Source organism: Helicoverpa zea, chromosome 7 (assembly GCF_022581195.2).
Source record: "Helicoverpa zea isolate HzStark_Cry1AcR chromosome 7, ilHelZeax1.1, whole genome shotgun sequence".
NCBI classification, from domain to species: Eukaryota; Metazoa; Arthropoda; class Insecta; order Lepidoptera; family Noctuidae; genus Helicoverpa; species Helicoverpa zea.
In genome coordinates, this window is record NC_061458.1 from 11422434 (window position 1) to 11566612 (window position 144179).

Genomic DNA, 144179 nt, shown 5'->3' on the forward strand with positions numbered 1-144179 from the left:
TTCAGCTTAGCGATACGAGTGGCATGCAGTATATCGACATCCTTCAGTTCGTATCCGACTGCAGAGCCGAGTTGTTTAACAACGGTGTACAAGTTCTCTTTTGTACTTTCAGTCAAGCACTGTATCTCTAAGTTGTTTGACCGTGCATGTTGCTCTAGATAATTTAATCTGTAATTTAATTCTGCTACAGTATTTTTTAACTGACGATTCTCGTCCTCCAGACCGGTAATGCAGCTCATAGCCTTAACATGATCAGACTGAAACTCGTCAAATTCTTTCGTGTGAAATGTAAGCGACGTTTTCAGTTCATCTACATCTTTGTTTATTGGTTCCAGCTCCCTGTTAATCGTCGAAACTATTGTGTTATTTATTTGTTGAAGTAACGTAGCGAACTCAGTCTTAATGACTTCCTGAACGATGGAACGGACGTCATCAGCGGTCAGAGCAGTCGATGCAGGTGGCGAGTTTAACGCCTGTCTCTTATTGCCCCGCGTAGTGGAAATATTACGCATAGGAGTACTATCTTTCGTAACCGTTTTTGAAATTAATATCATACAACCCGGGCACTTCCACTGACGATAAATATCCGAGTCATTGGGAATTTCCGGTATTGACAAGCAATGGAAATGATACGATTTATTGCATCGAATGCAGTTGATAAACTGCTCATAATTCTCCGTGTCTTCATTAGTACAATATGCCCACGACGGTGTAGTCGTCATTTCAATATGCTGTAGATTAGACCGTTGAACAAATTATGCGTAAAATTATAATAACAGACAGCCAAAGACCACCAAAAACTTCGGTACAGTTACAATAACTTAATTATTGCAAGTTAAAAACATTCACAAGTTCACAAGTCCACTCCGTCCGTTATCAGTGAATGCTGGAGTTCGCGTCCAAAACGTCGTAACAGCCGTGCAAATCGTGTCGCTTACGCGTATTTGCGAGTCGCGCAGGATAATCACTTAATGACGGTGTTTGTGTTTTATTTGTAAGTTGATTTTATGGATTTTTTATTGATTTACACTTTATAATGGCTCACCCACTGTCCAATTCGATGGCAAGCACTTATTAGAGTAAATTGTTGCACAAATCCACCACAAACATTAACTTTAGACACAATTAATGAAATAAACTTTGATGAGCAAAATAGTACGTGACTTTAACTGACGGCGCGTCGCAATCTTATGATTATTAATAAGTAAGGGCCAAAGACAACAGCGTTAATTAAAATAACAAGTCCCAAACTAAACATTCATTAAGTTACGTCACAACTAATATCAGAAAACAAAAAAATGGGCGACAGGGGAAATTCGCCAATTCAGTTGTAAGTTATCTCAATATCCAAGTTATTATTACAATACGAATTCCCGGGTGAAGTCGGGTGACATGGGTAGTGAAGGCTGGTATCGGCCGCTATGGGAATACTTTAGTGCCACAATCCATGGTTTATATAATATTAAGGGAAACTGACGTAACTGAGGACGGATCGTTTTACTTTACCGAATGTAATTTGAATATTTTGAAAGTTTGTTTTTATTGCTTTTGGCAGGTTAGGCAGTTAGATTATTTACAGGTAAAATGTCGTCGGCTTTTTGTCAAGTAATTCCTGCTTCTTGGATTTCAAGTATTTGGTCCTGATAAAGTCTTCCTTATATACTTTATTGAGGGCTTAGACTGTTCCTTAATCTGCAAGACCAACACACCCTGATAAAAAAACTAGTTTCTGCCTTAAGCTTTGGGTCCAGATACTGAGCTGAAATGTATCCTATCCAAGCAAAAGCAGCACACGCTTTCTTCATTTGTTTAAAATGTTTATAAAAATACTAATTGTCTCAAATCTCATTTATGATAGACGTTATCCGGTTATAGTTGTCTATGTGCACAAAACAACCTCTGGTTATAAAAGAAAAAAAACCTAAACCATTTACTTTCTTTTGCCTTGTTAATTGACAAAATAAATCGTTTTGCATAAATTTTAACAACTAGGTAGTCACTAGCCACATGGTACAATTCACAACTTAGTTTTCTTGCCAACATTTTCCTGCATAACGTAGCCAATAACAAATGTTGTGCAAAACAAGGTAAAGCAATAAATACCTATAGTGTTACCCGTATAGTTTTCACAAAAAACTCCTCATTCCAGCGAATAAAATGTTTGTTACAAAAAAGGTAAAATACCGCAGCCAGGAAATGCGAGCGTGACCGGTACACCACCCGATATTTTTTCTATATACTCGTATATTTTTTGTAAATTTTTACTTCCCTTTTGACTACAGTTTGTGTAAAATACGCGGTATCCGTATTTGCATATTACATTTTGCGATAATCAAGTAAATCATTCGATTTCGATGAAAGTTTTACGGTGAGATACGATGTTTTATTTTATGCAGTTTTTTTTTTTCAATATAATATTCATTCATATAAATATTTTGTTTATTTTAAGACTACTTTGACATACGGTTTATTGCATTTTTTTAGTAAGGTTTAAAAATGGCATGTAGGTATTAACTTTGTGGGAAGAAGAGATAACAGATGCCCATTGTTAGACATAACCAGGGTACTATGTTAGATATTGTCAGTCTATTGCCACTACTCTTCATTCTTTGAGCTATATGTCGAGCACACTAGTTTCATGGCAAACGAAGCATTTAATTACAAATCCTTTTGGTTAACCTTTGTCAGATTACTATCTCACCCACTAGAATTTTTCAAAGCGAGACAATACAGCACTCCCCATCTCTCCCCGCTGACCCGCAGCGCTTCAGCAAAACCGTAGCCTACCGTATCCATTGCCAAAAAATATATGCGCCCAAAAAGAAGACACACCTCTTCGCATCTCGCACGACACAGCAAAACTTACAAAACTGCCATCTAAATGTAAAAAATACCGGCACGTGTTCAGTTATCCATTCTACTGCGCTAAAAAAGTTAGTGCGAGCGTGCACCACAATTCGGCCATGTTAAATTGGCTGGTAAAAGCGGATTGCTTTTGGTTTATTAGTGGGCTAATTTGATTTTATGTCCGACCACTGCGGTCTTGCCCCGTGACTGGAAAAGTAAACAAATGAAGCACGCTTTTGGGCCTGCCAAGGTAATTTCGACTTTAAGCTGAAGCCTCGAACACTTCGGGTGAGAAGGATTTCTGTGTTGCCTGAATTTTTTAACTTCGATCGGCGTGCATGTATTGTTTTTTTTAAAGATGCTAATGTGGGACTTTGAAAGGCATGCATACATAGTTGGCGTCGCACGTATTGAAGATTTAGCATTTATGTATATTTTGGTTTCGTAAGAAATCACATGTGACCTATGAATTGGTTTAATGTGTTTTAGAACTAGGCTAATTGTTACTTTTAAACTCTCTACAAAAATCCAAGCTCATTTTGTTTAACGTACATTACATAATTGAAGGCAACATGCAACAACGTCTTGAAACTGACACAACCAAGACGTTTCAACCTAAAAATTCAAGACACATTCTAGGTCGAACTTAACGACTAAAATAAAACATAAAAAGATAGCTCAAATAGCTTCGCTGATAGCTCCGATGAAAATGCCTCGGAACATGAAATATCGTCAAAGACCTTTAGAGGTCATTGCTACACAATGGAAGATCTAGCGGGAGCTGCATTCTACTGCAAGTTATTTTAGACATCCTCAAAGTTATGATAGTGTAAATCTGAGCTTTATTTCAACAGTCTTCGAAAAGAATTTTGAGCAGCATGAATGCCGTGTGGATGTTTTAGACTCAATTTTATGGTTGAAGAATGTGGAGTGTTCAGTTTGCTGTGGATTAAAATATGAGCGTTAATATCGCAACATTATCCTCTTACTTTGTCCTTAGTGGCATCTCTTTTGTAATACTGTGTTAACATTAATAAGTTGTGATATGCTTTATTGTTTTGTCTGTATACGGTTTAGGTTTTTCGAAATGTAGAATATGGTACATACTGATACATATATCTATCATAACATTATGCGAGTTAGACATTTTCAAACATGCAAATCAACATCAATTTTGAAAAACGATGTTGGACTTTCATTAATAAACCGAATACAATATTCTGTGTACACAGTACAGTAGACAATATGTTTAGCCTTGATGCCGCAAAAAAATCTGCCAAATAGGAAACTGAAAAAAAGACAATAAGGAAATAAACTTGACAGCCGTTCTTAATCAGCAATCTTACTATTACCATCTGGATCTGGAACAGAGAATTTAACGAACGCTTAATCCCCACATCTTTAGCGTTTTTTATCTTTTCCTTTTCCCGCCTACCGTTTACATCTGTACGACAATAATGTAAAAAAAAATAATTCCCAAGTGGAATTCTTAAGGGGACGTTTTAAGGAGAAAGCTTCGGAAAATATCGTTGGAAAATTTCTGAATTACATTTTGTATACTTTTAAGTTGGTTGCTTTTGTTAAGTTTGGGCAAGATTTGGTTAAAAATACTGGATCGGAAAATGTCGTTTTGTTAGGTTTCATGAGCTGTTTTTAGGGTTCCGTACCTCGAAAGGAAAAAACGGAACCCTTATAGGATCACTTTGTTGTCCGTCTGTCTGTCTGTCTGTCTGTCTGTCTGTCTGTCTGTCTGTCTGTCTGTCTGTCTGTCTGTCAAGACCCTTTATCTTAAGAACGCGTGGACGTATCAAGCTGAAATTCACATGAAATACTCGGGTCTATTGTCCCTTTAGGCTGTGAAAATATCAAGCTTCTAAGCCAAGCCAATCAAAAGATACAACCGATTATGTCGATATTTTCAACAAATTCTCGACACTCGCAAAGGAATCAAAACCTACAGGGTACTTCCCGTAAACTCAGAATCTTGAAATTTGGCATGAAGCATTGTTATATAATGCAAATATAGGAAAAATTGCGAAAATCTCATTTTTTTTGTTATATAATATAATAAAAATATGTTAATAAAATGAAACTTACTACCTTATTTCTCACGAACGAATAAAGGTACCAAATTGAAATTTATACCAAATACCTAGGTCTATTGTCCCTTTAAGCAATGAAAAAATCAAACTTCTAAGTTAACGCGATCAAAAGATACAGCAGTTTTACCGACACCTTAGACGAATTTCCGTCACACGCTAGGGAATCAAAACCTACAAGGTACTTCTCGTGAACTCAGAATCTCAAAATTCGGCACGAAGCAACGTTATATAGTACAGATAAAGGAAAAATTGCGAAAATGATAAATTTGAAGTTACATAATATATTAAAATATTATTTTTGCTTACATGACATAAAATATTTTTTTAATAATTATAAACTTACTACCTACCCTTTTTCACATGAACGCGTAGAGATATTAAAGTTTTGAATAAAAAGTGAAATTCATATCAAACACTTCTTAAATATAATGGCCTCTAAACTGTGAAAAATTTTAAATCATTCAAAGGTCATTGGGCACCTTAGTATGAAAACCATACCCACGGCGGATACGAACGAAATATAGCACAGTATAATGATAAAGGCTCTGATTTACTATGGCATTAGTCGCATCAATGTGAACCATGGGAATCTAGAGAAAATCAGGTGTAAACATCAAATATTTTCCTCATTTCAATGGGGAATTTAAACGACCAAGTTTGACGGATTTGAGAAATCATTTCTTTGTAGTGAAAGAGTATACTCGCCGTTTATTTCCATTGTCATCAGGTCAGGATCTGATGATGGAAATCCTGAGAAATTGTAGGCATGCATAGGATTAAAACTTGATTCTCAGATGTATGTCTGGTGATACTATCAAACAGTGAAGGTTTAGAGCTTATCTGATGATGGAGACGTGAGAAAGTCGAGAGAACTCGGTATGTTTTAGTTACGTCGTGTTTGGGCTTATATTATTCGTATTGACGAGAACTTTTCACAAAAGTTAAAAATAAAAACTTTTTACAAAAAAAAAAACAACTTCTAAAACAACAAGAAAACTGTTTATATGCATCGGTCTAGATCTCGGTGGTTAAATAAATATAGATGCATCCTCTAGACACCGACTTCTAAACCGATGCACCTAACATCTTTTTAATTTCTTTCTTGCTTTTGTTTTCTTGTTGCTTTTTTATATGTTTGAAGTTGGATTTGTTTGTAAAATGCTACAAAATAAAATAATGCCGACTTTATAAAACAAAGAAAGGGACAGAATTACACTTTTGTCAAGGCTCTAGAAACGTAAAGCCAGCAGCCCCGAATCCTACTCTCTAGAAGTCGTTGTTACGATTCGACAGCTACAAGTCGTCAGGCGGTTTCGAAAAAAACCTGAAACAGGGGCTCTTTAGGTGATTAATCCCTCAAAAATAAAAGATCCCATTCCTGCAATGGCTGCCTTAACCCTAGTTAGTAGTGAATTCTCATCACCTAAAATAAAATATGCTCCAACACAAGGTTACGTTATAAATTGTAAAGGAGTTCCCATAACTATATCTGATCTTAGCTGTCGATCCCACAATGGCAGTCAAACCTATCTTTGTGGAAAGTCTTCGCCAATACGAATAACATAAGCCCAAACAAGTGGTAGTTGCAACATACCGTTCGGGAGTTCCCTTGACTCTCTGTAGTCTCCATAATCAAATCAGCTCCAAACCTTCACTGTTTACCAGTACCCTCAAAAATACACTCACATGTCTGGTTATGACTCGATGCGTGCCTACAATATTCAAGAGTTGCCCTCGATTTCTCAGGGTTTCCAGATCCTCATCAGATCCTGGTCATCCGGATTGGCACCTTCCTTCTTTATGAAATGTCTTTAACAATAAAAACTAGCATTGCAACCTGTACAATCCTCTGAAACTGCTTGTCTTTTATATTTTTCAAACGATCCTGGACATTCGTCTCCATGGAATTTTAATAAAATATTTATATTCAAAGAAACGTCATACCATTCTCCACGATTTAAAACTACTTTGATTCATGTCCGCCACTTTTTACAAAGCGGGTCAGATATGCCCCACCTTTAAGACATAATTAGTTATTTTCAATCAGATTTCTGAATGATGACTATAAAATGTTGTATATAAATAACTTCAATAAAATAACTTTTACAAGGTACTGGCCTACTATTTTAGTTATATTATAAAATAAAAAATATTTACTATTTTGACTCTCACGAAATTACCATAACTATGATTGTTCTAAACTGAACGGTTGGCGCGAAACTCACTTTTTATCTATACAGCATTTGTACGGAACCCTCGGTGCGCGAGTCCGACTCGCACTTGGCCGGTTTATTTATTAATAGAATTTGTTTTAAAAGGTGAGCCGAGGTCTTTAGCCGTGTAGCGACGGCTTAAGAATACGTATGTCGCTACCCCTTCTTCCAGTGGGTGTCGTAGAAGTCGACTAATGGAGTAAAGAATGCACCGAACACCAGTGTGAGAGAAGGAAAACTCGGAAAAAAACCCTCTATCAACCCGTCTGGCCAGCGTGATAGCAGTAGGCTAAATACCTTCATGAGCAGCACAAAAAAGCCACGGCCCCTAGTTCCCGGCAGTCCCGCTATTCCCGGTCACGGTGGCGACCGTGGTTACGGTGGGACAGGGGGTGCGAAGAATCTCCGGGTTACGGGAGGCCACCAAACTAAACTGACTCTTGCGACGTACAACGGCCGCACGCTACGGCTTGACTCGCATCTGGCGCAACTCGAAGTGGAACTTGGGAAGATTAGGTGGCACATATTAGGGTTATGTGAAGTTCGAAGAGAGGGGGAGGACACCATAACCCTCGAATCAGGTCACCTAATGTACTTCCGAGAGGGAGACCAACAATCCCAAGGTGGCGTTGGGTTTCTGGTTAATAAGTCCCTAGCTGATAACGTTGTGGAGGTGTCTAGTGTGTCGAACAGGGTAGCGTACCTTATCATAAAGCTCACCGATAGGTATAGCCTCAAGGTAGTGCAAGTGTACGCACCGACCTCGACACATTCAGACGATGAAGTGGAGGATATGTTTGATGATATATCAAGGGCCCTCCACTTCACTACAAAGACCCATTACACCGTTGTCATGGGGGACTTTAACGCTAAAGTGGGAGTACAGATTTGCGGCGAATCGGCAGTAGGATCCCATGGATTTGGAAGCAGGAATCATAGGGGGCAAATGCTCGTCAACTTCCTCGAACGCGAGGGGCTCTTTTTGATGAACTCCTTTTTCAAAAAGCGGCCCCAAAGGAAGTGGACGTGGCAAAGCCCCGACACTATGACTAAAAATGAGATTGACTTCATCATGACGAACAAGAAGCACATATTCAGAGACGTCTCCGTGATCAATAGGTTTAATACCGGGAGCGATCACCGACTTGTCCGAGGCTCTCTGAATATCAACTTCAAGGCCGAACGTTTCCGTCTGATGAAGGCCAGGCTCCGACCAACACTGCTCCAAACCATGACAGGATCTGAAACGTTCCAGTCACATTTGGAGAACCGATTTGCCGCCGTGGAAACCACAACAGACGTTAACCAGAACCACGAATATGTGGTTCGGATCCTCAGGGAGGAAGGTTCGAGATTCTGTAACATGCAGCGTAAGGGCAGGAAATCAAAGCTTTCGGAAGAGACATTAGGACTTATGAAGAAACGACGTGAAAACCCGCCTGTCACTTCGTCAGCTAAGCGAGCTCTAAACCAAGAGATCAACAAGCACGTACGACGCGACCTCCGGTGCTCCAATACTCTTGCCATTGAAAGAGCAATTGAGCTGAATCGGGGGTCAAAGGTGTTCGTACAATCTCTTGGAAGAAGCCACTTGACGAAGCTGACCACAGCAAGCGGAGAAGTCGTTTCTTCGGTGCCGGCAGTCCTTTCGGAAGTGGAAAATTTCTATGGCCGGTTATACGCATCGCATGCATCCCGACCTGATCCCGGAAATGAGGATTCTAGAGCCACATTAACACGCCATTTCACCGAAGACCTGCCAGAAGTCAGCAGTGGCGAAATCGAGATCGCTCTGAGACAGCTCAAAAATGGAAAAGCCCCTGGCGAGGATGGCATTACAACAGAGCTACTAAAAGCAGGAGGAAAGCCCGTACTGGGGGAGCTCCAGAAGCTTTTTAATGCCGTCCTGTTTGAAGGGAGAACTCCAGAGGCGTGGAGTAGGAGTGTTGTCGTCCTGTTCTTCAAAAAGGGAGACAAAACCCAGTTGAAGAACTATCGACCCATTTCCCTCCTAAGCCACGTCTATAAGCTGTTCTCAAGAGTGATCACGAACCGACTTGCGCGAAGACTCGACGAATTCCAACCACCGGAGCAGGCTGGGTTTCGGAGCGGATACGGCACCATAGACCACATCCACACAGTGCGGCAGATTATACAGAAGACCGAAGAGTATAATCAGCCCCTGTGTCTAGCATTTGTGGACTATGAGAAGGCCTTTGACTCGGTTGAAATCTGGTCTGTTCTGGAGTCCCTGCAGCGTTGTCAAGTAGATTGGCGATACATCCAAGTGATGAGATGTCTCTACGAAGCCGCTACAATGTCCGTCCAAGTACAGAATCAGCAAACAAGGCCCATACCGTTGCATCGAGGAGTGAGACAAGGGGATGTTATTTCCCCGAAATTGTTCACTAATGCAATGGAGGATATGTTCAAGACGCTGAACTGGAAAGGACGCGGCATCAACATCAATGGCGAACACATCTCTCACTTGCGATTTGCCGACGATATCGTCATCATGGCGGAAACGCTGCAGGACCTACAACAGATGCTGAACGACCTGGCTGAATCTTCTCTACGCATCGGCCTACGGATGAACTTGGACAAAACCAAGGTCATGTTCAATGAACATGTTCTACCGGAACCGATAGCGATACACGGCGCCGTTCTCGAAGTTGTTCGGAAATATGTTTACCTCGGGCAGACATTGCAGTTAGGTAGAAACAACTTTGAGGACGAGGTGAATAGGAGAATTCAGTTGGGTTGGGCTGCATTTGGGAAGCTACGTCGAGTCCTAACATCGTCGATCCCACAGTGCCTAAAGACAAAAGTCTTCAATCAGTGCGTCCTACCTGTCATGACTTACGGAGCCGAAACGTGGACACTGTCGGTGCGGCTGGTTCACAAGTTTAAAGTCGCTCAGCGGGCTATGGAAAGGGCTATGCTCGGCATTTCTCTGAGGGATCGCATCAGAAATGAGGTAATCCGTCAGAGAACCAAGGTCATCGACATAGCCCACCGAATCAGCAAGCTGAAGTGGCAGTGGGCTGGCCATATTAGCCGAAGAACCGATAACCGTTGGGGTAAACGAGTTCTGGAGTGGAGACCACGCCTCGGCAAACGTAGTGTAGGACGTCCTCAGGCACGGTGGAGTGATGACTTGCGCAAGGCGGCTGGCAGGAGCTGGATGCGAGAAGCCGAAAATCGATCTCAGTGGCGTGCACTTGGAGAGGCCTATGTCCAGCAGTGGACTGCGATAGGCTGATGATGAATTGCGGGTTGAGTGGTATAAGTTAGCCGTAGGTTAATCTAGATCAAAATACCTGTTATTTTTAGCCAAATGGTAAAAGATATCTACTTGAAGTAAAAGCACACTAGTACTTACTAGATTATATAATACCACCTACGAAATTGATGTCCACAAATCGCCACGCAAGTGCTCGGATACCATTTCATTGAGTGAAAATTAATGTGATAACTACCTAAGGTTATATTTTTAATAAAGTATATGATTATATGTATAAGAAACATAAAATAATATGATTTCAATGCTAGGTGATTAATATCTCCCTATCTAGTGAAGATAGGAGGAAGTTTTTGGCAAAGTCAAACCATTTGTTTTAATCATTTTTTTTCTAATATGTGGATTTTTCCTATCGCTCTTTGTGTGAACCATTATATATATATAAACAGCCTTATTCTCATTGTGATAAATACATTGCTTTACGACCTTTTCCTTAACAAGGTCAGAAAATCGCTAGACCCTAACAAAGGCCCCTTTTCTTAGATCATTAGGCACCTAATTTAATTGCACGTACAATTCAAGGTCTAACCGCGTCTTGGGGCCTGGATCTCATTAATTTGGTAAGGAATTGAATTATCAAAGCTAAGGACACTTTTTTGGGTCATTCAGAATAAAAGCAAAAGTTTGGGTATATTTTATATGTATGTTTGTTATTTCATTACGCGCAAACGACAGAACGGATTAAGATGAATCTTGGCAGTAATAGGTATAGCTAAACGCTACAATTACATAGAATTTAACCAACTGCGGGATGTAAGTTTCTCAGCAACCGGTTGAAACCACTGGCAAAAGGTCACGAGCACAACCACCCGCTTCATATTTTGTGTGTCGTGTGTGTATCTACAACAGCAATCAATTGATAACTGTCAATAAAAAAAAAATTTTGCCCCTTCAAAAAATCGCAGACGTGGAAAAATCCAGCGGAAAATGTGCCAGTGTGAAAGCTCTGTTCGACGCAAGGTGAATCAGATAATTTGAAAACAGAGCTAGGTATAACTACGGCGTATAATTTTAATCAATGGTTATTAATATCTCATTAAACCACGTATTTGTTTTCATTATTCGCTTAATAAAGCTACTTTTCTAAGACATAAAGAACAGTAATAAAATTCTTAATGAATTCCTGAACTTATTTATGTGCCTTAATTAAACTGAGAACAAGCTGAAGCGGTATCATATAATTATAGAAAATTATTGTGAAGCTATTGTGTTTTATCTTTATCTTTGAACAATAATGTTTAATAAAGCAAGTAAATAAATGTTATTAAATTCTGCTTTGTAATCCTCTGTAGATGTAAAAGTTAATACCGTCTGTATTTTTTTTAACGGACGCAGAATGTTTATGAATGCAAACATTTAAAAAAACTAAATTAATTTTTAAAATGGCATCACGCTTAATTTTTTATTTAGAAAATTAGTGCCCTTCTGGAGCGCAATAACTATCAACACAAGAATTAAGTTTTGATGCAATATATTACATAAGAAACACATCCTGTTTTGAAAAGAGTGTCAATGGAGTTTCTTGCCGGTTCTTCTAAATGAGAAAAACTTGGAACTTAGAACCGTGCAACTAGCTTGATGTTTCGAAAGAGTTTTAAGTCCTATTGAAAATGAAAATAAATGAGTTTGAGTTTGAAAGGTTTTATATACATACATACATTAGTTCATATTTTAAGAAAGCATTGACTACCTACATCAGCAAGTTCATTAAAATAACTTAGGATCTTCATATTACCTTCACATTCCCATAGTTATACCATACACGTCAAATGTCAGTCACCACGACAATAGAGCTACGTACTAACGCCTCCCTTTCATACGCTTCACACATAACCGCTTACTACCATTTTACCATTTTTTTCTACCGAACTTCACCCTTTTGTACAACGGGACGTATTCATACGGCATAAACTACGTATTTTCGACCAGAATATGCTGAGCTCTATTACAGTAGAATGTTCATCAAATGAGGGGTCAGGTAATACTGGATGTTAATGCTTTCAAGGAAAGGTAGAGATGACCCATTTTTCTGGGTCTTTTTAAGGCCACCCCTAAAGATTAGTAATACTAGGACGGCCTTTATATATTCATGATACTACATGTGAATGTTAAGATCGGTTATTGGTGGGATATTTGGCTCAATAATGTAGATATTTATAGGATTGCGAATAATTTTGAAGGCTCGTTTATAACAATGGGTTCGCTTGTTTTACTTTCATTTCTAGTTATTGGATGACTTTTCGGTTTTATTCTTTTGCTGTAACATAATGCTGGGTTTTATTTTTTCTGAAAGATTAGGCAAAGTTTTGCTAGTATTTGTGACTAGGTCAGTTTAGTCTAAATGTTATAGACATAGGCTACTCACACTTAAACATATTAATTGTTACAGGTAGCCAGAATAAAGTCTAGCCATTTTGATTAGGTAAGTGAGATTGTGTATGTATAAATATTTCTGTGACTCCTTCAAGCCTAAACAGCTGAAAGGATTGCTTTTACCTCAATATCATATAAGCTAAGTTTTAAACGGGTAGTTCTAAAACCACTTCTCACAATTTCCCTAAAACATAACCTAGCCTGATATTACTGGATTTCAAGTGAAATGAAATAGCTAATGATGCTGAGATTCTCAGTAACTGGTATTTAATCGTTTCTAAGTGCAGTTTGAGAGAAAATCGCGGGAACTTATGTTAAGAGCCCTTTGAGAGTCTTGTTAAGAAATTGAAAGAGTGAGTTCGCGAAATGCTTTATAGAAAACGTGCTTACGTTATTTTTTGTTTTAGGAAGAACTGTAGCGTGTTTAATTATTTATTAAGTGTGCCTCTTTTGTTTGGTTATTTTAAGAAATAAATGTTTTACTCGCACTTATGAAATTTCGTGTACCTAGGTATTTAAAAGTATCTGATGGATATTATGCCTATTGATACTATTTTTCCTGAGCCCAAAAAAATTCAAGAACTATTGGAAGAACATGGAAAGCAAACCATTGATAGTGGTTACTGGTAACAGAGATTAATTCCATTTAAATTGTTCAGTAGTTTTTGGTGAAAGAAGGTGCAACAGACAGAAAATCCTAGTTACTTTTACACTTATAGCTAATATTTTTTTGCAAGAGCAAGGTGATAAATAAAATCCAAAGATTTCTTCAAATGTTTTAATTTCATTTACTTACACTGATTCAGTTCACTTATCATTATATACAAAAATGTTAATTATCACAATCAAATTAGCGACGAAGATCACAATAAACAATTTCTAATTACACTCAATAATTATGATTTATAATCCATTTTACTTTAAAATTAAAGCGTTCATTAATGTATTTTACAATGATCAGAAAACAATGATTTCAGGTGAAACAAATAATGATAACCTCCACCTAAGTTTTCCAATTAATCTTGTCACTTTCAAAGTAAAATGATTAAGGAAAATGACTGTTATGATTAATGAGAAGTTTGTCATAAATATTTTTACTCGAACTAATGTTTGTGAGATAAATTAATAAGAGACAATGATTAAACATTATTTACAATTTATATCTGTTACTGTAGGTTTAAGGAATTTAAAATTAAACATTGACACTACTGCAGACAAAAGGCCATTTGGGAAACACAGAAGCTTGTACGCGTCACAATATTACGACTTTAGTAAAATCAAGATGGCGTATAGTAAGATGGCGGCGGAGTTGTGCGCGGCGCGCGACGCTAGCGCCGACGCCGGGTTGCGGACGCAGGCGCGAAACTCGTGGTAGTCGGCGCGGGTTATCGCACAGAAGTGGACGTGTACGCACGCTGAGTCGCACTCTGCTACGTCTGCTGCATGACGGACGCGGAGTGCTGTTAAGTACCTGGATAATAGAGTATAAGATTTGAGTAGGCTTTTCTTTTTTTGGAATTGAAATTAGTTTAATTAGTGGCGTAAACTTCTTTGCCCGTTTTCTGTATTACTATCCTCTGCACCCAGAGGTACACATAGTAAGTCGTATGTAGTGTGCCAGAGGTTGGGTAGGAATGTATCATTAACGATGTAGTAGGTTTATTTACACTTCCCCTTATAATAAACAAATTAGAAAATAACTCTAAGATAAATAAGATGTTACTTACTTAGCAAACACACTCCTGTCATGATGATTGCGTATCCTCTCCGCCAAAGCGTCGAGTGAAGCCGGGCTCACTTCTCTCAGTCCATAGTATTGAGTTAGGTTGTACTCTATCGCCCAGTGGGCCTCCCCTCTAATGTTATTTACATCTAAGTAATACTGTGTGTAATCCAAAACCTAAAATAAAATTAATCAAGTCAATTGTATGTGTCTTTATATGTATTTTTAAAAGAATTTTATGTAGTAAAAAATATTATATAGATAATATTGAACCTTACCTTTCCGGTATTAGAGTCGAATTTATAAAGTCTTAGTCCCGGATTTGAAGTGCTGCCAGCGCCTCTGGGAGTGACTGATGGAGCCAACAACGCCCAAGACACTGGTCGCCCTGAGGACAATAATTTCCTTCATCAGATTTTAATTAATTATCAAAGTCAGGGTTAGATTTTAGCTATAATATAGTGTAGGATCACACCAATGAGCTAAATAATCAATATGAAGGTATTGCAAATTACATAAAATATGGTTCTTTTCAGTTTAATAACAGTCAACTTATGCACGTGTACTCTTTACAATGTTCATGAGACGTAACTAATCTTACAATGTACAGTTCACTTAACAACAAAGAACCTTCAAAAATGGAGTCGATGCCCTAAATTCTTCAACCAGCAAGAAAAGGTTATGAAACGCTTCTAGCAGATACGAAACAGATAAATAACATCATAATATTTTTTACGACACAAAGGAATGCCCAGATTTTATTATTCACATCTATTGTAATACAAACCGTCGGACTGGTTACTCAAGGAAATGATATTTTACCTACTTTTTATTTGTCAAAGGGTTATTGTATAAGAGCATCATTACTTCATGAAAGCTATAAATAAATAATTGACACTTTTGTTTCAAATTGCAAGAAAGACGTCCAATTTATTGTTTGTTTTTCATGTAAAATAATATATTATATTTAGCACAATGGAAAAAGGCAAAAATAACCCTGATTCCGTCGCCAGTGACCGAGAAGAGATCATTTGTCACGGTTTGTGCATGTGGTGTGTAGGAGTGAAGGAAATGCTACGAAAAAGGTCAAAAGGAAATACAAAATAAAGCCGAGAAAAGTACGCAACAATACTGGGATAGAAGGCTGAGATAGGGGTGAATATTACAATGACAAAAGACTTCTGCTAAATGTTTTGAGGATTAGTAACATGGAAACTGCCGCCAGTGGTTTTGCTCGCGCCCGTGGGAGCTACTCCCCACAAACGTATAAAAAGATTAGCCTATTTATAGATTTTCAAATCTGGGTAGTGATACCTATGAAGGGACAAACTCATCACTTTTATAACATAAGTATAGATTTCATCGGGTAAAATTAAAACAAACTTACAAGATACTAAAAATAACGATGACCACGGACAACAATAATATCCTCATACACAAAACCGACTAAAGAAGACGACCCTCTAGAGGACAATACGCGCCACAAATATCACACTAAGCTAACGAACTTGTAATAATAGTTTGTTTTTATTAACACACGGGGTAAATACTGCTATCAATCCTCATACACCCTTAGTAGCGTTTTACGATACTTAAGGGAAGCGAGGGCAGCCATTTCTGTACCGTTAACCACATCACGTACCTTATGCCAGGAAGATGGGCCGCGGTCTTAAAATAATAAATAATACTTGGGTTATAGTCCCATTGCTGGGTGAGGCTCTAGTTGGATTGTGAGGTGGCAGTTTCAACGTTAGAATTCTAATGGAAAGGTAAGGTGTTCTATGTATTTGAGATCAATTTGTGAACTTTGCAAAAGAAGAATTTTTTGCAATAACCCAATTTTGAAGAAACATAGAAGAGAGACAATACCTAATTCATCCTCCGAGCCTTTCTCCCAACTATGTTGGGGTCGGCTTCCAGTCTAACCGGATTCAGCTGAGTGCCAGTGTTTTACAAGAAGCAACTGCCTATCTGACCTCCTCAAACCAGTTACCCGGGCAACCCGATACCCCTTGGTTAGACTGGTGTCAGACTTACTGGCTTCTGACTACCCGTAACGACTGCCAAGGATGTTCACTGACAGCCGGGACCTACAGTTTAACGTGCCATCCGAAACACAGTCATTGCTGTCTAAGATATACTTAGAAAGTACATACAAACTTAGAAAAGTTGCATTGGTACTTGCCTGACCTGGAATCGAACCCGCGCCCTCATACTCGAGAGGTTGGTTCTTTGCCCACTAGGCCACCACCAAAGACAATACCTAATTACTTTTTATAATTTTAATTACACTCCAGTGATTAAGTACAGCAGTTCTGATCGTGATCTTGACCTTATAAATAATTATATTAAAAAAAAACTCACCTTCACTATAAATAAGTCTGAAAGTATCAGCGTGTCGGTGACCATAGAACTGCCCAGCGATCACATCGCTGAACGCTCTGATGACATGCACCAGCCTCGCGTTGGCAGTAGGAGTCAGTTCCCCACCACCAGCTGCCGAAGAACTGCCGGCATTATGCCGTTCTTCCACTCCTGGTCCAGCATGAGCTACTAGGTAGACCTTGACAACAAATTTTGAGTCTTATTGCGTGCGTGCTACGGTCTATGTTTAAGGGATCATGATCTGACTTTGAAGATCATAAGTCAATTATTAAAAATGTTTTACTACATCAAAAGGCTTCGTTTTCTTTATAATTAGACGGTTAGACGTTATACTGGATACTTAATTAAAAGTCAACATGAAATCAAATACAGTGATCCGACATTTTACAAAAATATAATTACGGTCTTTGGATTACATAGAAATATTTTTAGAATTAGCTTATATAGGTTTCATAAGTCTCAAATAGCAATATCTCGCAGATATTATAAACAGCTATTATCTGGCAGATAGCATTAACTATGAGATTACTAACTGACACTATATCGGTGACCAGTAAAACGGGGCCAAATATACTTAGTTTTATACATAGCCTTACCATTTCATTTCTTCTCCTAGCTTTACTGAGGACCTGTTCCAACCACTCCCATTGCTGTCTGCTCCTGTGGGGACCGTCAGTCCTGGCGGCTCCACCAGACCATAACACGCTGTTCAGTACCACGATCCTCAACCTACTGTGGGACTGCTCTATTGTGTAATATCCACCTGGAAGCAGGCTTCTGATTAGCATCTGATTTAGAAAAAAAAAACACGGATTAAGGAAGGATCAGTGGAGACGCCATAATGCAGATAGGTCAGGCGCTTTTTTCAAAAAGGTACGACCTAAATGATCAGTTACAAATGAAATAACGAGGGGTTTGGGTTCTTTGGGTTATCTGTCAACAAGTTTTGGTATTACGAAAAAATAAGAATATAATGAATAGTCGGGTCCAAAGAAGGCGTATAAGGGCGCAGACAGTACCTAACGTTCCTACCTCTAGTTTTTCGCACACCCGTATTGAATCGCGTTCGTTTCTTATTGCATTATGGCACCTCCGCAATTTTGTTTACCATGGTTTTATTTCATTCCAACTTACTAGTTTCAAAAGTCTGTAGTGCCTCCGTGGGCAACCACTGCATCCACATGTCGACCAGTCTCTTAGAAGGTACAGGATCGTTGTGTCCCAGTGCTGGGAATACAAACTGACTGCTGAATGTCCTGCTCAGAATGTCTGTGACGTTCCTCACGGCTTCCAGCTTTATATCCTCGCTGAGGTGCTCCATTGAAGACGAGAGGATGTCCCTGGTGACAAAATAGACTATGTAGCTCTGTTGAGTTCTTAACATTTCACTCGCTGGCTCTTTACTATCTCATAATTGACTAAGGTATTCTTTGAAGAATAGTTTTCAAGATACTGTTGGAACTGAAACACTGTTACATTTGTTTTCCAAACACGGTCCACATAATGTTTATTTATTGCGAAAATATAAAGTCGACCAACATAAACATGAAAATTCAGGTAATGGTCTCTAGCACTTGCTGGAATAGGGTATTATATTCTTGCGGATTCTTTCCAAGAGATTCACCTGGGAAAGGTAAACTAGTGTCTAACTCTTCATAAATCTGTAAACTTCTCTCTGAAACAAAAACTTCTGACTTTATAGTTGGGCTTCGTTCCGAGTTTTTATTGAAAAAAACGATTGGTGGTAAAATAGTATAATCCGTACACAAAAACACAATACAATATATATTAGGGAGCTTAAGCACCGGCACGCGAGCGACGCGGGCGTCCGTCAACAACCGGAGCGCATGCGTCGTGCTTCGCGGTTGCTCGTGCACTATCGGTGCTCCGCGCGCGCCGCAAAAGCTGCGCGGCTGTTCCACTTTTAATTATTTCGGTAGCGAGCCGGCGCGCGTCTTAATCTAGAGGGGCGCGGAGGGGCAATAGACAAGGTCCGCGCTACATTCTCCCCCTCCAAGTCAGCGGAAACTTGTGGAGCTGGCTTGGGAACCGACTTTTTTGGTCTACCCCTACTCCTAACTTGAGCCAGATCAGATTCACCTATGTAAGGTGACAGGAGGCTGGCATGGCACTTGCCGCGAGGTTTATTATTCTTGTCCACGATTTCGTACGTGGTTGGAGATACTATTTTCACTATACGAAACGGGCCTTCGCGACGCGGTGCGAACTTACTAGTACAGCCTTTTTCGGCCTGACTAAGGCGATGGCTATCCACGAGGACGAGGTCACCCTCACGATAATCGGGTCCGGGTCTACGGCTTTTATCCGCAGCTTCCTTACGGATGTCCTGCTGTCGCTCGATTCGCCACTTCACTTCTTGCAAGCGACTTGCAAATTCTTTGAGATACGGCGTAATTTGAGGCACATAATTCTCTTGGTCTATGACCGTCCTTAAGTCGTGGGCTACGTCCACCGGGGACCTAAACTGGCGTGCGAATGTTAGAAAGGCAGCTGTATGACCAGTACCCTGATTAGGTGCTGTATTCAACGCGAATCGAACAGCTGGCAATGCCTCAGGCCAACGTCGATGTTCTGGGTCTATTAAGATAGCCAGCATCTCTTTCATTTCCCGATTTTTCCTCTCTGCGGGATTGGCCTGGGGATGGTAAATTGGCGTCAGATTCTGATTCACTCCGAGAACGTACATAGCCTTCTGCATTACGGCCGAGACAAATTGGGTACCATTGTCGGAGATCACCCGACGGGGAAAACCATATCTTAGGAAAACTTCTTCAATTAATATTTTAGCGCAACTTTCTGCGTTGGCTACGGCTAACGGGAACAACTCCACCCATCTGCTCGCAGTATCCTCGATCAGAAAGATCCATTTCTCGCCCTTACTACCCTCAGGAAGAGGTCCAAACAGATCCATAGCGAGAACTTCAAATCGCTGTTGCGGGACAGGCGTTTGCAGTAGGCCGGCCGGTTTAAAATTGGTTGCCTTAAATTTCTGGCATAGATCACAAGCCTTAAGATACCTTGCTACGTATTGACGCATATTAGGGAAGTAAAACCGTTCCTTAATCTTCTTAAGGGTGCGTTCCAAGCCCAAATGTCCAGCTGTGGGAGCGTCATGGAGTTCTTTCATGATCTCCTCGCGCATCGACTCGGGCACCACCAGCTGGGGCTCTTCGGATTCACCATCCGGATCGAAGCGGAACAAAACACCTTGTGAAAGATAGTACCCACGATCCGTCCATCTGTTGTATGCATCGTTCTCTTCGAAATCCGTGAGTATTTTCTTGATTCCAGGATCTTCGAGCTGAGCTACTCGCAACTCTTCGGAGCTTTTGTGAGGTAAGTCTACTGAGATGGGACACAGATCACAGGTATTGACATCGACCTCTGATGCCTGGCATACCGGACGGCTAAGAGTGTCAGCGACTACGTTGACCTTACCTGGAGTATATTCTATGTCCAGGTTATAAGATTGAATTTTCAGGGCCCATCGAGCTAAGCGGCCACTTGGTGTCTTCAGTGACAGCAACCACTTCAGTGGCTGATGATCGGTGGCGACGCGAACTTCGGCGCCTTCCAGGTAACCCCGAAACTTTTCTAGAGCCCATACCACAGCTAAAGCTTCCCGCTCCGTTGTGGAGTAATTTTGCTCTGCTGACGTTAACAGTCTACTGGCATACTCAATAGGCTTCTCAGACTTTGGATCCGGACCCTGCATTAACACTGCACCTAGTGCATAAGCACTGGCATCTGTGCGTAGAATAAATGGCTGGTCAAAGTCTGGCTGTCGCAGGATGGGACTAGTGGTAAGTCTTCGCTTGAGCTCGTTGTAGGCATAGTCTTCCTCTTCAGTCCATTTCCAAGGTTTATTCTTCTTGGTGAGGTCGGTCAAGGGTTGCGCAATTTCAGAGAACTGACTAATAAATTTGCGAAACCATGAACAAGTTTGTAAAAACGTTTTAAGTTGTTTCAAATTAGTCGGTGGGGCCATATCCACCACGGCTTGTACCTTCTTTGGATCGGGTTCGATTCCTTTAGCGGTAATGACGTGTCCAAGGTAGGCTACTCTCTCTCGAGCAAATACGCATTTTTATCTATTTGCCTGGAGATTAAATTGACGTAGACGATCAAATACCTGGTGTAAATCTTGCAGATGCGCATCCAGGTCTGCTGAGATAACCAGAATATCGTCTAAATAAGCCACGACAGTCACATCCTTCAATCCAGTACGAAAACGATCCATCAATCGCTGAAATGTTGAAGGTGCATTCTTTAATCCGAACGGCATGCGTTTAAATTGAAACGTTCCGAAAGGGGAAACGAACGCCGTCTTATGTCTGTCTTCCGGGGCCACTTCAACCTGCCAGTAGCCTGATTTTAAATCTATGGTGGACATCACACAATTACTCTTTGTGGAAAACAGAATGTCATCGATCAGGGGCAGCGGGTATTTATCTGTACGTGTCACCGCATTTAACTTCCTGTAATCAACGCAAAATCTTATTTCACCATTCTTCTTAGGAACCAGGACAATCGGGGAAGTCCATTCTGACTCGGCTTCCTCAATGACTTCGAGTTCCAACATCTTATCAATTTCGGCCTTAATAATTTCCTTCTTTGCCGGATTCATACGATAAGGCGGCGTAGAAATAGGCGCGGCGTTACCTGTATCGATCCTGTGTAGGGCAAAGGGCGTCGGCCCTCCCCCTGCACTGAAGACATCGCTGTTCTTTTCTAGCAGTGCAGCCAATTTCGACCTATCCGCTGATGACAGAAGAACGCCCTCGGACTCGCGGAGACCCATCGCAGAACTAGTTACCACACGATCCTCGCATTCACATTGTAAATCGCATGAGCCTACATCGCGTAAAGTGAACCGATTCTTAGCAAAATCGAGTACCATGCCAGCGTCCTGTATAAAATTCATTCCTAACAATGACTCAGTTGCGCCAGGCAGGACCATGAAGAGTGTGTCAATTGCCACTCCCCGCACCTTTACAATGGTTGAGGCTACTTCTACGATTTGAACGCGCAGCGTTCCATCCGCGAATTTAAGTTCCGTTTCTACACTTTGAAACAATTGGCCATTGGCCCGCATATGTTTAGCTAAACTTTCACTGGCAACGGATTGTTTCGCACCAGTGTCTAATAAAGCGGTACCGTTAGCACCAAACACTTCTATATTTAATAGGGGACGCACACGCGGTTTAAATACAGTATTACACGCCGACAACGACTGAAATGTAGATGTCGACGGCGCAGAACGTCTTTCCTTGCACACGCTGCAGTTTGACCTCGTAACACCGGGCGCACCGCATCCGAAACATGTTAGGGAAGGGCGCAGCTCCGGTTGTGCAACTGCAGCTGGTTCGTTCTTAACTGGCTCCTGCGCGGGATTACTTTTATTTAATAATTTACGGCACTCTTCCTTTAGGTGGCCGAACATTTTACAAAATGAGCACCTCGGTCTGACCCTGACTTGAGGGGCTTGGTCCACAGTTCTGGTCGCAGGAGTATATGAAGACGTCGACGGGTGGACGAGTGGAGGCATCGGGGCGGCTGTCGCAGGTTGTGCCCTTCTCGCAGGTGCAGGAGCGCGCACTTCCTCGAGCACATCCTCCACTGACCGGGCGTGCTGTAGTAGCTCGGAAAACGTGGAGAAAGAGTTTCTCGCTACTCGCTCGCGTATTCTTCTATTAAGGAGCCCGTACACCATATCCAGTTGTACTGGGTTTTCAGGTAGGGTGCGCGGCGGTAATTGAGCAATAAGTGCTCTTACTCTGCACACGAAAACGTCCGTGCGCTCCTCAGCTTGCTCTCGACTAAAGATCTCTCTGTAGACTCTGTGAGGCGGAAGTCGTGGACCAAAAGTCTGCTGAAGTAACAGAATGGCTTCCTGCCAAGTCGCGACTGAGTGACGAACTCCTTGCCACCAGGTAGCTGCAAAATCAGTCAGCAGCATTGGCAGGCCTCTTAGTGCAATCTCGTCACTAACACCAACACAGTCCTTGTAAATCTGCACGGCGTCGGTAAAGGCACGTACATCACCGGACCCATTGTATCTCGCCGAGCAATTTGACAAGTTTGCACTTACAGATGGGAGCGGCGCGCCTTGTGCAGGCTGCGACCGTAACGCTTGTAGCAAGGATAGCAATTGGTGGTCCGTCATGACCACGGGTGTTGGCATAGGTTGTTGCGGTGAGGCGACGGGCGGAGCATGCCCGTGCTGTAGCATAGCGCAGTAGCCATGCAGCTCACGCCCGTACAGCGGCGGTGGTGAAGAGGCCGGGGCGCCGGCGGACGCAGGGCGTCCTGCCAGCGGTGGCGTTGCCGATCTCACGTCGACGAAAAACGCACCTCCCTCCGTATTAGACGGCGTCGCACCGTCCAGCTGCCCAGTAGGCGCGGGGTACGGTTCTGCTGGCTGCTGTGTTAAGCGCGAAGCACTATTCGTACGTGAACGCGTAAGCACCATGGTATTTTGTAACAAATTTCCAATAAAAAATCCAGAACTCGTTCGAACGTCACTGTCACTGATTTTGTTTTTTTTCCAGTGAAGTTTGTACTCGAAAACGGCCCCACGTTGGGCGCCACGTATAGTTGGGCTTCGTTCCGAGTTTTTATTGAAAAAAACGATTGGTGGTAAAATAGTATAATCCGTACACAAAAACACAATACAATATATATTAGGGAGCTTAAGCACCGGCACGCGAGCGACGCGGGCGTCCGTCAACAACCGGAGCGCATGCGTCGTGCTTCGCGGTTGCTCGTGCACTATCGGTGCTCCGCGCGCGCCGCAAAAGCTGCGCGGCTGTTCCACTTTTAATTATTTCGGTAGCGAGCCGGCGCGCGTCTTAATCTAGAGGGGCGCGGAGGGGCAATAGACAAGGTCCGCGCTACAACTTTGACTTTATAATTTAAAAAACATTCTTCTCTTATTAATACATACCCAGTCCAAAGCACGAACTCCAAGGTATCAGGGTGCCTCTCCGCCATGAGGGCGGCGGCACTCTGTATCAGAGGCCACGAGCTATCGCACGTGTGGTCTCGATGTCTGCCGTTGCGGTGACTGTGCTCGCTGTTCCCTCTGTTGTGTCGACAGCCTGGTGGAGAAAATTGGGTGAAAAAGATGATAGGCAAGTGGAACTTAAGAGCAGCTTTAAGGAAGTTACAATTATGTTATTGATTTTAAGGAAGAGAATATATAATAGGAAAGCTTTTAAGAAGTTACGATTACCAAGAATGTTTGTCTTATTTCTGTCTGGTTAAAAATAAGGGAGAGTTTAAGGTGACTCCTTTTTTGATTAGTGACTATGATCCTGTTGTAACCGATATTGGAGATCCCCTGCTATGCGTCTTTTCTGGCAGTTGTGATTCGCTAGTATTAATATGGATTTTCAATACTTTTGTTCTGCTCCAGATAATTAAACGAGCAATGCTTTGTTCTTTGATGTTAATTAGCAGAATTACTGAAAATCGATTTAAAGCCTTTCATGTAACTTATACAAAATTTTACATCAATAATAAATTGATGTTTTCGCATTTGACATCGTCAGAGCTTATTTCGCAATACGGTGACGAATAAAATAATATTCACGTCATTCACATTCATGATAAATTAATTATTCTTCCTGATTAATCTCATTCATCAAATATGACACCAATAAATATTTCAGAAAAATTACATTCGAAAATAATGCTCACTACAGTGACATTCATCAACCAGACACGTAATAATTTTGTGTTATTTGTTCTTTTTTTTTTGTGTAATTTTGTACATTATAGTTACTGTGTATAATACACATGTACAATATTTTGTATGTATTTATGGCATCTAGACCAATTGTCGACCATGGAGGCTGTGCTTCTACATTAAATAAGCTACGCATACAGAGGTGCAATGAGACGTCAATCCGAAACGACTAGAAAGAGATCAGACGCAGGACGACATTTATATGCCCTCCGATAATATAATAGAACTATCAATCACCAACTTCCAGACTATGGGCTGCTTTGTGAAAGTATCCTTATAGTTCGGCCATTCAGAGAATGCGTTCCTGACACGTCGCGATTGAACTGACGACGTAACTACATTCATTGATTATTGATATAATAATGTTGTTTTAATGCTCCTCAATTGTTAAAACGGTAAACAACCAGCAAAAATATTTTTATCGTAACTGCAACGCAAGTAAATCGCTGTTAGTATCGTTCAATCGCGACGTGTCAGGAACGCATTCTCTGAATGGCCGAACTATAGTACTAGGCTTACTTTGTTCGTATATTGTGATAGTAATCACATTTCATGAATATTTACTTCCTTACATCAGCAAACTAAACAAAAATGATAAAGTCATCAACATAAAACATAGCGATGTTTCATAAAGTACCTCTATGGAGCTCCGGGGAGTTGTGAAACGGGTCATAATGAAGATCTGTGATGTGCCAGAAATATCCTGCAACAAAATTATACGGGTTAGTTTTTCTAGGAACACCTAGCAACAAAACTTCTTGCTTACGTTATAAAAGTTGGAGAGTCGTTTTGAGTGTAAGTTATATACTTTTTTGTTTTTTACCAAATTATGTCTTTACATACATATATAGAAAAGAAAGACTTGCTTGTAACTCAAGAATGGCTGAACCGTTTAAGCTGAAAATTTGAGAGGAGGTAGCTGAGACCCGGAATAAGGACCTAGAAGTTTTTGTCACCATCCGGCTACGAGAAGCACTTGACTCGGAAGCTTGTATACATATACACATATTTCTTTTTTCTTTATCTCATTTTATGAATTAGTCTGTCACCTTATACATATAACACATTTTCCGTGAAAGATAGAGGTAAGGAGCGATTATTTATTTCAGAAAACGGTTCATACAAATCACATAAACGGTAAGTCTAAATGGCCAATCAATCAAAACAGTACGGGAAATGTCAAAACAAAAGATAAGTTATACACACATACACATAGACAAGATTTTTTGGACGAAAAGTTTATTCCAAATATATCTCTTGGCAAGACAGAATAGAAAATTGACAAGACAAGCAGATTGGATGGAGACAAATGATTGATTGATTGATATAAGAGGCAGTTACGATATGACAAAATTATATTAAATCTGAAAGCTGAAACTATCGGAAAGGTTTATGGATTGAGTGGCCTGAAAATGTTATTACCGGAACCAGGATAGCCTTTGTAAAGATAATTGAATTATTGTTAGTATAATAAATCTGTTTCTATTTCGCCGAGTAGGCCTTCTCGCGTTTTTCTTTATTTTTATCATCAGTATAAGAGCATGACTTATCTATTGTATCAAATACATACAATACACGGTCTATGCCTGCCGGTAAATATAATGTTCCAAGGGTTCATAATTATTTTGGTGATAGAACTTTAAAGAAGCGTGTACCATATGTGCTCAACAGTTTACCGGCAGACATCAGACAAGAAAATAATAGAAAACTCTTTAAAGTTAAGTTAAAAAAGTATTTTCATAAAATAATTGAGTAGCGTAATACCATTATAATATATATTGTAGTATTTAAAAAAATATATAAATGTATATTTATATAAGTTTATGTAAGACAATGCGGCTCAACACCCACAGTCAAACCGATAAACCGGTTTTGTGGGGAAATGTTTATTTTAAAACTGTACATTTTTGAAATAATAAATAAATAAAAAAAAAAAAAAAATAAGGTTTTTGATTGAAAACTCAAATAAATTAATAATTCTAAAGATGAACATGTACTTTTAAAATTAAGAATGTAGAAAGAATATAGATTTAAAATGTGTAGTTTAAAACTAAAGTTTTTTTATCAATATTAAATCAATCTCACTTTCTCCACATTTAACCTCAAACAATTCGACCGCCAAATAAAGGCAAAGTCATCGAACTTAACAACACTAAATTAATATTAATTAACCATATTCGTTAAAATCTTTATGAATTCTAAATTGCTTGAGAAAAGGTATCAATTACATTCAATAAGATAAAAATAACGAAGTAGATTAATTTCAATTAATATTACTGAATGAAGTTAATTGAAGTAGACGAGAGAGGTCATGACCCCTTCACTTCAAAATGATCCGAATAAACTCGGCTTTGATAGAAATTCAGCCTTAATAAATCCCTTCTTTTGCTAAAAAAGGATTGGAAGGACTTGAATTTATATCTATTTGAATGTAATGTAATTATTTCTGTGTGTCGACAGTTTTGCTCTTTGTGATAGGATAAGTTAGGAAATATTGATAAGTCCTTTGTAATTACAGTGTGTATTTACGTTTGATTAATTACAAAAGTATTATCCATGCTAATATTATAATGAAGAGGAAATATTTTTTTGTATGTTAGCTAAAAAGGCACCGAAACTACAGATCCGTTTTGAAATATTCTTCCACTGTTGAGAAGCTACATTATCCCCAAGATAAACAGGCTATATGGCCTCCCAACAGCGAAAGAATATTAGAAAGAAATACAGTCCAGTAGTTTCGGAGGCTTCAGGGTACAAACAAACAAACAAATTTTCCTCTTTGTTATATCAGCATAGATTAAAAAATTACTGTTGCCAGTTTTTAAATCCGTTCTGTAAGGAAATATGTTTTTCAAGACACCCCTTTCAACATTTTCTTATTTAATATTTTGCAAACAAGCTTATCCCAAACGATTTTGATTCGTAGCGAGAGTTGCTACGGCGTAGTTCACGTAGCGATGACGTCAGCTACGCCGTAGCTTCTCGTCAGGTAATCGACGCAGCTACAAAGTTCGTAACACGTATTTGCTTAAGGTTGTATGTTTAAAGTTGGAGGTACGTCAGCATGTTCTTATTTAGGATTTGGTACAGGCTAGTGATTTAATTTCAAAATCATTTAGTCAATCTAGGCTGGCAATATTTTTGAATGTCAGAATTAAATACAAAGACAGACCCAAAAACGCCCACTCTTCGCCATTTCCTACATTTTCTTGCTGTGAAGAAGAAGTGGCGTAACAAACTCTCCAGCAACACATTTAACAATAGGTCAACACACTTTTTAAATAGCCCTTTGTAACAATAAAACATACTATATTTTATTTCATAATTTCTCGTTTAGATATAAAGCTTTGAGCGCACTTAAACGAATTCTTGGAAATAATAGCTACGCATTAATCACAAGCTCATAGGAAGCGTGACAGATGAATTTACTTAGACATAAAAATAATTTTAATTGATTAGTACAAAAAGCTTACCAATCTTAGCATCAGTGAGGTTCAGCCACAGCAGGCTAGTGATGTACACGACGAAGTTACTTAGATTCATATTACAGAGTTACATGACGCCGCCCGCCTGCGCTATGTGTGTTCCCAGCTTTATCTCGGCCATTACATTGCCTGTGGAAGAAAAACAATGGTTAGAATTACTTTTCAAAGAATCAAATTGCAGAAATATATAGAGACAATATGAATGTAAGTTTCTTAATATTGTTTTTATAGTAAAGTAACTAAATATAATGTTTTTAATGAAGTTCGATAGCGACATAACTTGACCCATACTCAATACTCAATTCTTTATACGGTAGCTTAATGTTAAGGACGGTTTTATACTGTGACGTCTTAAATCAAATATTAGTTTTAAAACTTTTATAGCATGGAATAATATCACAACAAGTTATTTCAGACAAAGTAAATTAAGTACACATAATAATCAAACTGCCCTTGGTCGGCGCCTTTCATTGTCTTTCATACAATCCATCGAATCTTTGCTCTACTCTCCCCTCTAATTCAATTAATATTCACGAACACATTGATATTAGTTACGTTTTAGGATATCTTTTTACATCATTTTTTTACATATTATCGTTGTCCCCAGTATAGATTTCAGTAATGGAAATATTTCACTGACCTACTACGGATTAGATAGTATTTATCAGCTCTATTATCAAGGGATCATAATATTGTAATCATAGTTGTTGTCTGAAAGGTTTTCCATGTTTTTCAGTACCTACCACAAGATAATGTGTACTTCTGTAAGGACAAGGATGATATAGGGGCTAGGATTGGACATTGAATCTACTGAACCAATTTATAAAATACTTATACCAGTAGAAAGTCCATGTTATTTGTAAGTGTCATAAAGGCTATATATTATTCTAACTGCCTCGTTGGTCTAGCTGTCGCAAGTGCGGCTGCTAAGCACGAGGTCTCGGGTTCGATTCCCGAGTCGGGCCGAAATCGCCTTGTGGGTTTTAGAAGACTTTCACAAAGCAGCCCGGAGCCTGGAAGCTGGTGATTGATACACCCGTGCATCGGAGAGCACGTAAATGTCGGTCCTGCGCCTGATCTCTTTCCGGTCGTGTCGGATTGCCGTCCCATCGGGCTATGAGAGTTAAGGAATAGTGAGTGCACCTGTGTCTGCGCAAATGCTCGTGCACTATAATATGTCCTGCGTAGTTGGCTAATCTCCTTACATGAGAACAGCCGCCGTAGCCGATAATCGGCTAGGAGGACATCATATTATTCTAGTAGTACGGCAAGTAGTTCCCTCGAGATATGGTTGACACCGGAGGAAAGTGTCGTTTCAAGTCCTCGTAGAAAATCTCATGAATCAAAGCTACTATAAAAATAACCTTTGACTACGTAAAATTCAACTTTCCTTTGTAACAGAATAAACAAACATTATTATCTTTGTACCACAAAGTAACTACCTAATCGTTTGAAAAAAAACTTTATTCAAAGTAAATAATAAACTGAATACCTAACTCTAAGAAAATATAATTCTTCGGGTTATTTTTTTACCTTTTTATGTTCAGTAGAAACCGAACTACGTATTTACTGACTTTACCCGGTTAAAGTCAACATTGACCGGTCGAGGTTCCTTTTGTTTGAACATCTGGGCAATGCTGGTGGAACCAAGGTTTTTAGTTGTGATTTATTCTTGACCAGGTTTTTTTGAGAAAATTACAGAGGTCTATGTGTACACAGACCTTTTTTCGCCTCGGTATTTTCTTAACTTGAATAGATTTATGTTCTTATTTTTTAAGAAGCCAGAATTATTTTCTGCTGTCGCGCCAATTATCTTTGCATTTATGAATTCAGTTATTTTACACCTCTCAAAATAGCAGTATGTAAGCAGTGATAATATTTGACTATTGTGAAGTCAATAGCAACTACCTTCGGACATGAAAAACAAGCTTAACAAGACCTATAGGAAAAACTAAAAAAAATACAAATAGGTTATTTAGCAGAAACACAAAATTAACTGGCACAAACTGTACATAAAACTTTACAAAGAAACTTCTCAAACAAAGCGCTTTCAACCTTCTTTACATTTACCTACATGAACACTTTTAATTAATTTGTGTAGGTGCATTAATTTTGCAAGAGAGCGTGTGACTTGTCCCTCGTGACCTAGTCTGGACATCTGCTTACACCCCAGAGAGTGAAGTAGGGAAATGATGATGAAGGTAGAAATGCAACTTTCACCATTAGTGGCTTGAGATGTTCTTGTCTTTGTTTTAGTTTTCCTTCCTGATAATGTGACTTGGTAAATTAAGTAGATGAGAGGATAACCTGTCTTCAGATGTTCATTTATTGTTTAACAAATGCCGTCTCAGTTGATTCAATCGTGTGATCATGAAAGCATAGGAAACAAATTAACATTTGCAGTTATAATTAGCTACAGAAATACACTGCAAATAGTTTACAGTCGACCAAAAAAGGTTTTCAATGACCATTCGCTTTGAACAGAAAATATTTTTAACCTGAATTTATTAATTCGTTTATATTCTACGGAGTCCAAAAAGAGTTTTATATCAGAAAATATTTTTGTCAGTCGAAAGCTTTTAAGCTCTATAATAAAATACATGCAAAAATTACACAATATTTTAAACAGCAGCTACTTAACATACCAATTAGATATTACCTCATTTACAAAGGCTCATAATTATTCAAACAGACTGACACATTGCATTTTAATTTCATTCAAACCATAATCAAATAACAGCGAAACGAAACGAGATATTTTCATTAACAAAACACCTGAAACGTCTCCCGAAAATGTCTTCATTATTCCACTGAAATTGACGTCTCTCCAACGTACAATTTAACTGGGAATTCATTAAAATAAAACTAATTATTTTAGGTCAGTATCAAGTACGGTTAACGGGTAACAGTAGCAATAATGGGTGGGTAGAAATTTTACGCGGGGTTAGAGTGGGGTAACAAAACAAATGTACGGGACAACACTCTATAGGCTCTCGAAACGGTCAGTGACGGACAAATGGGCACTCGAAGCGAGTTACTCGACCCACTACAATGAGGTTCAGCTTCAAGGTGTAAGAGTAAAGCGGGTTATTAGTTATATATTAGTATAAACATGTGCTATGTATTGTTACAATATCACTCTGTAAACGATTAGACTGTGATATTTATGCATAAAAACTTAACATCTTATTTTGAAGCAAATTCGTGATAATTTTATTTTTCACATAGAGTGTCATAAACACACTGATAAAGTTTGTTTAATTTCCACACATTTTCTTAATGAATGTGACAAAATCCAAGTAAATATAAGACCCCATTATACATTCGTATAATATAGGATTTAAACAATCGCAGACATATGTAGGCATATTATTTTGCAAAAATAAATCAAAATCGCTACCGCTCATGCTTCACGCCTCACTAAACATACCGATCGTTGTTCTGAGAGATTGACGCGACGACGTACAGTTGTAGTGTGTTTGAGTGCAAATGAGTTTTTTTGTTAACTGTACCTAGTGGCACGCAAATGTAGGTCGATTCACACGTTCGCACTTCTCAGCGATTTGCATGTTTTTATTTGTAAAGGTGATCCGTTTGTGAAATGTCTCTCTTTTTCTTGTTTACGTCTATTTTTGCTTTGACTTTGACGCTTTTCGTTTAGAGCCAGGGATATTTTTTTTCGTTTTATATTTTTTCGTGTTATATGTATGTTTAGGTTAATATTATTTGAGATTGTGTGTGTATTTTAATGCCATTATTACCATTACGTATTTTAAATGTCTAATTTTAAACAAATACTTATAAAAAAAAAAATGATTCATAGTATTATTTTATCGAATTATTTATAATATCGAGGAAATGTCCCTTCCTCATTCTTACAACACTTAAAATAAATTCAGCAGCAAACAAACACCCGAACTCAGCAGAATCAATATACAACACGACTTGGCAGCTTCAAGAATAAAAATAAAACAAAAGAAAACACATCCTAGGGTACGAAACAACAACTATTGCCAAGGGACTGAGCCGTAAACATCCCGGAACTCATAAAACAAATGTTCAGAGAAACTCAAAACCAGGACCATAAAAAAATAATCGTATATTCTTGGAATACCCACACACTGCAAACTTTTAGTCGGCCGACAGTTTGTAGCTCATAGGTCAGTATGAAGATGAATGATAGTACGCACATTACAAATATCAGGTATTTACCTGTCCGGGGCTGCGGGATTGTTCAAAAGAGTTACCGCGGCCCTGGTACATAAAGGGCTTAAGAAGGAACATGATGGGTTTTAGTCAGTAAGAGTCTGACACTCCCTCATGCTGCACCGGGTCATTTTATGATTTCCCGTCAAAAAAAAGGTACTTAGCTATATCAGGCTGATTGAAAATTGAGATTGGAATCAAATTGCCAATCATTGCGACCAACTGTTTAGTCTGCACTCTGCGGATACTCTTAGAATAGTCGCAAAAAATCTGCCAATAGTAGTGAAACTTTTAATTGAATTGACAAAGAAAATTATTCCCTTTCAGCAGAATTGAATTAGAAAGTTCTTTATGTAAAAATAGTGGGCCTTATTAGACGGAAGCCTATAATACTAGTACCATAGATTATAGTAATATCAGTGAGTTTTGATTGGAGCTTTCTCGATTCTAGTTTGAGTGACTTGAAGTTTTATGCTTATTTTTGAAATGGTATAATAATGATCTTTTATCCCGTTAGATATCCAATTACTAGCTTCATTCAGCTGCATCTTTTAATGGGCCATCTAACACTGAAATAATTTATCAAATTGCTTCAGTAATTCCCGAGAATTTGCAAATAAACAATGTCTGCAGCTATATATTAGTAAACATTTTAGGGCCAATTATTTTCACATTTCTTTAATTTTAAATTATGTGTACCTATGTGTTGAGTTACCCTTCCAATTACATCAAAAACTGCTAGTCATGTCGAACTTTGAACTGGTGGAAATACAACGTCATTCTGTGATTGGTAATTATAGTATTTAAATACTGAGGCAGGTCACAAGGCCACAACACCCGAACTTCATTTCCTGTAATTGTTGGAGAATATATTATTTTTAATCTGTTTAATATTTTTCTAACCTCCACAAATCAGTAATTTGCTCTGATTGATATCCATTGATAAGATTAGTTGACACATTTACTGGCTTCTATCTATCCGTAACAGCTGCCGAAGATGTTCTTATGACTGCCGGATTCCACCGTTTTCACGAGGCTTCTGACACAAGGAGGAACTCGTCATGACAAGATGGTCACATAACCAAGGACCGAAGTAGCCAAGCATTATTTAATCTTATGATCCGTCATCATTGTATGTATCATTATTTTATAACAGCATTAAACACCTCCCGATGATGTACAATTTTACCCTTATTCGCGAAGTTGGTAGACATAGCATGTCCCATCGTATTGTATAATGTGAGATATTAATCAAACTTGAAACTTGTAACGTGTAGTAAGCAATAAACATATTTTTGAAGCTTTAGCAGGTTCGCGTGTAAGTTTGTCAACCATGTTGATGTTAGACAATTTGTTTTGAAAAAGTTTTTCTGGTAGGTAACTGTTGCTTGTACAAAATTCAATAAAAATGTATTATGGAATTTCTTCTAAGAACCTTTTTTTTTAAAGTACCAGTCGATATTAAATGTCGCAGTTTTAAAGTGATCTTTAAAAAGGACTAAATAACACATAATATAATTCTATGTAATACCCACATTAATACGTACACAATCTATTTCTATCTAACACCTACGATAAGTACCTATAATTATATGTTCAAATTTCTTTTTAAAGCACACATCGTTAACTACAAGTCAACGTAGGTGTACGAGCACAAAACAGTAATTTAAAAGATCTATTAGGCTATTCTAATACCAATCACGCTTCAACCTTTAGTAAGTGGGTACCCGATACCGCATTGATTTCGTCCAAATGAGGGTAGTCCCACATTTGTTGTCGACCTATCACGCGAGGCGTCGGCGGCGTGTTTCGTCAGTCGTGCATTAGCTGTCTGATTAATAACACGCTAGTTTGCTTGATTGGCACTGATGGTGTTATTATTTTAATGCAATGAATGATGTAATGATTATTTAGGAGCTCGTAGTTAATTAACAACCTTTTTTTGGTGGGAAATTATCAAATAACCATTTCTGTGGGGGCAGCGGGAGGGACTCTTACTGACAAAAAAAAACACACTATCTTCCTTCTGAAGCCCATAGTGAACAATTTTCGAACAATCCCGTAGGCGTAGGTAGGCTTTGGCGGAGTAGTCGATCGATGACATCGTTAATCAACGCTTGATGCAGTCGTTCCGATGGATGACCAATTTGACATGACGAGTTACTCCGTGTTCCAAAGACACATTAAACTATGTAAAGCACACTACTTTTCTCATTAAAAGTGAGTTCCAGTGCCAAAAAGGAATGTTGCTATTCGCTCTACATACTATCTCATTAAGATGGAATAAAAAGTCACAAGTACTTTTTAATTGCTTCATTATTTATTCTCATTTAACTTGTTTAAATAAACCAAGTTCGTATTTAAACAGACCGCTAGTCTTACTAGTGTGTGCAGTTCAGTTTTTTACGATTCTAGAATAATTTGGACGACGTCAGCGGTGCTATGGTCACCATGCCGGACTGCCGAACCTGAGGCCCCGGATTCGATTCCCGGTTCGGTCGATATTTGTGTGATGGCATACTTGTTGGCGGTGGTCTGGCTGTTATAATGTGTATTTATAAATATGTGTAGTACATCAGTTGTGTTAGCACCCATAACACAAGTTAAACTTACCATGGGGCTAACCGACTGTGAGTGAAAAGGCGTTCCTATTATTTATTTGCTTATTTATTCCAACATGAACAAAACTGGTCATAAAATATAGAAACGGTCATTTCAATTTGTTAGTCCATTGTGTATAAAATTTTGTAACCGCAAAAAAACTGAATACAACAATAGTTTGTTAGTGTTTTGTGTTTCGATGCTTTTAGTATTTTTTCATCATATTTTTGGTGAATTTATCACTGAATGACTAAATTGATTTCTTTATGTGTATGTACTTTAAATATTGAAATATTCAACTATACAATGAACAAAATAAAACTTGTAAATTATTTATCGAAGATGCAACAATGAAAAACAATATCTATTGCAAAATTACTAGAAGCTGACCGCCGATAATAACGGCATTCTAATTAAAGCTAATTGGAATAATTGAAATCAACAATATCACTATTATTATGTACAAGTATCTTTGGTATGCGTTAGATGAAACCATCCTGTCTCATTGTTCCACTACCTCGATTAAATAAATGAACTGTAATTAGAAATATATAACTATTATAAGCCATATTAAATACTAACCAATCACAGTTCAAGGGGCATTTGTGTCTGCCGAGGCTGCGGGATTGTTCGAAAGAGTTACTGCAGCCCTGGTATATAAAAGGCCTAGGACGGAACACGGCGATTTTTAGTCAGTAAGAGTCTGACACTCCCTCACCGCTGCTAACCCACAGCGGGAGAGGTCATTTGATGATTTTTAACGTCGTTAAAAAAAAAGGGGGCATTTGTGTGGTAGTTATGTAAATAGATGTCCACACAATAACTTAACTTCTTTCTGCTTGAGCAAATGACACTTTCACTTCTACATGTTCAAAGAAAACCACACTTAACACCTAGTATAAAATGTAAACAATACAACTATCAAAAAACTTTCTACAATAAACAGAAAACAATAGAAAACTTCACAAGTATAAAACATTTATTTCTTTGAAGCTCGGAAGCAATCCGCAGCAAAGTAATCTTGACCACTAATCCTTGGGGACTTAATGTCTTCACAAAAATAAACATGGACGGCTACTCAGAAGGTACAAACTGCCAGGTGTTTGTTTACTTGTAAAATATGCAATTTTAGAGAGCTCTGTACAAAGCACAAACAATTTTATAACTGTAAATATGTGTTTTTTTATATCCGTTTTCTACTTAAGTTAAAATTATTAAATCGTTATTTTTTATACTTAGATATGTAGTATTCCGTGTGTGATTTGGCTTTCAAATATACTCTAATGAAGTATATGGCCTGTATTTTTTGAATCTTCTTTAATTACTAAGTTGGTAGGATAACACTCTATATCAGTTGGAAAATTAGTTTATAAGATTAAGCAAAGCTTCACTAGGTACTGACATTTTTAAAATGTTTCTAGATAAAAAAAAAAAAACTTTAGCATCTTAGACACAGGTGCCTCACTAGCGCAGGCTAGAAAAAACGTGACCTAAATGTGTGACGCATTTTTTCCGCGATCTTTTAGAACACTCATCTTAATATTCACACAGAACACTCTACTTTAACCTTCTTCTAAAAACAATCAACAGCGAACTAATCCACGGTAATCCACAGACGCTTAACGTCTTCGTAAAAATAAACATGGCCACCACTCCAGTAGTCTCGTCCCAGGTGCGTTCGTGTCCGCCTCATTTATAATTTAAGCTCGGTTGCCAGTCCGGGATAGGAGCCAGCGGACAGCTTGATACGATAAGTTTCTAGACGTTTCAGGCGTTTGAAACCTAGGAACGTTTGGGTTGCTATTTTTAGAAAATGTGGGAGTCCTTTGGAAAAGCGAATTGTATCTAAGTATAAAGCAATGAAAACAAATTACTAATTCGAATTGAACTTGGATTCGGTTTATTTTGTGATAAATCGAGGTACAAAAATCTTTTATAATTTCTCAACCTAAAAGTCTTAAAACACAATCTTGGAGGCTTTCTTTTTTAGAACACAGCCTCCTCTTTAAAGACTCAGCCTTTTACCACATTACACTTTTAAACATTACACACTCACGCACGTTTTTACACATTACACACTCACGCACACAATAATAAAAGTCCATAAACAAACTGACGCAAGCAAATGCACCGTCACACTCCAACGCCCACATCTTAAAACTTTAACCAAACGCAAAAGGCTCTCCCCGGGGCACTTTCAAAATAATCGTAAAAACGTGAAGTCCCAAGAAGGGCAGCTACCTAATAGATAAAAGTGTTACATTCACTTTGGCGTTGTTTACATAATTTTCTAGATGTTTTCACAAAGAAATACAAAATCCTTTCGAGATAGAATCAAGTCTTTTTAAAGTTTCCCGATGTAAAGTTGCGGGGTTTTTGATCAAAAGATTTGAAAGTGATTTTGAAGTTGTGTTTTCTTGGGAGCGAAGCTTGGGGCGAACTTGCTGTGTGAAGCAACAATCTCTGTATACAAAGGTGAATGAGACTAGGAAACCTGGCTCTGTCATAATAGTATAAATAGCTCGTTAAAGGAACTTTGGAGTGCAGTGTAGCTTATTTTAAAGTAACGTTGAAGAGCTGTAGTCTATCTAATATATTTACGAGTAAGATCATTAATTTATAGTCTAACGATACGGATATTCCAGGATAAAAGTAATACTTTCAGAAAAGACAATAATAACCTCAAATTGAAGAACCTTAGTACTTAAATTCGACCTCGATGGCGCAATGGTCACCATGCCGGACTGCCAAACCTGAGGTCCTGGGTTCGATTCTCGGTTCGGTCGACATTTGTGTGATGAGCATGCTTGTTGGCCGTGGTCTGGGTGTTACAATATGTATTTATAAATATGTATATATGTAGTTATATGTAGTTTATCAGTTGTGTTAGCACCCATAACACAAGTTAATTAATAACTTACCGTGGGGCTAACCGACCGTGTGTGAAAAATGTCCCGGCATTATTTATTATTTATTTATTATTATTTATAAATTCGCACAGAGCATTATATCTATCCTCACACAAGTTTATTCCAACCCTACTTTACCTTGTTCTAGAAGTCGGTTAAAAAAACAGGCTAAGCAGAAAGGGCTTTAAGTCTAAGAATATGAAAGCATTTGTAACACTAGACTTTCTGAATAGAGTCATGAATGTTGGGGAATGCAAAAAGAGGTGACGTAAGGACTGTTCACACTGCACTTTTGGTTGCACTCGGCTTTTTGGCGGTGTGAATTTAGGACTTTTGACGCTTTTGACTTAAGGGGTTTTCTTTAGGATTATGATTTTGAATCTTAGGGTGTTCAAATGTCGGAGTTTCATGGTTCGGGAAAAATATTTTATTTATGTAATCAATGATATTTTCATCAATAGCATTATTTTTCCGTAATCAGACAAGTTTATTTGCATCCACCCTATTGAAACTATTCCAAATAAACTTAAATGATAGCATGGCAAAAATAAACTAAAATCAATATCTATTTTGATACCACAAAACCGTGTTCAGAATAAAAATATCAAGTATAGAGTTGCATTCAAAGCGATATAAAATTCCATTCTTATTAAAGTCAGAACTAAACCACCGTGAAGGAATTCATATGGCCGTACAAACTCTGTATGCAAATGTAGTTTCCACAATTTAAATTTTGACTTAAGCCGACGATCGAGTGCGAAACGCGACCCTAATGCTTGCCATGAAGTCACTAAGCCTTAACATTAAGAATAAAACCGAGATGATCGATTCTCAACCTTATTAGCATAAGCATTAGGCCTCTAATGGTATGTCGCACGAGTGCTGCATTGATGACGCTTTTAAGGCGACTACGGGTTAAATCTTTTACGATCAACATAAAAATGTCGTTATTTTTTCCGCGCCAGTGGAATGTGAAACTTTTTTGGGCGCAAAAAAGTATCTTTATTGCTTCCTAAAGCATTGAAATGTATAATAGTTTATACGTCGAAAACTGTCACTACATACAATATCGATAAAGGATTAAAATGTATGTATTGCATAGCCGAATTGGTGTCATAGATATCGATTTTCGCCCGGATACCGATTAAACAAATGTAACCGCTATTGACTTTGTGCCCTCGCTCAAAGCTTTAGTGTAAAGGAAATAAAAATATTCATACTAGTTGACAGCGGGCAAATAATATTAAACAAGTACCAGCTACATCCTTTGGTTCCACTCGTCCCGAAGGAACCCACCACCATATAAAAAGTAACTTCTAAAATATATTTTCTCAGCCTTTAAAAATTAAATATCTTCGTATTAAAATGGGTCAGTACTTTTGGCGTGAAAAACAGACAAACAAACTGACAGGCAGAGCTACTTTCGCACTCATAATATTAGTACCTCAGTATAAAAATACAAACACGGAAACACAGAAAGACTTTCCTAAACAAACAAAAAAACTTGGACAATGAAAATGCAACCGGCATTTTGCCGAAAAAATCCGGATAAGAATTTTAAACGAAACATTAGACAGGATGAAATCTTAGGCGTACCGGCACACTGCAAACTTTTAGTTGGCCAATATTTTTATTTCGACTCATTAATAAGTATGAAGATGATGAGTCGTGGTGGCCTAGTGGGCAAAGAACCAACCTCTCGAGTATGTGGGCGCGGGTTCGATTCCAGGTCAGGCAAGTACCATTGCAACTTTTCTAAGTTTGTATGTACTTTCTAAGTATATCTTAGACACCAATGACTGTGTTTCGGATGGCACGTTAAACTGTAGGTCCTGGCTGTCATTGAACATCCTTGGCAGTCGTTACGGGTAGTCAGAAGCCAGTAAGTCTGACACCAGTCTAACCAAGGGGTAATATCGGGTTGCCCGGGTAACTGGGTTGAGGAGGTCAGATAGGCAGTCGCTTCTTGTAAAGCACTGGTACTCAGCTGAATCCGGTTAGACTGGAAGCCGACCCCAACATAGTTTGGGAAAAAGGCTCGGAGGATGAATAAGTATGAAGATGACATACGAACAACAGGTACTTAGCCAGTATCAGACCGAGTGAAAATTTTGATTGGAAAAAAAATCTTTAAAAAAAATTGACAATCATCGTGGCATCGGTCAACTGTTGGCCGACTGTTTAGTCTTCAGTATGCGGGTACTCTTAAAAAGACAATGTGTCTTTAAGGGTGTTCAACAAACATTATGTAAAGGATGTACATAAGCTAAAAGTATTTACGTAACGACAACATAATGGGTTCAAGCTGTTAAAACTGCTGTGGCAGGCACTATGATGTTTTAGATAAACATACGGGCGGGCTTATAGAGTCGGCCCGCATTTTTAGGAGAAAAAATATCGGTAAAAGAACGTTCAAACACCTTAGCTCTTTAAAGTAATCAAGAGTAGGAATGAATAAATTTTAAAACCCTTTTATTTTGAGATTTTTTATTGGATTGTTATTTAATTTATATTTGGATTTTCACTAATTATGTTAATAACTTGAAAAACAATAACAAGACAACGTAACATGACAACGAACCAAGAAAATATAAACTAGGTTACAGTAAACAAAACATAAAACCTGAGCAACGCTCACGCCCGAAACACAAAACCTTATGTTTACAAAGACGCGACGCGCAGAGAAATACTATTACATCTTTTGTAAGAACATGAAAACTGACAAAAACAGAATGAATTCTCATTGGTACAATGCGTATTAAAACGGCTAGTCGCAAGGGCAGAACAAGGAAACTATTTAATTTAATCTCGGCCCGGAACGTTGAATTAATTCCGTTATTTGGTCATTTTTCAGTTTCCCCTCCTGAAAAATGGCTGAACAAAAATATAAAGCTACAATTTTTCAGCGTCAAATTTTGCCTTTGGAAAGTTAAATTATAAAAATTATGATTTTTTTTGAACGACGACGACGCCGATGTGAATATTTTATATCTGATGTTTTACGTTTTTTGAATCGCTAATCTATTGGTTTCGGGAATTGAATCGCAAGATTGGTTATTGGTTTTAAGAATTCCGGAAAGTTTATGAATTATTTTATTAAGAGGTTCTCTGGGTACCTACTGAGTAGCTGTTTTGAATGGATAGTACTTAACTTATAGTAGTCGTATGTTTGAAGGAGTTTTAAGGTGACTGATAAAATTATTGATTACTCATTACCAGTCGATTTTAAGGTAATTACCTACATAGGAACATGTAGTATTTCAAAGGTCAGGGTCTATTATTCAAACCTTGAGGCAGGCCACCTATATACATTTTTTCCATCTATACTAGCCCCTTATAGAAACACAGAAAAAAGATAAATAAAAAAGTACGATTCCAGCAAAGCCACTGAATTTATACCTAGTAACTTTCTTTTGACCCCAGTCATATTTACTTTCTTGCTTGCTTAATCCGGAAAACCTCAGACTCAAAAATCGCTTGCTCAAAATTAGACTCAATAAAGTACAAAGTGCTTTATCATGTTACCAGATATTACGATATCACCCCTAAACGTGCACGCTCCCCCTTTCCTGGCGTTAAATGATATTTTCACCGCAGTTAACCTAACGCTCAGACGAGTAAAAAATGTCCAACCGATTAGATCAGGTTAACGTTGCTGATATCAGTCGGTTTTATTATCAAAGTTCATGGAAATAGTTGTTGGTATAACAGTGCTTTCACACTGTAATATCAACAACACTTTAATAGTACTGTAGCTAACTATGTTTCCTAGGGCACGATAAACTGTAGGTCCCGACTGTCATTTGAACATACCAGTTTGTCTGACAAACCGTTTTACTTAGGGGTATTGAGTAACTGGGTTGTGGAGGTCAGATAAGCAGTCGCTAATTGCAAAACTCTGGTACTCTCTTGCATTCAGTTAGAATGGAAGCCAACCGCACTAATATGGTTGGGAAAAGGCTAGGCATATAATAACAGTGCATTCAAACAACCAGATCTATTTCGCGCTATACATTTAGGGCTGATTTTTCAATCATCAGTTAACTTCTATCTGAGGAATAAAAATGGCGGTTTGACATATTTTCCATACAAAAGGCGTCAAAACGTTAAAAATATTCCTCAGATAGAAGATATCTGGCGATTGAAAAATCAGCCCTTAGAGTGACAAAAAACTAGCCAGTGCCATTTCATGTGTCAACGTTTGAACCGGTAGTTGTCAATTGTTTGCTGTCGCGTGATACTGGCCTATTTCACACTAGCCTAACAATCCCTCATGCTGTACCCATAGCGGGAAGGCTCATTTGATGTTTTCCCATCAAAAAGAAAAAGGTAAAATTATAATTCTATGAAAAAACGTGGGATCGAAATTAATGGACACTCTTTTCAAGATATCTAATGTTGTTCCCAAAGCTTTTATAAAGACAATAAGTATAGAACATAAAACTTAACATAATACTAGAGATTTAACCTCATTCCAAACTCAGGTATTTTTGAAATCTCAGTAAATACCATACCAATATTTCGGTCCACGTTACCTTATCAGTCGGAATTGAAGGAACAAGTTAGAGGCTCACTCAATTACCGCATCCATTGGATGCAAGCGCGCCACGATGACTGGTCTGCTGGTAAAATTGTAGGAAACTATGCGAAGTATTCCGTTACTAACGGTGCAGTTGAAAATTGAATGAGGCGAGATGACGGATGCTGTGTATTGTAGCTTTCGTGTTTTGATGAAATTGCGATTTGTTTTTGCATTTTAAGATTATTGTGTCTTGTGTTTAGTATATAATTTAATAGAAGTAACTCGCGAATTTGTACGCGGATAAATAATTATAAAAAAACTTGATAAATTATACACTAAATTCTTTCTCCAAAATTACGCTGTTGAGTGATGAAAACCGCTTGAAAATAGGTGCGGTGGTGAATATAAAGATGAGGGACTTTGTTTTATGATATTTTAAGATAATTGTCTTTTGCGTTGAGTTTCTAAGACGTGGTAGTTAAGTGGTTAAAGCACTAGCTTCTCAAGTGTGCGTGAGCAAGTTTGATTTCAGGCAAGTAACATAGCTCGAGTATCAATAAAAACTTAAACTGAATAAAAAATGTAGGCTTCAATTACGTCCAATGTTTGCCAGTTTCACCAAAAGGGTCTTCCAGCTAAACCTCTACCAAGCCCTTTAAACAAGTATGATGTTACATTACCTCTTCAAACATTAACTTGACAAGCACAGAACCTCTGAGGCTTACGTCACGATGTAGCTAAACCATGTTAAAATTATAAGTGTATACAAACATAAGCGTAAACAAACAAAATGTACAATATTTCCAAGCTCTGCTCCTACACAAACTTGGAGCACTCCATCTATCTCAGTCCATCATACTACATTTTCACCACCATATTTCAGTCTCTTGTTTCTTAATTAAAACTTAAAATATTGTTACTTAGAAAGTACTTGTACTTACTCCTTAACCTAACAATAGGGGTCACCTCTAATAATAATTAACCTAATTTCCTTGTCGTTCTAATTTCAACTATTTGCCGTTGTGTTAAGTTTTATAGTTGCATTAAAGTGGTTGAAGTAATGACAGAGCGTTGAGTAGAAGCCAAATTACAGGCGAATGTGTTGTACGCGTGTATAGTGTTTCCTACTTAATTAGCGTTTTAAAAATAAATTGTTAGGCACATGCGGCTGTTTCTTTTGTCCTGATTTTTATTAGGTTTGTTAGCGTTTAATTAGTACTGCATTTTTTTAGTTGGTGTGCGGGGCTTTTGATTCTGTATTTTTTTTATTAGATAATGAGTGTAATGTGTTTGCTTGGATTTAATTTGCACATATTTTACTACTGGTCATAAAAAGCTTGTTTATCAAAAGGAGCTATTGTGATATAAAATGCATACTTAAGCTCCATCGTAAATTAAGAATTTTGCGAAGATCGTTTGAACGAAACCTTCGTTTTGTTATTTCTATATACAGTATTTACCTACGTTTTCGGTTTTCGTTCCAATTTTTGGTTTGATTGGTTAGCTTAGCTATTATTGGGGTCGAACCTTGGCCTACTTGGTAGAAACGTGTTCCTTTACCTTATACCGTGACCTCTATCGATACAATACTTCGTTAGACTTTATTAAGAGATTGTATTCGCAAGTCGAATGGAATAATGAAGTTATAGAAATTGTTCGGAGCGTTTTTGATTTTGTTGGAGAGATTTATACGTATTAGTATTATATTTTACTTCTATCTTATGTGTTTTATTTTTGGAACATGCTGAATTTGTTTCCTTGACAAGCTCCTTGTTTTATGATACACAGCCATTGTTCAATTACTGTCTGTATCATGGCCAGTAAAAGAAAAAAAAACATGGCTAATAAAACACCATCATCATCCTCCGAGCTTTTTTCCCAACTACATATGTTGAGGTCAGCTTCCGGATGTAGCTGAGTACCAGTACTTTACAAGGAGTGACTGCCCTAACTGACCCCCTCAACCCAGTTACCCATCTATACTAATATTATAAAGAGGAAAACTTTGTTTGCTTGTTTGTTTGTTTTTTTGGTTGTAATGGATAAACTCAAAAACTACTGGACCGATTTTAAATATTCTTTCACCTTTAGAAAGCTATATTATCTGCGAGTAACAAAGGCTATATTTTATCCCGGTGCAGGCAGTAGCTCCCACGGGACGCGGGTGAAACCGCGAGAAAACGGCTAGTAGCTAATAAAGCGTACAGTCGAATTAAGATCCTTTTTTGGAAGTCGGTAATATAATGAGAATAAGATAATAAATACAATTTCTTCATTTACCTCAAGTTTGTGTCATCACCATAATGCTAGAATTAATCTCATTCCCCACACATAGGAAATCAAATAACAATTAATCATAAAGGTGGTTGCATAGCGTTGCCAGTTGGCATTATTCCAAGCGTTGCCATTGCAATTGCTGATACTAGATTAATAAAGAAAAAAAAAACGGACAAATGCACGCAGAGTTCCGTACAGTATTTATAAAAACAGCAAAAGAATACAAGTATTGAAGCCCCTAAAATATTTTATACATTTTTATGTTAATCATGCAAAACATTTGTAATTTTCAACTGTTAAATCATCACGGTTCATTACATACAGCCTGGTGACAGATGGACAGAAGAACAATGAACTTTTAGTTATAGAGTCCCATTTTACCCTCTAGGTAAGGAACCCTAAAAAAATGTCAAGTATCATACCCAACCTTGGAAACTTTGCAGTTAAAAGATTTCAATCTGGTTTAAATTTTAATACGTAAATCCAATTTGAAAGTTTTTAACGTATTTAATGAATGAAAATTGTACTTTATTCTTGTTCTGAATAATTTATTGTTTAAATTATTATTAGCTTGATTTGTAAGTTAGGGGTAGTAGTGGTTAGACTTCTAAATTAATGGGTTTGTTTTATGAAAAGTGAATTATAAAGTTTCTTTTCATGCATTATTTAGATATGTTTTAGTGATCTGCTAGGTAATTATGATAGTCTCTTTTTTTCAATACCGATGATGAGAGCTTTTTTTATTAGCCAGTTAGTTAGATAAATCGTTTTTCTGATAAGAACATAAATTAGTACACATAAAGTAACATTAATTCTCACATATATCTATTCGTATTAACTCAAAATCTACTGAACAGATTGTTGAAGTAAAATAAAATGTGTGAACTTTCTACAAATACCAACAAAATACATGGAAACAAAAAGAGTTCATTGCTCTAGAAAATCCACAAAATTCCACCCGTGGAACAAGGTGGGTGTACCGTAGGTGTAACTATACACAGAACTTTAAGAGTAGCCGCACACTGCAAACTAAACAGTCGGCTGACATTTGACATGATGAATGGCAATTCTATTTTTTTTTAATCTTGATTCCCATCAAAGTTTTCAGTCCATCTGTTACCGCCTAAATACCTACTTCCTCCTGCCCTGTTTCCAATTTTATTTGAGTCGGCGCAATATGTCATCCTCTTCCATTTTCCCCTGTCACTCGTCATACTGACACTCACTCCCTATTCACGTCATCTTTCAAATGCAATCCATTCATCTTTTCTTAAGTCTTCCTCTTCCTCTCCATCCATCTACATTCATACCTAGCACACACTTCGATGCATGCGTATCATCCCTCCTCATTACATACCCATACCATGACAATCTTCTTCTTCTCATCTATTTCGTAACTGGCGTAAACGGCTAAATACCTGATCTTTGTAATATGCAAGCGTTTGTAATATGTTGTTGTATGCATAATCATACCGATTTATCGGCCAAACAAACTATCGGCCGACTATAAAATTTCAGTGTGCAGGTACTGTAAAACGTGTATTAATAATATACCTCAAAATTGTTAACCCGAAACGTACATTCAGAATTAACACTATAAACTAAATTATTGTTTAGCGCGTTCATTGTGAAACTTGTCTGGGAAAGTGTGGAAATATTGAAAGTGCTTATAAAACGTGCTGATAACAATTATTATGAAATTTTATTGAGATTGAAATTGTTTGGTAGCGATGAGGACTAAATTTTTTGATGCTTTTCATTAGTTTAAGTATGTTTTAAGTCAAGTTTGTTTATAAGTAAAAATGTGTCAATAAATGTATCTTTATGTCAAGAAGTAATATGGCATTTGTTGTTCTTAAATCGTATGTACGGAAACTTCTTTTTTCAAATCTTCTTCTATTACTTTTTTCACCATGACACTTTCGAAGTATTTTATAATAATATTTCTCTTCACTCATTATAAAACCCATTCCAAAAAAAAAACATTAACAAAACGGTGCGAAAAAAATCACCTACAATTTTAACAAACCTCTAAGGTATTTTTCTTCCAAAAAATACTTCTAAGACTCTAATTAAGTATGCAAAAATAATGACAATCACCGCTGGGGGTCCCAAAACGACTGCCAAAGCGTTTAACGTAATCTTCCGAAGTGTAGTCCAAACGAGGACAATATAATATAATGGATCCCAACTTGTTTGGGCTGAAATATCTCAATAAAATGACCTTGACCTTGGGTTTAGTAGACTGTTATTAAAAGACCTTTGGGACCTATTGTTAGGATATAATGGATTTGTGCTGTGTTTAATTGGATGAGGTTAGGTTTTAATAATGTGCCTGGATATTTATATTATTTTTTCTGCTTATGGTACCTTTTATTGACCTTGAAGCTTCAACGCTTGACCGTATGAGAAAAGTATCGTAGAAAGATACGATACAAAATCGTCTTCATCTTTTGTAGTACTAATAATTCAACTTAGATATAAAACGAAATAACTTGAGTAATAAATGGTGCCGTGGCAAAGAATTTCTTAAGAAAATATTTTTTATTAAAATTACAAGTACAAATACAACTTAAGATCTAATGGCTAGCAATCACACTTTGCGTAATAATAATATCAATTTAGTTTTATTAAGCACAATGATGGTGGAAACAGCAAAATTAAATTGAAAATATACTAGGGCGTTTTAATGCCCGGACGTTAAACTCGAGTTTTAATCCAACTAAGTTTCGTTTTTAATCCAAAACAAGATACCCTATTTAATAAATAACAAACATTTTATTTAACAAGAACACAAACTTAATTAGTTTTTAAAACTTTAAAATTAAAACAGAAAACGGTCGGCTACGTATTAGTCGTAGAGTGCTACGCTGCTACAGTGCTACGGCGTAGCAATGCTACGAAGTGTACTTAGTAACTTTGTAATGCGCTTACCACCGGAACTCAAATAGCTTGTAACCGGTTCGAATGAAAAACCGCTGGTAAACTATAAATTAAATTGTAGATTGTTTGTTATTTTTTTTTTCTTTGAGAGTACTGTAAACAGTATTATTGCTCGTAAAGGAGTTTACTGGGAAAGGAGTCCGCAGTGCCGTTTTACTAGTTCACCTATTTGTGAAACAACTCGTTCGGGGATGTATTTCTACTAAATTTATTTGTGCGGTAAACAGTGTCAAAGCATTAAAGGTAAAAACTTTATATGCGTTGGTTTGAAAATGAAAATATTTCAACATTTTTATGGTGTTCGTTTTATATATACGTAATTTAAAAAAGTACGTATAATAAAATATGTTATATTTTTGTACAAGTTTTATTACAAATATACAGGTTACATAAAAAAAAATATTTGCAAATAAAAATATCGCAGTAAAAAATCCTAAATGAATTAAATATAAAATCCTGTACACACACTATTATTTTCAGCACGTCATATGAACACAAAAAAATATTCCTAATTTACATAAACGCATACATATTTCTCTTTTACATTTTTTTACAACTTTGGCAGTCGTTACCGGTAGTCAGAAGCCATTAGATCTGACAACCAGTCTTACCTAGTTGTAATGGGTTGCCCGGTTAACTGGGTTGAGGAGGTCAGATAGGCAGTAGCTCCTTGTAAAGCACAGGTTCTCAGATGCATCTGGTTAGATTGGATGCTGATCCAAAATAGTTGAAAAAAAGGCTAGGCAGATGATTTCTCTTACACATGTTTTTCATACAATATTTACTAAAAGGCGGTAAACATATAAAAGAGAAATATAAAGACAAATATTATGGGTTCTGTTCCGGACCCTCTCAAAAGGGTTGTTGTCATAAAATATGTATTTTTAACGTCAAATACCGAGGGTACACAAAGTGTCAAAAACGACGCTGAAAGAATTTCAGAATTCAAACACTCTATTATGTAAATGGGACCAAGTAAATTGTTTTCTGCTGATTTTGTGAGTACAAAAGTAAATGTTTATAATTTTAATTTTGCTTTTGAAGATAAAAAACGCAAATTAACGTATTTTTGCTTTGCAAACATGTAATAATAAGCAAAGGTAAACACTTCTCATGGAATTTAAAACATGACTTTTTAACAATTTTTGCTACGGAAGCTGTTTTACTTCACGATTTACGCATGTTAAAAAAATGTTTAAAGCATTCAAATTTTTATTTTGACTTCATCTATTTTCTTCGAAAAATCTACGGACTATAGCTAGTATATTACACATAAATAACATTATAATATCATCTTACCTTCATCAATATCATTCCATTCTTGTTACATAACCTTTCTTTTCTCGAAATCAAACAAAAAAGAAAAATCGGAGGATCCCTTATTAATCCCTTAATCGAGTTCTTTATCCCATCTTATACATGCCATAAAGGTTGGTACACAATGGACACACTGTGTTTCTTTTAAATATCTAGATAAAATCACAAAAGGAATATCATTACTTGATTATTATTACTAAAAGGTGCGATGACAATAACAAAATTATGATAGCTATAGGAAATTCTTTTTAGTTTTTAATACTATAATAGTATTTTCCATTTTCCTGTGTTGCCTGATGTTAAGGAATATATTAACTGAATAACAAACTAAATTGTGATATAGTTTATAAACTACTGATATGTTCAACTCGCCAACACTTTGTCTGTTAAAACTCAGTAGGTAAAAATAAAACTGCTAGAATTTATTAAATACACTTTTGCATTTTACACTCTTAGTTTACCAAGATGTTATCCAATGATATTACAATAAACTACATCCAAATATTGTCATTCAACATACACCTTTATATCTTTTCAGAACGTCTGAGTGATGCGAGTCGCAAGGCGCACAAAGGTATTTCCTATTGCTCTGTAGAGGATTTTTTTCATATAAAAAGAGGTAATAAAGTAATATTACAGAGGTAATATATAGTAGGGCGATATAACTATAGCAATAGGTAAAAAGGTTCTATTGAAATACCAGTTACGTGCGCTTTGTTATTGAAACTAGAATTGTCGGATCAAATTCGGGATACAATAAGTTTTTTCCTCTTTTATAAGTAATAGAAATTCCAGTTACCCATCGTTTTCATAACTCAGGTACATAAACTATGGTCATCGTCATCTGCCTAGCCTTTTCTGAACCATGTTGTGGTCGGCTTCCAGTCTAACCGGCTGCAGCTGAGTACCAGTGTTTTACAAGAAGCGACTGCCTATCTGACCTCCTCAATCCAGTTACCCAGGCAATACCTCTAAGCAAGATTGGTTGTCAGACTAACTAGCTTTTGGCTACCAGAAAAGACTGATAAAAATGTTCAAATGACAGTCGGGACTTACAGTTTATCCAGCCCCGCAAAACACGGGCTCCATACACTTAACACAAAAGGTCCATCACAGGTAATTTAACGGCCATTTTGTTCCACCATTACAATCGAAAAGCCATAGCTTTTGTCATTTGATTTTTAGCGAACAACCCAGCATAAGCAAGACATACGCTATATTTGTGAATACCGTTTACACCGTTCACGTACCACATAATAGTACATAATGACATGCAAAGTTGCTTCTAAACAGTTCGAATACACCCCGTATATGTAATACTTAGGTTACCCGCATACGACAGACTAAACAGTCGGCCGACAGTTGGCTCCATGCAGAATTGTATATTCTTTTTAAGTAAATCGTGACTTCAATCAAAGTTTTTAGTCTGATACCGGCTAAATAACGGATCTTTGTTATGTGCGGACTAAAATTCATTTCCGTACTGATTCAGGAGAGGTTTATATCTAAGGACAAACAGACAAATATGCGATAAAACATTCAATCTTTCGCACCTAACCGATAATGCGTTAGTGCGTTGATCATACGTTTACGATACGATATCAACCTTCCTTTATGAGTCCGAAAAAACTGTCGAACGACTAAAAGTTTTCAGTGTGAGTAGAGTTTTACCTCGTTGGAGAGAAAGAATAAAAGTAATACATATAGAACGTAGGGGAACACGCCACAATTTCACAGCCAATTTGCAATAAAGGATCTTTGCAGTACGCCCTCTCCTTTCAGATATATTTACGCAAATTGAGGAGAATGGTGAAATATTTGCGAGATTTGCCTACCTCATTAGATAGTCGGATTGGAGGCAGGATATTTTTTGTGTGTTTTGAAGGAAGTAGTGAATTTAATGGTGGCAAAATTTCGCTTTTAAGAAAGAAATGAGATTTTTTCGGCTATGTAGAAATACATATTTAGTTAGCGTAAAGTATGAGAATTAAATACTTAGAGTAAAGTGATAAAGGAAATGGAAAAAATTTTTTAGCGTGTATAGTATTTTTTGAACATTTTTGGTAGTCTGTATAGGTTGTCAGATGCTGCAAAATCTTAAACAAAAGAAGCTACAAACTCAGTCTAACCAAAGAATACTGTAAAACTAGTGTACGATGAACAGACTAATATTATCATGATATTGCCTTAGAACAAGAAATTATTTCAAACTAAAAACGAAACCTACGAATCTAAAATCTGCCGATGTGTTGTTTTCTTGTTAGGAAACAAGTTTGCGAAATCCGTGGTTCTATTTGTCTTGCTTTAAAATTCAGTGTGGGTACAAAGAAAACTGGCTTCCTCTGACTGTCCCGGATTTATTGCTCCGAGCTAATGTGTGGTCACCCTTGTGGTCTTGCTCGAATTTAGAGTTTGTAAGTTAATTTGAAGTAGGAGTCGTTGTTTTATTTTTGTGTGATAAATCTTTTGATGATAAATAGCGTATTTATCTAGGGAGGGTAGTTTTTGTCCAGGTGAACGGAGTAGTTATCACGGGATGTGGTTGAAATCATGGGTCGAGGCCAGTTTGGGATGATAATATATAATCAATTACATAACTATTTACTAATTTTGCGAGCCTCTTAGTTTGTGTACATTTTTTGTTAATGAATAACAATGCAAGTGCAAAATACTGAACGTTTTTGAAACTTGGCAGTAATTATGTAGCTTATGAATTAGAATAACATATAGGCTAATTTTATCCAAGTGCGCGAAAAGGGTCCCACGGGACATAATTTCAATCGTTGGCAGTAACTAGTAATGCAATAAATGTTTCATTAAATAATGGCATTATTTCTCCGTATAGGTACACAATATTGTATATGATGAATTTCTGCCGTATATCGTTCTATTAATATTCCATCCATGTTTCAGAGGAATATAGGAAAGTATTGCTTTCAATTACATAAATCTGAAATTGTGATACATTTATGAGCCAGATTAAATGTATACGTTTCTATTGAATTGATTATGATTTATTGCATAATGTAAAAACTAATAGTGATTGAAAATCTTTCTTTGTATAGTACTAGTTCTGGTGAAACTGAAGTTTCACCTGCGTTACGTTCACCAGAATAAAAATTATATACAACCATTTCTAGAAACAGTTTTATGATTACAAATTTCATTTTAATCTGTTAAGTAATTTTACTGCAAAAGCAAACAAAGAAAATAATTTCTTCCGAATCACATTGTTATCATTGTACTACATACATTACATACACAAAAAAGAAAAGGTATGACCAAAGGCGGTACCCAGAGCTCGATTCTCTTACCCATCAACCGAATAGAAATTAAGATAAATCCAGGATATAACTTGCATTGAAATATCAACATCATCACTCAACAAATTACAGCACACACACACACACACACAAACACACATACACACACACACAACTCATCAACACATCCGCACATTGATATCGTTCGCGTAACCACAATGTTCGCGGCAAATGTATAGCACGGTTTACAAATTAATTTATCATCATAGAGTTTACGTGTGAATACATTAATCAACGTAGAATAACATATAAGTTTTGTTTTGTTAGGGTTACGTTCGTTCGTTATTGTGTTAGTTTAAAACTTTTGGCATATACGTCTAGATGTTAGTTAGACTTGAAGTTCGATAAGTTTTTGTAGCAGTTGTTTGCAATTTATCTTGGGGGATTTATTTCTTGTGTTATATTTTTAAGTGCATGTTTATGTGTGTGTGACTATCGGCGTGATATCAGTGCTTATTCCATCTATGTATTTGTGTAACATCTGTATAAAGTCATTCATATTTACCGTGAAATAATAAAATTCATGATAATAGAGTGTCATAAAAAGTTTCGTTGATTCAATTATTATTTTTTAGAAAACAAAAAAACAATAATGATTAAGTACGCACGTGTTTCAAGACACCCTTATAGACTTTCAATGGTTTTCAATGTCTTATTTTCTTTACTATTCAATAAGATTGCTTTCCCTTGCATATTTTTACCCAAAACATCAACAAAATAAAATTTTATTCACACGAACCATCCACAACGATATTAAACAAACTCACGTTTATATTCATTAACGATAGCACACGTATGCAAGATCTCTGGCTTAAACCTTCACACATATATACATCTATATATACACCAAAATATATGTGTATGTTTGTCTGTACAAACCACCTCAAAGATCTTTATTACGACAGCGAACTCAGGAAACGGCACGGCAGCTGCAGCTTGCTCAGCTTATGAGAATTTTATATTATTTCAGCTAATATTTTCTGTGAAAGTTAGCTTTTATTTTTATAGTAGTCTTGTGAAAATAAGTGAGATTATTATTGATGAGAAATATAATATGATATGGGATGTCTTTTGTCTTTAAGAGTTGATAGTATTGGCATATTTTATGCAGTCTTTTGAATAATTATCACGTAAGCTAATATTATTATAGTAAGATTTCTAAGGCTATTAATAAATTCAAGAATTTGAGAGCATGCAGATAGTTTTAGAAATACTTCAGTTACCTACGTTTTAGCCAGAAGCTATTGTTGAAAATGTCGAATTTCATTATAATTTTTTTCAGAATTCAATTAAGTACCTACTTAATTCATCTCTCACTTGAAAATTTCTAGAAATTTCGAGATACACTTTCAGTGGGTATATAAGTCAGGCTACATTTAGAAGTCTAGAAAATAATTACAAAAATAAACGAGTAATCTATCACACTGAACTTTCTAGTTTTTATACAAGAAATCCATTAATTAATTCGAAACTGTCGAAGTTTAAAAATTATTTTAGATTTATTTTTTCTGTAACAAAGATTGATGTGTTCAAAAAATAATTAAAAATAGTATCTGTCTACTTTTTATTTTTATATTTTGCCAATTTACCATGATACCGATGAAACCGCAATTTTAATTAATATTTTATCGAAACTAAAGCTTGACGGCTCTATAATGTAAATTGTGCACAAATTGAGGCACCACTCACGGATTACGTCGCTTCCATAAAATTTTAATTTCACGATGTGTCGTGCTCGACTATACTGTAATACCCAATCTACAGGTATTTAGTATTAATATTTCTTTATATTACACCCCAATCAGCCAATTGACAACCACAAAAATGATACTTTGCTTTGTGTTTTTGTTTATAATTTCCAGGGTTGTTTATTATCTTGTACAATAAAGAATAATCTAACTATCTCATCATTAGCAACTCCATAAATGGACGAAGATGATCCACTTAATTGATCCCGAGGATGGAATGTGATCTAAAGACATTTAAGGATCGCGCTGGCGAGAAGTCCTGGACACTTTCCTCGCCGATCGACCACAGCACTCATAATTAGAGAAGGATGAAAGCATATAGAGGAACCCTTGGTCAGTAGTGGGACAGCATAGGCTTATAAAAACAACCAACAGCATTGTTTATGTCCCACTACAGAACACAGGACTCTTCTCATAAAAAAGGAATGAAAAATAATCACCACACTAGCTCAAAGATTGGCAGTTTTATTTAGACTTAAGTTCAAGTTCTTCTTCACTTTCATATTTTTATATTGTGTTTATTAAGTATTATCAATTTAAATGGTTCTTTGAAGAATTTCAATTTAAATACTCTTAGATAAAGCAAATATACCAGTACTATTTCTCAAGTTCATTAGAAGCAAGAACAATCAAGTGCAAATAAATAAGTAATCAACTATTTTAAAATAATTTAAAATAGACTTTCAAATAAATGAGATAAATTTCAAAGAATTTACGTAAAACATTTGTCATAGTGCTAAGTAACTGCTTTAATATTTAACAAAAGCTTAATAAAACGCCTAGTTTCTGAGACTACATCATTTGTTCAAGTCAGGCTCAAATGGATCTTATCACGTGCAAGACTGACAAGATAATAACTCACTTTCGCAATTATTTATACTTAAAAAGTAAAATAGCATTTTAATCTTAGCGATTCTTTGTTGAATTTCAGTTAGAATTGTGCAACTTATAGAGTGCGAGTGGTTCGACCTTTCATTATTATTTATTACTAGCCTATGATGTCCCACTGCTGGGCAAAGGTCTCCCCATCTCGCTTCCTCACCTCCCGATCCCTCGACCGAGTCCACTAGTCTCGGCGGTAGGCGTCTAGTTCGTCACGCCATCTCTTCCGGGGCCTTTCATAAAGTAGACAATTTGTTAAGAGCCTATCCACTCAAGCGTCCAAGCCGCGCGGTGATTCTCGGCCCACCTGTCCGCGCATGAAATGTCAATTTCTTTTTTACGACCAAGCGAGACTCTTTCAACAAAAACGATTACTACTGAAAAACTACAATAGCTAGATTCGAATAAAAAATACTCACGGAAAGCTAAAAGAACGTAAAATTTTATTTGATTAAAAGTAAATTACTTTAATTAATATTATAGGATGATAATAAAGTATAAAGTTGAGGATATCGAAAAAAATATCGTATATTTTTTTTATTCAGAGTTTTATAAGAAAAATATAGTGGTTACTGGTAACAATGTTTTTTTATTATATTAGTACAGGATATACTCTTTTAAATGATACCAATATCTTAACATAAATATTTAGTTTTCTGTCATGAAAAAATAAACAAAGTTAAGTGTTTCTCAAGCGGTCACTGGGCCTCGGGCGACGTAAAAATGTGCCAAGATGGCCGCCCGGCTAATAGCGAGTTCACACGACGAGGTTGTTTTAATGAATTTTTTTATTATTTTTTTTTTAATTAAACGTTTACTTTTATTTAATTTTATTACATATCCTTTTTTATTATACAAATTATGTTAAATAGAAAAAAAGAAAGCGGTTATTGGTATTACAGTAAAAAAACGACACTGTAAAACTGAAAAAAAAAAAAACAGTAAACAAACATTATAATGCGCAAGGGCCTAAGCTCAGTAAAGCCCCATTTTTTACAAACCACAAAACATTCCCAAATTGATCATAAAACGCTCCGTGTGAACAAACCATTATTAACGTTGTAAGTAGATCAGTCCAAGGGGAGTCGGCTCACCAACACTAAAATCATGAATAACGTCTTAACATTTTAATCATTATAGACCCCATCTCAATGTATTTCGTTTGTAAATGGCCATTAACGTGCTAATAGTGAACGATTCTCGTATATTTTGCATTTATTTAACAAAAATAACCAATTAGAATACACTGTAAACAATAGAAAAGTATCAAACGATGATCGTGTAGTGATCGTATAACTTTTCCAACTAAATTATACTATGTAAACGTTTTGAAATTGTCGTAATAATACATATTTCGTAAAGGAAATTTCTTCACGTTTATTTTGATATAAAATAACAATCTAAATAAGTTATAAAACAAGAAACTTACCACATTTTTGTCAAGAGCTCCACACACAAAAAAGTCACTTGTCAAAAACGACGAACTGTCACTTCAATATATTTTTTTATAAATTTAATGTTGCCATTGCACAGAAAAAATCACAACTCACGGATGACAAATTTCATAACGCGCCATCTAGTATCAATCAACTATATTAATACCACCTGGCTATAGCGCTGTACACGTTTAAACTGAACGATGTCGTTCGGATACTGTAGTCACCATGAACGCTTAACGCAAGATTTTTTTGGTGACTGTTGTCACCTCGGACGCTTGAGTGGCTATACATGTATTATTTAGTGTAAAATTGCCATTTAATCAAGAGGCTAGGTTTTTGACTGAACAAAACGATTTAATCGCGCGTTTATACGTCGTTTACCATACTTGTTGCATCAAATGTTCAAAACTTATCAGATGACGCTTAGCAGGCATTCACATATTTAAACATCAGAATCATATTTAGAGGCTTATTAGAAGCTAAGTTAGGCAAAAGCCTTTTCTCTAAAGAAAAGGAATTTTAATAAAACCTAATAAACGTTTTAAAACACTGACATTACAAGAAAACAACACGTTTATACCCTCATTTCGAAATACAGAAGCCATTTTCAATTACATTGCCCTAGTTTGGCAAAATCAACGATTTCACAAAACATCCCTGGATTAGGAGGAAATTATTTCTTGTACCCTCGTAATTAGTTTTCTATTACAAATAGGATCGAAAATTAAATTGTTTTATGTAAGGAACCCAATGGTTTCTTAAGCTGAATGAAATAAGACATTTCTATTGATATGATGATTGAAAATGTCAAATGAATTACGTCTATTTAAAGTCTACAATATTTGCTTATACCTAATTTAGTTTGAAACATATTTTGGGAATTATGAATTAGTTTATAAAAATAGACATAGTTTATAGTTCAAGAAACCCGGAGTCTGGGTCTAGCAAAACTAGTGAGCTGATTTTTTGGAACACAGATAATTCATTAACTACTCTAGATACGGTTACTTTCCAAAGACATTTTTATATACCCAATAATATCTATACTAATGTAAATAGTTTTTTTTTTACTTTTTTGTTTGTATCTTGAAGGATGCAAAACTGCTGGACTGATTTCTAAATACCTGTGTTACAATATAGCGAAAAAGTCGCCTTCCATTAAAAAAATACTAGTTCACTATAAGAAACACAATAAATTCAACTAATTTTTTTAATACTATTTTTAACACAATTCAATAAGTCTAAGATGAAATTATGAACACCTACACAACATACTCATTATCTAACTCGTGTTCTCATACACACAAGAGTGTAAGTTTGCAAGTACCGTCTAACATAGATTCTTACTGCCACACAACCTACTTCAGAATAATTACCTAACGTAAATATAATTACGTTCTTGCAAACTCGTTGTGTACCTTCGAACTGAAGTTTGGTTATTTTGTGTTCGGATGTTTAATTGAAAAGCAATTGCTTTACTGTGTGCTAGTGAAAATGGTTAGGTGTCATTTTTTCTTGGGTATTTGAAACAACTTTTTTAAATGTATAAAATAAAGTGACTAAGATATTCTGTCAGTGTTGTCATTTGAAATATTATCATAACTTTGTGCGCTTTATATACGTAATATATTTGGTACTGAAATAATTATTCATCGTTCGATAACTAAAACAAAAACCGAACTTAACGTATTGATTTTCCGAACTCCTATATTAATATCAGAACACAAACAATTTACAACATATTTATACTGGCAAAACTTTAATACACGAACGAGGAACGCCTAGCGAACTTTATGTACGATCATAACACACCATTACCAACACAACAAAGTAAACAACGAAAATGATTGTACCAACATAAGAAAACGTAGCTGGAACAAGCTTCAACAGAAATTCAATATTGGAGTTGGTACAGAAATCAAATTATACTAAGAATAATGTCGAACTTTGACTGGGAACTCGCAAAACTTTTTGTTTTACTGACACGCGTGAATATTTGATATAAATCTAAATTTATTTACTCCTGTTTATGTTGGAATAAATATGAATTTTCATGTACAATTGACAGTTTTATTGAAATTCATGTATGCGTCAATTCATAATCAGATTATAGGTAGCTGAACGGATCATTTCAAAAATATCCGGATAATAATTTTATAGTATGTTGAAATACAGATTTGTAACCTAAATAAATAATAATATGGTGGAAATAAATATCTATTATATAAAAGCCAATTAGGTACTATTTGTGATTTATTATCTAACTATGATCATCACCGGTGTTTTCAATATTTCGGTGGTTATTTTTTTGTGTATATTTTTTGCTGACTACTCGTTATATCTGAAAGCTTCCCTAATACTCTGTACTTACACTAATATAATAAAACTGAAGAGTTTATTTTACCCTTCCTTAACTGGGCTATATATTGACTAATATTTCAAGAATACATTTTATGGTATCTATAATTATAGTACCACGAGATGCTGATGAAAATATAGGTGGAAGCTAAAAACTGTCTCTCAATAAAACTAATCTTTCTGATCTTTCATAGAGTTCAGAATACTGCCACATTGGTTTCATCACCAATTCTGTATAATTTGCCCAGCCTCTTCTAATTACATAATTATGTTGAGATCTGCTGCTAGTCTAACCGGATGCAGCCGAGTGCCAGTGTTTTACAAGGAGCGACTGCCCTATCAGACCTTCTCAGCTGAGTTACCCTTATAGTTGGTAAGACTCCAATCCTTCAATCCCATACAAATTAGTTAAATTGTATTACTTTGAAAACGTAATAAAATAGAGACTACAAATGTACTCAGATGACTGTCATATTCATAACGGTTCTATCGCATGTTTTACTGTTCAAAAGTGAGTCAATATTATTATATGATAGCTAAAATATATAAGCTCACTATAACAAACTCAAGGACAAATACTCCACAATAACCAACAGGCGTCGAGTAGAGATCTTCACTTGACTTCACAAGAAAAAATAACCTTTTATTATATTCCTCTCTTCACATAACAACCCGAGAAATATCTCTCTCGTATACCATGTCATACAGATAAAATAACAAAGAGTTATCGATTTGTATGTACTAACTGTTACCCGCAGTTTCATCTACGTCCGGGGAGGATTATTTTCCGCAAGCGTGTAGAAAGTAACTTTTCCCGTCTGTCTGTCGTGCTTTCACGCCAAAACTACTGGACTGGTTCAAATAAAATTTGGTGCACAGATATTCTATCGTTTGTGAAAGGATATAGGCTAATTTTTATTCTAATTCGGGAAATGGTTGTTAGGGATGCTGGGGGAAACGTGTGGATCGGCTAGTGAGTTATACATATGCTAATTAAAAGCGATATGATGTGAGACATTGTCAAAGGTGTTAAACAAAGACGATATAAGATCATCAATTCTACTAATATGTTTTGTTATATAATAATTCACATACAACACTTTTGAAGTAGATAGTTTACTATAGTATATTTTCTCCAGATACTAATTCACGTCACCCTTTTCTATAAAGACATTTGACAATCACAACTTTACAGAAGATACACACATACTGACACTTGCTTATAAAATGTGCCATCAATTGTATTCAATACATAAGCATAATAACATTGACTATCATTGTTGGTATTCCTGGTTCGGATACAACTCAAAGGTAATAACGATTAAATCTGTTTGTATACACATCTGTATGGCTACAAATACACTGGTTCAATAAATAAAATAAATTATACCACTTATACGTCAGTAATCGTACAGGCAGCAAAGCAATTTTAGCCAAAGCAACCTTAATCTAATTTTAATGGGAAAATTCTCCAGATAGTCCAAGAAACCTCAAAAGGGGCAAAAACACGGCGTAATCATTTTTTCATTGTACGGAACCCTAATCAACCTGGGATATTTAATTACTTGGAAGCAAAAAACTCAAGCACATACCATTTAAATGCCTAACCCGCTTAAATGCCCTAAAAATGTCGGAGATAATTACACAATTCATCATTGTCATTTGGTTGAATGTATATCCGGATAAATATAATTATATCCGTGCGAATATACGTTATATCCGGATTTTGTATTCTCTTGTTTCTCTTCATATTTTTTATGGTGATTAAGAGAGGTTATTTGATTTCATTGTTTACATATAAATAAGTCGAATTTTCATTCATATGGTCATTAATTGATTTTTATCAGAATAGAAAGTGTCATCCAATATAGATGCTTTTTAATATTGCATTGCTAATTCATATCACGTTGACGTTATACGTTGAATATGGAAAGCCGTTCGTTGGAAATAGAATACGGAAATTAAACTGAAATTTCAGGTGGGGTGACGCAAACCTGGAATTCTAGGAACAGGGATGACGTCCACACGCAATTTCTTTTTTCTTTTTTTAAGTCACAGCAATCTGATAGTTTGGTAGCAGAATTTAGAATGAAATATGAAGCTTTTATCATTAATTCCTAATGTTTAAGTACTACTAATATTCGAAGTATAGAAGGTTAAAATAAGGCTGCTTTACTGCAATAGAGAGATCATAGAGTATTCTAATTTTGGCCTTCGTAGCTGCTACGGCGTAGGCCACTAGGAAAGCTACGTGTGGTGATTATAGGAATCAAAATTTTTTATCGTACGTGCGTGGAAATATTATTATCGGAATTCAAAGGTGCGCTGAAAACAAGATTATAACGTTTTTTACAAGTTCATATGTAGATTTAAATATATAAATGTTGACTTAATTTTAATGAAAGTATAATTACGGATTCAATTCAGTATTCTTGTTTCTACGTGAAGACTGAATCAAAGCTGACGACACAAAAATCGGGTCATCAAAAAACTATTTCGACGCTAAAGAAAAACTCACGCTAACAATTCTCATCGGCTGTGAACTGCAGTGCAAAATTCCTGGGCACCAAAAAAGAGTCACAAATCACGAAATTGGAACGTAAACACCGTTCGAGATTCACTCGCGACGTTCGGGGATGATCGGGTATATTCGGGGGTGGGACGTCCTTTCGGCGCGGCGGTCGGACGACGAATGCCTAGTATGCAGGTGCGAGGAGCGACCGAGAGATAGGACTGTCGTTTCAAGATAAATTCGGATATAGAAGCCTGTAAGTGTGCTTTTTCATGACATATGTGCGGTTAAGTGTTTAGGTATATTTGGGTGTAAGAATGTTGAGTTAGTTAAAAAATTTAGCTTTGCTGTAAGTATTCTGAAATATGTAGATGCAGCTTTTCAGATTTTTTAATGCCTGGACCGTGTTTAAAGGTTTGTTAAAGATAATATGTATATGAATGGTAAAGCTAAAGAGTTTGTTTGCTTTCTTGAAAGCGACAATACTAGGAACCACTGATACGCTTTGCAAAAATATCTCAACGTTTGATAGCGTATTTATCGAGTAGCACAATAGGCCACTTTTTATTCCGGTGCAGTTTTAAGCGTCCTCCGACACTATAGCTGTGTAGTTATACATAAGTGCTTATAATTGCTCGTGCAAAACAAATTTTCCAATTCCGTTCTTAAACCCGTGAATCCTTAAATAAACCTGATTTCGTAGACATTAATATTTTTTTCTTACCGTCTGAGATAAACTCAAACACATTTTTTGTGATTCAAGAGAAGTCTAGCTTTTGTGTAATATTAGAATAACGTGAATCTATTTGGCGTGCTCCTATTTTATTTGTACAATACAAACACGGAGGGTACGTTAACAATTTAATCTGATTTGCTTATGCGTGGGCGCGAGTGGCCTTATATTTTTTTTTTGCTATGTAATCCGAAAAAAATATATGCCGTTTTGTTACGTATTTATTTATGACGAATGATTGTGCATATTACAAATCATACAGTAATTACATAAATTAATAAGTCATCTGTACTAATGTAATCAAAAGGTTTTTTTGTTTGTTGTACTTTACAACAACGTTACTTTACGTCTCTGAAACTACTGAATCGATAAAAAAATATATTTTACAGTTTTAGAGCTGCACTCTTCCTAAAGGGCTATATTTTATCCCGGTGGGGCCAGGAAATTTCACAGGACGCGAGTGAAACCGCGGGAAAACAGCTTGTTGCTTTATAAATTGGCAATGCAAATTAGTATGGGGAATTCCTAATCATGTAAAAGAATACTATAATATTATGGTAGTAATAACATTACATTATTGTTCGCTTCAAAGGAAATTCTAGACATCGTTCTACATTATTAGTTGTTATTCTATCTATCTATTCCACCTACGACTTTGGAATATGTTTTTTGTAATTTTATGTTTCTTTCTTTTTCTTCTTTCTTTCTTGACCTTTAAAGGAAAGTGTGATTAAATAATTATCTTTATTGATTTCAATTATTTCAAATTTGTCGTTTTCCTGCGGTTTCACTCGCATCCCCCGCACCGTATCCTCGCACCGTATTGTCGGGCGACTACTCCCGTACCAGGATATAATATACCCCATGATACTCAGAAGAGTGTAGTTTTTCAACAATGGAAGAATGTTTCAAATAGTTCAGTAGTTTTGGAGGTTTTACGTTACAATAAAAAAAATGTTTCCTCATTAAATTAGTATGAATTACTTTGTTTTGCGTATTTTTTAATCATGAAGATGAATTATTCTTGTTTATCCTATAAACCCCTTTATTTCCCCTTTTAAACCTTCTAAAATAAATCTTAAAGGCATGTTTAATACTAACAAACTCCATATTTAATATTTTGGGTGTAAAGTGACAATGAGTTTGAAAATTTTATGGACTTTCCAGATACGTAATATGACAAGTAAATGTTTTAACTTTTCAGTAGTAATTTACACAAACATGTTTTTATGGCAAGTTTAAATGTGAAATTCGAAACGAAAAATTCAAATTTAAAGTTATGATGCACATTCAGTAGGAAAGTTTAATAGGCAAGCTAAATACGTGCGCATTATAGTTGTTTTCAAAAGAGTAATGTTATATAGTTTAATTATTTTTTATTGGCACATGACATTGAATTCTCAAATATAATAAGTTAATCTATTAAGAAATAAAAAATAATAATTTATTTACTAAAACAGATAAATGATATTTATCATTTATCACCATCTTATTCTTTTGTAATCAGAGGACTACAACTTAAAGAGAATGTTCTGCTTGTAACGAACCACTTTTTGCCGAACTGATTGTCACCCTACTCTAGGGTTAATTAATATTTTCAATGAACTAGGTTAATTTGAAATCTTGAGTATATTTATTGGGTTTCTCGATCATTCAAACTATTATAATAGAAAACAGTTTTTTTTTCTGCCCATTTATTCAAATTAAGTTTTAATTAATGCGTTTAAGCAAATTTAGGATTTCAGAAAATTCTGTCACGTTTTGTTTGTGAAATATTTAATTTTTATTTAAGTACGTCATGATGTTAATTTTTATGTTGAATCCATGTTTTTACCGAACAACATATTGTTATTACAATGATGTAAACTAGTGCTGGCGTACCTTTTTTCAACTTTTAAGTATCAATAAATTGTAAACATAAAACTTATCCATAAATGTACTGTACAGCATTCAGCAATACTTTTATGTGTAGAAAAAAAAAACTACTCAACTTAACCTTTTATATCTTCCCCTAACACAAAACCACAAAAACAACGCAGCTTATAGTACCTACACACTGATATCTCTTTCATTTCAATCCAAACAGCCTAGCTGTATTACATATTCCGATTCTCTATCTCAATCAATCTCCCAATCGCAGCTAAGTCAGTACCGAACATTTGGAATTTACGCAGCAATTAATCACAGAATTAACAGTAGATCGGTATCTAGATAGATTGTTGATCACCCACAATGCCTGTTAGACTCGGTTTTAAACATAAAACTCGGTTTATGGAGTACTAAACTACGCTTTGTTATAAATCCATAGATTTTGATGTTAATCTGTGAAGGTTTAAGGCTTTTCAATCCATTCTTAGCGCTTAATATTGGGTGTTTAAACCATTTTGTACTCGTTATCCTTAGGGTGCGTCCACATCTGGCGAATGTGCCGCGAATGTGCAGCTCGCGAGCCGTTTGCGACCTGCCCGCGAGCTGCGCGCGTGCATTTTTGTTCGTGCGCCGCTTCTGCGCCGCCCGCGCGCAGTTCGCGCGCGACCTAAGCACCGTACGCGATCAGGGCGCAGGCGGCGCGCGACGTCTGACATCTTCGATAGTACTGAGCCAGTATACGGAACTGTAAGGGCGAGAACTGAGTGCGCGCAGATCGCGCGCCGCTCGCGCGCTCTATACGAGCCTTGCATGAGTTGCGCTAAAGAGGCACACCAAACTATCGCAGTGACTGCACGCGCGCAGCTCGCAGACAGCTCGCAATCGGCTCGCGTGCTGCGCATTCGCGGCACATTCGCCAGATGTGGACGCACCCTTAGAGTACCAACACACTGTAAACTTTTAGTCGGCCGATAGTTTGTTTGGGCTCATAAATCAGTATGAAGATGAATGGTAGGGCGCACATTACAAAGATCAGGTAGTTAGCTGGTATCAGAACAACTGAAAATAAATAAATAAAGTGAATGTCAATCTATTCATTTGTTAGGCTTTTGCGACTGAATCACTTGAAATTAAAAGTGGTACTCTTAAAACGGCTATAGGTTTTTTTACTAAGTTTGAAAAGTATGTAGTTGTTGAACTGCGGAAAACGGGTTAACAAGTTGATATTCGAAACAGGAATTACAGGAGTCACTTCAACAAGGAAATCAAAGCGGGTTATAAAAGTACCCTTACTGATGTTGACTACTAAGTTCTAGAATAAAGAACAGTATCACAATCAATTTAATTTTTTATATATAACAGTACGTCTGATAAGGGTCCTCAATTAAACTCAACTTCGTTACATACACAAATAAACTCACGACTACACGCGAAGTGCTAAGGAATCTTTTATCTTTTGTCAACGTCATGAAACCGTGACACTTATTACTTCGAGACAGAAGTCAACGTGTGGGAGAAACCTTCAGAGGATACATGTCACACTAACAATCTGCCAGAGATAAATGTCTTTGCCTAAAGTTTTTTTTTTTCGGTTTCCACCGCGGCGTTGTGTCATCGCTTTACATAATATTCGTGTTACCGTCAAAGGGTGAGAATTATGTATTTTTATTACTGTTTTTTGTAGTTAGGAAAGTCATTGGAAATGATTTAACTGCATTGAAAGCACTAAACCAGAATATACGTCTAATAATAAATAGACAATTAAAAATTATGCATAACACGCCAAATTTTTTACGAGATGTTAATATAGTTAATATAGTTCGGTGTAACTACATCAGGACCAGATATCTTAAACTTGGTGCTTGACCAAAAATAAATAACATTTCATTTTTATTTATGTAGCAGGGTCTAATATGCCTTGTGACGTCACACAATGATAGTTTTATAACTAGTGTACAATGCCTGATATCGCAGTAAAAAATAATAGATAATTACTGCTCAAGGAAACGTGTAAAGACTTCATGTTCAACAGTAGCATCTTCTAAGCCTTGTTGGCTTACTTCCTTACTAATTAAAAGAAGCAAAATATTACATAATTAAAACTCAACTAAGGAATATTAAAATAGGTTATTTAACCGTTCCTTCGCAGAGTGAAGCCGACGCACAAAGGAATAGTTTGCCATAGTCCCGCGGTTCGCAACTCTATAACATTGTTTTATAATATTTTTTGTTCATATTTTCTCCACCCCTAAAGTTTCTCACCGAGATGAAAAAGTATGATTAGGTGGAAAGTTTGCTTGGCTACCTTTTTTATTATTAATGTCGACCGGACGAGTTCCGAAATCTTACGTTTTGAATAGTTCCCGACATGGTTTTCCTTTTTTATTTTTGTGGTTTTTTTAGGGGAAAATTTGCGGTCACTTTTCTGAGTTTTCGCGTGGAATATTAAGCAGCTACGGTGTATAGTATGGTAGTAACCTGAACGGTGTATTTATATGGTATTTATTTATATGGTAGTATTTCAATGAGTTTATACACGATTAGGTTGGCGTTTAATTTAAAAACGTACTGTAATAATTTAAGTAAGAAAATATAATCAAAAATATTTTTCCTAGGGTAAAATCACCATAAACATTATTTCATCTTCAGAATACCGCACCATTCAATCATAATTGTAAATACCTATCGAATCACGATCTGAATGTTACCCATTTAACATACAGACAGAAGTCACGTTCACAAACGACCCAATTCTGAATAAAAAAATAAACAACAAACAAGCAAAAACAAGGGTGCTCGATACTGGAAAAAAATTAAAAAGTTGTGTAAAAGTAAAAAGTAGGCAAAGCCATGGAGAACAAAATGACTAGCGGAGACGTCATAACGCAAAACCTTCTGAGAAAGCAGCGCACCAAAATTCGGGTGCTCGGGGGACGATGAAAATTACTAGCTCTTCCCTTACGATCACGCCAAAACGCTTTTTTAGTTCTAGTAACTGATCACGCCTACCGTATGTTACTTGACCAACAAGAAGGCGCCTGACCTACCTTCCTTATGTCATCTCCGCTATGTTTCCTTCCTCCGTGGGCAAACCCGTGTTATAGTGTGATAATCAATTTGGTCACGCGATGGCTTATAAACTCGATATGTGACCTAGTATAATCTGTAACTAGTCAAACTGTAACTTGACATGGAAATAATATACTTTATATTTAGCAGTTTTTGTGTTTCAGATATTTATGATTGAGTAGAAAATTGTGGCACGAAATGCCTTATCGGAGTTTGTAATCGCTTATATTTCTCTTTTGATTAAAATTAAGTAAAAAGTTTTACATTTGAAAAGAGAAGCTAAATGCATGTTATATCAATACGGAAGGAGAATTGAATATATACAATCGCATAGACTTCAGAGAGATACAAATGAGTTATGCTACATTCCATTTACTAATTTATTTATACGTTGCTCTGTTCAAAAGTGAAACTCAAAAAAACATTCAGCAGCAAAAATCTGTGATTGTAAAATAATAATTGGTGTCACACAAAAGTGTGCAAGGACACGGAGAAAATTGAAAACGTGACATTTGGCCTCGAGGAAATTATACAATAGTGTTTATATTGAAATATGGCCGCAAATTCCTTTTACATTTCACTGGCTATGCCAAATTGGAAGATTTTCACTTTTTATTTCGTCCTACTTACTAATATTACAAACGTGATATTTTGTATGGATGTTTGTTCATCTTTTACGCCAAAACTACTCGATGGATTTTGATGAAACTTATCCATAGTGTAGCTTATATAGCAGAAGAATACATAGGCCACTTTATATCCATGTACAGAAAGTAGTTCCCTCTATACGCGGGTGAAACCATGGGTGAAAGTTAGTTTAAAATAAAGCAGAAATGATTTCGAATCTGGTTTTTGGATAGCGTTGGAATAATTTTGTGGTAACTGTCCTATTTAATGTGGTCACCCGACAGTTTTGAAACAAGCAAATCATTTGTGGTTTGCGAATATCTATTTCGTACTATATTGCAGTAGGCAGTAGCAAGTGTAGCCAAAATAGAATTGATATTTGGGGATTTTGAGCTACTGATGATGTTAAAGACTGAATCTTCGCCTTCAAATAATATGAAGTTCTAGTTAGTTCTTGACATTTAAAAAATAATACTAGCACGGCGGACAGTTTTGAAAACCAGACCCTAATATAGTTGAAAAAAGGCTATACAGATGATGGTGAATATTTCTTAGAGTACGATGGGGTTGATATATCTATGTTGACAAAAACCCTACATTAAAAAAAAGGTTTCTCAATTAATGCCACCTGATAAAAAATGCAATTTAAATCTCTGGGTTCTAAGGTATTCACATTTTCTGAGGTAATGTTCAAATTGCTTTTCAACGGAGATTCCACTACAGAATAGATACCTACTAAAAAATTCCGCAATGTATCCCCACATACATTGACCGATAAAACGGTTATCAAACTCTTGACCTCTTCCACCGTCGTGTTTACGACCAATATAGGTATTCCAATGTACCTGCTAATATAATATAACTGTGTAACGAAATAAAATAATTAAATCTACAAGCACACTTAGATTTCTGACCTCGGGCCTGGCTGTGACCATGGATGCAGTAAAGGATCCGAAACGTCGGGTTTAAATAATAATAATATAATCGCGATAAAATCCGTAAAAGTAGTTTTATTTAAAAGTCTACAAGCACATTTTTTTAATGGGGTTCAGTTTTTGAAAAATAATATCATGTCACTATAAAAGTAACTTCATTTACAAGACAGACTATTCGATAAAAATTTAAATATCGTTCAAAATATTTTTTTTTTTTTTGTAAAAGAAAACAAAACCGTACCTAAAATCTACATGTCACTCAAAAAACAACGTTAGTAAAACAACCACAAAAAGTCCAACCAATAGGTTTTCAGGATCGCAAAAGCGATGCACATTACATGCAAATTCTTTCTAACACTCTAGCCATAAATAATTCTGCAACCCAGTTTATTCAGGCAACATAAACGGTACGTTACGCGAACGATCTTGCACGAAACTGTTTAATGTGATTTATTTTAAACGTTTTTCAGTCTGAAATGCAGCTGTTTCAACCTTTTTTTTAGGCGGACTTTTTACTTGATTTTTCTCTTGTTCGTTTGTGGTTATACGAGTCATTTTTCAAGACGACTCTTGTGGTGAACGTTATGCATTTGCAGGTTGGTTTGACATCTCTGTGACAGAAAACAAATGAGTATCGATGTTTTATGGACTACTTTCTGGTTAAATTGTGATAGTTCTGACGTTTTGAGTCTGCTGGTAGATATTTGCCAAGAAATAAGCTTTTTTATTAGGGTACAGTTCTAAATGCTTTTCACGTAAAATTAATAATGGAGCACTTTTTTATAAAAACTCAAAAATTTTTGTTCATCTCTGCAAGAGAATCTCTGAACATAAATACCTATATGTAACTATTTCTCTTTGAATATAAGCTGTATATTATTTTGTTAGTATATCAGTTTTATATGTATAAAGCTAAGGTCGTAATTCATTGTCACGATCGCCTCTCTCGTCAATCTGACACCTAAGCCATTGGGAGCCGTTTTTGAAGTTGATCTATTATCCACACGTTTTGGCCACAAATATGGAGGATAGATGTTAGGAGAACATCCGTGTGTAGTAGATATATGACCTATTGAAATATCTAAAAGATCCACTATTTAATCGCGCTAGTGTAGCAAGACAAGGAATTATTCTGATATTCATTATCTCCGTTATAAAAGCCCATTAACGTCCACTGTTAAATGAAGGACTTCTCCAATAACCGCCAAGTATCCCGGTTTTAGTCAGCTGCATCTATCCACTATCCGACATCTGATTGTGATATTGTTAATGTATAAATAATAAATACATAAATAAATCTTTATTATTTCCAAAAAGAACCCAAATTTAATATTATTAGGATCATGGCAGTGTGGGCCAGAACATAAGGACCCTGACTTCTACCTAGGAACTACTAGGATATTACTTCTAACGAGGAACGAAGTCGTGATGGCCTAGTGGATAAAGGACCAACCTCTCAAGTATGAGGGCGCGGGTTCGATCCCAGGTCAGGCAAGTACCAATGCAACTTTTCTAAGTTTGTATGTACTTTCTAAGTATATCTTAGACACCATTGACTGTGTTTCGGATGGCACGTTAAACTGTAGGTCCCGGCTGTCATTGAACATTCTTGGCAGTCGTTACGGGTAGTCAGAAGCCAGTAAGTCTGACACCAGTCTACCCAAGGGGTATCGGGTTGCCCAGGTAACTGGAATGAGGGCGTCAGATAGGGCAGTCGCTCCTTGTAAAGCACTGGTAGGTACTCAGCTACATTCGGTTAGACTGGAAGCCGACCCCAACATAGTTGGGAAAAGGCTCGGAGGATGAGGAAAAATCCTGTATCTCAGAAGGCAGTGCACCTTCGAAATTGTATGTAATTATGAAATATAATGTAAATGAATTGTATATGATAATTTAATTATGATACTGCCATATTTATGTACTTTGGAGGCATTAAAACCAATATAAATTGCAAAATGTTTACCTTCTGCACTCTTCTTTGGTACATAGGTATTTCCCCTTACCTCTACCCTCCATAGTAACAAGTTAAACAGAACCAAGTTGTATCGACCGCAGCACATGCAATCGTAATGTGATTGATTTAAATCCTTTGCATAAATGTTGGAAATGCATACCTTTACCTACTCTAGAAGATTGGCCTCGGTAAATATTCACATCTTTTTTCAATTACTTATTGAATGGAAAGTAGATTGGTTTCTTATTCGTATATGCATAGCTGTTAAAAATGTATGTAATAAAAAGTAGCCTGTGGTTCTGAACTGATGTTAACTGCAAATTGTCTATAATTTCCTTACTCTCGCAAAATATAATTAATACCTGCTCATTGTCTTGTATTTAAAACACCGCATCGGTTTACTAACTAAAATTTACCGAAATTCAAGGACTATTCTTAGTCTTGTAATTTACATATAGACGTAGGATTACTGACAGAATTGTATACTTTTTTTCGATTTAAATATTGTACATGCGTAATCGAAAAGACACAATGTTCTCTCACTTTAAATATAGTTGTACAACACTATTAAATATGATATAAGTAAAGCAGAAAGTAGAAAACTATACAATTCTCAGGTAGTAATAGATCATTCAGTACTCCAAAACGTCCCATTAATAATTAAGCTATCATTTCCAGTTATCACAACCAATGTCCGACCCGTTCATGGGAGGAGAAACCTAACATAAATTAACGTTCTAAATTATGAATTTCATAAACGTTTTCCACAAGTTTTGATTTCTATTCTCGACTTTAATGACTCTGGCCTAGTTTTCGTAATAGAATTATTATTCCTCGCACCAGTCTTTGATTAAAACTGGGGTTCTAGATAATAAAGTTGGTCTGTATCTTTGGTTTTCGTTAATTAATAAAATCATCTGTCTAGATTTTCCAACTATGTTGTGGTAGGTCCTAACTGGTTGTAGCTGAGTGTCAGTGTTTGGCATGGAGCGACTGCCTATCTGACTCCGTCAACCCAGTCTCCCAGGCAACCTGATACTTTTAAGTAAGGCTGGTTTATAGACTTTCTGGATTCCGGCTATCCATAACGACTTCTAAAGATGTTCTAATGACAGCTGACATCCACAGCTTTTAACATGCCTTCCGGGACACTTCAAAGTCAAAATCATTTTATTTAGGCGCTTATGAATGACAAAAAAACTGAACAAATGAACTCCTGACACCCAACGTTATGATCGAAATAACCTTCTGTAACTTACCCACGCTTACAAGTTCTCATTGATTAATTTCCCTACATAAATATCTGTGTCCGAATATAGAGTATTGCCATTGGGAGATACAATGAGCTTTCCCATGAGAATATTGGTGTAATGAAGCTTGGTCCAAATGTATTATTAGATTACGTTCATATTGTTAGTAGGCAAGGAATTGTTATGTAATTTGCAACTATGATATATGATACAAATACTTATATATCGGACCGTGTATTTCAGTAGTATTTATATTTTTTGTGTATATGTAATGTATATCTTGCCTTAAAATATAGCTATCGTAATCGAATTATTGATTGAAGGAAAGTTTTGAAAATAACAGCCATATAAGTTTTGACTGTTGTTAAGTCAAGACAAATAGGTACTATAGTAGACACAGACAGACATACCTAAATGCATAAAACCTTCAAAATCAGTAACTGAATGTTATCGTACATAACACAAACTTTTATAGAAACAAACAAATAAACTCCAACAAAAAAAATACTAACAATCTTGAAAGTCAATCTACCTATATGTCAAGTTTTCCTCAGAATTCGAAGTCTATTTTGTTCCATTATTTAGCGACCACACGCTAAATAAAACTACAATAAAGAAGCACGTACTAAAAAGGTCAGGACACATATGACGTCACTTTCAAGCGAGGCCTCTATTCTGTAATCCTGGGGGGTCTACTTTAACTCAACTATAACTACCACTAAGATTCTGTGTAGGTAGATGTTTCATCTGGCGAAAGCTGGTAAGACATATTTCTGTGTGCCAATGCACCAATGCAGCGTGGGCTGGTTCCCAATACTTGGACGGACGGTCAGGCCAAGGACGCCAGGATGCATTGATGCGGGTTGCTAAAGATCGAGCAAAGTGGCGAACCTTGGGGGAGGCCTTTGTCCAGCAGTCTTTCGGCTGACACGACGAATGTATATTTTCTATGTAAGATTTAGCAACTCGGCTACTGTTGAGCGTTCCTGAGCTTAGGAATAAATGGCAATGTTCCTGTACTACAACGCCTACAAGTAAGACTCGCCTTCTTTTGTGGGGTATAGAAGTTTTAACGGTCAGCCTCATATGTCGATGTACACATCTTTTCCAAAACTACTGAAAATTTTCTAATTAATAAGTATATATAACTAAAATAATAACAATAGCCGCTGAGCTTCTTAGGCGAGATTCCGAGATTACTTAAGTTAAGAAGAGAACAGACTATCGAAATTCGATTTTCGTTTTTGATAACTTCACTAGTAGGCCCCCCAGTACTGAATGGAAGTAGTGTTGGCATAATGCGCTCAAGCGAGTGTGTATACTCGACTAACCAATTGAGTTTGTACGACGATTTACATATATTATGGGAACGAAATAAGCGTTGCGTGTCGGGTATATCATGTGAAGTTAAAGTAATGATATGATTGTGTTTGAATAAAGTCATGAAAAGTCATGAAATGGTCTTCTTTTATCGATACGCTTTTAGCATTTTCAATAAGTTTTCGAATTCAGTAATAGGTATCAATTTTCAGAAACGAGAGACAGTAGGTAAGATAATTTCCCGAAAATAACTGTCATCTTCAAAGATAAAATTAAAGGAATATGAAAATAAACCCGTAAATATCGCATTTATACTCTCGTACCCAAGTGTTTGAAAATGCCGTTTAATCAAACAGCTAGCCCTTTGAATGAACAAAGCCATCCAATCATACGTTGCTTACAATATGCCACGGATAGTCAAAAAGCAAAAATTTTGCGTTTTCAAGAAAACAAATTTTCAGAAGTACCGTTGAACGCCGATTTTTGAATCGCCAGTCAACTTTTATCCGAAGAACACGTTTGACGTTTTGACATCTTTTGTAATAAGAATTTATCAAACCGTTGTATTTAATGCTCAGATAGAATCTAACAGATGTTTAAAATACAACCATCAGAATTGAGAACCTTCTCCTTTTTTGGAAATCCTAAAAAAATCGGTCTTAAATAATATAAAAAGACTCACGTCACTAATCCAGCTGAAGGAAACGGGCGCCGCCCCTACTAACAACGCGGCGTACATTCAGCACTTCCTACCGCCTACATCCGATTACTTGCTCAGGTATGTGCTCTAATTGCTCAACATTTTACCTTTTTTAGCTCCAATTTTATTAGAATGAGTTTAGTATGGTTACCTAATATTAGAAAGCTGATGAGTTTACTTAAACAGCTAATCTGTCATCGAATTACAAAAAAAACATTGTGAGGTAGCCTATCTATCAAGGGAGTCTTTAGGCTATTTGTTATCCAGGTGCGGGAAGAAGCTCGCATGGGACATAGGTGAAACCGTTCGTGGAAGATAGTATTTTTTTGTGGGAACTAAAGTAAAGGTATTGTTGTTAAATATAAATAAATAAATGGTCATAACTCAGTTGGACAACTCCGCTCCTATCCGGAAAAAAAATCGTTTTCGAACACGGGACTGTTAGTTCCAAGAAGTCACGGCATACAACTTATACTCATCTAAAGGTAAGTATAACACGCGACAGTAAATCCTTCCTTTCTTCACAAATGAAACTTCCAACAAATACTATAATAATTGCCTGTTAAAGTTCTCGGAGTTCACCGGTCTGTTTCTTAGAAGACATGTAAGCAGTCGCATCTTAGGGTAGTATTACACTTATCTTGGTCGAACATACATACATAGATTTGATCACTTTATAACTTCGTCAAATAAAGGACATTTAAATCAAAATGTGTGCAATCAATAATGTAACGGCTAATTTCAATGATTAAATTATAAATAAATGTTTATGAAAATATTTTTTTTTTTAACTTGAAGCAAGTTGTTAATTTTGATAAGTGTAATACCATCCTTATTTGCACAGTGCAAACTTACATGATAGTTGTTTAAAGTGCCTTTCTTCTGTGACGTGTATTTTATTAGGTGGACTGTAACTAGTTGCCGAGATTAAATGAGTGTTAATAAGGGGGTGTGATAAATTGTTTTTATTTTTGTATACCGCGAAACATTATTCATTCATATTTTCTTATTCTTAGTAAAATGGTCATACACAGCTAGAATTTCACCACTAACTACATTTTTATTCAGGTCCTAACAAGACATTATTTCTTCACCTATGCAAAACATTCACTCACACAATCTATTTTCCAAAATGATATCGTTTAAAATGAAAATTCTAAACAAACACAAATAAACCCCAATTTGTTGGCAAAACATAAAAAGGGGGATGCTATGTTAACCCCATTAAACCATTTAAAAGCCCAATGAAACACCATGTACATTTTAAGTTGGACAATAGAATGTAATTCTGTGGTATATTGGGCTCAATGATTTAGCATAAAGTCTAAGGTAGGGACTTTAGTGGATACGAACAGCGGAATTTTGTAAATACAACGAAATCGTATTTAGGAATCGTTTCGTTTCGGCTAAATAAAATGTGTCTTTAAAACCTTTATTAGTATTTTTTTCCTTAAATCTCAAAGTTTTTGAAATATATGTCTTTGTTAATATTTTCGTAAAAAAATCAAAATAATATCCATGCAAAAAAAACATGACAATATATTTTTTCTTTTATTACACTTTAGTATATGGACCTCGATTTTTCTTGAAAGAAACTATGATACAAAAGAATAATAATAAAAAATCTGACTTTTATGAAATGGTAGAAATAAGTGAGAGTAGAAGTGGTATTAAACGCTTCAATTTTATTCTTGAAAGAAACTATGATACAAAAGAATAATAATAAAAAATCTGACTTTTATGAAATTGTAGAAATAAGTGAGAGTAGAAGTGGTATTAAACGCTTCAATTTTATTTTATTTCAGCTAGTTCGTCTTACTTGAAAATTGTCTGAGCCTTTTCACGCCGATATAAAGCCTTCTACTATAATCGTTTCAGTTTTAAGTAAAATTATATTTTTTGTCTCTTCTTTGTTAAAAAAAAGTCCTGGTGTGGTATTTATTTTCAAAACTTGAGATTTTTAAAATTTTTGAACAACACAATTGAAAAAAAAAAATCTTTTATTTTTATGTAACCCCAAAATCTCTTCCCGCTAATCTCATCACCCTATCGTCACCTTATCCAAGGTAGACAGGCAAAAACCGCTAGGGCGACCATAAACTTTGATTAGATTTTGTAACACGCGGCTCCGCCGTACATTAGAATGCGTGAATTGGCGCCGAGTAATTGGATTTTTCGCGTCATCGCGCCTGATCTCCTGTATCTTGGTTACCCTAAACTTGAGGAGTAAAGCTACAGTCATATAGATGTCTAGACAAATGAATGTGAAAATGTTCAGACACGTCTATTTCTTACCACGTCTCCTCAGCTAATTCGAAAGGAAATTCATTTTTATTCGCTTTTTGGAGGAAAAAAAATTATGCCTTTTTACAGATCCTTTTGACACCATATCATCTCCCTATCTTTTTCTCAATTGTGCTCCAGTCTCTCTTTGACACCATTTCATTTTAAATAAACTCTTTTGCAAAACAGTGTATATCTTAATCCCTATAGCATTCATTTTAGTGTTTGTGCAACGTATCATGTCATCGTGACTTCATTGACATAATATTCTGACCATGTGACAAGTCGTTAATATTTTGTCATCCGGTGTGAACTATGCCTTATAACGTGGGTTTCAAAGTCACGACTTTTTTTTGCATTTCGTACTTAGGTATCATTTAGAAGGATTTTTTTTTTCGAAGGGATTATGTACGAGAGGTGGAGATTTTTATTTAAATTTAGACGCTTTCTGTACCTACCTATTGCAAGAAAAGAAGATTTTTTTGTCAAAGATTATCTCGGAGCAAATCTAAGTTCTTTTAAAGTTTTTTGCATAATACCTTGGAATTGAATAGTTAAGATTTTAGATTAGTTTCAATTATAGGATAAAATCTCAGACACCTGTGTTTTTTTAACGGATTATAACTGTGTATAAAATTACAAAGAAGCATCATATGATTCCTATGTAACAGTACCTTGAGTCTCAAAACAAAAGAAACTTATATAATTTCGTGAAAAAAACAATTAAATGTGTTTTTTTTTTTTGAGAATTGCCTGTAAGTCATTCACCGCATAAAAGTATAGTCAGCGAGAAAATTGCTTAAATATCCACTAGAAAAAAATCGTAAAGAAAATCATTTAAATGATACCGAAATATTGACACCTACCAAACCCAACAATCACCCCAAACACATAGAAAAAGACATTCTCCCGAAGACAGCTCATGATTAACCTTCCCATACCTTCTATAGGAACCTTCATAAATACCCCGAAAAACATATATTCCCCCATAAATCTGAACGAGGCATTCTCACGATTTTCTTGCATTCCTTCGAATCATACATCAAAATTACAGGTGAAACAAATTGTTGGTCACTGGCGTTGAGAACAAAATGACTAGTGGAGGTGCCATAACGGAAAATCTCCTAAATGCGAGTGTTCATGGGAAGAGCAACGTTACTGTCTTCGCCCATATACGCCTTCTTTGGACCCGATGATTTTTTGTAATACAAAAAATTGTTGACAGATGGCTCAAAGAACTTAAACGCCTCGCTAGTTCACTCGTAACTTATCACGTTGGTCATGCCCACTGTCCGTATTTGACCTACAAGAAGGCGAGTGACCTACCAGCATTATGGCATCTCCGCTCTTATTTCCATACTCCGTGGCCAGTGGTGTGGGTACGACGTATATTTATTTATAAAGGCTTCTGCGCGTGACACGAATCTTTAGTTTAGGCCTGAATATTTCTTTATTGTATTTATATGGGACGTTTTATTGATTTAGTGGGTAGGTTTGTTGTTTTGAGATTTTTCTGAGAGTAGTAGGTATGGGCGCGTATTGAGAAAGAAAAGTAGGTGTGAATTTTTTTAAGTGCGACATGATATTAAAAGTCCATTACTAAAACAATACTTCCTGGTTTTCTATTCTATTTAACTATAATGATAACCAAACCATAACTAGCCGTTAACTTGCCACCCGTTGGCCAAATCGGCGATCTGACAACTGAAAATGGTTTCCGATATTGTTATAGTTAAATGGTGCAACGTCAGCTCCAGACCACAGTAATAAGTTTCTTCTTACTTTCTTTCCGACAATTTCAAAAATTACTATAAATATTAGCATAAATTACAGTCTAATTATACCTATTTAATATGGTATCTCCGTCCAATAATCTGAACAAAGCATATTGAACAAGTGAACAAAATGACGTAACTACGCACCCATTACGGTGTATTTGTGCTGAAGTAAATGTAACCCGGTTCACTGGTTTCTTGGAAATCATTTACAAAGCCCATTAGCAGGTTTTGCTTTCAATTATTAATAGCTACTAATACTGTAGGTTGTGAAAATGTTAGTACTGTTTTGAATGTTTTTGTTTTGGGAAATGGCATGTATAAATTATTTTTTGAAAATACATGCCTTTGTAGATTATCAGAAATGTTGGCCAGAATTACAAAAAGCCTATTAAAGTGTTCATTTAACAATAAAGTGCTGTTATAAAGATTAGAGTAGAAAAAAAGTGAGTGTAATAAGATGAAACTGAAAGATATTAAAATTCCGAGAAAAATGTATTTCATACAATGTTTCAGGAATTTAATTTGCATCGCGCCATGTCACTTTTTAATAACTCCGAAGAATTCATAGAAAGCTAAGAAACTGTGAATCATGCGTGTGTCAAGATACTTTATCAAAACGTTTTTATTAAGAGCTTTTCAAAATTGTAATCTGAAACGCAAAAAAAGTTTTTGTATTTTTTTAATTAACATTTTTTTCTAAAAGAGGTTTTAAAACCAGTTACCTAATAGCAATTCCTATCACCCGTCTTCAAAATACGATACACAAACTACACCATCGTAAATTTTTACAACCACCTCGCAAGATTTGAATTCCTCTCAAACTCCAGTAAATTTTAACTAACTATAACAAAGTTTGGAGAATCTAGTGCTTACAAGCAATGTTCTACCGGACACTAAGTCCATTGTTACAGGTGCAATTCAACTTGTATAAGTCCACTTAGAACTCAGAACTTTCAAGGAATTAAACATGAACAAAGTATGTAAATAAGGCAATGCGTGAACCAAATTTAATTAGTCGCCGAAGTTGGCGTCTTTGGAAAATTCATGGAGAATTAAATGACAAGTGGAGATGTTATAACGCAAAATCTCCTATGAAAGTAGCGTACCAAAATGCGGGTGTGCGATCGGGGAACGTTACTCCGCCCTTACATGCCTTCCTTAGAACCCGTCCATTATGTTCAAAATAAAATCACCAATCGTTACCAATATTTGACAGATTTTAAGTCCAGTATTTGAAGTTTCTAGAAACTGATCATGCCCACCGTACATTGCATGACCTACAAGAAGGCGCCTGACCTACCTTCATTGTAGCATCTCCGCTATCTTTCCTTCCTCAGTGGGAAAATCAAATTCAAGTTTTGCATCGTTCTACAGTATAATCTAACTATAATTATGTTAATTTTGCAATTCTATTTTGAAGGGAAACTTGTTAGCGGGTATTGTGAAGACAAGAACATTTTTGACACTAGAACTGCTTGGAAGGTATTCTGCCTTTATTTGACAAAAGAAATTAGACAAGAAAGCTTATAAGAAATATTAAGAGAGTTACTTAATTCTTCATGGTAGTGTTTTTTTCAAATAGTAAAGAGTAATATGGTTGAAATTACATTAGGTATCTCCTTCACATTGGCTGTTATAGCTTCAAAATTATAAGGATAGTATATTTTCGATACTCATTTATTTAACATGCGTTTACATTTTAAAATATTAACAGTAAAGGAATCAGTGTAGTATACATTGTTAGAAACCCTTATTTCCGTATAATCAAAATAATTAACAGGGTGACAAAATCCTGTGATAGAGTTGAGGTTTATTCTACCAGAAGGGATTAAAGTTTTATTATAATCCAGATGATCATTGGAACGGAAAGTGTTGAAATTTCACGTAAACTAATAAAATATAGCAATTCGCTGACGTCACGTTTCGGTGGGCACAAATTTGATAATGACGGGTCCGAGGTCCGGATTTTGTGAGGTCCGATAATTCGGAATGCGTGCGTAAGAGTCGGTGACCTTGCCGAGTTGGATTATGATTTTGATTAAGGTTTAATTTTGTAAGTAGAAATAATAGTGAGTCTTGTAATTTGGTTGTAAATATGGAAGAATTTTGTCTTGATTTAAGAAAAATGGAGGCATATATATTGCGTATATACTTCTAATATCCATTTAATCCATATTGCCATATAATATTTCCATGAATAACTTTACGTTAAGACCAAGTCCCTATTTTACAGAAAATCCTAGCTTCTATAAAAATAAAGTTCATTAAAATGCACTAAAAAAACCAAAGACATTTTTAGTATCTGCACCGAACATGTAAAATAGCTTGTAGATAAATATTGCAATATAAAAAGCACTTCGGGATTCAGGTCAGAGCAAAATGTAATTGAGCTGGAGAGCTGCACCTAAATAAAACTATGCGCTATTTTCAACAAGTTTATTACCAAAAAGGCACTACAAAGTTACTGGTTAACGATTTAAGAGTAAACTGCTTAATAAGTAGTGTAAAAATCTCAAAAAGTACCCGAAACTGTTATCCGATGCAATATTTTCTGGAAATTTTGTTTAGTCAAAGTACTCTTTCATTTTGAGAAGTGCCTACTGAAGGGTCACTTAGCGTTGACTTGTTTTGTAAAAAATCTAGGAAACTAATTTACTTTACACTGGTCCACAAGTTTAAAGTCGCTCAGCGGGCTATGGAAAGAGCTATGCTCGGCATTTCTCTGAGGGATCGCATCAGAAATGAGGTAATCCGTCAGAGAACCAAGGTCATCGACATAGCCCACCAAATCAGCAAGCTGAAGTGGCAGTGGGCTGGCCATATTAGCCGAAGAACCGATAACCGTTGGGGTAAACGAGTCCTAGAGTGGAGACCACGCCTGGGCAAACGTAGTGTAGGACGTCCTCAGGCACGGTGGAGTGATGACTTGCGCAAGACGGCTGGCAGGAGCTGGAGGCGAGAAACCGAAAATCGATCTCAGTGGCGTGCACTTGGAGAGGCCCATGTCCAGCAGTGGACTGCGATAGGTTGATGATGATTAGTTTTGCTCAGCAAATTGACTTATATATAACACAATGTAGAGAATAAGACATTGCATACATTATATAGACATGCATTATAAAATGTCAAATTTATGTGTAAAGTGCAATAAAAAATTTGATATATGCACAAAATACGTACGATCAAGATACTATTTATTTGTTCTTACAACATGATCCTCATCCTTTCGCATCACATGACCCATACCATAAAAGCCAGTTTCGAGACAATATAGTTTTCAGGATATTCAGATATGTTTAAGGACACATCTACAAAAAACTAACAGGAATAGTTACTTTTTTGGGCTTCGTTGTTTTTTCAGCACATTTCCTACACTGCCGATTCGTATGAAATGCAAATGAGACGGTCGTTGTGTATTTGTCATTTTGTTTATACAAAAAATACTAGGATACGAGTAGCTACGACTGTGGGATGAACATTCGTTTTTTGTTTATGTGTACTTAAGTAAGAATGTTGTGTTGTATTTTAATTCTATGGTTTTGTGGGAAGGTGTGCGGTACGGTGTACTGTCTTAAAAGTATTTAGGAGTATTTATATCTGGTTCCCACCCCCAATATCAGCTGGATCTGAGGGAACTATTTCAAACCTATGACAGTTCTAACTAATGTTTCTTGCTATTGGTAGAAGAATCTTCAAAATAACTCAATAAGACCAAAAATTACACCGTACAAAATTACAGAAACAGAAACTTTTCCTCTTTATAACATTAGTATAGAAGTGTGGATAAAAAGAAAGCTTACCTGTTGATAAGCAGTCATGCTACTGTTAAAAAATCATTTTAAGTTCTCAAGAAGAAATCTACAATCACAACAAAGAAAATTACAATTTCTATAACTAAATAAACCATCCGTAACTACAACAGTTAAAGTAGTATATCAAACTACCCGCTTGACTGAACACCAGGTTACGTCCAAAGGCTGAGGCACCACAGATCGATGCTTAGACCTTTGATGTCTATTTTCAGTTCTGCCAGTCAAGTGAACTGGGAAACTTTGAGATGGTAGTATTTTATCTAAGTACCTATAGATGTTTTAGCGAGTGAGCATTGGTTGTGTGTATAAATATACTTGTACATTGTCTTTTTTATTTCAAATAGGACTATAAAAGCTTTTTTGAATCGTCAAAATGGTTGCACGGTTCCAAAGAGTTGGTCTCATGGAGAAGAACCGGTTAGACAATGGACACTCTTTTAAAAAAATATTATTTACAACAGATTTCTACCTATTCATTAGAACGTTATATGCTGTAAATTAAGCTAATAATTATGTATTAAATACAAAAAAAAAAATAAGTGACAAAGACAATGTGTATGTACAGATGAGAGCACATCAACCTACCTCAAACTGTCAAACTTCAAACTTTCTACAATACATTTTTAACCTTATCTATCACAATAGTGGAAGGTTAATGTTCGATTAGTAAGATTTGAGAGATTCGGGTAGGTAGGCCTGCACTGGCGTCCTTAAATTTACAGAAACGAATATGGCTGACTGCTTTATTAAGTGTATGTTTCTTGTTAAATAAAATAGAATTACTTTGTGGTCCATTGTTTTACTTTATCCTCTACATCACGAGCTTAATAAAAAGCTACTAAAATTAAAATCTTGTCGGCAAAAAACTTCATAAGGAACTGCACTTCTTATGAAAGAAATCTCCTAACTCCTTAAGTTATAATCTAAGAACTTATGTTTAAGTTTTAACTCCTTCCTTAATCCTCGTTCAGTCTTGTTGTTCATTGAGCTTTCTTACACTGAAGTGCAAAAAAATGAGGAAATAAAGTAATTTCTCATGATAACGAACTTGTCATACTTGAATGTAGAGATTTTCAAGATCATGTAGGTACAAAACTTCTTTTAACACACGTATTTTTGACAGAAATTAACACAAAAGAACAGACCCATTGCAATCAAGTGTAAAACTATTTTAATGAAAAGCTTTACTACTTTATTATCCTTATCCTAGAGATTGAAAAAAAAACAAGCTACTTTTTACCCCGTTACGAGGTCACGGAACACGGAAGAACTTAACAAGATGCGGGTTGTTCAAAAGAGATACCGCGGCCCTGGTACATAAAAGGCCTATGACGGAACACGACGGTTTTTAGTCAGTAAGAGTCTGACACTCCCTCACCGCTGCTAACCCACAGCGGGAGGGGTCATTTGATGATTTTTAACACCGGAAAAAAAAAAAAAAAAAAAAAAAGATGGTCACCCATCCACAGACTGGCCGCGCCAAGCGTTACTTAACAACTTATTCATACTTAATCATAAATATGTATAACTAAATAGTTTTATTATACAAGTCTGTCGGCGAATAACTTACAAGGTGGTTGTTCTATAGTAAGCCGCAAAGCTAACAAGGTTTCTTCAATTAAATTTTATAATTCATAGTTTTAGGTCCATTGAACTAAAATGCTAATGAGCAAGAGAATTATAGGGGTTGGTCAAGAAACACCTATTTAAGTAGGGTAATAAATAATACTAAAATTTACTTGGATTAGTTTTAGTATTGGATAAGCAATAACCACGAAAATTATTAAACCTAAATTATTACTTTTTGCCAAAACTAGCCTAATATTAATATATATTTTCTATGAAAGTTGTAACTTTATCTGTTTGTTTGTAGTTGCTGTAGACTATACAATAACGCTATTGACTTTTGACGTGTCATCGACCTGAAAGTCTGGTACTTTACTATATAGCTGTTTTCCCGCGGTTTCACCCGACGACCGTGGGAATTACTTACCGTATCCAGATAAAAAATAGCCTATGTTACTCGGAAACAGAGTAGCTTTCCAACAGTGAATTTATCAAATCGATTCAGAAGTATCAGGTTCAGGAGTGTTTTGAGGAACAAACAAACAAAAAAGTTTCCACTTTATTATATAAAAATAATACAAGGTAAAATTATATTCTGCTCGTCGCAACTATAATGCTATAGAATTAAGTGACTGTAAGTAGATAGAAGCTCCTTTGAGAGAGACTGTACCGTCCAAAGGGAGGAAGTCTATGATTCTGTTACTTGCATGTGTGTGTGTAAAGTGCAGGTAAAACCAAATTCTGCACGTGATCACATACGGGGTTCTTTATGTGAGAACATGCAACTTTTAATAAAAAAAAACAGTAGGTATTAAAAACGATAAAACTACTCTCAGTCTTTCAGTATTGATTACACCGAAATGACTTTCAATCTACGAAATAGCTTACACCGAAGCAGATGCCTACACGAAACCGTTGATTAACCCCCTCTAAGACACCTTGACATCAGAACTTTCAAGGTCTCACCCGAGGTGCCAAAAGGTCAAACTTGATCCGTAAATACTAAACTTTGATTAGATTTGTTGTACACTTTCAGCCGTCCATTAGAATGCAAGCCAGGGACAGTTGTGTAATTGTATTTTTCCTAGTCATTGAGCATGAATATTTCTCGTTTTTTGTACATTTCGTACCACCTCTTTTATAGTTCGCGTCTGTGATGCGTGGAATATAAAAATCGAAATGATTTATTTTTTATGAATGTTTCACGTTCTCAATTTATGGAGTTCATATTTAATGCACGCCCTGAGTGGTCTGGTAACACCTTGCTCGATTGGGATGTTTACCTTTTCACGAATCGTGGGTTTGGTCAATGTTGCTCGTATAAATTTTATTGGGGCATGATAGGAAATGTTCGCCTAGTACCTAATGATTTATTATTTACTGAGAGCATTACAGTGTGTATGAGTTGACATCTCAAGACATAATAATTATAATGATGAAAAAAACATCGTTTGTGTTATTCTGATAAACTTTCATCAAATCTGTCCCATAGCTTTTGGGTGATAAAAGTAAGAACTATCATCGAATTTTAACACATAATATCGTTTTAATCCAACCCTCTCGTCGACAAAAGACAGAAAATATGCAGTCATCAAAAAAACCATTAAATCCGTGATATACCTAACTAAATCGCGTAGCTATTAAACCTAAATTGAACAGGAACGGATTTGCAGTTAAAACTAGCACGTTACACTGTACGTACACTATTTTAATTGCCATCATAAAAAAGTACGCAGTTTGTTCTCCAATTTTGTTTTGACACGACTCTCAAATAAAATTGCTATCCACGCCAAACCAAGCTACGTACGGAAAAAGGGATTTTGTACGTTCGTGTTCACAAAGGTTTCAATATGTAAGCGGATTTACTGGAAGATTAAGAAAAATAAGCGAAAATATAAAGTAGGCACAATATTCTTAACAATATCAGTGGATTTTGGTTTAGTAGATTTATGCATAAAAGGTAAGAAATTGAATATTCCCTTGGAAAAGTAAGATTACTTTTTCCACTCGCTTAGTAAAATTCTTGTTGGGTTTTTTACTTTACGTTTCGCAGAAACTTTGATTTTGTAAATCCAAAAACTGTTTGCGCTGAAAGTTACGTGCTTAAGTTTATCTTTGCTTTTTCACCTGTTTAATCGTGTTGAATGGTACACTTATTCGTTCATAAATGTTACAAAGAGCCAACAATACACGCTTAATTCAATGACTGATGTTAACTCCTCATGAATTCATTACATTTGAATAAGGCCCCACATTATTTCCCTGTGGCACACCGATATCGAACAATCACATGAGAACCCCATTCATTCATAATTCAATGACTCAATAAGTTAACTGATAAAATCTCAAAATTGTCATAAAGAACGACCTTTATCGTGGTACTATCTACAATTTTTCCCCAAAATATAGCATGGTACACTTTATCAAATGCATAGGTTAGGTCACGCTAACTGGGGTGGGCAATGAAAATAGCTTGTATTTTCTATCGGCACGTTGCTACCACGGCTGTGAATAACCAAACAGACCTGTTCAAGTAGAATTTAATCAACTTAGACACGCGACCTCTCACGCAAGGGCTTTCCTCGTTGCTAGCAATTATCATGTCGATTTTATACTGATTGTGTTTTTGTGAGCCTTGAGTGGCGGACTTTCCCTAGTTCTTTTTTTTAACGTGGTGAACTTATTGATTTTCAGGCTTTTAAAAGCTTTTTCGTTAACATTGACGTGTTTTAAATAATTGCGCAAGATTTATGGGTGAAAAGTATTTCAATGATCATAAAAACTACTCTCCAATACGTTGTAAATCTATGTTCGAATGGACCGTCCGTGGCTTTTTTCTTTATTGCTTGGCGCGCAGATGTCACGTTCCAATGATGTACGGCCTATGCAACCATTAGAACATCATAAAATGGGACAGTCCTATTAATTGTTATCGTGGATATTTGAATACTAGCATTTTTATTTTTCCTCTGAAAAATAGTGGTAGATTTTTCGAAACTGGACAAAAGTTATATGGACATTGCCTTTTTTTGTAATATTTCAATTAAACATTAAAAATTAAGTTGAACTATCAAGTTTTACGGAAGGTAACTAGGTTTAGACCAAAAAGCGCGAATATTAAACGAAATTATTAACTTACGCAGTCTTCGTTATATTCAGCAGATAATAAATTAAATCCCCTGAAAGAGTCACCTTTTCCAAAAAAACTCAATCCACGAAAAAACTTGAGGTCCAAAAAAACATTACGTCAAAAAGCTTTTTGTTACAAAGTTGTAAATCTACGTTGTAACGGGATCCCGCGGCTTTTTTCTTTATTCCCTCGGCTCACAGACGTCATATCGCATTGATATACAACGTGCTCCCTATTGGAACACTATGAAACACGTCAATAGATGAAACTGAATCTGTGAATCGTCTGTCTTTGACGGGGATGTTTTAATGTCTGAATCGAAGGCAAGTTTCAATTGTTCTTTTTTATGTTCATTTGTTTTTATATTACTTTGAAGTGCTATAAATCTGTTTTCACAATATCTTTTCAAAGTGAGTAATTGATTAAGGAATATAGAATAGTTCATGTTCGTTACGTGTTAATTTAATTGGTCTCAGAAGCTACAAAATGTAGGTCTGTAGGTAATACTTAAATGAGTGCCAAAAATAAATGCAAATAGGTATCTATGTGCAGAAAAACCGAAATATTTTTTATATAATATTCCCAAAATAGTTTTTTTATTTGTTACAAAATAAACGTGACCTTTGAAGTTTTTATTCATCTAACTGCCCATGCTTTCGAAATATCACGAGCAACCAATTATACCTATTTTGTAGACGTTTTCTATAAAAGGGTATTTTTACGATAGGTACGAGTTTTCATGATTTTATTCAATTGTTAATATAAAATACATACAATTATTTTCGATACATTGTTAAAACTTTTATTATTAGTCTGAAAACAAATCTTTACTAGGTAATATGTGAGCTATAGATATGTACGTAAAATTGTGTCTTCCATACGACACATTCTAAGAGACAACCTACTCTATTTATTCTAATTATAAATAAATACCCTGTTAAATTTAAAAGCATCGACTTACCACCCTTACGCTCACACAACTTCATACATTCTCAAATTCTCATTAAACAAACTCCAAGCAAACAAATTATTCATTAATTACACTCCCACTTGCTTGCTTTTATCTCAATCTTACATTATCTTTTAAACAAAGTACACTTGATTAGTCACAAGCATTATCCATTAAACAAATTGAAAATTTAACTTTTCAGATCATTTCGTAATAATATGAGAGTGAAATATGAGCGCCACAAAGGTCTCGACTTAGCACAAACTTCGTAGACTACAAAGACTGGAGAATGAACAAAAGGCGCTCTCCATCGCATTTGATATTATTTATTAATGCTTTAGAAGTTGACATCCGAGAATGTTACACCGAGTTTGTAGGTAACTCCGCCAATTTGGATTGTATGGAGAAACAGCTGAATTCGCATTTCTTAAGCTGTGTTCAAACTGAACTGACTGTTAGCTGCAGAATGTGAGCAGGCTCATTGTGAGCCATAGTGTAAACTTGAAAATAAACGGTATTCTTTAATTACGGATAACACGCTACAGCTTACAATACGCCAATGGTGTGAGCAAAACCACATTGATCACACTGAATACATACGTACGTAGCCAATCAGCGTCGACTGAGCGTAATGACACGCTATATTAATCGGCCGCCGAATATCAGCGTCTACGCATAGCTTATATATATATGTATATACCTATAGCTTATCGTCGTCTGTTAGATGTGATCGAAAAAGTGAACGTGCATGGAAATACAATAAACCGTGTAACGTTCGCTCACTTTCGGCGGCTGACAGTCAGTTCAGTTTGAACACGGCCTTAGAGCAGATGTTGAATATTTCTTCATGTCTTATTGCAAAGTTGGTTTGAAAGATCCGCTTCGCTATTCTTTACTTGTTAGAGATAGCATATTCGCGTGTAGCTTATGTAATTGTCTGCCTAGATCTTGCCTGAGCCTTTCAATGCTTGTAATTCATATTTTAATAATCTTCTTTCCGAACATCTGTGATCGGATATAGTACTTAGTAGCTGTTCGGTCTCGAAATACCCACATGATAAAACCGAATAAAAAATAGTTTGTTTTCCTTTTCAGACTCCAGACTATCTGCTAACTAAACTTCATTAGGATCGGTTGAGCAGTTTTGCCATGAAAGTGCAAAAGACAGAGTTCTTTTAACATTTATAATATTCGGATTGGATGAAAATTGGTAAGGAAGAAAACAATACAATCACTTAGATAACAACTATTGCATTTGACTATTATCTCATATAGGTAAAGTTAGTGAATGATTTAAGAACCTATGACTAAAGAGATGTTGGATGAAACTAAAAAATTAAAAGGAAAGCAATATATATTATTAACTAGTTATGCACTTGTATAAAACCAATATTTTTATTCTCTTGCTTTTCTATTATTGTGAAGCGTTTGACCACTGTTTCATCTGAGGGTATGATAAAATAAAAGAAGAAATGGTCGTTAGAACTTTTCCCAAAATTGACCTTTAACACTATATAAACTAACCTTTCCTAGTTATTGCATAACAATAGGAAAGAACTTTTGTTTATTCAAATATCAACGTGAACGAAAAACGTGAAAGTATTCAGACTTGGTGGAAAAATCTAGAAGCAACACGTGTATCGATCTGTCAGACATTTTAGATTATTATGATTGACTGACTCTTATTTCTGACTGACTGGGTTTTATACTAAATTGATCTTTTACGAATTGTTCCAACGATATTTACACTAACGTTCAATTTTATTGAGTTTTCAGTCGTAATAATTGAATGTACATTGTACTGTTTAACTTTTTGTGAAACGGCTGAAGCAATGTCTTATATATCAGTCTTTATATTTATTATCAAACTCATCATAATTATGATCATAAATCTATATAAATAAAAATGAATTGTTATTCGTTAGTCTGATTACAACTCGAGAACGGCTGGGCCGATTGAGCTGATTTTGGTTTTAAAATGTTTGTCGTAGTCTAGAGTAGGTTTAAACGTGATCAAATAAGGAAAAATTGCGAAAATTAAAAAAAGTATTGTGTCGTGTTTGTGACTTACTAAATATGCCTCCAATAATTAGGCGGTACGAAGTTCGCCGGGTCAGCTAGTTTGAAATAAATCCAGCTACACGGAGCTACTAATTTATAATCGAATTCCGATATCAAGTTTGGAAAGAACTACCTACTAGTTGGCCACTTTTTACTAATTCCATAGGCATCAGTAACATTAGGAATCAAGTTACCATTTACCAGTAAAAGTGTTTCGTGTTTTCGTACCTGCAATTACTGTTAAGGAGTCTTGAAACTACCAACTAACTTAATCAGTGGTTTTAAAATTAAGGCCTAAGAAACACTTATTTTGTCTCAATTTAAGTCTTATTTTCACAATTATGTAGATCTTTGTTTAATTTCTTATTTAAAAAGTCCGTTGATGAGAAATTTAGTAGTAAAGTACTCTGTCTGGAAAACGAATCGAAAGTCCAGGTATAAGGCGTTCTCAGTTTAGATTAGTTTTTTTCTAACAACATAATAGAAGTCAGATTCCTTAGTAACCGTATTCTGTATAACTCGGGGTTCTAATTAATTATATGCCATAGTCTTTTGACACGTTACAGAGTCAAGCTATACTGCAGTTCGTTAAAGAAGCGATGGTATAAACTACACACATTTCTGAAATAACAAGAAACAAACAAACACAAAAATGAAATAAAAAATTTTTCAAGGTCTACTTCCAACAGACTTTATCACCGAATTTTCCAAACAATAAGTAAAAAAAGCCCTAGTACCCACTGAGTGTAATGACAAGCCATCAACCCGTTCAATGGCGTCGCTATTAATATTAACTACAATAGTCTGTCAGTCACAAGCGAGGCTCGTTAACATTGCATGTATTGTGTCAATCACGTATGTGTACGCAGCTTTATATTGTGTTGACGAGTATGTGGTGTGAAAAATGCTGTTTATATCAGATTGTCGAGTATAGCTGTATGGGTACAAAACCTAGACTAGGAAGGAATATAACTATGTATACTCTGGGCACGAACCCAGATAAAAAGTACCTACAGCTGCCTATAGCTGTCCTCGATAAATGGACTGTTGAACACTGAACGATTTTTTCAAATCGGACCAGTAGTTCCTGAGATTAACGCGTTTAAAGCAAACAAACATACTCTTCAGATTTATAATATTAAGTATAGATTCGAGTAATTCCTAAATTAGATATGTTTGATTTCTATTCATAAAAAATCTTTTTCAATAACCTGGCTATAGGAGAGAACAAAAAGAGGTGTAAACCAACTTCGTAAAAGGAAAGGTAGAAATAGCCAACATATAATTTTCACAAACTTTACACATAACATATCAAAATAGAAATAAAAAAAATATTCACCAAAATACTAGATTTACCTACAAACGTTATTATACCGATTTTATTGAACCTCATCATGAAACAAATATTGTACATTGTTGCTGTACTCAATTTATAAATTCCACGTATTTATACTTTGTGACAAATTTTATTTAATTTATATTTTGTGTTCATTACTACGTAAAATAAATAAAGAGCAAAAATGTTCGGAATATTATTAGCTTCATGCTAGCTAGTTAATTTTTATTCATCTGTGAATAAAAATTGCAATCAATATTTGAAATCACTTGGATAGTGTCATTATCCATGAATTTGTTGACCAAATTATTTATTACAGTTAGGTATATAATTTATTTTTGGGAACTCGTGCTGGCCTCGCGTTCTGACCGAATGCAACTGGTTTTTAGAGGTTATCATGGGGCGACTGCCTGTTCGACCTCCTCAACTCAGTTACCCGGGTCACAAGATAGTCCTTAGTCAGACTAGCAACCAATCTAGTTTAATATCAAAATAAATGATTTTTCCAATTAAACTAGTGGTTCTCGAGATCAATATACAATATGATTTATGTACAATATATTTAAAATACACATGTACCGGGTAGATCTCAGCTCACGCATCTAATTAAATAACTTTATTATCCGGGTCCACATAGTTTTGTGAAATAAATCGCAGAGTTTCAAGCGTAGGTTGCGCGTGTTAACGTATGCTTCAAAATTATTAAAGCAGAGTTTAAATATTTCCATTAACTCTGGGAAAGTTAAGCATGTCTAATTAACATGTATATTCTGATGCTAATTATCTTAGTCGTTGATGAGCGTTTCATAGGAATTGCGTGTATAACGTTATCTCGGTTGAATAAATTGTAGTTGTAGTGGGTGTATGCTTGGCAGATATTGAAATGCTTTAACGCTGCTACAAAGTGTAATAAATATGTGGGAATGTATCCGAATATCTGATTGATTGAGTGAAAGTGTTTTAGATGTGTATCCGAACGATGAGAGTGAGATGATGAACGAGAGAGCATGAAAGAGAACGAACGAGAGAGTACTTACTTTGCGAGCAGTATGCTTTACGATGGCTTTACGACGACACGATTGAAGACGATGTTAAGATTAAGAATAGTTTTAAAGGATTGTGATTTTTTGTAAAAGCTGATAAATAAATGATAAGAAGATTTCCGAGCCGTTTCGCTGTTTTTACCCCTACAAATTGTGGGGGCTCGTCCGGGATACGCAAAATCGGCGAGCGGCGCACGTGCCCGACGTTGGAGAAGAAGACCCGTTACAGGATAGCGCGAGCGCGGCAGCGGCGGAGCGCCTGCGGCGTTGAACGTGGAAAGTATAATACGTAGCCAGGAGTACGATTTTACGACGTTTATGATGCCAAGAAACCGAAGTAAGAGTCAATCGTATGACGACGAAGATGGCGGCGTACTCGATCGGCCAGCGCGTGCTACATTTAATTACGCGGAAGATGTTATAAGGAAGTTCGACGGCAGGGACAGGGCATATCCTGTAACAAAGTGGATTCAAGATATAGACGACAATGGTGATATCTTTGAATGGTCGCAGACACAAAGATTGCTGGTGGCGCGGCGTTCATTGACTGGAACGGCTGCGTTATGGCTGAGCTCAGAAAAAACTTTCAAGTGCTGGGAATCGCTCAAGCTAGCTATCTCCAAAGAATTTCCAGACGCAATCGACGCAAAAACTATCCATGAGATGATGAGTGCTAGAAAGAAGAGGCCGAATGAGTCATGCATCGATTATATGTTCGCCATGAAGGAGCTTGGGAAAAGAGGGAAAATGGCGGACTACGTAGCCATTAAATACATCATTGATGGTATACGGGACAACGAAATCAATAAAATAATGTTGTACGGCATTACCACATACTCAGAGTTGAAAGAGAAGCTTAAAATATATGAGATGATCAAGGAGAAGACCCGTTATACCGAAAAAGGAAAAGATAGTAGTAATATTCGCAAGGAAGAAGTTTCATCATACAGATACAGGTGCTACGACTGTGGGGAGAAAAATCATCGGAGTGAAAATTGTCCGCACAGGAGTCTAGGAAAAAAGTGTTTCCGATGCAATGGGTTTGGACATATTTCCCCAAATTGCCCTGTGAACTCAAAATCATCATCACCGGCTGCACCGGTCACATCTTCCGGTTCCGGTAGCAGTGCGGAAACATTACGGACACAGTCGAAGCGGACATTCGTCGCAACAGCTCTAGGCAGTGCAGAGATCGACGATCGAGATTATGAGGTTGGCAACACTGCCCTTGCGGCGATTGGCCTACAACATGACATGGCGGACGGAAAGTGTCATGGCGGCGATGTTGACGTTTTGGATGTAAACAAACCTGGAATTTTTACAAAACCAGTGAAAAGTGTAAAAATGCTGTGCGGGAATATAACAGATGCGTTAGTCGATTCGGGGAGCGATGTAAATTTAATAAGATTGGACTTCTACAGAGAAATAGGGTCTCCCGCGTGTGATAGTGAGTGTGTAATAACTCTTACCGGCTTAGGACTTTCTAAAATCAAACCAATTGGACAATTCCGGACAAGTATTGAGATCGATGGATACACGTACCGTGATGTCATATTCTATGTTATACCCAGCGAAACTATTCCATTCAAAGTGTTAATTGGTCACGAATTTCTACAAAATGTCATTACGGTTATGAAAGGCGGATCTGTATGGATGAAACCTAATGATTGGTTGCGTAATGTGGATTGTTGTGCGTGTTCTGTTGATGTTGTAGGTCATGTGATGGACCAGAACGTGAGAGAAGAAGTAGCCAGGTTAGTAGAATCTTACAAGCCACAGCAAACTAAGGAGGCGCCTATCGAGTTAAAGATCATACTGAAGGATGACATACCTGTCGCTCAACGTCCTCGGCGCATCGCACCCCGAGAACAGGCAGAGGTAGACAAGCAGATCAGAGAATGGTTGGACCAGGGAATAATTCGGGTAAGTTTTTCCGAATATGCAAGCCCACTTGTCTTAGTAAGAAAGAAAGATGGTAGTTTGCGAGTATGTGTTGACTATAGGTTGATTAACAAGAAGATGGTTAAAGATGAATACCCGCTACCCATCATAGATGAACATATTGATAAGCTGGCTGCTGCGAGGGTGTTTAGCGCCCTAGACCTTAAGAATGGATTTTTCCACCTGAGAGTTAGCGAGGAATCTATAAAGTATACCTCCTTCGTTACTATGACGGCTCAGTATGAATTTTTAAGAGCTCCGTTTGGCCTATCCATCTGTCCCAAGGTTTTCACCCGTTTTATCTCAATAATATTCAGGGATCTGATTACTAGAGGTGTTGTTATAATATTCATAGACGATTTGTTAATTCCAGCATTAACAGAGGCACAAGCTGTCGAGAGGTTGCAAGAGGTGTTGCAAGTTGCTATGGAGTATGGACTAGAAATAAACTGGTCAAAGTCACAGCTGCTGGTGCAGAAAGTGGAGTACCTTGGGCATGTAATCGAAGGTGGAGCAGTTACGCCATCGCCAGGAAAGACCGAGGCGGTCCTAAAATTTCCTGAGCCCAGAAATGAGAAGCAACTGCTCAGTTTCTTGGGACTTTGTTCATATTTTAGAAAGTATATTCAAAACTTTGCTACTATAGCCAAACCTCTCACAGATTTGTTAAGAAAAGACAGAAAATTTGAGTTTAATGACGAACATAGATTGGCATTCAACACTCTGAAGAATAAATTGGCAAGTAAACCTGTTTTAAAGATTTATGATTCAAAAGCACCCACTGAGCTGCATACTGATGCATCTTGTGTGGCATATGCGGCTATACTACTACAGAAAGACGTTAAAGGTGATCTCCATCCTGTATATTATATGAGCAAGCGAACTACTGATGCTGAAAGCAGATACACAAGCTATGAGTTAGAAGCCTTGGCTATCATCGAAGGAATAAAAAAGTTCAGACACTACCTTTATGGAAACCATTTTAAAATAGTTACTGACTGCAAGGCATTTCAAATGACATTAAATAAAAAGGATTTGGCGACATCCCCCAGGGTAGCAAGATGGATTTTATTTCTGCAAGATTATGATTTTACTATTGAGCATCGCGAGGGATCAAGAATGAAACATACAGATGCACTGAGCCGAAACCCATATATTGCAACCATATTTTCAGACTTGCATAGTTCATTGAGACGTGCACAAGAGACTGACACTGGACTCAAGGCCATTAAGAGTATACTGGAAGAAGAAAAACCATATAATGATTTTTATTTGCATGATGGATTGCTATGTAAAGGAAAGGAAAGATGCTTGGTTATACCACAAAGGATGGAAGTGGAAATAATCAAGAGAGCACATGATAATGGTCATTTCTCAAAGAAGAAAACTATTGAATTGATAAGTAAGGACTATTTCATAACTCACCTGGATAAGAAAGTTGAAGAGTATATATCTACCTGTATCCCATGTCTCCTTGCTTCACGAAAAGAAGGTAAACAAGAAGGATATTTGAACCCCATAGAAAAAGGTGATACACCCCTACATACTCTGCACATTGACCATATAGGACCACTTACCGAAACTCGCAAACAATATAATTACATACTCACAGTTGTTGACGGATTCACTAAGTTTGTGTGGCTGTTTCCCACAAAGAGTACAACCACTCAAGAAGTATTGAGGAAGCTGGAAATACATCAACAGGTGTTTGGTAACCCTGCAAGGATTATCTCTGACAGGGGTACTGCCTTTACGAGCAATGATTTCGCTGAGTATTGTAAGCAAGAGGGAATAGAGCATGTTAAAATAACCACCGGAGTTCCAAGAGGGAATGGTCAAGTGGAGAGGGTGCATCGGACAATCATCGGGGTCTTGACAAAATTATCAGTGGAACAACCTACGTTGTGGTATAAGTTGGTGAGTAGGGTGCAAAGAGCACTCAACAGCACATATCACAGAAGTATCAATAATACACCTTTCCAATTGCTTCTTGGAACGAAGATGAGAAGGAAGGAAGATGTTGAAATATTAGATTTATTAAAACAAGAAGAAAGGGAAAGTTTCATTGAGGATAGGGAAGAATTAAGAAAGAGTGCCAAGCAACAGATTCTAAAGATTCAAGAAGAAAACAGAAGAAATTACAACAAGAAGAGAAAGCCAAGCAGGAAGTATGAAGAAGGTGGACTTGTTGCTGTGAAGAGAACCCAATTTGGAACAGGCCTTAAACTCAAGCCAAAGTTTTTGGGACCTTACAAGGTGGTGAAGGTAAAGAGAAATGATAGGTATGATGTAGAGAAGGCTGACTCACGAGCGGAGGGTCCTCTCAGAACTACAGCATCAGCAGACCATATGAAACCATGGCCTGACTATATGAGTGACACAGAGTGAAAATATAAGGGCATTACTTACCTTTGATTTGATAGTATGGAAGGATGAATGACCTATAACCTTAATGTTCTGTTACCAGTGTATGTACTTAGTATACTTACCATTCATGTTGATTGTTGTAAACAACCTTGTACCTAGTGTGGTGTAAACAATATTGTTAGAAATGTATAGCTGTTATAATTGTAACCATTGGCACTGTCTTATGTCTCAGTAGTTATCATAAGGCTTAAACTATGTTCAAGCAGTAGTTAAAAGATTTAAAGTATGTAACTGTAACCTTTAAGATTTATTTTCATGTGCTTAGTCTGAGGACAGACTAAGAGCAGGACGGCCGGATGTGGGAATGTATCCGAATATCTGATTGATTGAGTGAAAGTGTTTTAGATGTGTATCCGAACGATGAGAGTGAGATGATGAACGAGAGAGCATGAAAGAGAACGAACGAGAGAGTACTTACTTTGCGAGCAGTATGCTTTACGATGGCTTTACGACGACACGATTGAAGACGATGTTAAGATTAAGAATAGTTTTAAAGGATTGTGATTTTTTGTAAAAGCTGATAAATAAATGATAAGAAGATTTCCGAGCCGTTTCGCTGTTTTTACCCCTACAAATATAATATTAAATTCAATTGATTATTTTCAAAGAAATATCTAGTATGTGGGCTTTTGATGTTACAACATTGACCTACAAAAATGCTCGTATAGTTTAATTGTATTTGAAAAACATAAATTAAGTATTGTCCAGTCAACCTTTTGAGGAAAATCATAATCAATTCTAATCACAAATGGAAATATAATAAAAGTATGACCACCCACTCCAAAAACACGTGATAGGTCGGTCATTCTGGACAAAACTAAAGGGCAAAGCTAGTCTACTCAATATAAATGAAGTCCCAAAGACCCAACACAAAGCTTGCGTGTTACCAAAAAGAAAAATGTTCAAGAATGCTTGAGTGACGTAAGGTAACAAATAATAATCATAAGTTGGCCTTATCGCGACCTTCGTAAAACCATCAACTGGTTATCTCCATGCAAAGTCGAATTTAATGGAAAAACATCGGAGTGGGAAAATGTTCCTTTTTATGACATTTTGGGGATAGGTTGTTTTTGTGTGTTGCTTGTGTAAATGAAATCTTGTATACATAATATAAAACATGTATAATAGAAAGGAATAAATATACATATGTCAAGCTTTTAATTTTGAAACTAAAAAAGTATATTTAGTGACAATAACTAATGCCCAATACATTGGCTGCACACCATCCGTTTAACTCTATAACAAAATATTAAGGTAAACCTGAAAAAACTCTTTCCTGAAGTTGTTAAAAAAATGAATTGGGGGAAAACGAAGGAGGAAATAAAATCACCGCATTGACAAGTAAAGTTCAACTGACACGTAGGCAATTGGAGGAATCACAAAAATACGTCACGAATTTTTCGTCCCACGGAGCCCTTTCTACCGCGACATTAACCCAAAAACGACACCTTTTACTCCCTTCGACGAACATGTGAATACACAAAATTTCCATTACGCCTGATACAAAATAATTAATCATGCTACCACTGTCAAAATGACTTTTTAACATCTCAAAAAACAACGAGCAATAATGGGAGCTAAGTTTTTGTGTCCAAACAAAACACCTCGAATTTTAATGAAGGTGAGACGAGAGGACAATTAAAAGTTTTACATAATTCAGTTGTGTGTCTGAGGGGTGGCACACCCTTATTCAACCCCCACATCTGAGCCTGAGTTGATTACGAAATACGACTTTTTGAAAATTTAATTTGCCAAAATTCTGTTGGAGTTTGCCATGATCGCTTTGTGGTTTCTGGTTATTATTTCGGGATTGTTGTTGTTGAATTATATTGAAGTTAAATGTTATTTTCGCTGTCAAAAAAGTATGTTATTTTAAACCTTGTATCTCCACTGCTGAACGTAGGCTTTCCCAGTAAGCGTCACATAACTTTAATTCAAACTACTTAGCCCCCCGTCTATAATTCAATTAAAGCCCTACATATCTCCAATTAGTCTTCTGTCAATTTTCTCATTATTATCAGGCACAAAATCTCGTATTTCTGTACACACGAAAAGGTCAGTCAATGCAGCTCAAACGACACAACTGGCAGGTGACAGGTTGTTAGTGCATCGCGAGCCATGTGACCGTAACACCAAGCTATTTCTTTTTGAAGGACCATAGTTGACTCAATATATTGGGGTTTCAATATTTAAAGAACGTAAAAATTATGGTTTCTAAAGTATTTTGATATGTTAATCTGCTCCTAAAAATAATTTGCGCGGAAGATTTTAATTTGTTAGTATTGGTTTAATGACTACAACTGTACCTATGGGTGGTAATTACTGATTTCATCCAATAACGAAAATAAATTCACCCACACATCTTGATGGAGAAAAATGTTTTATATGAAACTTCCGTATGCTTAACGGAATATTAAATTAAAATCTGTTTTTAACCTACTTCTTGAAAAAGAGGAGATTCTCAATTCGCATTTTTGTATTTTTAGATTAGTACATACCTACTTATAGATTTTTTTACAAATAAATATTTCCCTTTAAGAAAATCAGTAATCATGTGCCGCTAAACTTACAACATTTAAAATATATTAAACTAGAACACTTCACTTTAAAACCCGCAATAAACCACTAATTAAAATAATTACGAGTATCGATCGCCTAGAAAAGGTGTTAATATTATTTTTACTACATCCAGGCCCTTATTGCAAACAATAATGTTTTCCTTCGTGCCCTGTAAGGCCTTATTAAAGTTAAATAACGAACGTGGTAGTCACGCGATTGTGGCATGAGTAAATATATCGGGGCTGGAGTTATAATTGACACTATAGGAATAGGGGACGAAAGCTAGGCTTGATAATTTGGTTCTTTTCCGCTTTTGGTGGGGACTGAAAGACCAACATTTTTGGTATTTTTAGGAAATTATTGGAGAGGATTTTGATTAAACTTAAATTAGTAGGTATGAGCTAATAGGTTTCAGAAAATGATAAGGCTTCTTTTTATTCGAGTGCAGTTTCTGAATATAACTGCTACAGCCTTTTTATCGTCCCACTGTTGGGCACAGGCCTCTTCTCACATGGAGAAGGATTGAGCATTAATGCTCTGAATATAAAAATAAGGGAAAATGTTTTGAAAATCAAATCCAATATCTCACAGTGGTTACTTCTCATAAGGTATTTTAAACGCACCAACTACATAGATCTATTTGTGTCTACAAAAAATCTTGCTGACCATTCTCTTTTAGTCACTTTCCAATTCACGTATTAGGTAATTGATAATAATTTTATTCATCTCATGATCAAAAGATTTTATACTTAGCAGTCTACGTGTTTTAGAAATTAACTTGACGTTAAAGTACTCTTTTAACTGAAGAATGCTTCAGTTAGCGTTTGATGTGAACTCTTTGCCGAGATCCTTTTAAATTAAGTTTCCTTTCATTTTAGCGACATTTTTACTGACACTTTTTGGCAATGTCATTAGTTATGTGATTGAGCTACTGTATGCGGTGGTGTCATAAGTTTTCAAGAGGTTATATTACCTACTATTTTTTTCGCATTTTATCCGCGTCCCAGGATACCTAGGTATAAAAAAATATAACGTGGCTAGTGGCTATATATACATAAGATATACATATGAATTGGTAAAAAAAAATGAAGATCGGTTCTGTATTTATTCCCACGATTAACAAAGCAGTTATTTTGACAACATAAAGATTTTATAACATTTGTATTTCTATAGAAGACCAGGATTTTTCCTGATGACGTCACCAGTGACACATTTTTACATTTCCTTCATAGAATGACACGAAAAATCACAAAGAAGGCAGTTCCTTTCACCCAAAAATAAACTAACCCAAATAATATATTCCAAAGAACGGCTTAATTGTACATTATCTATTATAATCATAAGTGTGACGTCATGAATGAGTTACGTACGATCCGTAGGGGCGTACAATAGGCAGGCCCCACAAAATACATGTTTATGTCATAACCACCCGAAAACTGAGGTTTGTAGCCACGTAATGAACTCCACACCAAAAGTAGACCCTATTTTTTATAACACAAAGTTTATTTTTGTGTGACGTATAGCAAAAAGGCTTAGTTTCATTTCATGTTCATTTATCTTTGTGACTCAACCGTCGCATAGTCAATTAAAAACGGACGGATAAAAAAAACGTTGGTTTTTGCCGGCTTGTGTGATCTCGCGAGTGGATGAGGAAATGGTGTTATGGTTGCCATAGCAACGCTGTTCTTTTTATAAATTCCCAAGGTACATAAAAAAAAAATTCGCCCGTTCTTGCGAAAGGGATTATTGTTTACAATTTTGTGGGCCCAATTTCGAGGCTTGCAAGTGACAAGTCAGTTTTCTTTCACGTCTTAATTAAAATGTCAGAACCTGTCATGTTCAATGATTGGCTGAAAAGCAGTTGGAATTTTAATTTATGATCAACAGTAACTCTACTATAGTTTTCATAGGGCACTTACCACGAAAGAAGGAAAGACAGCGGACTTGCCATAAAGAAGGTAGTTCAGGCGCCTTCTTCTAGTTCAAGCAACGTACGGTAGGTGTGATCAGGTACTAGAACTAGTTTTTGTATTGATTTTTTGGTGAATTTATTTTGAAAATAATGGGCGGTTCCATGTTTGGCGCGCTACTTCTTTAGGAGATATTGCGTTATGACATCTCCGCTATTGATTTTGTTCTCCTTGGTGCATACTCAGTTTAATTTGCTCATAAAGAAAATATTTTGACTTCGCTTAGCGTAAACGAGAAGTCGTTAAGTTTTCAGTTAGTGACGAAGTTTCAGTCGATCTAGTTTTTATTATTATGAGTTATAAAACTTCACGTACAGTATGGTATTTATATCGGTTTTATATCTGCACTAATAAAACTAAAGTCATCACTTACGATTTACAAAGCATTTATGGAGGTCAACTAGTTATAGTATAATGAAATGTAGAATGCCTTTTATTCTACTGCATTTAGAACCACGTTTATTATACATATAAATACATTATTTATTTATTAAATGTTTCTAAAAGAGGTTGTATATTTTTTTATATAGTTTATGTACACAGTTACACACACAATACACAGACAAGAAAAAAAAATAGAACAAATAATACAAACAGCTTATTTCTTAAAAAATCACTTCCAGCGGGCCCATTATGGGAGAGTTAGAGTCAAAAAGAGACGTAGGTGGCCTGTTTAAAAAGAAAAGAATCAGTTCATGAAGTCAGGTCTTTAACTCGACCAATGGATCAGTCGTGCACCACCACAAAAACAATTTCTCCCCAATTACTTTAATCAACATAAATAATTTCAAACTGTCAGCCCTAACGAACAATTTTACACCCAATTAATCTTTAGTACACAGGCTTTTTGAGGCCCTATCCTACTTTTTCCCGCTTCTATCGTTACTTAATCAATAAATTACAAAAAAAAAGACTTCCTAATTGTCGTCAGATTTACAACAATCGAGGTAAACTTTCCCGAATTTTGGGGGTATTTTTTCGGGATACGAAATAATATTTTTCTACGGTTGGCACGTATTTTTCAAATGGAATTCGTTGGCGGTTTCAGTTCGGATTGGCTGTTACGTAAATGGAAACTTAAATGGACATCCGAATAGTTTCACTGTCCACTCACTTTTACTATGAAAATAGGATTATGAATCCATATTGAGAATTACTTTGGTTTGGAAAACCAGTGGAATGTTTGGGAAAAGCATTTTTTTTGACATTAATAGTCAAAACTGAAAATATTTTTTTGTAGGTAAAACTTTTATTCATAATTTTTCGGTTTTGCTTTAACAAAAGCTTTTACAAAAAGATTTAAACTATTTTAAAATATTTTTTAACCCAACTTGCAATTTTGTTTTCATAGGAAAAATGTATAACGAACTAAGTAGCTAGTCCTCGTTGATCCACCCGCGTCTCAGAAGACCTTTTTTGCACGACCGGATAAAAAACAGCCTATTTCCTATTTCAAACTCTAGTTACTCTAGGTAATAAACATAAATCAGTTGTTTTGGAGTAAGAGCGTACGTATCATATCTTTTGCATTTATAGTTTTAATAATCATCGGGAACCAGTCTTCAAATATAACTTATCTTAAACACATATTTAAACGTCCATCCACACTAAAAACAACAACCTTTCACACAGCGGAAACGTCCAATCCTTTTTCCTCTGCCAAAGCTTTTACATAGCAAAAAAAAACATGATAATTCATTTGTCGTTGAATAATTGAATAAATCACGATAATGGAACGGGGTTTCACCAAATGGATCCGTTTCCAAAATGGCTTTCGTTCGATGGATCATCTGTAAAGGAAAAGTAGCATTGACAGCGGTATATGAAATTCAGAAGTTAATTCTATTTAGAGTACTCACACACTAGAAACTTTTAGTCGGCCGACAGTCTTTTATATTTTTTCTTAATTAATGTTGACTGAGATTCGACTGTTTTGTTCCTGTTTGATACAAAACCAAATTAAAAATGTTATACTGCTTAATTTATTTCATTTAAATTAGTTTTTTGGGCTTATAAATCAGTATGGAAATAACAACGATCATGTATTTATCCGGTATCAGACTGTTTTATTTTATTGGGTTCACGATTTTCTTTAAACATATTTTTTCCAACCATCTTGCCAACTGTCGGCCGACTGTTTAGTTTGCAGTGTGCTAGTACGTTTGGGTGTAATATGAAGAGGTAATTTTAGAAGGGTGCCGACTAATATAATTCATCAGAACGGTACCCTAATTATGAGATGAGGGAGTGAAAAACAAACAAATAAACAGACTTGAAATGTTGAGTTTAGAATTCGCTTTTAAGATGATTTGTTTACCGATCTTTCATGAGATAGAGAATATTATAAGCTTTTTCTTGAGAACTTTAAAGTTAAAAAATGCTGATCAACTTGCGTAATGATGAGGCAGCGAGAGTTTCTAAGGATCTAAGCAGGTGTGTATGTGCGTTGGTTACTTTTCCGCCAACTAAATAAATTCTGATAAAACTTGGCAGTATATCGTAAAAAATAGTAATATAGTCTACTTATTACACAAATACCGAAAGCCCTCCTGAAGCAAAAGAAACTTATTATTTAACTCCCAAATCGTGTTTATTTTTGAGATATTTCTATAATTTTAAAATAAAAGTCGCTCACAATGAGTCCATACCTTATCATCGCTAATTTTATGGGCTAGCCGTATCGAGTTACATGCCTACATTCAGGCGCACTACCAATAAACTTTCGAATGACACAATTTTATTATTCTGCGTCACAGTGACAGGTGTGAAGTATTTTTTTATTATTTTACTAGCTTCCGCCAGCGGCTTCGCCCGCGTGGTATGTTGATAAAAAGTAGCCTATGTGTTAATCCAGGGTATCACCTGTCTTCATACTAAATTTCAATCAAATCGGTCCAGCCGTTTTTGTGTGATTGAATAACAAACATACATCCATACATTCTCACAAACTTTCACATTTATAATATAAGTAGGATTCTATAGGTATCAAGTTATTTTTCCACCGAAAAACAAAGAATTTCGGTCTACTCAATACAATATTTTGTTTGAAATAAAATTGTATGTTATACATATCTAATAACATTTGAAACCATCTTTATAAAGCTGAATTATTTGTTCATTTGGTTGCTGTAACGCGATAATCTTAGGAAGCACTGATCCGATTTGAAAAAGTACATCTAAATATTACCTGTGATATCTTGCGATAGCTAATACATCTCTTTCCAATATTGACTTTTAAGTACAATCATTTTCCCACAAAAAAGGAAAAACAAAACACAGCCACAATGAGTCCCAAATTATTGGCTACTCAAAGCCAAACACATCGCCCCAATTCTTGGTATCCAGTTAATACCCAATCGCAAAAACAATTAAGTGTAAACGATACCCATTGGTCTATTAATACCACAGAGTGAAATACTGATAGAGAGGGCGATCAGGTATTAATATAACCTGTCTGCTGTCCGTATAAATTAATCCTTAGTGTCGGGAGTCGGTGGATATTGTCCAACAATAGGGTGTAGGTAGTATAAGGGCGAGATTCTACTAGTGTGTGGCACTGTCATCATCTCCCGAACCTTTTCCCATCTGAAAGAAGAAAGAAAGAAAGAAAATCCATTTATTTCGAACACACGAATGACGCAAGAAACAAATAAGTAAATATGGCACAAAACAAACAATACAGTGAACATAAAAAGGAAAAAAAACGCTGCAATTGCGTCACTCGTGCGTGAAAGGGACAGCGCTCAGCATAAATGCTGTATCTCGCGCACGCAGGCACGAGACAACAGCGCTGGTTTTCAGCGCTGACCCACCACGCGTCCTAGCCGGAACTACAAAACTTTAACGCTGTTTCGGCATAAATACACTAAATAAATAAATACATATATACTATGTTGGAGTCGCCTTCAAGTTTTAACGGATGCATCAGAGTACCAATGTTTAACAAGGAGTGATTGCCAATCTGCCCTCCTCAACCTAGTAACCCGGGCAACCCTTGGTAAGACTGGTTGTCAGACGTAACGACTGTCAAAGAAATTACAGCAGTGGGGCAATGTGACGCACACAAATGTTTCTTCTGGTCTACTCGTTCTAGCAAATAGTAACAAATTGTATGCGAACATCTAAAATGTCCGCGAAATCGCAACTTTTGTGCGCGAACACCATGCTAGCAGTGGACTCACGTTCTGTTCGCGAACAATTTTGGTGGAATCTCGCCTTAAGGTGAGTAGTTTATCATAGTATTAAGTGGTGTGCTTCAGAAGATAAACGTTGTTATAGGTACTGTATTGTAAGAAATTAATAACATCGATTTGTGATGCCGATGATTCTGAATGATTCTGTTTGAATGGAAAGCAGTGACTTTTAAACATTATTCTTCGATGATTTATCTGATAATAGTTACTAAAAAATGTTCGTTAAATGTCATTAAAAATGCATTTTATTTGCAGTAACACAAGCTTATGTAGTTATTTAAGCAATACACATATCATCATACTTTTAGAAAATTTTCAGTATCTAAATAGAAATATCCCTAAAAGATACCTTTCACATATCTATCTAATAAGAGTAAAAGAGACAGCAAGAGTAAAAGCTTGTCAGCTAATAAATCAGGGTCATTACGTCAATTTCAGCACGAATCAATTTAGGGCCAAGTTCGCCGATAGTGTAAACGTTAGTCAAAGTCTAGGCTTTTGCAGGCTCTTACGAAACGTCAAACTAGTTGCACGGTTCCAAAAACTTGGTCTCATGTAGAAGAACCGGCAAGAAACTCCATGGTCACTCTTTTAAAGAAGTAATGTGTTCTGTTACGCAACTACATATTATAGTCAGCTGATAAAATTATATAAAGCAAATGTAAGGTAAACTGCATCTCTAGCATACAATACAAAAAAGATAATTATGATAAGAGGTACAAGTATCACATAGAGTTATAAGAACCTACAGTTATCTACGAATTTTCACAATCAATTTTCAAAGTTAAGTACCAGTTGTTTTAAGAAAAACGGACGTTTATGTTATCAGTGAACTTGGGCCTTAGTGGGTGTCTAAATATACATCTATCTATATAAATACATTATATATATGTTTGTTTATTGTTGGATGGAGTTACGTGTATATTAAGGCTCTAATTAGTTTGGTAGCTGTAAAATTTGATGTAAAGCCGTGTACTATTAAATGTTTACTGTTTTCGAGTTTATATTTGGATGATGTGGATGGATTTTCCGGGAAAATTTACATTATTTTGGGATTGATATCCGTTTAATTTTCACATGTACTTGAATGAAACAGAATGCATCATTATGTTGTTTGACCTAGGCTTCTCTTGAATTTGAATTATTTACACTATCATTACAGTAAAAGGTACATATGAAACGAAGTTAAAAAAAAAAAAAAAAAACTATAAATAGCTGCTGCTAATTGACAATATCCACAATATTTAACTATTATTCTTTGTCTGCAAGTGTGACTGTGTTACAGTAACATATCAGCGGTTTGTCATAGTACATATCAACGTAATTACCTTATCTTATCCACACTAATATTTCCTCCTTAAGAAGATATATCCGAAGGTATCTACTTAATTTGTTGACCGTCTTCCCTAACGCTGGTCTATAAACATCAAATATCTGCGAGGACGGCCCATAACCCGTGAAATTAAGCCCTACAGCCCTACCTACCCCCTAACTCCTTAGACCACTTAACAAACTGGAAACACCTTTGCCGTAACTTCCCCACCGAAACGAAACGCCATTCATACACATTTGACATTCGGGGACATTACTGGAGTAGTTACTTTCAAGTCCTCGCAATTTTGTAGTGTAATACATTGACTGAATGCAACGGATCTACCGGATTGTCGGATTGTATGGAACAGCGGCAATTTGCTAGTGCATCAATGACCGTGGACTGTACATACTTCTCCGCCGTACATGCGTAGGTCAAGTTGATACTTGTGTTTGTCAATTTTGTCGTACTTATCAACTCGGAATCTAAAATTTTCGATTTGCTTGCGTAGCCTGGACCTATGCTTGACCTTAACGAGCAAGAACGCGGTTCCGGTTGGTTTGATGCTCTAAGCCTAACTCTTATAGTCATTAAGTTTTATCAGTTTATAACGTTATGGAGTGTGTCAGTCTTAAATTTTATCGAAAATCGATTTTATGCGTTTTCTCATTGTTTCATTAGATTCAGTTTATAGGTTTATGATTAAGATTTTAATGGTTGGATCAACTTTATTCTAGGTTAATGAAGACGCGAAATTCTTGGGAGCCATTTAAGGACATTTACACAAGCAAGTAAATAAATGTAATGAAAACCATTAGTTTTATAGATGGGAATTATTCACATTAAATAAATAAAGCGGCAGAAAAATCACATTTCTCTGAACTGTTAAAATGTTACCAATGTATGAAGCACGTGTGCCCACAAAAAGACATTAAATCAAATAACGAACATAAAAAGGCTATTTTCAAACATATAGAACCTTTTCAAATTATCATTATCTCTGAATCCAAAATGACTTAACTACACGTGTTCAACATTAGTAAAAACCATATTGGGTCATAAAAACCGCGATAACATACGTGCAACTCATGAAAATCGCTCATAAATTCACTTAAGACTTTTCTATACACGTTTTTTTAAGGTACACTTCCGAGCCGCACGCAGTCGCAGCAACATCGTTGAGACCCATCGCATAGAGTATGGAAAACGATGAAAACATTCTTTAGGTACAAACTAAAATTATATTATTAGATATGAATTATAAATTACCTGTAGTTCAGTAGCATGTGACCGACAAAAATAACCCACAACAACCGCACGTGAGTAATCCCAGTCGCCTGACAACCGCAGACGTCTTTAGTATTGCTCGGAAATGTACCTTAAATATGAGACGCGACACAAAATCATAAGTTAAAAGTCAAATACTTGTGAGAATAACTTTTGTACATATAAAAGTAAAAATATTTCTTTTTTTGGTGTGCATATTTTATCGACGGTTCATATTCAAATCGATGTAAAAAGGTTTTTACAACTGAATGGTTTAGCATATTTTTGATCAAGTGAGTTGGAAGTTGCGAAAATAATGCTCATAGAGGTTTTAGAGTGAAATAAAAATGGAAATGTCAAAAGCTTTTTTTGACATTTCCATGTATCAAATAAAATATGAAAGAGTTTTGGAAACCAATACCAAGAAAATTAATGAATATACCTATCGAACATGTTATTGAGCTCCATCTTCAATTGTTTTCCTACAATTTCTTTCACTCTCATCAATGACCACACTTAGCCATGGTGTATCATTATTTTATGTGACACTATACAAAACAGTATTTATTGTAAGTATATGGACAACATATATGGGCTCTTTCAAATAATTTTGACGATTAATAAAACGTTTAGTAACCAGTATCATCCACAATTTTAATACCGTTATTATTATCAAAATGACGACACAAAAATTTGATTACCAAAATTAATTAAACATAACATAAAAATACGTAGGTATTTTTAAGCCGGAACCGAGTTATAAATTCACACCAAGACTTTTAGAATTGAACTACAAAGTTGGGAGTTCGCAAGTAGAAGGCCAGTGGACTTAAATTAAAATGTAACAATTTATGGTAGAAGGCTGCCATAAATTTAAGCTTCTAATTGGCTTTGCAGAGTCGCCGTAAACTCTTTTACAGCTCAATAGCTTGCTTTATTAAATACTGTGATCCGTTGCGGGTTTGCTTGAGGTTTTTTGAGGATAAACTGCTAATTTTGTGAAAAATATACAACAACAATCTCTACTGTTATAATAAAGCTGAAGAGATCTATCTGGACTATTTGAACAATTTGGGGAACATTTGAGTGTTCGATTACCCATTTATCAAGAAAGGCCATAAGCTACTTTGTATCCGAACGTGTGTAATACTATAGTTCCTAATGGACGACCGTGAAACCGTTGGTAGATGATATAATTCATAGTCTATGCTAGTTATAATTAAATTATATTGTATTTTATTCTCTATTTCAAAATGGTTCGTATTTCATATTTGATATTTTGCGATAGTCTTAAAATTAACGAGGTATTCTGCAATAATTTGATTTAAAATAACAATTTTATCTAGACTTTCACAATTAAAATTTAGAAAACCAGTAATTTTATTTTAATGTTTTACTGATATTAATATTTAAATTGCAATGAAAAACAAACAGAGGTAGTTTACGTATTTCAGTGAACACTGTTGTAACCTTTTAGATATAAAATAACAAGTTTGAAAAAGCTACGGAATAAAAGTTTCAGCTCTATTTCTATAAATGGATAAAGATATTCAATACTGTAGCGTAAACAATGCCTATTGTTTTCAATAGTTTTCGAAAAATAATTCTTTTTCGAACATCCGTATTTACAAAACTTTTCATTGGAAATTAGCTTTTTTGTTTGCATTTCTTTTTGTCACTGAATTTATTAAAAATAGCACAAAAGGTCGGGTATTTTTGAAAATGTAATTTCTACATTGTTTCTTTTTCATGCACGTCGACATGATTGTGTCGAATTTTCCGAATTTGAAAGAACTCCAGAAAAAACAGATGAATTCACGGACCTACTTTAATGTTAGCAGAAAGTGCTGCATATAATACGTCACTTTCTACCCAATAATTCCGTGTGTTTTTTTGAAAGAAGACAGTTAAAACCTGTAGTCGTTTTTACTACGGTATTGGGTGGTCCGCGCGATCAGGGATCGCTAAAACGGATCAGGAAAGTCATTCAAAAAACCTACTGTTTTGGCTCGAATTTAGATACCAAACATTTATTCAGGAGTTTTCCTGTTATTAGTATAAATATTTAATTTTTAAATATGAGAAGTGTTTCATTTTTTTCCGTTTCTAAAAGCTACGCATTTTTTTTTGTTTTGGTTCTAGGCGTAAGTCAGCCAAGTGTTTAATGATTTCTCGTATATCAACAAACAATTATTTTTAAACACCAGAATACAAAATTGTGGTCAAAATTTTCATTTCTTTTCTATATTTACGATTGTTTTTATGTGAACACAAAAAAAAACGATTGCCAACTGTCGACTTATAGGTTTATCAAATAATCAATCTACTTAATATAGAAAGACTATCATACTGCCCGGATTTTTTTACTAACAAACACACAGAACACTTTTTTAACCGTATAAAATGACTGTGGAAAACTGACAGTGACGTGAACGAGTGCAATTTGTGTCAGAACAAAATTACACGTAATTAAGTAGTTATGTAACTAGTTGAGGCAAGCTTGATCGCTCAGGTGACTTTGTATTGAAACTTTCAGCTTCAGTTGCCGCCAAATAACTTTGCATTTCTGAAGCTATTTTACTAGTTTGATTTACAAGAAAGAAAGAAAGAAAATCCATTTATTTCAAACACGAATGACGCAAGAAACAATAAATAAGAGACAAAACAAGCAAAAGTTGTACTAAAGTCGTTGTTCGATTTTTTTTTCTGGAAAACTGTACATTTTAATCTATAGGTACTTAATTCTATAAAGCTGAAGAGTTTGTTTGTTTGTTAAACGCGCTAATCTCAGAAACTACTGGTCCAATTTGAAAAAATCTTTCAGTGTTAGATAGCCAATTTATCGTAGAAGGCTATTGGCAACTTTTATCCAGGTTCATGCAGAAGTTCCCAAAAGATGTGGGTGAAACGCTGGCAGAAGCTAGTATAGTTATCGGCACGAATCTTGAGCTCTGACCTACATCTGCGCAGAAGTGATTTATTAGCAAAGAACCAATCCCGAGTGACGGCTATGACGCGATGCACTGCGGGCCAATCACCGCTTTAGCCCGCCCCCGCGCCTCACTTCATACCACAAAAGGGACCCAATAAATCACTTCTGCGCAGGTGAAGGTCAGAGCTCAAGATTCGTGCCGATGACTATATTAGAAATGTGAAAGTAATTCTTCTTCTTATCCGGATTCATAAAGTAGTTCCGTGTAAAACCGAAGGCTGCAACCAGTCGTACTAAAGATAAATCGACTGCAGAATTAACCAGCAACCAGTACCTGACACGAGTTTCCAACTGACCCCAAAAGGCATATAATAATACGAGCATGTTCTCTTGAGAAACACGAAGATAACTAGTTTTACAACTTAAGTTTATAGCGTTATATACAAGACATGACTAAACGGATCGAACTATTTTATAACACGGCCATCCGTTATCAGTGTATGGAAAATCTTGTATGTTGATTTCACTAGTGATGAACCACAAACAAGAGAAAAATAAATCATCAAAATTGGTGGAGTTTTCATTTTAATAGTTCCTTGACATACTTTACTTACTGGAAAATCTTAATCACACTATTATTATGAGTCTTAAAGTTTGAATGTGTGGATTTTTGATACTATTTCAGACAGATCTGACTGTGATGATTTCACCAAAACTGAAACTGAACTGAACAAAAAATTTTTATGCGTCGAGTCCACAGCTAGCATGTCTTGGCGCACAAATAATGCAATTTTGGACATTTGACACGAATGGAATCTCGCCATTAGAATTAACATTCACGTTTCTTTTATCCGTATGCGAAACGTAGCTCCGACCAGGCACGAATGAAACCGAGGGCAACCGCTAGTTACGATGTAAAAATATATAGAAACCCAGTGATCCGGTTATTTTACAGGTTATAAAAGTGTAGATCTGTTTGTAATAAAATATAGGATATATATACCGGGAATATGGTAATAGATATCGTCTTTTTCGTCAAAGCCTGACATGCGCAGACACGGGCGTGTGTTAACACTGATGTATGAAAATGGGTTGTACGTAGTGAGGACACTAAAATCGAGGCATTTTAGTGTTAGTTTTGTGCTCTCAACTTTATAGATCATAGGCCAGTTTGTATTTGGGTCGTTCTGATGGCAAAACAGGGTCCATGTGTAACGAAATAAGATATAAAAACATACAAAGCACCTCCTCTGTTTTGGGAAGTCGGTTAAGAATGTGAAGTTGCAAGCATTTGTATATAGTATTTTCTTTTTTTCATGCCGTAAGGTAGAATGTGTTGGAACTATGTATAACATCTGATTTTGTACCCATATTCTCTGCAAAATAAACGATTTGATTTGATTTGATTGGAGCATTTACTATATTTATATTATGCTCATTTGGATCTACATGAATGGAACATAGGGTACCATTTGCATTGTATCAAGTAGTAAGATAGTTTAATGGCTAAGCTCTTTGCTACCCATATAGTCGAACAACTTGTTCTATGACTAATATTCATGACGTGTGTTACATAAAGCTAAAAAAACTTTAGAATATCACTCCAATATTCCGATAAAAACCTTTCCTAAGTATTTAACACGTTAAATATCAGTAACTTTATTAAGGCGACGAATTGGTCAACAATAATTCCATAACCGGCACGCGCATCTAAGGCGCCAAAAGGGGTCGGAGCGTCTGAGCGGGGCGAGGATAACAATACGCGCGCTAGCTTATAACTAAAAGTCGTAAGCGACAAAATGATTCTGTAATTTTATTATTTTGAAATGATAATTTGCTAAAAATTCCTTCTACAATTTTAAAGAGTATATATATACTCAACTACTAAAAAAGTTAAGAGGCTTAAATCGGTCCCGTTTGCCCATAATATGTGAATCTCTTTTTAAAAAGAGGTAGGTATGTTTGATATATTTTTCTCTGTTATAAAAGTTACCTAATCATGTTTTGACGTCTAACAAAATAAGGTTTATATCATGAACTTTCAGGTAACCAAGTTTTATTTTGATCCGTTTTGTATTTACTGAGAAAAATTGAGATCCTTGGCGCCAAAAATTCCAATTCGTCCTCTTAAAATAGGTAGAACCAGCTGAAAAAGTGCTTTAGCAACAATCTTGTTTATTACAAAACATAAAAATATTATCAAAAGAACTAAATCCGAAGATTACTTATAGCAGTATTACATTTTTAATTAAATTTTTAATAAACAGTTTGAAGGCGTCTTGTTTTACTAACGTTACGGCACGCTGCCGACGCGACGGTACGAAAAGGATTACGTTATTTTAAATTAAGACGCATCATTTTTGAAATTTTTAGGAAGTGTTAGGTATCAGGTGTTATTGTGTACAATATTTCTTGTGTGTTAAATTACAACAGTGGTTTTATCAACCTAGTAGTAAAGAATATGTATAGTCTTAATATCTCATACTAAAAAGGTCACATTAAAATGATACCGTTTGTTAATTGCAATTGTTAATGTATTTATACTACCCACGTATCGTATTCTTCGCGATTTCGAGCAAGACCTGATGAAGATTCTTCGCCCACTCGAATAAAAGATTCTTCAATAGGTAATAGGTTATCTTACATTTAAAAAAGCATATCCGATCCCAGTACCCGGATAAAATATAGCCTTTGTTAGTAGAGTTCAGCAGTTTCGGAGACTTGTATTGACAAACAAAAGAATGTTTCCTCTTCATTATATTAGTATGGATATGAATACTAATACAAGAAGCTTCTTTGCCAACCTGAACTCCGGCCGTCAACAAATAACACTGATCCATACAGATATACTTTACATTACTTCTATGTAATATTATCGCCTGAAGCCTGTATTAATGACAAGAACTTTTGGAGATATGTTTCGAGTTTATTTGATATAATTTTCAATAAAACATTGGATATGTTTATTAACAGATAAGTGCCAAGTGTGCAAAGTACGTTGGTATATTTAATAGTCTAGATTGTAATTGTGACATTTTAGAGTTCAAAAAGGTTTTAACAACGCATAAGTTAATATTTTTTTTATGTTTAATGTTGTATGAATTCTCAATTTAATTAAACAATTGTTTGGGTCAACATAAAGTACTTGCCTAAAGAATATAGGTAATACTACATCGTTTTTACTAAGGGAGTTTATAAGATTTTTTATTTAAATGCAATCCGAGATTCATTATTATGAAGTAGATACCTAGATAACCTCAAATCAAAACAGCAAAATTGCACCACCTGTAATATTTTTCCCAGATCTTTCGAAAAAAAATAGTAAGAAGAGAAACAAATACGATCGTAAAAGCATGTAACGCGTATTTTACGAGAATACCGAATAATTCGATATAATTCACTACGACTGGCTTCGTGAAGAGTTACGCCTCGTATTTATGTCAAGCAAGGGATACCAAAATAAGGTATTTTGAAAAAAAAATACAAATTACTTTTAAAAGATCTTGGCAAAAGAACAATGTTTCTTGATCCTTCGTTATAATTAAACAAGCCTTTATTTATAGATATATATATAAAAATGAAACCCGCTTTCCGTTGTCACGACATAACATGAAAACGGCTTGACCGATTCGGTTGAAAATTGGGGAGGGGAGGTAACTTAGACCCGAGAAGAGGTTTTAAGATAGTTTTTGGCTACGGGACGCGGGTGAAACCGCGGGCGAAAGCTAGTAATTTATAAAATAAAAAAATCATAGATTATAAAATACATAATATGGAATATACAATTAATATCTGCGAGAATACTAACCGACTGTTCATATATACATATATTGAGTATACTTATATTGCGAAAAATAATATAATGTATTTATCCTGTAACTGAAACCGGCAATTCAGTTTGACTTGATCAACAGTCTGCCTTATTTTCTACGAATCCAAAGCAATATATTTTCCTGATAAGTACACATATTATGTCTTTTCTGGGAAACATCTCAGCTTGCTGCTCAATGCTCAATTGCTGTAGATTACAAGTTGTGTTAAAACTTAATAAAAATCCTGGTTCAACTCAAATGTAAATGTTTTCTAATGCGGATACTTGTAACTGAATTTTCTCATGATTGAAGACATCATGATGATTAATATAAAGAATACACGAAGAAGGTCACAAAACGGTTTTAAATTTTTCACGTTGACCAAAAAGTTGGTATTAATTTAAAAAAAAGCATAAATTTTATCAAATTTAAAAAAAGAACGTTCCAAATTCAAACGCACAACTGTTGCGAGGTTGCGAGTAATTCCCGTTGTCTGTCAGCGGCACTCGTTAGTGTTATCTCATTAGAGAGGAAACGTCACGAGCAATCTAATTCAACGCTGTCCACGACTGGACAGTGATGTGTGATGGACACGCTTTGTGCTGTTCCATGAACGTGGAATATGATTAAAGTATGGATTTTTGGAGGCTGACTGCTGAACGGGTCGATGATAAGATTAAGCAACGCGTAGCGCTGTCAGTCTGTTTATGAATGGCCATTTATGTCATGATGTCTTCGAAGTTTGGGAAGTCTGAGTTCCTCTGAGTTGAGGAGGTCTTTAAACAGTCAATCCACTATGTCCAGTCTTACTAAGCTGCATCCTGACTGTCCTTCAGGAGACTGGATGACCCCAGCGGGTGAAAGAAAAACGCCTGGCAGATAATCATCAGTAAGAAATCCCTGTATGGGAAACTCTCGACACTAGGTCTTGTTCGGTAATTAAATCCATATTAAATCTCTGGCTACTCAACAAAAACAAGAAGAAGAATGAAACGCAAAAAATATTTTATCTTCAACATATTACTATTACCAACGATGACCGTAGCAATATCCCTAAAATTATTCAACTCCCTCATAAAATCCAGCAACATTTTCCAAAAAGGCAAAATTACCAATTTCGCGAACACTATGAGCGGTAATCATTACAGCACTATTCTGGCTCATAAATCATCCCACTTACCCATACTTTTGATTCATCTAACCAGCCTTGAGCATCAAAGCCAAAAGAATTTTACTCGTACATTTTAGTACCTATTTAACATCTTTTTACGTCGAAACTCATTTGCTCTTCCATTGTTTTTTACTACGGTACTCTTTACCGCCACTACTTTTGTTTCGCAATTTGCCGATACTGTAGTGCTATTTTTTTGTAGTGGGCTCGATATTTTTTTGTTACATTTTTACCCCGACACGGCCACAGTCATTCATTTTGTTCGCGCGCCGTTCTATTAAACTTGAAGTATGAATACAGGTGGGTGGTTGCTTTTTTTGTTTTTTAGTGTATCTTGATAGGGTGTTGGGAATAATAAGAATGATAAACTATGTAGTCAGTAGCTGAGCTCATTATCTTAGATGTATCCTCTTATCAATTTTTTTGCGAATGAGCTATTTTCCCTAAAAGAAAAGTGGTTAGAATACGCCAGACTTACCTACCTATGAACGTCTAAAATAAAGGCAGAAAACAGTGCTACAAATTATCATATTTTTAACTATAGTTTAGCAGAAGTAGTAGTCTCTAAGTTAGTTTCCATAACTCGCTTACCAACAGTAATATTTAAAAACACTACTGTTGGTAACATTTGAAAAGGTTACCGTCAATTAAAAGTTCAACAATAAAATCAACTGCACGATACAACAATTAATTTTTAAGTCATTCAAAAAGGCAGTTCGTTAAAATTATTTCAAGTACCATACACGTTAACCATTAAATACAAATATCAAAGGGTATCTAATTAAAACGGCTGCATCATTATGCATGGAATTAGTGTTTATATTAATACAATCCAATTACCGGGGTGCTATAGATATAATGAATACTATTCGCTCATAAACTTATTAATACTTTACCGCCAAATGTTATTAGTAAATTATTCAGAGTTAGTTAATTAATATTCATACATGACCACATTGCGCTGCAGTGTAATAAAATTATGCTGAGAGTTTTGATACATAGCTTATGTTTTATAGCAAACACAGAACATATTTATTTTATAAACACCTTATTTTAATATCGTTTCAATAAATGGAACTTACCTTTTACAATAGTTAATTATTACTATCATCGGTCTTTTAACTTTAGAGTTAACTTTCAGAAGATTTCGTTACGTAAGTTTCCGTAAAGATTGTACAAAAAGCTCTATAACGAAAGTTGCATAATAAGACTTTCAGTCAGCGTAAGGTGAAACAACGAAGGTATATGTACAAACCAAGTAACTGAAATTAAGGCTCTTCTATCCTAAGATTTTAATAACTTATTTGAAATGTTTTTAGGTGTGCTTTACGGTTTCATGCGCCACATACCTAATAACCAGTCACTTTATCTACCAACTTACCTATTTGCAGACGCTGTAGATTTTCCAATTTCCTAAACACTAGACGTATTCAAACCTATAAACCTCATTCCTCTTTTAAAATAAACTACCCCACAACAAGTTTCGTACATCCAGTGCCGGTTGAATGTTTTTTAAATGTGCGTTGCAGTCAGCCATTCGGCCAGTGTGAATGGCAAAAATGCCAGTGCAATCGTTTCTAGTTCCTCTGTTGTCCGTAGCCGCACGTGACACAGTAGGGTTGCCACTGCAAAAAAAAGTTCACGCAGATTTTTGAATATGACTTTTCGAATGCAAGGCAATTCTTTTTGCGTTTCAAACTTTTTCATGAAATCTCTTTGGGGTTGATTTTTAATAAATATAAATGTTTTATCCTTGTAATAGGGCACCAATTTGTGTTGTAAGTTTAACGTAATTATGATGGAAATAAGTATGACTCAATATCATCCATTATCATCATCATCAGCATCGGCCTTTTTATCGTCCCATAGCTGGGCACAGGCCTCCTCTCACACAGAGAAGGATCCACTATGAAAAGAGGATAACAAGGTCCACTGGTCAATATTTAACAGTGCTGATACAATAAACCCGCATTTCATGTAACGTCCTTAATAAAGGCCAAGAACCTTTTTATAATCAGCTTACAATAAAATTATTACGCTGTCCCTATTCTGTGTACAGATTAAAATTTATGACGAGGGACCATAAAATGTGGGTCATGGCCCTGATTTTATTTGTTACTTTGTTAATGGTGTAATTTTGCTATAATATCCTAAGTGAACTCCGAATTTTGAATAAATTTTCCACGTATTTTACCTCTTACTGAAAATGGTCTCTATTTTAAATGCCTAAAATTACTGCAATTTTTTTTTTGCTACCAAAGTATTTTACCTTATTTAAACATTGAACATATTTGTGGTACTTCAATCCAAATTAAGATTTTAAGCTGTCTTTTCATCATATACTCCTATATCTTAGCTAGTTTCTATGAAAACGTGGGGTTGGCTATCGTTAGTAATAAGTACTGATTGGGGACGGTCCCTGGGTGCATTTCTTGGGTATACAGGGATAATGGCCAGTTATGTGATACCATTACATTTCATTAGAGTTAGTCCCGAAGGGCTCGTGCGTGTTGGATTCTTACCCACGTTCGTTTTCAAAAGGTAGTATTAAAATCCCATGCGTGATGGAAACTACAGTTTATAAATTTAACTAGCTTCCTTAAGCAGTTTCCTCCGTGTCCCTTGGGAACTAATCCGCGTACCCGGATAGCAACCTTAAAGACTTTCCAAGTATTTCTTAGCACTTTATTTGTATATTTTTTGACGTTCAGAAAGTCTTGATTTTTAACTTACTTTGATAAAATCATTTTGATTTTGATAAAATAGGCTATATCTAACACTACAAATATTGATTGTGATTCCTGAGATAAGCAATTATTTAGCTTTATAATATTGAGCTAGACAGGAATAGTGAATTAAATCTCCTTTCGTAGGAGCACCAAAAATAATTAGCTGTCTAGTAATACGCCATTATTCAGAGACAGAACTATTTTTTCCTTGCAACAAAGCTACTTCTTTGTCACAATTCTTCAATTCCTGACAGAGACGTTTTACTAAGGAAAAGGTAAATACTACCGATGACTTTCCTTTCCAGTTTCTCGTTCATTGTTTTTATAAAGACTGGCGAGCTTGTTGTTTTGAATAGATATCTAGTTATCTTTGATTTTTTATTTAAAAACAACGTTCGCTTGTTTTGCTTGAGGAACGAGTATGGTATGTTTTACAAATATTGTATCAACAAAGTGTATTTATCAAAGTGAGAGATGTTACTCCTGAAGGTGAAATAATTATCATTATGTACCTGCCAATATTTTATTTTATTTTTATTTTATTTTTTTATTTTATTTATTAGGGATAACAAACAATTACACACTTATTAAAAATCTAACAAAATGGTTAAGTAGTATACATCAGTGTGCAACTCACGACGTTATCCACAGCTGAAACAAATAGTAATGTACATCATGCACGAGTAGTTAAAACTAAAATTACAGACTATGAGAAACAGACAATTTTAAACAAGTGAAGCGAAGTAAAACATAAAAAGAAAAAAATGTATATATGTATATCTAAAGCAATGATTGACACTATCTTTTTATAGTTTTCGTGAGAACATTTCTAAATTGACTATGTGTAAAAGAAAAGTCTAAATCCAGATCCGAGGACAAAGTATTATAATTTTTTACCATGCGACACAGAGGCGCGCGCTGTCCAGCGTTAGTACGGCTGGAAGAAACAGCAAACAGTGGACGAGCGCGCACCCCGCGCCTATTGACGGTACGGGGAACTATATAACATAATTGATTAGTTATATCTGAGCAATCATACTTGTTGTTACACAAATCATATAGTAGTATTGTTTCTAGGAACGTACGTCTTGCCTGTAGGGTAGGAAGTTTATAGAAATCTAATAAATTTTCATAGGACATAATTTTGCGGTAGCACCGATAATGAGTAGCTTTAAGAAATTTGTGTTGTACAGCTTCAAGATTTTCAATATATATTTTGTAATAAGGGTTCCATATCTGTACACCATACTCTAACTGTGATCTTACGAGTGATTTGAACAAGTGAATATAAGTATTACAGCGTTTAAAATCAATCATACACCTCATAACAAATCCGAACATTCGAAATGCGTTACTTATAATTTTATTGATGTGTTGATCAAGATGTAGCTTGCTATCTAGTAGTACTCCAAGATCCCTAACTGAAGTTACCTTTTGTAGTGGCACATTGTCTAGGTTATATGTCGTCTGAAATACATTTTTCTTTTTGGTGAATGTGACTGCCAAACATTTTGAAAAACTGAGTTGGATCTTGTTTCTTAAGCAGTACATAGAGAATCTGTTTAAATCTTCCTGAAACTTATGGCAGTCATCAATACTCTGTATTTTTTTGAAGATTTTCAGATCATCAGCATAAAGAAGAAATTTAGAATTTTTAAAACAATCGTCTATGTCGTTAATAAATAAGATGAACAAGAGGGGACCCAGTATAGATCCCTGGGGCACGCCGGAGGTAACCCTAATGGACGTCGACTCATGACCTTTGATAACTACCTTTTGAGTTCTGTTTGAGACATAGGATGCGAACCAGCGAAGCAAGTCACCTCGTATTCCATTGTAGGCTATCTTTGTCAAAAGAAGTTCATGATCTACCTTATCGAAAGCTTTCCGAAAATCTGTGTAGACAGCATCAACTTGTATTTGTTTGTCCATACTGTTAAACAGGAAATCAGTGAAGGTCAATAAATTTGTTATAGTGGACCTTTTTTTAACAAATCCGTGCTGTTGTTTTATTATTACATTATTTAATATTGGACTAATTTCGTTATGGACAAGCCTTTCAAAAAGCTTCGATAAGGCAGGCAAAATAGAGATAGGACGGTAGTTTTCAATGTCGCTTTTGGAACCTGATTTATGAACAGGTGTTAAATGTGCTTTTTTCCATATCTCTGGAAATGTGCCCTCCGATATACATTTATTAAATATGATATGAAGGGGTACACATATACTATCTGAGGTCATTTTGAGGTAATATGCCGATATCCCGTCAGGTCCGGGGCCCTTGGTGGTGTCCAGTGATTGTAGGGCCTTTAAAACTTTATCAAGGCTGAATGATATACTGCTCAATAAAGTACAGTCATCGTTATAGGCATTCGTCGGTAACCAACTATTTGAATCAAAAGTCGATTCCTCATAGACCGAATAAAAGAAATCGGAAAACATATTACAGATTTTTGTAGGATCACTAGCGCAGTTACCTTTATAGGACATATTAGAGGGTATACCAGGATTACCCTTACGGTGTGAGATGTAACTCCAAAGATACTTAACGTTTTTATTTATATTATCCTCAACCGAAAGAATATAATTATTGTAACTTTTTTTACATTCCGCTTGAAATCTATGCCTAAGCAAGGAGAATTGCTCGTAATCTGATATGTTGTTGTATGTTTTCCATTTTACCCAAGCATTATTTTTGTTTTTAAACATGTGAATCAGCGACTTAGAGAACCATACGGGGAATTTCGTTGATCTCTTAATAGTTTTTGGAGCGTAATTCTTGATGGTGCGAAAAATAACATTATAGAGTGCGTTTACTGAATCATCAGCTGACAAACCTTTGAAAACATTTAACCAATCAACGTTACACAACTCCTGATTTATTGAATCATAATCAGCTTTATACAAATTGTATTTCGTTAGTGTCGCCCGCGGAAGCGTTCGTATTAATTTATATTGGAAAGTTAAACAGAAAGGGGGGTGATAGCGATCCACTGGTAAAAGTTCAGACTGTGGAACATGCAAGCAGCAGTCGTGATTACTTATAGCCAAATCCAGAATGCGCTTCTTGTGGTTTCTCAAGGAATTAAACTGAAACGCATTGATTAGCGACATAAAATTTACCAAATGTTCACTAGCACATGAATTACTATCACAAAGCAACCCCTCGGAGTAGTTATTAGAGGGAAACCAGTTTACGTCCGGCAAATTATAGTCGCCAAGTAAGAATATTTCACTAGAGTTATACTTGTCAATATTAGTCAGCAGGCTTTCAAAATGTACGGAATAAACATATTCGGGAGATTTTGGAGGAATATATGTTACACCAATAAGGTATTTATGATTATTGTCACCTGGCAATTGTATAAGCAAATGTTCAATATATGAATCCATGGATATTTCTGTTGACAAGTAAACTGCGTTCAGGGTTTTCATGACGGCTACAAGCACTCCACCGCCCTCCTTTTTATTTGTAGCGGCGCGATTTCTGTCACATCTAAAAACCTCATACCGTTCATCTATGAATTCGCTATCGAATATATGTGGAGTGAGCCACGTTTCGGTTAATATAATAATGTTATAGCTATTGGCTAATATATTCATATATAATATGTTAAGTTTAGTACGTATACCCCTACAATTCTGATAATAAATAGTTAAATTATCAAGCATTACACATATTGAAAATTAAAAAAATATACATTCGGCAATATAGTAATAATAATAAAGTATGAAAAAGTGAACTGTTCAATATATTAGGTGCTAATCTCAATATCACCATAGAATTGTGTAACAACAGTAAAATCGCCAATATAAATAAGGTAGCCATAAACGCAATACCGGATTAGGTAGTAGATAAAGAAAATAGAAAAAAAACACCAGAACAAATATAAATACATTTTTTAGTAAATAATAAATAAAGAGAATTTAATTAAACGTGTTTCGTTCTAAAAAAATACTCTGTGCAGTTTGATTCAAAATCATATTGTAGGTAGACCTTTTTTACCCATATTTAAAATTCTTTTTCCATCAAAATCCTCGCTTTTACTCAAAACCCAACTTTACCAGTACTAATCCACCACAAAAGTAGCAGCTAAGTAATCCGATTTGTAACCGTACTGCACCTCTCGTGATTGGAACTACACCCTTTTAAATTGCACTCAAGTGTTTCTTATTTCTTTCCAGTCGAGTCTCTTAAAAAACTAAAAAGTTTTGTGGATGTGGTTTCTTGGGAAAGGTTTATTTTTGAGCCTAGTTTGTTCATAGTGTATAGCTAGTTGTTTTATGTAGGGGGGCTCGTGGTTAAGTAGCAACTTTGTTGATCCGTTCATTATCCTTCTGTTCTTATCCCAATTTTTATTTTGGATAAGCCCAGTATATTTTCTTCTTCCATAGTCTTCTGTCTGCCGTCATCTCATAAGTAACATTATAACATGTCTGACAGATTACTTCAATGAAGAGATTTGTAACCCCGAATCAATGCTAATACGACCACTTGTAAATTATTGAAACAGGCAATGAGAACCTTGCGCAGTTTTGAATAATGTTACAATTTCGCAGTATACAATACACAATACTATGCATATTAATAAAATATACACATATAAGTTATTATCTTATTTACTTTAAAAGGCAAGCCTCCAAGAAATACTAAAAAATATAGTCGGATTTTCTTTCATGTCGAGTCCAGAAAAAACCTCAACATTAGTACCTCGTTACTTTAATCACACTAATGTATTCCACGAATGAACCATGGAAATAATCGGTTTACACGTTAACTGTTCGCGGTATCATTAAATTCAACATGTTTTTACCTTTGATGGTCATTAGTTAAAAGATCGTGAGTAATCGATAATCGATGGCTGGTTATTGACCGTTTGGCACTAGCTTTTGTTTCATTTTTATTGTGCTGAAGTTTTCACTGGCTTTTGAAGCTTTCATTGATGATAAATAAAATGAAAAAGATATTAATTAGTTAGTTAACTTTTTGTATGTATTAGTTTTTAATATAGTTAATTTATGAATAATCGTTGCGTATGCTTTGTGTTTGTATGAGGGCGCAGCACGGTTTTAAGGCCACTAGATGACATTGATGGAATCCCAAAAAAAAAATTAAAAAAATTAATTACGTACCAATTTTTTTATTGATTTGGGTCGAGAATCATTAGCATAATTACGTCCTTGAATATGGCACGGATGCTAATCAACAGCTTGTATAGAACCAAGTTGCCTGAAATAAAAGAATAAATAGAGAAAATGCTTTGTAGAAACGATTCTATGAAAAAATAAACCGGCCAAGTGCGAGTCGGACTCGCGCACCGAGGGTTCCGTACAAATGATAGTTAAAAAGTGAGTTTCGCGCCAACCGTTCAGTTTAGAACAATCATAGTTATGGTAATTTCGTGAGAGTCAAAATAGTTAATATTTTTTATTTTATAATATAACTAAAATAGTAGGCCAGTACCTTGTAAAAGTTATTTTATTGAAGTTATTTATTTACAACATTTTATAGTCATCATTCAGAAATCTGATTGAAAATAACTAATTATGTCTTAAAGGTCATGGGGCATATCTGACCCGCTTTGTAAAAAGTGGCGGACATGAACCAAAGTAGTTTTAAATCGTGGAGAATGGTATGACGTTTCTTTGAATATAAATATTTTATTAAAATTCCATGGAGACGAATGTCCAGGATCGTTTGAAAAATATAAAAGACAAGCAGTTTCAGAGGATTGTACAGGTTGCAATGCTAGTTTTTATTGTTAAAGACATTTCATAAAGAAGGAAGGTGCCAATCCGGATGACCAGGATCTGATGAGGATCTGGACACCCTGAGAAATCGAGGGCAACTCTTGAATATTGTAGGCACGCATCGAGTCATAACCAGACATGTGAGTGTATTTTTGAGGGTACTGGTAAACAGTGAAGGTTTGGAGCTGATTTGATTATGGAGACTACAGAGAGTCAAGGGAACTCCCGAACGGTATGTTGCAACTACCACGTGTTTGGGCTTATTTTATTCGTATTGGCGAAGACTTTCCACAAAGATAGGTTTGACTGCCATTGTGGGATCGACAGCTAAGATCAGATATAGTTATGGGAACTCCTTTACAATTTATAACGTAACCTTGTGTTGGAGCTTATTTTATTTTAGGTGATGAGAATTCACTACTAACTTGGGTTAAAGCAGCCATTGCAGGAATGGGATCTTTTATTTTTGAGGGATTAATCACCTAAAGAGCCCCAGTTTCAGGTTTTTTTCGAAACCGCCTGACGACTTGTAGCTGTCGAATTGTAACAACGACTTCTAGAGAGTAGGATTCGGGGCTGCTGGCTTTACGTTTCTAGAGCCTTGACAAAAGTGTAATTCTGTCCCTTTCTTTGTTTTATAAAGTCGGCATTATTTTATTTTGTAGCATTTTACAAACAAATCCAACTTCAAACATATAAAAAAGCAACAAGAAAACAAAAGCAAGAAAGAAATTAAAAAGATATTAGGTGCATCGGTCTAGAAGTCGGTGTCTAGAGGATGCATCTATATTTATTTAACCACCGAGATCTAGACCGATGCATATAAACAGTTTTCTTGTTGTTTTAGAAGTTGTTTTTTTTTTTGTAAAAAGTTTTTTTAGGGTTCCGTACCTCGAAAGGAAAAAACGGAACCCTTATAGGATCACTTTGTTGTCCGTCTGTCTGTCTGTCTGTCTGTCTGTCTGTCAAGACCCTTTATCTTAAGAACGCGTGGACGTATCAAGCTGAAATTCACATGAAATATTCGGGTCTATTGTCCCTTTAGGCTGTGAAAATATCAAGCTTCTAAGCCAAGCCAATCAAAAGATACAACCGATTATGTCGATATTTTCAACAAATTCTCGACACTCGCAAAGGAATCAAAACCTACAGGGTACTTCCCGTAAACTCAGAATCTTGAAATTTGGCATGAAGCATTGTTATATAATGCAAATATTGGAAAAATTGCGAAAATCTCATTTTTTTTGTTATATAATATAATAAAAATATTTTAATAAAATGAAACTTACTACCTTATTTCTCACGAACGAATAAAGGTACCAAATTGAAATTTATACCAAATACCTAGGTCTATTGTCCCTTTAAGCAATGAAAAAATCAAACTTCTAAGTTAACGCGATCAAAAGATACAGCAGTTTTACCGACACCTTAGACGAATTTCCGTCACACGCTAGGGAATCAAAACCTACAAGGTACTTCCCGTGAACTCAGAATCTTAAAATTCGGCACGAAGCAACGTTATATAGTACAGATAAAGGAAAAATTGCGAAAATGATAAATTTGAAGTTACATAAAATATTAAAATATTATTTTTGCTTACATGACATAAAATATTTTTTTAATAATTATAAACTTACTACCTACCCTTTTTCACATGAACGCGTAGAGATATTAAAGTTTTGAATAAAAAGTGAAATTCATATCAAACACTTCTTAAATATAATGGCCTCTAAACTGTGAAAAATTTTAAATCATTCAAAGGTCATTGGGCATCTTAGTATGAAAACCATACCCACGGCGGATACGAACGAAATATAGCACAGTATAATGATAAAGGCTCTGATTTACTATGGCATTAGTCGCATCAATGTGAACCATGGGAATCTTGAGAAAATCAGGTGTAAACATCAAATATTTTCCTCATTTCAATGGGGAATTTAAACGACCAAGTTTGACGGATTTGAGAAATCATTTCTTTGTAGTGAAACAGTATACTCGCCGTTTATTTCCATTGTCATCAGGTCAGGATCTGATGATGGAAATCCTGAGAAATCGAGGGCAACTATCAGAAATTGTAGGCATGCATAGGATTAAAACTTGATTCTCAGATGTATGTCTGGTGATACTATCAAACAGTGAAGGTTTAGAGCTTATCTGATGATGGAGACGTGAGAAAGTCGAGAGAACTCCTCAACAGTATGTTTTAGTTACGTCGTGTTTGGGCTTATATTATTCGTATTGACGAGAACTTTTCACAAAAGTTAAAATAAAACTGACTGACTTGCCGTACAACAAATTCTGTAGAGCCCATCGAAAGTGGCTAATTCAAGAGAGTTTTTATAGTGTTAAAGAGTTCCTCAACAAAAGTAAAAGTAAATGTCGTTTTGGTGCCCACTAAACGCCGTACTGTTCATATTCTTCTTTTGTTATCGTAATTTAAGAGTTGCTATTTTAATTTAACTTATTTTAAATATATTGTTTTAGTTTTAAATATTAGCTTTCGATTAGTTTTAAGTATTTGTATTTTGCATACCCGTAATAAGGGTGAAATATGTTTCTGTACACAAACTTACACATAATAAGATCTAATGTAACACCATATTTCCCGCAAAATTATATAAAAAATAAACCGGCCAAGTGCGAGTCGGACTCGCGCACCGAGGGTTCCGTACAAATGATAGTTAAAAAGTGAGTTTCGCGCCAACCGTTCAGTTTAGAACAATCATAGTTATGGTAATTTCGTGAGAGTCAAAATAGTTAATATTTTTTATTTTATAATATAACTAAAATAGTAGGCCAGTACCTTGTAAAAGTTATTTTATTGAAGTTATTTATTTACAACATTTTATAGTCATCATTCAGAAATCTGATTGAAAATAACTAATTATGTCTTAAAGGTCATGGGGCATATCTGACCCGCTTTGTAAAAAGTGGCGGACATGAACCAAAGTAGTTTTAAATCGTGGAGAATGGTATGACGTTTCTTTGAATATAAATATTTTATTAAAATTCCATGGAGACGAATGTCCAGGATCGTTTGAAAAATATAAAAGACAAGCAGTTTCAGAGGATTGTACAGGTTGCAATGCTAGTTTTTATTGTTAAAGACATTTCATAAAGAAGGAAGGTGCCAATCCGGATGACCAGGATCTGATGAGGATCTGGACACCCTGAGAAATCGAGGGCAACTCTTGAATATTGTAGGCACGCATCGAGTCATAACCAGACATGTGAGTGTATTTTTGAGGGTACTGGTAAACAGTGAAGGTTTGGAGCTGATTTGATTATGGAGACTACAGAGAGTCAAGGGAACTCCCGAACGGTATGTTGCAACTACCACGTGTTTGGGCTTATTTTATTCGTATTGGCGAAGACTTTCCACAAAGATAGGTTTGACTGCCATTGTGGGATCGACAGCTAAGATCAGATATAGTTATGGGAACTCCTTTACAATTTATAACGTAACCTTGTGTTGGAGCTTATTTTATTTTAGGTGATGAGAATTCACTACTAACTTGGGTTAAAGCAGCCATTGCAGGAATGGGATCTTTTATTTTTGAGGGATTAATCACCTAAAGAGCCCCAGTTTCAGGTTTTTTTCGAAACCGCCTGACGACTTGTAGCTGTCGAATTGTAACAACGACTTCTAGAGAGTAGGATTCGGGGCTGCTGGCTTTACGTTTCTAGAGCCTTGACAAAAGTGTAATTCTGTCCCTTTCTTTGTTTTATAAAGTCGGCATTATTTTATTTTGTAGCATTTTACAAACAAATCCAACTTCAAACATATAAAAAAGCAACAAGAAAACAAAAGCAAGAAAGAAATTAAAAAGATATTAGGTGCATCGGTCTAGAAGTCGGTGTCTAGAGGATGCATCTATATTTATTTAACCACCGAGATCTAGACCGATGCATATAAACAGTTTTCTTGTTGTTTTAGAAGTTGTTTTTTTTTTTGTAAAAAGTTTTTTTTTTTATATAATTTTGCGGGAAATATGGTGTTACATTAGATCTTATTATGTGTAAGTTTGTGTACAGAAACATATTTCACCCTTATTACGGGTATGCAAAATACAAATACTTAAAACTAATCGAAAGCTAATATTTAAAACTAAAACAATATATTTAAAATAAGTTAAATTAAAATAGCAACTCTTAAATTACGATAACAAAAGAAGAATATGAACAGTACGGCGTTTAGTGGGCACCAAAACGACATTTACTTTTACTTTTGTTGAGGAACTCTTTAACACTATAAAAACTCTCTTGAATTAGCCACTTTCGATGGGCTCTACAGAATTTGTTGTACGGCAAGTCAGTCAGTTTTATTTTAACTTTTGTGAAAAGTTCTCGTCAATACGAATAATATAAGCCCAAACACGACGTAACTAAAACATACTGTTGAGGAGTTCTCTCGACTTTCTCACGTCTCCATCATCAGATAAGCTCTAAACCTTCACTGTTTGATAGTATCACCAGACATACATCTGAGAATCAAGTTTTAATCCTATGCATGCCTACAATTTCTGATAGTTGCCCTCGATTTCTCAGGATTTCCATCATCAGATCCTGACCTGATGACAATGGAAATAAACGGCGAGTATACTGTTTCACTACAAAGAAATGATTTCTCAAATCCGTCAAACTTGGTCGTTTAAATTCCCCATTGAAATGAGGAAAATATTTGATGTTTACACCTGATTTTCTCAAGATTCCCATGGTTCACATTGATGCGACTAATGCCATAGTAAATCAGAGCCTTTATCATTATACTGTGCTATATTTCGTTCGTATCCGCCGTGGGTATGGTTTTCATACTAAGATGCCCAATGACCTTTGAATGATTTAAAATTTTTCACAGTTTAGAGGCCATTATATTTAAGAAGTGTTTGATATGAATTTCACTTTTTATTCAAAACTTTAATATCTCTACGCGTTCATGTGAAAAAGGGTAGGTAGTAAGTTTATAATTATTAAAAAAATATTTTATGTCATGTAAGCAAAAATAATATTTTAATATTTTATGTAACTTCAAATTTATCATTTTCGCAATTTTTCCTTTATCTGTACTATATAACGTTGCTTCGTGCCGAATTTTAAGATTCTGAGTTCACGGGAAGTACCTTGTAGGTTTTGATTCCCTAGCGTGTGACGGAAATTCGTCTAAGGTGTCGGTAAAACTGCTGTATCTTTTGATCGCGTTAACTTAGAAGTTTGATTTTTTCATTGCTTAAAGGGACAATAGACCTAGGTATTTGGTATAAATTTCAATTTGGTACCTTTATTCGTTCGTGAGAAATAAGGTAGTAAGTTTCATTTTATTAAAATATTTTTATTATATTATATAACAAAAAAAATGAGATTTTCGCAATTTTTCCTATATTTGCATTATATAACAATGCTTCATGCCAAATTTCAAGATTCTGAGTTTACGGGAAGTACCCTGTAGGTTTTGATTCCTTTGCGAGTGTCGAGAATTTGTTGAAAATATCGACATAATCGGTTGTATCTTTTGATTGGCTTGGCTTAGAAGCTTGATATTTTCACAGCCTAAAGGGACAATAGACCCGAATATTTCATGTGAATTTCAGCTTGATACGTCCACGCGTTCTTAAGATAAAGGGTCTTGACAGACAGACAGACAGACAGACAGACAGACAGACAGACAGACAGACGGACAACAAAGTGATCCTATAAGGGTTCCGTTTTTTCCTTTCGAGGTACGGAACCCTAAAAAGAGATGGATCCCGTTAAAGAAATGGAAACCCCAGGAATATAATATGATTAATGATATTTACAAGTCTTGCGGTAGTATTGAAAGCTTTGATATATTATTCTGGTATAATGCATTCTTCTCCTCTCTTTATAGTTTATACACTATAAGCTCATTAACTACTTACTACATTACCATTCATGTGGATAAAATACATTAATAAAGTTCTAAAGCTAAACAAAACAAATGGTATTATTAAAAATAGTTTAAGAGACGTCTGACAAAGATGTTTTCTTAAACACTTGTAAAGATCTGTTTAACTTTTTCAACATATCAACAAAATCGTTACATCAATAACTAACTCTTTTCCGCCGGCGAATCAATTGAGGTTCTTAGGTAGGTACTTACTCTTATCTCAAAATATTACATTATTATATATAAATAGTAACTTAACACAAATAGTTAAGGATAGTCTTCAAAACTGTGGAACATAAGTTTTCTCATTTGAAACGGCTGCAAGATGAGATAACTTGAAGCGGGTCGCGGTGATACAGAACAGATTTATTTCTAAATGAGGTCAACATACTTTTGTAAGCTGTTAAAATTACTACTCGAAATTGGATAACGTTTCTAAACCACACTTGTTTGATTTTCGCTAATAAATACCTTAAAGCTGTAATCGTTATTATAAACCTGAAGAGTTTGTTTGAAAATCTCAGGAACAACTAAACCGATTCGAAAAAATATTTCAGTGTTAGATATCTTTCATAGGTGTAATCCTTCGATTTCCAGGATGCAGCTAAAACTATGAGCAGAAGCTAATGGAGTATAGTGGTAGTTTTGCCATACCTATTTGTTACTTGCAAGAAGTATGTATGTGTAGGATAACATTGAAACTTCACCAAGTAAATTATTGCTTAGCTTTGTCTACTAGTTACCTCTTTTCAGGCTATAGAAACAGCTTGTAAATTATAAAACATTTCCATTCAACACGTTCCATAGCATAAAGAATGTGTATAATGTGTGCATACCTCCTTCCGTAACTCGGTCAAAACATGATTGCACAAGTTTTTGCAACCGGACACCGGCCAGCGCTGGCAAATGAGAAAACTTGCAGAACCTTCACGCGATTATAACAGCTGGCTTTTAAACGGTTTTAGTTTATTTTTTCTAATGGGTGTGTAGTTGGCAGGTTTAGAAATGGAGCTTCTATCATCGTGGAGAAGGTGGTGTTAATTTTGAATGCTCAGGTGCTTCACAATGATTTTATTCCGCATGAATGATATTGTTCATCGCTTTGCCTCTTTTTTATTTTTAATGTGAACATTTTTGGACTAAGATTTCTTTTTCTCAATGGCGATTTAATGACAGAACGGATTTTGATAAAATTTTACAAAGTTTCAGTTGTCATGTCATGCTGTTGCATACGTTGGTTTTGCAACAGAATACCATACAGGCTTTTTCATAAGCACCAAGAAGGTCCTGACGTAGGTTAAAAATACATAGAGAGGAAGCTAGCCTATAAAATTAAAACCACCAACAGCTTTACCAACAAAGAAGACTAACGGAATACCTGTAACACACATTACACACTTGAACACAAAATAAACACATTAAGCATGCGCCACGTCAGCGGTGACGGCACTCGTTAGGCACAGACTAGACGTGGCATTATTGTTAGTGTAGCGTCCGCATTGTGGAGCCATCCACATGTTATGAAAAAAGAAGCATTTTTATACAAGTTTCTGTTTAGTGAGTTGCGTTTTCGTTAATTATTGAGATTGCTGTTTACCAATATAAAGTCATAATTTAGTTATTTTCGATGACTTCACTCACCTACTTACTTTTATACTGTTGATGAATAAGTAAAATAGTTTCATTATAAATATCATAATACCTTTAAACCTTTGACTTAAAAAAATATTTTCTTCTACGAAAAAAATGAATACTTTATTTGGATTTTCTGGATCTTCTATTTTTGATACACTTTTCCACCTCGACCAATGTCGTGTCACATTCTCGCTGACACGCAAATTATATAATTATCTTTTAAAAAATACTATCGACTTACAAAAGCGCCACTTTCCCTTACTTTCCAAGCAAATAAAAGTTTATTTAATATCCTAATTATCACTTCCCTGTCTTATCATTTGCTGTCGCTCCCGCTGTCTAATTGGCGACATTCGACTGGAACCCCAAAGGGGCCGATGACTGGAATATTAATACCGTGAATATTCTTGACACTGTCATAGCACCTAATAATTATAGCGAGACGTGCCTTAATCAGCGTCACAGTTTAAATACATTCTCTTGTAAACAGTTGTGAAGTTATGTAATAATGTTCCAATCCCTCACCTCTGCTAAACCACAACGGGAGGGGTCATTTGAATATTTTCGCCATCATTAAAAAAACTACGTACAAATGTTCGTAACAATGTTTCTCACACACGCATGTGCACGAGGCACGACACTCAGTACTGACAGCACCGATAGCACCAGTAAAAGCTCGTCGATGCACATGCGTGTGTGAGTGAGATTTGTACGAACGTTAGTACGTGGCTTCACAACTGCACATCTTTATTCTGTGTCAGTGTCTTGAATTTTGAAGCTATTGTGCTTGGTGCTGTCAATTGCCTGTCTTATTGTTAAACGGCCCCCTATATTTATCTATATGTTGTTTGCTTACTATATACAGGAATGATGATATGACATTACTCGTATGGAGCTAATATGAAAATTCTATCTATGGTACAAGGTAATAGATAGAATACCTCTATTGGGTACCGCTGTAAACGTAGACCTACATTTACGAGTTCTTATTAATAATGTAAATGCGAAAGTATTTCGGGTCTGTCTGTTTCACTTTTAGGCCCAAACTATTGAGTCTATTTAAAGAATTGCATAACATAGTTTAGAGTCTAGCTAACGTGAAAATGGATAAAGGGCACTTTTTTCTGTTTTTTTTGTAACATTCTGATTTCCACTACACCACCACCCGTCCATTAAGTAAAATTGCTTCCAATTTCACAAAACATCACCATGTAGGTATATATTTCAAAATAAACTGGCAACACAGCCCACTCACAACAACATTCACCCACTCAGTTAAGTGGCAACAATTAAAAACTTGCCCATCAGAGTGTGGCGACTGACTACCAACTTTGCTCGTGTAATCTCCATTTGTGGGACCCATGTTGTGATAAACAAACTTCTTGTTTTTAGCACCCCTGCTGTATGGCCAGTTTTAAAATATAGGTGAGTAAATTGCACTCTTGTACCTACTGATACTGAGTACGTTAAACTATACTGGCTATAAAGAAATATACGTAATGATGATAACGCCTAAGCTAAGTAGGTTAACATTTATGGTCAAGTATAGAACCAAAAATAAGACATGTCCGCTAGACATAACAGACATGACCAAATGGAATAACTTTGGATATCTGATACTATAAATATCAATTCATTTACAAACAACTAATGAATTAGATTAATAACTAGTATTTGTACACACACATTAATAACAACATATTTAGCCGAAATACGGTACCATTTAATCCGATAACCTAAATTCCCTCTCAAACCAACAGGGAGCGAAACAGTAACGAAATTCTAAATTCGAACGCACGCCCGCCATATTGTTAATACGGTTCTAATTTCAAAATTTCAAATTCGACTAACATCGGCTATTCCCGGGCGACCGTTGAATAGTTCGGATACACAGATGATTAATACGTAGATATTAATCAAAGCATTATTCTGGGCTACGGATTATATTGTCGAGATCGTTTTGTACTGCAAATGGTTTTGGTCGAGTGCTCCGGCATGGTTTCGCAAATGCCATGGCTTAACGACAGATGATTGTAAATCTCGAAATCGTATTAGAACAAAGATCAAAGCTATAACCGAAAACTAGATTAAGGCCTAAGTAGAACTGTTATTAATGAGAATTTCTGCGCCCGTGCTAATATGAGACGTTTTAATACGAATTCCAAATACTAGTTGTATTCAATTAAATTGAATTTCGTTCCCAGAGGAGATCGGAGAAACAGAATCATTTATGTACTTCAGATCGAAGGATCTTGATATTTGTTGAATTTCTATTGATTGACGGTTTTTGATTCATCATAAATAATTATATTGACGAAAATATTTTTATAAATAGGAAACCTACAAAATTATAGGCAAATTACGGCATCAAACATTTTTGATCAAACATTAGAACGGAATATTTTATTTCCGTCGACTATTCTAAAATACGTGGGAGTTTATTCGTAAATGAAATACGACATTTAGAATAGCGGGACATTGTAGACAGTTCACACTTCATCCAAGTACACGAAGAAATGTAAGCAATAAAAATGGCTTAAAACAAAATAAACCGGCCAAGTGCGAGTCGGACTCGCGCACCGAGGGTTCCGTACAAATCCTGGTTAGATAAAAAGTGAGTCTCGCGCCAACCGTTCAGTTTAGAACAATCATAGTTATGGTAATTTCGTGAGAGTCAAAATAGCTAATATTTTTTATTTTATAATATAACTAAAATAGTAGGCCAGTACCTTGTAAAAGTTATTTTATTAAAGTTATTTATATACAAAATTTTATAGTCATCATTCAGAAATCTGATTGAAAATAACTAATTATGTCTTAAAGGTCATTGGGCATATCTGACCCGCTTTGTAAAAAGTGGCGGACATGAATCAAAGTAGTTTTAAATCGTGGAGAATGGTATGACGTTTCTTTGAATGTCCAGGATCGTTTGAAAAATATAATAGACAAGCAGTTTCAGAGGATTTTACAGGTTGCAATGCTAGTTTTTATTGTTAAAGACTTTTCATAAAGAAAGGATCTGGAAACCCTAAGTAATCGAGGGCAACTCTTGAATATTGTAGTCACGCATCGAGTCAAAACCAGACATGTGAGTGTATTTTTGAGGGTACTTGTAAACAGTGAAGGTTTGGAGCTGATTTGATTATGGAGACTACAGAGAGTCGAGGGAACTCCTGAACGGTATGTTGCAACTACCACGTGTTTGGGCTTATTTTATTCGTATTGGCGAAGACTTTCCACATAGATAGGTTTAACTGCCATTGTGGGATTGATAGCAAAGATCAGATATAGTTATGGGAACTCCTTTACAATTTATAACGTAACCTTGTGTTGGAGCTTATTTTATTTTAGGTGATGAGAATTCACTACTAATGGGATCTATTATTTTTTTAAACATGCATAGAGTTCTCTCGACTTTCTCACTTCTCCATCATCAGGTAAGCTCTAAACTTTCACTGTTTGATAGTATCACCAGACATACATCTGAGAATCAAGTTTTAATCCTATGCATGCCTACAATTTTTTATAGTTGCCCTCGATTTCTCAGGATTTCCATCATCAGATCCTGACCTGATGACAATGGAAATAAACGGCGAGTATACTCTTTCACTACAAAGAAATGATTTCTCAAATCCGTCAAATTTGGTCGTTTAAATTCCCCATTGAAATGAGGAAAATATTTGATGTTTACACCTGATTTTCTCTAGATTCTCACGGTTCACATAGATGCGACTAATGCCATAGTAAATCAGAGCCTTTATCATTATACTGTGCTATATTTCGTTCGTATCCGCCGTGGGTATGGTTTTCATACTAAGGTGCCCAATGACCTTTGAATGATTTAAAATTTTTCATAGTTTAGTGGCAATTATATTTAAGAAGTGTTTGATATGAATTTCAACTTTAATATCTCTACGCGTTCATGTAAAAAAGGGTAGTTAGTAAGTTTATAATTATTAAAAAAATATTTTATGTCGTGTAAGCAAAAATAATATTTTAATATTTTATGTAACTTCAAATTTATCATTTTCGCAATTTTTCCTTTATCTGTACTATATAACGCTGCTTCGTGGCGAATTTCAAGATTCTGAGTTCACGGGAAGTACCTTGTAGGTTTTGATTCCCTAGCGTGTGACAGAAATTCGTCTAAGGTGTCGGTATAACTGCTGTATCTTTTGATCGCGTTAACTTAGAAGTTTGTTTTTTTCACTGCCTAAAGGGACAATAGACTTAGGTATTTGGTATAAATTTCAATTTGATACCTTTATTCGTTCGTGAGAAATAAGGTAGTAAGTTTCATTTTATTAAAATATATTTTTTTATATTATATAACTAAAAAAATGAGATTTTCGTAATTTTTCCTATATTTGCATTATATGACAATACTTCATGCCAAATTTCAAGACTCTGAGTTTACGGGAAGTACCCTGTAGGTTTTGATTCCTTTGCGAGTGTCGAGAATTTGTTGAAAATATCGACATAATCGGTTGTATCTTTTGATTGGCTTGGCTTAGAAGCTTGATATTTTCACAGCTTAAAGGGACAACAGACCTGAGCATTTCATGTGAATTTCATCTTGATACGTCCACGCGTTCTTGAGATAAAGGGTCTTGACAGACAGACAGACAGACAGACAGACAGACAGACAGACAGACAGACAGACAGACAGACGGACAACAAAGTGATCCTATAAGGGTTCCGTTTTTTCCTTTTGAGGTACGGAACCCTAAAAGTATCATGACCACAAAACCTCGATACTGTCAATAGACCATACGGTCATATAGTAGGTTTATAATATTTCGACTGAACGTTATGAAGGCACAGGCCGCAAGTTAAGGTAAGGGTGTAAGCGTCCCGTGTATTTGGGCCAGCCCTAGCGAGCCGGGAATACAAATAGGACGGAGAGGAACGGATTTGGGAAGCTAGAATTTATTTTTGGACTAAATTCGATCTATAGTTTCAGTTTATATCATTTACGGCCAGTTTCTTCATCAAAAGTTAAAGTTAAAGTAATGTCTAAAGTAAAAGTAACGGTCAAATTCGTTTTTTCAAGGCTAAAGTGACAGCAAAACGAATAGAAAAATTGAATTTAACCGTTACTTTTACTTTAGACATTACTTTAGCCATAACTTTAACTTTAACTTTTGATGAAGAAACTGGCCGTTAGGGATGGCGTAGTCGCGGTTTTAGTTAGCCATGTGTTTGCCGCAGTTCATTGATCTCCTGATAAAAAGTTGTTTATTACTTCTTCAGGCGTTGATAGCTGAAAGATTATTTATCAAACTTGGCAGTGACGTTATGCATCAGAATAACATAATATAGGCGACTTTTCATCCGTTCAGTTCAATCAGGAAGCGGGTGACACCGCTGGAGGAATCTGTTAAGAGGACGAATTGGAATTTTTGGCGCCAAGGATGTCAATTTTTCTCAGTAAATACAAAACAGATCAAAATACAACTTGGTTACCTGAAAGTTCATGATATAAGCCTTATTTTGTTAGTTGTAGAAACATGATTAGGTAACTTTTATAACAGAGAAAAATATATCAAACATACCTCTTTTTAAAAAGAGATTCACATATTATGGGCAAACGGGACCGATTTAAGCCTCTTAACTTTTTTAGTAGTTGAGTATATACATACTCTTTAAAATGGTAGTAGGAATTTTTATTAAATTATCATTTCTAAATATTAAAATTACAAAACCATTTTGTCGCTTACGACTTTTAGTTATAAGCTAGCGCGCGTATTGTTATCCTCGCCCCGCTCAGACGCTCCGACCCCTTTTGGCGCCTTAGATGCGCGTGCCGGTTATGGAATTATTGTTGACCACTTCCTCGCCTTAATACCTACATATTAGTAAAGATGTAGAATGAAAGAACATAGATATTTATAGTTGCGATTTCTGAAAGAGTTACCGCGCCCCTGGTACATAAAAGACCTACGAAGGAACATGATGGGTTAGCCTGATAATTCCTCACTCGCAGCGGGAGGAGTCATTTGATGATTTCCCATTAAAAAAAAAATCCTGCAACTCTTAATTATGTCGGTAGGCGTATTATTGTAAATAATTTTAATTCTCACAAGACTACTTTATTGTGATTTTACCTCATTTCAGTAATATTCTTAACTGCAAACGAAAAACGGTACCATATTTTCTTTCTAGCACTACTTCCCGCATCAGTTTCAGTTCTTTAAATAAAACAAACTGCCTACTTGAATCCGGTCCTGCAGAGAGCCGACCGAGTCACGCGTACGTATGTAATATGACCCTAATAAATATCACTTGGTACACATATTTATATCACCCTGTATAAAGCGCACTGACGTATGTTGCCGATTCAATATACTGCAATGTTTAAATTAACTTGTACATGTTTTCTGTAGTGGAAACATCGAGTTTTCTGACACGGTTTTCGTTCTGCGGAAATGTTCTGTGAAACCTTGGGGAAACGGTCATATTATTGGTGAATGGTTGATACGAACATTTTATTGAATGGAAGTAAGCTTATCAGGGTGATTATAGAGTTATGTTATATCCAAGAGTTATTATCATATTTACAAGAAGTAATATTTTGTTTTAAAAAGCTTAAAAATTACTTCCAGCAGCAATTTTTAATCTGACTTCGAAAAAAAAAAAAAGGATGGGTCTCTCAATTCATCTGTGTGAATGTGTATCACGTTGTTAGGAAAGTATTGAGAATGAACTTGTAAGAATATAGAGGAAGAGGAAAGACAAGAAAACGATGAATAGAGTTTGTAAAAGATGATATGACTGCTCAAAGTCTTATTTATGAGATGACGGCAGATAGATAGGCGTGAAAGAAGACTGGCTGACCTATTTAATAATCAAAACATTTTTAATTTAATCCTACACTATCTACAGACCATACAAATACTCCTAACAAAAAAAACGACAACTTTGCAACCAATATGCACCCTACATCATAGAATACAAAACAGCACACGACACGTGACATGATATAATTAGCGTTTACATCGCTCAAAACTTTGAGACCGTTGATAGCTGAGCTGTGAGTGAATAACTAGGATAGACAGCGGGTTTATATGGAAAATGCTGGGTTCGGGAGAAGCTTAATGGGTTCCAGTCATCCTGTTATGGACTTCGGGGAATGTAAATTTTTGGAATTGAGGATCATGCATTGTATTACTCTTAATATTATGAGGTATACACTGTGGCAAAAGCTGCACAAAGAAACAGTCCGCTAATATTTCTTTATTGTTTGTTAGGTTTCACCCGCGTCCCGAGATAACTGCTTCCCGTAGCCGGATAGGGAGGGACAAAAATATCTTATGTCCTTTTAATCGATTTTAAAATAGAACATATTTCCACACACTATTACACAATATTTCCACCACACAAACATACAAAAACTAAACATAAAAACAACTTACCTACTCAAAACTTTGTGACCGTTGATAGCTGAGCTGTAAGTGAGTAACTAGGATGGACAGGGAGTTTACATGGGAAATGCTGGGTTCGGGGGAAGCTTAGTGGGTCCAATCATCCTGTTGTGGACTTCGGGGAATGTCAATGTGTTTGTAAATGTCGGAATTGAGGATTGAGGTTAATATACAGGAAATGTGTTGATCATAATACACGAGATATGATGGCACTAATAAATTGTGAAGAAAAGCGGCACAAAAAAGGTCTGATATTTTTTCATAAAATTTACTTACTCCTTGATTTAAGACAACTATTCCATACCACCACAAAAAATATTATAAATACCTTGTGCAAATGTGATTTGAATACTAAATAATTAAATTCATCCCGTTCTCATATTCCCACATAAAAAAACAATTTAGCCATCTCACCCATTTTTTTAACAATTTAATAACAAAAGTAACACTCGTGTACGACTAATATAAGGCAAAAATCAAAAGCGATGAGGCCTAATTCGTTTTTTATGACCATCGTTAGACCTTGCCGAAATAAAATAAAATTCTGAAAGCATACAAAAATTTCCGCTTGTCAAGTGGTCCCTAATGGTCCCGTATAACGACAAGCGACAATTATGTTCGGGAAGGAACTCTGAAATTATTGAATTGCGTAATTATGTTCGCTTAAATTAACCAAAAAGTAGGTACGAGTAATAATGATTGGCTGAAGAGTGAATTGTACTCGTTGCCAGTATTATGTACCTATATTAAATGCTCTTTACAGAATAACGTTAGTAGTAGCTGTTTTCCCCACTTCCCGCGAGAATCACTTCACGCAACCGGGTTAAAAGTAGCTCAGGCTTTAGACAACCCAGTGTATCTACCAAATATCATTTCACATAGGAAATATATAAACTCGTATCTTCAAAGCAATTATGAGGCATGTAAAGTCTCCGTGAATGTCAAATAAAGCGTCGATTGACAACTTTTTAGAGTGTCATTTCCGTCTATATCATATCTCTCGACGTCATGGAGCACCTGGCTGCGTCAGCGAACACCGTCCCCATGCGGGCCATGAGCACATGCAACTTAATTATGCACTTCGATCATGCATATCACCTCTGTCACTTCATTTGGCAGATGGTCACTTTGTCAGACTCCCCTTATGTGCTCCCCTTATGTCCTCCCCTTATATACTCCCCTTATGTACTCCCCTTAGGTACTCCCCTTATGTACTCCCCTTATGTTCTCCCCTTATGTTCTTCCGAATGTACTTCCTTATGTACTACCCTTATGTACTCCCCTTATGTCCTCCCCTTATGTACTCCCCTTAGGTACTCCCCTTAAGTACTCCCCTTATATTCTCCCCTTATGTACTTCCTTATGTACTCCCCTTATGTACTCCCCTTATGTACTCCCCTTATGTTCTTCCGAATGTACTTCCCTATGTACTACCCTTATGTACTCCCCTTATGTACTCCCCTTATGTACTCTCCTTATGTACTCCCCTTATGTACTCCCTTTATATACTCTCCTTATGAACTCCCTTTATGTACGCTCCTTATGTACTCCCCTAATGTATCTCCTTATGTACTTACTTTTGTAGTCCCCAGATGTACTCCCCTTATGTTTTTCCTTATATACTTTATTATGTATTCCCCTTATGTATTCCAATTATGTGCTCCCCTTATGTACTCCCCTTATTTACTCTCCTTATGTTCTCCTCTTATGTACTCCCCTTATGTATTCCCCTTATGTTCTCCAATTATGTTCTTCCTTTTGTACTCCCCTTATAAACTTTCTATATATAACTTTGACTTTGTAATTTTGAGTAGTGGTAATTTGTCAGATTTGGTCATTTTGAAAGTCTTCGTAATTTATCAAATTTGGTCATTTTGAGTATTGGTAAATTGTCAGTATTTTCCTGCGTATCCGATCCTGAACATACGCAATGACGTATATTTTCCCCTTTTAATAAATATCGCATGGAATCGCAAAATTTTTGCCCGTTCTTAGAGTTACCGTACAATTTGCCATCCAGAAGATAATTTAAGAAATGAATTTATGACATTTGACGTTTTTTAGTAGGTATTGGAGAGTCCACGTATGTCCGCGTTCCGAAGAACTAGATCCATCGCGCATACAGCCTTCCTGGATAAATAGGTTACTTAACAATGCTATATTTTTTAAAAATAAACCCACAAATTACCTAAATGTTCACGTTCAATGAAACAAACTCTTCAGGTTTTCTATGCCTGTTAGTTCATACAGGTTACTAGGTCATAAGGTCACTGATCACAGAGATTTTATCAGGTATATTCGATGGAAATTAAAACAGAACAGAAAAGTCCACAAAATCATACCTACAGCTGGTTTCGAAAATAGAATAAGCCGTTGACCCAGGAACTCCGATAATCCCATATTCCTTATTCAATCGTACTTTTTTCACTCGTTCGTTGCGTTTCATTCAATTTCCTAAATTTTTTCAAATCATTCGTCTTTTGTTTTTTGCGATGTTCAATTATTCAATCGGTTTAGAGTACCCGTATTAATGTTTAAGTTAATGTTAATGCAAATATGTTTTGTTTTTCTTTCATTTGTTTTTGTTTTGTTATCCTACTTGGTAACGAATATTTTGTTGACAGAAACCTATATTGATATAGTAAAAAGGAATATTTTATTATTTGTTTGTTGAAGATCTGAAAACACTCAACAGATTTGAAAAAATATTTTACTAAGCGCCCGACTAACATAAGGTCTATTTTGTCCCCCAGCGGGGCCCAGCAGGGCCAAGGCCTGCCGGGGCTGCGGGTTGTTCGAAAGAGATACCGCGGCCCTGGTACATAAAAGGCCTATGACGGAACACGACGGTTTTTAGTCAGTAAGAGTCTGACACTCCCTCACCGCTGCTAACCCACAGCGGGAGGGGTCATTTGATGATTCTTGATGTCGGAAAAAAAAAATGTCTATTTTGTCCGGGTTAATTATTTTTGCCGAAACACACACAGCTCCCCTGAAATATTTAACAGATTTTGACGAATGAGTTTAAAAAAAAAAAAAAGTCAGGCTACAGCCATCATTGTTTCTACAATCTGAAGGTACAAAAATCTTACCTATCGGAAAATACTTTAGGGACACCTTCTTGTATCTCTAGAATAAGGTCTTATTAAGTTACTGTTCCATAATAGCACAGCCGTCGATAAGATATTGCAGTACAAATCCAATTTTGTATCTCATTCGGGCTCGAAATACCATAGCATAGAAACAGATTGGAGATTTAATCGAATACCAATTAATTGGTACCATCTTACGTAGATACGGCTGAAATTGGCTCTCGGGATATCAAATTTGTTACTGGAATTGCATGCAGGCAGACCTTAAAGAACATTTGTGTATTATTTCGATGCAATTGTCAAGTTGTTTATGTATTGGTTTCAAAGTTTGCCGGCGTAGTTGATTGGTTCAGGAAGTCTGCTTTTAGTCAGGGTGCTGAAGTTTAAGGTTCTGATATTTTACTAGTAAATATGAGGGATCTTGCAAAAAGGACGTTTCGTGTTGAACCGCTACGGTTCTGCAACTCCTGAAATTTTTACTCATTACGGTAAATAAGGTAACCCATATTCTGATTCTCAGAGAAAAATCTCATCTGCCTACCGTTTTCCCAACTATGTGGGAATCAGCTGTCAGTAACGGCAGTCTAAGTGTTCAAAAGACAGTCGGCACCTACCAATTTAACGTGCCTTTCAAAACACTGAATATTATTTAATAACATGGCACTAATAATGTCTTATTTTCTCAATTATACCCAATAAGTTCTTCCAAGAAGGTAATTGTGAGCAATACCCAAAGTCCTCGGTCCCTAAATCTATTATAACAGTAACACGTTGGGTTTAATAATCGCAACAATCCCTAAGTGACAAGTTGTTTGCACCTGCTCCACTTAATTGCTTTTGTAGGTGATAAACACTAATAAGTAGCCTTAGAGAATTTAATCATCTGGAATCGCCATGCGCACAAATGTCATCGCAAAAAAGTCTGCCAATTTTGATACTAACGTTCAGCAGGACAACGCCACAAATACAATAATTTTTTATTGATATAAAGTAGAACAGATTAAAGCATAATGTAATACATTAACAAAAGGGTATTATAACAATCAAGTGGGTGACGTGCTGTTCTCCTTGCTAGACTATTAGATAGTCTGTGTTATGGAGAAACAGTGCCATAGAAATAGTGATGGCTCACTCATGCATTTTCGATCACATCGTTACGCAAACCCACGACGAAATTGACAAACACAAGTATAAGCTGGACGCATACATATACCTAGTAAAAGCGTGAGCAGTGCTCTTATGTCATGGGTTTCAAAGTCAAAGTCAAAAACGTTTATTGAAAGTAGGCTACTTTTTAGCACTTTTTCACGTCAAATTTACAAAAGGACAGCACCCCCAAAAACAGCACCCCTTTCACCACTTCCTAGTGTTACGGCTGGAGGAAGAAGTAGTGAAGGAAGAAGAAGTGGTGCTTAAACGAAGACGTGGCAATTTCTTCTCTAGTTGGTTAAGTTATCTAAGTAAGTAAGTAGCCTATATACGGAGAGAGAGGACAAAGAAACAATATTTTGTTCTTAATCGCTGGGTTTCGTCGATTTGTTTGTACAAGCAATTATAACAAGGGGAGAATTCACTGTTTATTATTTATTTATTTATTTATTTATTTATTGCAAAATGTATACAGATGCATCTTATGCTAGGTACACATTACCCTGTTAGGGCGCAGCAAATTAACTTAAAACTAAAGTATTATAATAATGACTTAAACTATAAATATATATATATATTACATTAATTTATAAGAAGTTAACAATATCTAGAATTAATTATTAGTTAAGCTTACATCTACTTAGGTATATGACAGTAGTTTTAGTTTATTATCTTAATTATTATATCTACTATTATTGCACAATGTTTTAGGAACGACATAATACTGTTTTGTTTTTATTTATAATACATTTAAAACAACAAATTAAATTATATCTAGAGGTGGTTATTTATTATTTTAAGCTTCTATCTTCTAAGTATTCCTGTACACTATAGTAGCATTTTTTTAACAGTAGTAACTTAAGTCTAGCTTTGAATATGCCTAGGGTTTCGGTGGAACGGATGCTTTCAGGTAACTTATTGTAGATTTGAATGCTTCGGTATTCTGGGCTATTTTTAAACATTTGTATCCTAGGTGTTGGTAAAATCAGTTTAGTTTTGCGGCGCTCGTTCTTTTCAAAGTTGAACATTTTTAGATTTTTCTTAACAAAAATGGCAATTTCTAATATGTATATTGATGGTAAAGTTAATATTTTATTATTTATAAAGTGGGGTTTACAGGTGTCTGTTGGCTTTATGTGGAATATTATTCGTATAAGTTTCTTCTGGGCTATAAATATATCTTTGGCATCTACGCTGTGCCCCCACATGATCACACCATAGCGTAGCCATGCGTAGGCATACGCGTAGTAGGCAGTGAG

The 144179-nt window shown here is 35.7% G+C and overlaps 1 protein-coding gene across 1 annotated transcript; it reads right to left on the reverse strand.

The window, feature by feature from the left end:
• Nucleotides 1–13623: 13623 nt before the first annotated feature.
• On the reverse strand, nt 13624–61398 carry LOC124631962 (acid sphingomyelinase-like phosphodiesterase 3a). The gene is made up of 10 exons (XM_047166610.1): nt 61250–61398; nt 28189–28329; nt 25353–25418; nt 23912–24065; nt 18079–18284; nt 17541–17707; nt 16924–17122; nt 14838–14947; nt 14564–14736; nt 13624–14307 (listed from the first exon to the last, which is right to left on the reverse strand). The coding sequence occupies exons 2-10, from the start codon at nt 28256–28258 to the stop codon at nt 14097–14099; spliced, it is 1356 nt and encodes a 451-aa protein (XP_047022566.1). The 5' UTR covers nt 28259–28329; nt 61250–61398; the 3' UTR covers nt 13624–14096.
• Nucleotides 61399–144179: the final 82781 nt, after the last annotated feature.

What these genes read in the sequence shown, in the direction of transcription:
- LOC124631962 (XM_047166610.1), bottom strand. Translation starts at nt 28,258, where the DNA reads ATGAATCTAAGTAACTTCGTCGTGTACATCACTAGCCTGCTGTGGCTG. An exon ending in CTAGGAGAAGAAATGAAATG is followed by an intron (nt 17,123 to 17,540) that starts GTAAGGCTATGT and finishes TTTGTTGTCAAG; the next exon opens with GTCTACCTAGTAGCTCATGC. An exon ending in TCGACTCTAATACCGGAAAG is followed by an intron (nt 14,737 to 14,837) that starts GTAAGGTTCAAT and finishes ATTTTATTTTAG; the next exon opens with GTTTTGGATTACACACAGTA.